A 144179-nucleotide genomic window follows, 5' to 3' on the forward strand; every position below is an offset into this window, starting at 1 on the left:
TTGAGAATTCTCATGATAGGTTCACAAACCTGATTAAAAAAAAAAAAAAAAAAAAACCCCAAAACTCTTCCATCATGGTTCTGACTTAGGTAATAGAGAAGATAAAGCCTTATCCTGGTAGAGGAGATTATAAATGTGTGATTTGTGAGATTATTTTTACCTCTTTTCATTCCCAAACATTTTTCACACCTATTTGATGATGCTTAGAAGTCTGGTTGAAACAATGCTCTCCATTATAGAATGAAGGAGAAGATTTTGATTTAATAATGAAGCATTGTATTATGTAGTAAAGCATAATTAGCCAATGAATCAATTGATTTAGGTTCCGGCTCAATTGGAGAAGAGGAATAGCACATTGGTAAGGAAAAGAACCCAGTAATTTGAAAGGAGAATGTCAGGGTCTGAGTGGTTATGTAACCCCCAAATTTATATGTTGAATGTCTATGTGCCCCCAATGTGATGGTATTGGGAGGTGGAGCCTTTCAGAGGGAATGAGGATTAGATGGGGTCATGAGGGTGGGGCTCTCATGAATAGGATTATGCCCTTACAAGCACCACAAGAGTCTGCTTTCTCTCTCTGCCACTTGAAGGCACAAGGAAAAGTGGGCAGTTTGTAACCAGATGAGACCCTTCAGCAGAATCTGACCATGCTCGCACCCGTTCTCATACCCCCAGCCTCCAGAACTGTGAGGTATAAGTTCCTGTTGTTATTAAGCCACCCAGTCTATGGTATTTTGTTTTAGTGGCCTAAGCTAAGACAGAGGGAAAGAACCCCAGAGAAGAAACAGGAAAGAAGGAAAAAAAGAAGGATGCACTACCAAGACATATTTGGTCAGAGCCCCCTGAGGACAAGTAGAACTTTGTATTAAGGTCTTGGCCCAGTCCCTGTTCTACTTTGTAGGGTTTAAAGACCTGTGTTTGTTTAATACAGACTTCTTACAAAAGATCTTTTTCCCAGAGGATGCGTGAAGCAGTGTTGCTATAGTTTCCACAGAATCTCAGTATGTCAGAGCAGGCAGGATTTAGAAGATTATGTATCTGAACACTACAATTTTACAAACGAGAAAATTAAGGCACAGCAAGGCAAGTAAAGCTCAGAATTATTCAGCTGGAAGAGAGAGAAATGGACCTACCTCTCATGGCTCACAGTACAGGACACATTTCATAACAACTGCATTATTAAATAATAATAGTGATAATGATAATGCCTACCATTGATGAAGCATTCATTATAGCAGGAATAATTCTAAGTACTTTATGTGCATGGTTTATTTTATGCATCATAATAACCCAATGAGGTAGGTATCTCCTTTATATAATAGGAGGGGCACATGGGTGGCCCAGTTGGTTAAGCATCCAACTCTTGGTTTTGGCTCAGGTTATAATCTCACAGTTTTGTTAGTTCAAGCCCTGTGTCAGGCTCTGTGGTGGCAGCACGGAGCCTGCTTGGGATTCCCTCTCTCTCCCTCTCTCTCTCTCTCTCTCTGCCTCTCCCCCACATGTGCTGTCTCTCTCTCAAAATAAACAAATAAAATTGAAACATTTTTTTAAAATAAAAAAGTAAGGAGACCAGAGCACATAGGGGCTAATAAAGTTGCCTCTAGGGTTATCTGCAAGGAAGTGGCAGAGATAGCACACATCATAAAGTAATTTTCAAAGCAACATCTGGAATGTACTAGATCTTGTTCCAGAAACATCCACCTGATGAAATAGGGCAATACTGCATACCTCTTCATTCAGTCAGACAAACAGAAAATGGACTTAAAGGACATGTTTCTTGATATTCCTTGTGTCCACATCAAACTTAACCATCCTGTTCTTCATGCCAGATAGACACGAAACTACAAATCTCCTGAAATAACTAGGGAGAGAAGAAAAGAAAATTAGCAGCCACTACTGTATTTTAAATAGCTAACTCCCAGATATATAATCCTGAAGGTTTGAAATGAAAGGAAGAAACTCAGTCTTAGTGGGTACTTAATCAGTTCAGATGGCTTAAAGATAAAAGAAAAAAAAAAGCTCAGGAGAGTAGAATTGTGGAATTGTGTGAGCGAGCTATGTTCACCATGTAGAGCAGAGGCAGGCCAGACAGAAGGAAGTTGACTAGGATTAGGAACTAGACTTTGGAATGAGAGCAGTGGCAGTGAATCTGCCCTTTGGTTCTAAATGTGAGGAAGGTAGTTAACATCCATACCAAGAGACAATAAGCAGGACCCAGGGGAAATCCACTTACCCTACCCTATTGGAACCTAGAGTTTGAATAGGCCTTGCCTTGTTCAAGAAGAAGTAGAGAAGAAAAAAATCAATTACAATGGTTCCTTGGGTGAAAGAAAATACTGTGCAATAAAGAAAAAAAGCAGTGTTGGGAAGACTTGGGGGAAAGAGTACACATCTCAAAATAAGCTACTCTTGGATCCAGAAGAATATTTAAGAAATAGTTTGTAATCATCAGAAAAGTACAGGAAGGTATAGTATCTGTGCACCAGGAGCAGAAGGCCCTTTGGACAGTGAGCTGGATGGAGAAGAATGTGTTAAGGAGAGACTGCAATAAAGCTAAATATAATGGATGCAAGATAAAAAACTCAACATTTCTGGAAACAAACTAAAAAGAATAGTGGGCTTCAAGGAAGCCTTGCAATAAGCAATTGTAGTTTAAAAGGGAATTACAGGGGCACCAGGGTGAGTTGATTAAGTGTCCAACTTCTGCTCAAGTCATGATCTCACAGTCTATCAATTCAAGCCCCATGTTGGGCTCTGTGCTGACAGCTCAGAGCCTGGAGCCTGCTTCAGATTCTGTGTCTCCCTTTCTCCCTGAACCTACCCCACTCACACTCTCTCTCACTTTCTCTTTCTCAAAAATAATAAATAAACATTAAAAATTTTTTAAAATTAAAAGGAAATTACAAAATACCTACAGGTGAATGATAATGAAAGCAATTTGTATCAAAATTTGCTGGATGTAGCTAAAAGCAGAGGAAATGTATAGGTTTGAGTAGATTTTCTGAACAGAAAATAGAAATACTGAAAAATAAATTAGCAAAGATTTTTAACTTAACCCAGAAAAAGAAGAGTATGCTAAAAGAAGAAAAAAACACCACCATGCAACAAAGAACAAGAACGAATAATAATGATAATACAAAACAGAAGAACAATAGAGAAAATGAACAATACCGAAATATGATACTTTGAATAATAACCATCACAATACTAACAAAAAGAGCTAATATTTAGCACTGTCACTGTTTTAAGTGGTTTATTCACATTAGCTCATCTAATCGCCACAACAGCCGTATGAGGAAGGCACTGTAATTATCTTCACTTTATAAAAGAGGAAAATGAAGGTAAGAGCAGTTAGTTGGCTTGTCAAATGGTCCACAACTAGTTAATGGCGGAGCCAAGATCCGAACCAGGGGGTCTGGTTTACTCTTCAGAAGACAGAAAAACCTGCAGCAAGCCTGATGGGGAGAAAAGCAGAGAGGAAGAGGCAAAATACACAATGAAATGGAGAGAGAAATAATTTTGAACAACTAGCTTATGTTTCAGTAGATTTGTATTTATTTGTGAGGACTGCTCTAACAAAATACCACACTGGGTGACTTAACGGTCAGAAACTAATTTCTCACCGTTGTGTTGTGGACAATAAATAGAAGTCTAAAATCAAGGTCTTCCCAGTTTGGTTTTCCCTGGCTTCTGTCCTTGGCTGGCAGATGTCCGCCTTCTTGCTGTGTCCTCACGTGGTATTTTCTCTGTGTGAGAGCATGCATGCTGTTAAATTTCTCTGTGGATCAAAACTTCTTCTTTATATAGGGAGGTCAGTCACATTGAATTAGGACCTACCTTAACTTAGCTCATTTTAACTTAATCACCTCTTTGAAGACCCTGTTCCCCCAACAGAGTCACATTCTGAGGTACTGGGTGTTAGAGCATCAACGTATGAATTTTCTGGGAACACGATTCAGCCTGTAACAGCCTAGAAAAGTACATTTCTGGGGAACTACTAGCCTAATGTAAAACAGAAAATTAAATATATCAGTAGCACTATGGTTATTCACCTTGCTTTTTTACTCCGCCACTGGTCAATGAATTGAAACCCTGTTGGTTTTACAGGTGAACTCAAACACATTTACCAAGAAACAGAAAATCATGATATTATGTAGTTTTCCCAGAAAAATAAAAAAAAAAAGAAACAGTTGACTAACTTATTTCATTTTAAAAGTAGATAGAATAAGTATAAAACAATCATAACCTTCACATTCAAAACATAGGTACAAAAACCCCAAATAGTATATTTGAAAAAAACCCCAGCAATGTAAATAAGACATAAATACATTTTTAAAAATACATCTTTTTAAGAAATTATTATTTATTTATTTTTGAGAGTGAAGAGAGAGGGGGAGGAGCAGAGAGAGAGGGGGGCAGGTGAGACAATCCCAAGCAGGTTCCGTGCTGTCAGTGCAAAACCTGACTAAGGGCTCAATCTCATGAATGGTGAGATCATGACCTGAGATGAAATCAAGAGTCAGATGCTTAATCAACTGAACCACCCAGACACCCCAAGACATTAATACATCTTGATCAAATTCAATTTATTTTAGAATATAAGCATGCTTTGACTTTGGAAAAGTCTGTTAATAACATTCATAACAATCAATTAGAAAATAAAAAAGATTTTATCATCTCAATGTATGTAGGATTTGATAAAATTCAATATCTGTTCATATGCTATTATTTTTTACTTTTTAAAATAATCTCTACACCCAATGTGGGCTTGAACTCATGACCCTAAGATCAAGAGTTGCATGCTCTACTGACTGAGCTGGCCAGGCTCCCCCTCAATCTCTGTTCATGATTGAGGAGAAAACCTCATCTAAAATTAGAAATAGAGGGAATTTCCATAACCTGAGAAAAGATATCTCCCCCAAACTTACAGCAAACCATACTTGATCTTTCAGGTATTTGTTAATGCTACAAACAAAACAACTAACAAGAAAACACAAAGTGTAAGAATTACAGAGAGGAAATTACAGCTATGAGAAATTTATATGATCATTTACATAGAATACCTGTACAATCTAGAGATACATTACTAAAATTGATGAAAAAGTTTAGATACATTGTTGGTAAAACTTAAGATAAGAAAGTCTATTGTATGTCTATGTAACCACAACAAAAACTTAGAAAATAGTTGAAATATAAAGGTATGATTCCATTTACATTAGAAATTTTATACACATACACAAGAACACACAAACATACTCCTGGAATAACCTAAAAAAAGATCTTTATTGAGAAAATCATAAAATTTATTAATAGAAGATAAACCATATATGTGAGTTAAATAGACTATCTTGAAAATGTAACATCTACTCAGATGGAACAACATATTCAATTGTATTAAAGTAAAAATCTAAAAATGATTTGTGCTGTCCTTGAAGGCTTGATAGAACAAAGTTTGAAAGCTGGTTTTAAAATTTATATGGAACATTGAGGGCCTGAGAATGGCCAAAATAATCCTGAAAAAGAAGAAGCAAATCTTATTATGATATTTTATTAAATAAGAAATGTGACTGGTGCAAGAACTAAGGGACTGAGATACCAATGGAACATAACAAATTTGATATATAACAGAAACTAGTAGAAAAATGCAATGGTCACAAGTGGGTTGAAATTATTGGGGAAAATGGAATTGGACCTCAACTTCACAGTAAACATAAATACTGATTCCATATCTAGTAAAAATGTAAATGTGGAAGGCAAAGCTAAATAAAACTTTAGAAGAAAGTATAAGAAAATATCTGTGACTTGGAATACAAAGATACTATTTGAACAAAATCTAAAGAGCACAAACCATGAAGATTGATGAATGTGTTAGTTAAGAACTTCTATTCATCAGGAGACACCACAAAGACAGCAGAAAGGAAAAGACATGGAGAAGGTTTTATATATATATAGTATGTTATAGTGTGTATGAGTGTGTATCTGGCAAATAAATTACATAATTAGTATTCACAATATACAGTATTTATACAAACAATAAGAGAAAGACAAAACTATGAACATATACTCAGACTCACAAACAATCTTAGAAATTCAAATTAAAACCACAATGAGATGTCATTTCAGGCAGAAGCCAGATATTCAAGATGCTGGCAGAGAGAATGAAATTGAAGTGGAGTTATATTCACTAGTTAGAAACCACTTGGGTTGAAACTCTATCTAAAACTACTTGGGCTGAAATCCCAGCCCTGTCACTCACTGTTTGACTTTGAATGATTTGCTTAACTCCTCTAAGTCTTAATTTTCTGAACTATAAAATGGGGAGAGTAATAAGAAAACAAATGTAAAGCAGTAAGCACATTGTCTGGCACATAAAAGGATACTCACTACATGTTCATTGTTATGTAAATATTATAGCTAGTATTTGTTCACTGCTCATGGTGGGCCAGGCACTGCACTAGGCTAAGTGCCTTGTATTTACTATTATCTCTTTTAATCATACACATTGTGATTATATTCATTCTACAGAGGAGGAAACGGGCATAAATAGAGATGAGGGAGGCAGGACTCAAGCCCACATCTGAACTTTACATGTAAAACTCAGCTTCATTGTCTCCCACTGTTACCACAGAAAGCATTGCATCTTAGGTGGGTACAGATGAGCTTCAAGGTCACTTATGTAAATCCTTTATCTCCATCATATGCAGGCTGACACACACACACACACACACACACACACACACATGCTAGCCTATTTATTTCCCTTTTTGGTTAGAAGTTGTGTCATTTTTCAGTATTACTTTAAAAACACATTAGTAACAATAGATTCTATAGTGCTTCCATTGCCAATTTATACAGTCAGCCTACAACATTACTTATAAAAATGTCCTTTTGGAGCCACTGTGGGTCTCTGAAGATTTCTGCAATGCCATATGTACAGAGTGTATCTGGGAAGAATGAGGGTGGAAAATAACATAATGAAGCCTAGTGGGAAGCCCTTTCTCTGAGCTAAACTGGAGGTTCAGATGTGGTATTATGTTGCTGAATTCTGTTCTCTGAAGCTCCATTTTGGATTAGACTTTAAGGGACTTTAACAAATACCTTAGTTCCATCTTTTCTCTTCTGCCAGAATCGCTGACTATTCCTGAATAGTTATCCCATGTGCCATAGTTGGGGAAGGAGACAGTCTCCCAGGAGTTTTAATTTCTGGACCCCACCAATGGTTAGATAGCACATTCTTCTATCTTCAGTTGTGTAACTTTCATTCTTTGATGAGTTCTGCCTTTTAAAGCAGCATAGAGTAGTCTATATTTTATCCATGACAAATCATTAAAATTTGAAGACAGCAATCAGGTTTCCTTTGTGAGGCAGGTTTCCTATGTGAGAAAATTAGGTCACATTTTGTGCTCTATTACAACCACAACATCTAAAACACTGTGGGAAATAAAGTAGGTACTCCTGAAATGTCTTGATGAATGATTGAATGAGTTTTCTCTTTTCTACACTAGTAGCCTCAGAGTTCTGAACAATTCTTCTTGAGGCAGGGCTTCTAAATTTCTCATAGACTTAGTGATCCATCCATGAACATGGTCTAGTTTCTTAATATCTTTCATAAAGTGACTACAACAAAAGATTCTATTTCTTTGAATGTGAAACATGAAATGTGACCATTAACTCTTCTCAAATGCGAGCTCATATGGTTGGGGACCACATATCATATGTAAACAAATAAATGAGTGGTTGAATGAATAAATGCTCAAAGGCTGCTCCAGGTGGTTATGGTGTTACATGGGACAATGCCATGCTTGATCACAACTGGTTGGAATTAAATTGAATTTAATTAATTAAAATATCTGATTTTATTTGAGCCAATTAGATTCCTCTCTTAGGGATTTGGAATTCTGTCTCTAGGGAGAGTTGAAAGGCCCAGCATTGAAGCTAAATGTAGAGACATGACTAGGCACAGCCTCATTAAGTAGAAGCAAGAGAAATAGTGTGGGTCCACAGAGGGAAACACAGAGGAGAGACACATTTTTAGCTGCCTGTGAACCACATGGTTTCCCAGTGCCTGGCTCCAGTTTCCACTAGGGTCGGTTGACTTCATTCTGTGAGATCTCTGAATCCTTATAATAATCCCTGTCCCGCCCTTACAGATGGACACACACACACATATGCACACACATTGCTTGGTACAGTTTATTCAACCTAATATAATACTAATTCTTGACTCACATTCTGCCCTTGGATAACTAAAATGCCCAGATCTTTTCTCATAAACTGCTGTCAAACTTGTGTAATAGGGTTTTTTAAATGTTCATTCATTCACCCATTCATTCTACAACAGTACATTAGGTAACTACTATATGTGAATGTACTTTCTATCATTTAACTATTTGGCCTGTCAGTTGTCACTTTTTGCTGCTGACAAGGACCATTGCCTCTAATAATCATCCCTCTATTTATCTCTTATCAACAGTGGAATGAAAAACAAATAGGTTGCTAAATACCAAGCTGTGAGCAGTAACAGCAAAATAAAAGTTCTTAAGCTCTTAATGTTGTCATGTGCAGGGATGATGCAGTGTTCAAAGTACATGATGTTTACTATATCTGTTTTGCTTGCAAAGAGAACATTTTGCCTACTTTCTGTTTTCCTCTTAGATTCTGGGTTGTTGAAGGTGTAGTAAATAAATATTGGGTAACTGGAGTGTTATGTATGTACATATATATACACACACGCGCGCGCACACACACATATTTCATGTAATTTTCTATCTAATTATACATACAGCACTAGAGAAAAATGGAATAAGGTTTCTACCAGAATCCAACACTGAAGAAAATTCAATGACATTGAAATAAAAAGATTGGTTAAATTTCTAGACTGGCAGATGTACTTGGAACTTTTTCTCTCTAATTATACATCTTGAATAAAACCAGAGATTAGATTTGGCCATTCATTGCACTCTTAATTCATTCCTTCCATTCCACTCTTATTTCAATCAAATTAGCCAACCTTTAAACACCTGTTTCTAAGGTTATTTTCTCCAGTTCCAATTTGTATGCCTTCCCCTGGCCTTTGTCACTTGTGGATTCAGTTTTAGGGGTGAGACAGGACATGAGGAAGAAAGCACTTTTTTCTTTTCTGTAGTCCAAATGCCAGTGCAGTAGCCAAGTTTATACTTGGTCCATCCTCTGTTTTCATGAGCAATAAAAACAGTATGGCACAAATGAAGGGATTTGAATCCTGTCTTTTTTTTTTTTTATTTTTTATTTATTTCTAGGAGAGAGAGAGACAGAGTGAGCAGGGGAGGGTCAGAGAGAGAGGGAGTGACAGACTCTGAAATAGGCTCCAGGCTCTGAGCTGGCAGTCAGCACAGAGCCTGACGCGGGGCTCGAACCCACGAACCGCGAGATCATGACCCAAGCGAAAGTCGGACGCTTAACCGACTAAGCCACCCAGGCGCCCCTGAATCCTGTCTTTGCTACCTCTCAGCCGTAATTTACCTCAGTTCTTTTAATTTCTTTGCACCTCAGTTTCTTTATATCTAAAATGAGGTTAATATTACCAACTTACAGGAATTCCCATGAGGGTTAAAACAATCGATGTCTATAAAATAAGTACTTATGTAGTGCCTGGCGCGCAGTAAGCGTTCAGTAGATGGTAGCTTTTATTGTTTGTATAAACTGTGACATTCTACTGTCCATGACCCAAGAGATAGATACAGAAAGCAACATGTAAGGGAGAGGACGGAGAGAAGCATTTCCTAAGAGCATAGTACATTTTCTGGGAATTCGGGTGTTAGTTTGAAAAATCTTAAAAATTTGTCAGTGGAAACACAACTTATTTACAGGGGTTGTCCTGGGGATAATATGAATGTTCCTATGAATCCTAGCCCAGATTTCTTTCTCTGTGAGAACAAACTCCCCTGTGCTTCTTAAATTTCTGTTTTCCTGGTCAAGAATTTCTGTTTTCCCTAATGCACCATGGGTCTTCTCAATTTCCCCCTTTCAGTCCTAGGAATTTCAGTCTGGGCTGTGGCAAGAATGGTATTTTGGGGAAAGACACATGAGAAATGGCAGCTCTTCACAGTGAACACTATGTTTTAAGACCCCAGAATAATTGTTCATCCCTTCTTAGACATTTTGTGGAAAATGGCGTAACCTGAGTGTTTAATGCTTGAATCTAGAAAAAAGTTCTTACTAGCCAACTGCCAGGCCTTTCATGGCCAAAGTTGCTTGTATTTTGCTTTCAGCCTTCTCGGATAACTTGTGGAAGTATCTTCCAACCTCCTTCCTGAGTGAGTTTCCTCAGGCTTAAACTAAGAAGTAGAAAGGACTGTGAGCACAGAGTTGATTCTAAAAGTGTAAACTATTGATCAAGTTTGTGGAACATCAGGCCAAACTTGCAAGAGTGTCTGAGGAATCAGATGCCCAATGATTTTTAGTAATAGGTAGGACACTATTTGGGAAGCAGGGGGTTAGATTGACCAAGTGATCACCAAGTGACAACTCTAAGATAAAAACTAGGAGCACCTGGGTGGTCAATCAATTAAGCGTCTAACTTCAGCTCAGGTCATGATTTCATGGTTCATGAGTTAGAGCTCCACATCGGGCTCTGTGCTGACAGTACAGAGCCTGTTTGGGATTCTTGCTCTCGTCTTTGTCATTGCCCCTCCCCTGCTAGTGCTTTCTCTTTCTCAGAATAAATAAATAAAAATCTTTAAAAAAAAACCCAACGCTATTGGCTGAGCAATATACAGTTGTACATATGGTTGTGTAAGTTGCTTCCATATCCTTACCTAAAATGAGTGCTGTTGCTGGCCTTAGAAATTTGCTGCTGTTGTTCAAGTGTGAAGTGGTTGATGTTTGTGATATATTTAAAATCTCTCTTTTTTTAAAAATGTTTATTTATTTTGAGAGAGAGAGAGCCGAGGAGGGGCAGAGAGAGGGAGAGAGAGAATCCCAACTCACAAACTGTGAGATCATGACCTGAGCCGAAACCAGGAGTTGGACACTTAACTGACTGACCTATCCAGGTGCCCCACTTGAAATCTCTTTATAGTAAATATTATTTACTATATATTTATTTTTCTATATATACAAACTATATCAAGTGGGTTAAAGGACTCTTAAGAAGAGGCCCCATTTCCAGTTGACAGGTTTGTGTGTCTATTTGTTCTTAGATTGTAAAACTTCGAGATTGAAAAAAATCTCAAATGCTCATGTTTGTCTGAAGAAAGAAATGAGATTTTGTCGTGAATATTCCACTAAGTAACTGACTGTTAAGTAACCAAACATCATCTTTATGCTGTAGTGTAAGATGTCAAAGAGAAATGTAGAAATGTGTTTCTCGCTCTAACATTGTCTTTGCTAGGAGAGAACCGCTTCCTCCTGTGACTGACTGTCAGAGGGACCTCAGGATATCTCTGGTGTAAAAAGCAAACATCCTTTTTAGCAAATAGCTAGATATTATGGTAGGAAGTATGTAAATCATCTTGCTTATTTTACTGTCCATCCGGGCAGAGATGGAAACATTGTGAGCTGGGAACATTGAGTTTCGTTTTACCTGTATCCTTGCCTTTTAGAAGGTATCTGTTAGGAGTAGTTAAGGTAAATGGATTGCTTCTAAAATTGTGAGCTGAGCTATAGGGCAGCATTTCTATTTACTTAGCTATTTTTTCTTTTTGTATTTTCTGTGGAGAAAAATGGAGTAGGACCTAGGCTGTTTATTCACTGAAGCATAGAGTTTGCTTAGAATCCTTTTTAGTTTAGCTGAGAATACTGTTCACGGCTGTTTCAAACAGCTAGATAATTTATAAACTCCGTTTCATGTTAATTATAATCTACTTATTGGTACTCCTTTCTGTACTGTATTTACCAAGCTCATCTGTAGTTTATACTTCTAATGAGAAAGATTTGCATTAAAAATTCTTTTCTATGCACAGGTATGGGTAGAAGATGCATTAGCTTCTCCCTCCTCTCCCAAAGCAACCAAGCTCCAAATTTCAAGATCATATATTCTCTCCCCACTTTTCATCTAACATTAAATCCTTTGGATTTTATCTTCATATTTTCTCTGTTTATTCCCCATTGTCTATCACCATTGTCATGATCTTAGCTCAGGCCCTCTGATTTCATCTCTTAAATGTTTCTTTATTATGCATAATGTATTCAACAAAGGTTTACTGTTCACTTTCTGTGTACGGGGGATTAGCTGCTGGGAATACGAGCCCTAATCAAGATGAAACCTCACATTGGTGCAATCTTCTTACTACCTGAGTCACTTCAAAAGCCTTAAATAGGACTTTTATTTAATCCCTTTCTATATTATATTAAAAACACTGTTGCCAGTTTAATTTTGTTTAATGCTTCATTCTGGTTTAAAAGACCCTAATAGTATGGCCTTAGTTCCCTACCGCCCCCTTCCCCAGGGTTATCTCACATTATTCTCTTAATTTCCTTTTTTCCCTTTCTTTCTTTTATGTTATTCATTCATTCATTCATTTGTTCATTCATTCATGCATTCATTCATTTATTTTTTGAGAGTCAGAGAGAGACAGCACAAGCAGGGGAGGGTCAGAGAGAGAGAGAGGGAGACACAGAATCCAAAGACAGGCTCCAGGCTCTGAGCTAAGTGTCAGCATAGACCCTGATGTAGGGCTCGAACCCACAAACTGTGAGATCATGACCTGAGCCAAAGTTGGATGCTAAACCAACTGAGCCACCCAGGTGCCTTTCTCTCTCTCTCTCTCTCTCTTTCTTTCTTTCTTTCTTTCTTTCTTTCTTCCTTCCTTCCTTCCTTCCTTCCTTCCTTCCTTCCTCTCTCTTTCTTTCTTTCTTTCTTCCTTTCTTTCTTCCCTCCTTCCTTCCTTCTTTCCTTCCTTCCTTCCTTCCATCTTCCCTTCCTTCCTAAACTCCACCTCCAATGTGGGGCTCAAACTCACAACCCTGAGATGAAGAGTTGCATGTTGTACTGACTGAGTCCGTAGAGACTAGTGCCCCACTCTCTTAATTTTCTTAATTCTCTACATTTTAGATACATTTATCAGATATGTGACCACAGTCTCTGGCCTTTCCCAGCTTCAATGATTATTTTATTCATCTGGAAATGCTTTATACCCCACCATCCCATATGACAAAGATGATATCCCATCTATCCATCTTGTAAAGCTCACTTTATTATTATTTTTAAATTTGAATTTTAGTTAGTTGACATACAGTGCAATATTGGTTTCAGGAATAGAATTCAGTGACTCATCACTTACATACAACACCCAGTGCTCGTCACGAGTCCCCTCCTTATACCCATCACCCATCTAACCCATCCCCCACTCTCCTCCCTCCATCAACCGTCAGTTTGTTCTCTATCGCTAAGAGTTTCTTATGGTCTGTTTTCCTCTCTTCTCTTTTCTCCCCCCCTTGCCATATGTTAATCTGTTTTGTTTTTTAAATTCTACATATGAGTGAAATCATATGATATTTGTCTGTCTCTGATTCGCTTATTTGGGTAAAGCTCCCTTTAATGGTCACTTTCTCCAGGAAGCTTTTCCTGATCCTCCTCCTCCTTCCTCTTTGTCCGGTCCTTGGAATTTGTTCTCTAGCATTAGCCCTTACTCTATGGCTATCCAGGCTCTGCCCCTACACATTCTCAGTTGCTTGCTTAACAACCTAGAGAGGAAGCCAGAGTTGCCCAAAGCGGTCATCAGCATTTTCTCTCTTTTTTTCTGGCACACTCTGGTACTCTGCCAATTCTTGGACCCTGTGAGTTCTCTGCCCATCTCTGTCCTGTTTTATGTGTATCTCCACACCAATCCTGGATCTTTGGTATTTCTACTTGTTCTCTTAGCATTTGATGACTGAGTCTCCATCATGGTTTATGAACTAAATGGTGCTTTTTTTTCCCCTTAAAGTGGATTTTTTTGGGCAGAATCCAGTCTTGCCTAGGGCCAAGCCAGAGGAAGGTGGTCAATCAATTATCTTTATTTATACCTTTTTTCCTTATTTAATTAAAAAAGTTTCAACTGTGGGAAAATACATGTAATACATGTTAAATTTACTATTCTAACCATTTTATGTATACAGTTAAGTAGTACCAAGTGTATTCACATTGTTGTACAACCAATCTCCAGAACTCTTTTCATCTTGCAATCTTTCTTTATATTTTTAAATAGCCATTTATTTGTTTGCTTTATATACCTTGCCTATTAGACTGAAAGTTTCTTGAGGATAGGGCAGTATTACTGAGTTTTATATCCCTTATCAAACTGCTTAGTATAATCAATTAATAATTGCTTCATGAAGTTGAATTGATCTATTTCCCCTATGTTCTCATCTAACCTGCTTTCCACAAGAGCCCTACTCTGCTAACAGACCTGGATCCTGCCTCAGTGAAAACAGACAGCAATTTGAAAACATTTCCCACTTACGTAAGCAAGGGAGGTGAATGTCCACAGTTAGAAGTTGGCCTAAGGAGGCTTTGTTTTAACTGCTACATGGTGCTGTTGTTTTTGTTCTGAGAGGTAGGGCGAAGCTGTTTTATTTACTTTAAGAAGGCTGAAAGCCAGGAACACATAATTGAAAGGAAGTTTCTGTGCTGGCATATTATTATTCTAACTAAGATGGTAACAAATAAATTGCAATTTCCTTTTGTTTGAAGGGGTGGATGTGAACTGGAGTTGAACATTTTACACTCATGAAATTGCCAAGTGACAACTACTTTCACAATTCCTCTTTTTAAAAAAGGGCTATGAATTTGCACTCTTCTAGGAATATGTTTTGTTACATCATTGCCTCACAGAATTATATTGTGCATGTTACTCATGTCTCCAGACTTAGGGGAGACCCATTATGTTCCTGCTCCCCTACGTACCTCTGAAGACTCCAGAGGGCGTATGTCTCTTCACTTCTTGTTCTGATTTTCCACTTCTGAAATTCTTTTTACCTCGCGTTTTGCCTCTCGTGGGTGTTCTCTATTCTCCAGCCAACACGTGCCCCAAAGCATCCCATTTTCCTTGATTTCTCAAAAATAACACTGGTGCTGTCTAGAAGAAATATTTAAGTGGACAAAAAGGAAGTAGCACAAAGATGAAGCTTACTTACATCATAATCGTGCAGAAAATTTTAAAATAGATATTCGGAACACTGTTCTTAAACTTCATTAGGCATTCCTACCACTGGGAGTGTTTTGGAGACTTACTTCACTCTTCAGTATCCATTGTCTCCTGCCATACCACTGATTTCTTCCCATTTCCTTCCTAATCTCCTTCTGTTAGTCAGTTCTTGGCATATCACATTCCCTACAATGTTTGTCCACTGTTTATCTTGTCCACATTTCTATCATGCTCTGGGACTGTCATTCCATAACTATAATGGCACACACTTGTGTTAGTTTTTACTAAAAAGATAATTATCTCCTTAAAAGTAATTTAGTTTTTCAAAAACTTTTCTTTTGGAACAGTTTTGTATCTAAAGAATAATTGTGAAATTGCAAAAACAGAGTTTCCATGTACCTTGCACCTAGTTTTCCTTATTATTAACATCTCATATCAGTATGGTTCATTTATCACAATCAATGAATCAATATTGACCTATGATTATTAACTCAACTCTATACTTTATTCAGATTTCCTTAATATTTACCTAATGTCCTTAATGCCAGGATGTCACTCAGGATACCACATTACATATAAATGTGGTAAATTTCCTAGCTGTTACCATTTCTAAGACTGTCTTTGTTTTTGATGACCTTGACAGCTTTAAGGAGTACTGGTTAAGTATTCTGTGAATGTCCCTCAGCTGAGATTTGTCTGATGTTTTTCTCTTCAGTAGAATAGAGTTATATGTTTTTTGGAGGAAGACCCCAGATGTAAAGTGTGATTTTTATTAAAATGGCTTATCAGTGATGATGTTACCCTTGATCACTACTTGTCACTAGTAAATGTACAATGGAAATAGCGATGGCCTGAGAAGAACAGCATAGTAATCAGGGGCTCATATATTTCAAGAAAATGAGTCTGGATCACCCACCATTTAAGCTACCTAGACTAGCAGAGATGCTAGCTGAATAAAGGGATTAAGAATAGGAAGTAGAATTTTTCACAGAACCAGAACGAACAATCCTAAAGTTTGTATGGAACCACAAAAGATCCTATATAGCCAAAATAATCTTGAAAATGAAGAAAAAAAATAAAGATATCATAATTCCAGATTTCAAGTTACACTATAAAGCTGTAGTAATCAAAATAGCATGGCATTGACACAAAAATAGAGACATAGATCAGTGGAACAGAATAGAGAGCTCAGAAATAAACCCATGATTATATGGTCAACTAATCTTTGACAAAGGAGGCAAGAATATATAGTGGGAAAAAGACAGTCTGTTCATCAAATGGTGTTGAAAACACTGGACAGCTACATCAAAAAGAATGAAACTGGACCACTTTCTTACACCATACAGAAAAATAAACTGAAAATGGATAAAGGACCTAAAATGAGACCGAAAACCATAAAAATCCTAAAAGAGAAAACAGGCAGTAATTTCTCTGACATTGGCCATAGCAACATTTTTCTAGATGTGTCTCCTGAGGCAAGGAAATAAAAGCAAAATAAACTCCTGGGATTGATCAAAATAAAAAGCTTCTGCACAGCAAAGGAAATAATCAACAAAACTGAAAAATAACCTACTGAATGGGGGAAGATATTTTCAAATGACATATCCAATAAAGGATTAGTATCTAAAATATATAAAGAACTTGCACAATTCAACACCCAAAAGACAAATAATCCAATTAAAAATAGGCCGAAGACATGAACAGCCATTTCTCCAAAGGAGACATCCAGATTGCCAATAGACACGTGAAAAGATGTTCATTATCACTTACCATCAGGAAAATGCAAATCAAAACCACAATGAGATATGGCCTCATACCTGTCAGAATAACTAAAATCAAAAATAAGAAACAGCAAGTGTTGGCGAGAATGTGGGAAAAAAAGGAACCCACTTGCACTGTTGATAGGAACACAGACTGGTGTAGCCACTGTGGAAAACAGTACAGAGTTTCTCAAAAAGTAAAAAATAGAATTGCCATATGGTGCAGTAATTCTACTACTTGATAAATACCTAAAGAATTAAAAAAAAAAAAACCCTTAATTCAAAAGGATATATGCATCCCTATGTTTATAGTAGCATTATTTACAGTAGCCAAGATATGGAAGTAGTTCAAGGGACAATCAATAGATGAAGGGATAAAGAAGATGTGGTATATATGTATATACCATATATATATATATAATAAAATATTTCTGAACCATAAAAAAGAATGAGATCTTGCCATTTGCAGTGGCATGGATGGATCTAGAAAGTAGCATAGATGGATCGAGAAAGTATAATGCTAAGTGAAATAAGTCAGAGAAACACAAATACCATATGATTTCACTAATGTGGAATTTAAGAAACAAAACAAATGAACCAAGAGAAAAAGGGAGGCTAATCGAAGAACAGACACTGTTCAGATGGTTGTCAGAGGAGAGGTGGGTGGGGATGGGTGAAATACGTCAAGAGATCAAGGGTACAGTTATCTTAATGAGCACTGAGAACATATAGAATTGTTAAATCACTATATTTTACACCTGAATCTAATATAACACTAGATGTTAACTGCACTGGTATTAAAATAATAAACAAACAAATAAATGAATAAAAGAATAGGAAGTAGAGGAAGGTGATAAGAATCAACTGTGTTTTGGGGTGCCTAAGTGGCTCAGTTGGTTAAGCATCCGACTTTGGCTCAGGTCATCATCTTGCAATTCATGGGTTCGAGCCCCCCATCTGGCTCTGTGCTGACAGCTTGGAGCCTGGAGCGTGCTTTGGATTCTGTGTCTCCCTCTCTCTCTGCTCCTTCCCTACTCATGCTCTGTGTCTCTCCTCAAAAATAAACATTTAAAAAATTGAAGGAAAGAAAAGAATCAACTATGTTTCAAGGGCCAGCTGCAGTGGCAGAAGCTATAGTATATCCATCCCACTAACCTTCTTCATCTTGTAAAGTTTTTCCAAGGGGAAAAGACCAACTAGAATTCTCGAAGAGTTCTTCCCAGATGAGGTAAATTCATTATGTGAACCAAATGGATTCAAGCAGCACAAGAAGTGGATTATAATGGATGCTGTGTTTTGCTCTTCAGACTGTACCTTAAGAACCGAGACTCACATTTGTCTAGCTGCCGGGAGCTCTGACTTCTCCCATCTGAGTCCAGCCTTAGACTGGACTATTGGAGAAAGAAAACCAACTCACCTTGATTATGCCTCTACCATGGGAGCAACCCATGTCCCATGACTAATCAATGTAGGTGGTACAAAGCCCTCACCCCTGGCCTCAAATAGGGATATCTCAGAAGGGTCATCCCAGCTTCAGTATCCTTGCGAAATTGTCTTAGGCACCTGTGGCAGCTGTCCTGCTTCTCTCTCTCCCTTGCAGCCAGTGTTCTGTGGAGCACTTCCCAATAAGCCACCTGCACGCAAATCTCCGTCTGGAAGTCTGTTTCCTGGGAAACCCAACCTTTGACACACAATGAAGAGACCTGAGAATATACAAAATTATTTTAACATATCTCAACCTTCTCTATAATGTATGAGCTTAGACACTGTATGACAGAGTGAATTTTGAGCAAATCACTTAATGTCTAAGATCTTCAGTTTCCACATCTGTTGAAGTAGTAGGAAAAGTTTCACTTTACTTTCGGTATCTATGTGAAAATGTTGTAATACTTAAAAAGATGCAATCACATGTAAAATTAACTCCATTATAAAAAGCCCTGAATCAAACAATTTAGATTTGAAAAGGAACATCTAGCCCACTCTCTCATGCAGCACAGATATCCTTTCTGTTGTATGCCTGACAAATAAGCTTCTGCTTAAGTACTTCTAGTACCCACAGCCCACTACATCCTCATGAGCCCTGTTGTTAGAGGTCTGTAGAGCAGCGATACAGGAGATTTAATCCTAGGACTGGCAGCATCAGCCCAGACTGGGATCTTGTTAGAAATTAAAAATCCCAAGCTGTATGCCAGACCTGAATCAGGATCTACATTTAACAAGCTTTCCCCAAAATTCACATGCATATTACAATTTGAAAAGTATTGCTCTAGAGTTTTTTGTTTGTTCTTAGTATTGATTTGAAAGATTATTTTATACTATCCACTTATTAGTCTCAATTTAGTTTCTTGCAACATTATGTAAGTCTAGTCTCTTACGTATTCTGCATGGGAACTGTACAAATCTCTGAAGGGAGAATCCAGGTTGTTTGTTGGCTAGACTCTCTAAATTGTTCAAGGCTGGAAACTTTCCTGTCCTGCGCTTTCCCATGGTCCCTTTGTTCTGTACAATTGATTTAACAAGAATATCAGAGTCTGCGACTGAAGGATTTATGAAAGGAAAGGCAGGCTACCTCATCCTTTTGCGTGTGGAATGCAGATGAACAAGAAAGAACATCTGAGCTGATTGTTTATACACTCAATCCTTAGGGCATAAACAGGATGCAACCACTGTCTTACCCTTATTGTTTCTTACAGATTGTGGCATTTTCCTGAATTCTCTATCTTCTCAGGGATAGTTCTTCAAACTCAGTCTTCTTTTTTCTAAACTAAAAACACCCTGCTCATTTAACTGCTTCTTGCATGGCTGGGTTGGAATGTAAACTTTTTGAGAGAAGGGGTTGAAGCCTTCCTCATGGTTTTTTTGTTTGTTTCTTTGTTTTTAATTTCAGGTTAGATCAGTTCTTAGCACATAATATGCTTTTAATAAGTATTTTTTGAATACACAAATGAATTAATGAATGGGGGGAATGTGGTTGCAAGACCTTGGTTGTCATCTTTACAAGATACATTAATGTGTCACTGTCTCCGACAAAATGTCGTGTCATGGATCAGACAGAATACTTCACATGTTGTACGACTATTTTAGAGCAGTGGTATTATTAATTCCCCTAATTTAGAATTGACGCTGAGATGAGCTCAGCCTGATCATGACAAAAGAGACTATGACTGCCATCACTGTGGTGGTTTGGGTTTAGAAAGCTAAAACATACATTTACAAAGTTGATTCAACTTATCAACAAGATGGAATTTGCTTTATATGACATCGTTAGAGTTTTTTTCTTTTAGACCTGAGGGGCTGTCCACCGTTAGGAAGGCTAACTGCGGAGGTCTTTCTCCTTCCTCTCCCTTCCATCACTCTGCTTCCTGATTCCTCTAACTGTATCTGAAGCCACTTCCAAGCCACTTCCCTCATCTGAAATCACTTTTTGTCTCAGTGTCACTATGAAAAAGACTGTGTGTAGATTAGTAAATGCAGAGTAGATGGATAAACATAATGATCCAAGAAAGATGATAGTGAAATATGACATTTGCTGGTGTTGGATATAATAACCGGTAGAAACAGAGGAATGAGAAAAACAGACTGGCTCTTTTACCATGGCAACAATGAGTGCATTTATTTTATAAACAGAAGGAGGCAAGGCAATTATTCAGTCCCTGTGCTTTTCTTTCCTAATCCTCCAGTTCTCCTGTTTTTAGTTTAGATTCTCAAAAGATTGTAGCCAGTTATCTTGCAACAACGTTGATCATTTCTTTCCATGCCTGAGATGTGCAGGAATACACTTGACTTCCCAATGTTTTACTATCAAAAATAAATAAATCAAGAGTTTCTTTAAAAGCTCATCAAAGGATAGTCTGTGTTCTATTTCATGAACCGTAGAAGCATGCCCTCTTTAATTGTATCTTTATTTTTATACAATAAACTTCTAAGCAGGAATTAAGGTACCATTTTCCTTCCAATTCGTATCATTAGAAAATTGTCTGATTCATTCATGTATGTCTCAGGGATAAGTGGTCATCAGTGAGTATCTGACAGGGAAACACTAAGTGATTCTAGTTTAAAAGGAAAATCAATGTGCACTGAGTAGCAACGCTTCAAAGATAGTTCAAAAAGGTACTCTTCTTTACTATGTCAAAAGGTACCAGTGGGAAAAGGGAAGCTATTAAATACTTATGATAGTGGAACAGTGTGTTTTGGGAGCTAGGAAATATGGAAAAATAGATGGCAAATGATCTGCAGTCCACACAGTGGATTTCCCAAATAGAATGGCTGTGTTTTCACAATATTCTTCCCTTTTTGGAGGAGGTGGTGCAGAAGTGAAGTGTGCAGAACCTCATTTAATACACTTTCCAAATAATGTCTAGAATTTGCAACATGAACTGTAGGATAGGTAAGCTGATGAGGCAAGGGCCCTAAAAATAAACCAGATTTCTGGGTACAAATATCAGGCCCACTATTTATTAGTTTTGTGTGACTTTGGATGAGATACCTAATGTCTCTGAGTCATAGTGTCCACAAATGTACAATCAGGACACTAAGTCCTACCAGAGAGAGGAATTGTCAGATTTAGTGCAATTAACCTGTATAATACAGCTAGCTGAGGACCTGGTGTATGATAGGGCTTCAAAAATAGGAACTATGTTTCCATTATCATTGTAACTTTAGTTCAAATCTCGGAATGTCTCTTCTGGACATTCTAGTAGCTTCCAGCTTTCCTTGTTTATATTCTTCCCATTTGTCCATTTTGCTTACTCACTGGTATTTATGCACATTTTCCATATAATCTTCTTTAACTTATACTTAATATTGCACCATGTCCCACTTTCCAGAGGAGTTCATACTTCTTACTGTAACATTTAAGGATATCCATGATCTGATTCCAAATAACATCTTTTTTAAAAAGACTTTGTGTACTATTGGCCATTTCTTCTACATGTCCTGAATCTTTTTTTCTCTCCATAATTTCACTCACTTCTCCCCCTTTAACTGTAATACTTTCCCTTTTTGCATACTGAAATCCTATTTATGCTTTAAATTTCAACTTCGATGCCATGCCTACCATGAAATTTTCCTTAATCCTTTAACCAGAGTGATCTCTCTACTGAAACTGCTTAACAATTCCTTAAATTAACAGTAAATGCCTATGCATCTGCATAATGCTAAGCTCAACAGATACTTTGGATATTATCGAGCTTGTCTAGAGTAGTTGATAATACAAACAACTCCCCATCCATTTTCTCCCTTTGACTTCTAGAAGCTGGATTTCTTGCTTCCTCTTTGGCTTCCCCTTCTCAGTCTTCTCAGTGGGGTATATTAATTTCCTAGAAGTTGCCATGAAAATGTAACACAAACTGGATGGCTTAAAACAACTTACATTTATTATTTCCCAGTTTTGGCTGCTCGAAGTCAAAATCAAGATGTTGGCAGGTCCATATTCCATCTGAAGTCTCTAGGGGAGGATCTTTCCTGACACTTCCAGCTTCTGGTAGCGCCAGGCTCTCCTTGGCTTGTAGCAACATAGCTCCAGTCTTGGCCTCAATCTTCGCATGGCCATCTTCTCTGTCTGCGACATTCTTTTCCTGGTGTCTCTACTTTCTCTTCTTATAAGGGCCCCAGCCACACTAGATTAAGGCCTATCCTAATTGAGAATGATCACATATTAATTTGATTATATCTTCAAAGACTCTATTTTCAAATAAGGTCACATGTACAGGTATCAGGTGTTAAGACAGTTTTCTGGGAAGAACAATTTAACTGATAACAATGGGGTTCCCATCTTTGCCTCTTTTAAAAATATTTGGGCTCTTCAGAGTGATTTCCTAGGCTTAATCCTTTCAGCAATCATTAACTAATGACAAAAACTAAGAGAAGTTCATAGTACCCAATATGGTGACTCTCAAAACCCAAGGATCCAAGTAGGATGCTCAAGATATAGTCTTCTGATGTATTTCCACAGAATATGGCTACTTTCCCTTAGCTTTTCCTTTCAAACCACATTTAAGATGTATTCTTTAAAAAAATTCAATGAGTGTTATTTTTAAAAAAGAGAATAAGGGAATTTAATAAGGCAACATTGAAAATGTGGAAGTTATATGAGATAGATATGTAGTGGTACTCACATTTTTTCCCTTTATGTATAAAACTAGAAATGATTCCCCACTGGAAGCATAATTGTTATGGACTACTGATTTTTTTTCTCCTCCAACATTTGTATGCTGAAAGTCCTAACCTCCAATATCTCAGAATGTGATTGTGTTTGGAGATGGGGCCTTCAAAGAAGTGATTAAGTTGAAATAAGACCATTAGGGTGGACCCTAATCTAATCTGACTGGTGTCCTTATAGGAAGAAATTTGTACACATACAGAGACACCACCCAGAATGTTAATACAGAAAAGATTGGAGAGATGAAGGTGGGGTTTGATAAGGAGGAGAGGGAGAGAAGGAGAGAAGAGGAAAAGAAGAAAGAAGAATGGAACAAAGACCAATTTGTTGGTATCACTTGTGTCATGCTGAGACTCAATGACCCCTGCACATTTCAACTACATAAGCTAATAGATATCACCCCTTTTCCCCACACCCCTTTTCTCCTTAAGCTGATTTGGTATTCTGTTAACTTGAATGCAAAGCATCTGATTAACCTATCATTCTTACCCAGTTTGGTTCTTTTGTTTATATCTTCTATTGCGGTGGCATTTCAGAGGACATCTTTAGCAGTAGGGACATTTATCTGACCTCTCACAAAGGTAAGTAGGTGGAATGATCCAAGATCCAAGATCTATCCAAGATTTACCAGATTTACCTGTGATTTACCCACTACAAAAATTCCTGGCTGCTCTTTGTGTGAGCAGTATCTTGAGTTATGAGTAGCCTTGAGGAGGAGAATGCCCTGAAGCTCTCTTTTTGCAGCCCTCATAGATAACTCATCCTATCCCTCACTGGCTCTTTTCTCAAACCTTTCAGAGTAGAGCATCAGCCCCTAAACTTTATTGCACATTGAAATTATCTGGGAAGTTCTTAAAAATCTCTAAGTCAGGCATCCTCTTTGCAAGACAGGTTGGCAGTTTCTTATAAAGCTAAATATAATCTATCATATGATCCAGAAATTCCTAGGTATTTACCCAGGTGATTTGAAAACTTTGTCCACATGAAGCCTCCATGTAAAATTTATAGAGGCTTTACTCATAATCTACAAAATCTGAAAACAACCAGATGTCCTCCAATAGGTGAATGGATAAACAAATCGTGGCACATTCATATAGAGAAATACTATTTAGCAACAAAGAAGAATGAGTTATCAAGTCACACAAGATATAGATGAATGATAAATATTTCTACGTGCAAGTAAGCAGCTTAAAAAGGCTACATACTGTATAAGTTTATAGCACATTATTGAAAGGCAAAACTATAAAGACAATGAGTAGATTAGTCATTATTGAAGTTTAGGGAAGGGGAAGGTTGAATAGGTGAAATATCCATGAGCCTAATGGTGGTGATAACATTCTGTATGATACTGTAATGTTGGGTACCTGATACTATGCGTTTGTCAAAACCCATAGAACTCTGCAACTCAAAGAGTGAACCTTAATGTATGCAAATTTAAAAAATCATTTAGGAGGTCAAGAGATCCCAGGACGGAATACGGAATATGACAAACAATTTAAATATATTCCAAAAACCTCACTGCCAGGATTAGAGGAAAAGTTGACTGATGTAAATAACCTTGGAAATGAGGGCAGCAACTAGAAGACCAAAGGAAAAAGGAATCGTACATAAGCCCTCTATTCTAGTTGATGAAGTTTCACATGGGGGGATGGGTTAACAGTTCTGAAACCAATATACACATATACCAGAATTAAACAATTAAGTAAATGGATATTTAGAGCCTATAAGTAAGCAAGAGGAGAGGCAGGAATGATCCCTGTGGATATTGATAAGAGAGATATTAGTATAAATTCTATGATATAGATGTTTATATATAGAAATATTTATAGATATGTATTTATATGGGGATTAGCTATATGCACACATATTTTTTTGCTCTGTCAGATGAAAGGGCCTAGAAACAAGGACACATACACAGCCATATATTTATTTCTAATACTATTGTCCAATACAGGGAACCAGGAATCCTTGGATAAATGGCCAACTATATAGGAAATACACAAGATGAGCCTGGAGCATCTTATATTGCCAGAAAGTATGGAAGTGCCCAAAACCACACAAACCTAAAAAACAGAAACAGAGAAAAACAACTACTCACACAACAGTTCCCAATGATGGGGCATATCAAAGGGAAACAAGAACCAGTGAAAGGAGTTCCTAATGACCAAAGATGGAACAACATGAACAACAAAATAAATAAATTAGCACTGGATTATAATCCAGAATATAAATAAATATTTATAAATCTATATTGATACAAATAAATGCTTAAATCAATACATAATTGTGGCAGAAATAGATCAATATTCCATGCAAAACTGCAAATAAATAATTTATGTAAACCCTCTGTCCTCAAGGAGGAGGAGCCTTACTTCCCTCTTTTTAAGTGTGGGCTGTGCATGTGATTTCCTCCCAGAGTACAGGGTGAAAAGGAAAACAAACAAGTACCTTTACAGCGGAGAAACCTGGTAAATAAACACTGTGTTTCTCAGGTGATCAAAGTCAACATTAACAATGATAAATCATATTGATAGTATGTACTCTTGATATGATGTGATGCCAGTAGCACTTTCCCTCTGTGGTCTTCCTCCCCATAAAACATAGAAGCATAGTCTCATCATCAGAAAAACATTAGACAGATCCAAACTGAGAGATGTTGTACAATATACCTGACCAATACTCCTCAGTACTGTCAAGGCCATCCAAAAGAGGAATATCCTGAGAAATGATCCCAGCCAAGAAGATCCCAAGGAGACATGTTAAAGTGTAATGTGGTGTCCTCATAAGATCCAGGAACAGAAAAAGAACATAAAGTGACTAATGAAATCTGAATAAAGTATAGATGTTAGTTTAAAATTATGTATCAGTATTTCAAGTTTGGATCATTGGCTGTGACCAATACATCATACTAAAGTAAGATGAAAATAATAGGGGAGATCAAGTATCACATATATGAAAACTCTACTATCTTTTTATTTTTAAATTTTTTAATGTTTATTTATTTTTGTGAGAGAGAGAGAGCATGAGCAGGGGAGGGGCAGAGAGCAAAAGGGAGACACAGAATGGGAAGCAGGCTTTAGGCTTCAAGCTGTCAACAGGGAGCCTGATGTGGGACTTGAACTCATGAACCCTGAGATCATGACCTGAACCAAAGTTGGATGCATAACTGAATGAGCCACCCAGATCCCTGGGAACTCTACTATCTTAATGGCTTTTCATTAAATCTGAAACTCCTAAAATTAAACTTTAAAAAAATATCCTTTGTGACGTTTTACCTCTACCATTTATATCAGTATTTCTGGAGTGTAAGCCAGGCATCAGTATTTTTTTTTTTTTAAGATCCCAGATGATATCAATATGCAGCAAAAGTTTGGGAAACTCTCTGGTAGGAGATGTCTCTGAAGCCAGAGGCTATTATATTTTGGCATTAATTCACTCAAAATGTTCTGAAGTAAAGAAAAATGTCGAGTGTTGCTTCTATTTTATAGTTGTGAAGTTGAATTTTTAATGAGTGTGATAAAAATAAAGTACTAGAACAGGTTGCCCATTTGAACACCACTTGACGTTACACTATTAGATACTGAGCCACTAAATGACCAATGTATCAAGCATATAATTACAAGCAATATTGTATCTTAAAATAAAAGATTTTCTCTTGTAATTTTCCTGCAATTGAAATGAAAAATGACATCCACATGTAGACCATTTCCTCTGTCTGGTTGCTGACCCCTCCACAGAGTAGGTTGATATGCTCTAGTGGACCCACAGCCCCATCCATATTTCACTCTTTTTGACCTGTTCTGTGCCCCTGGAGACTATCTGTCGGCTGCAACATCCAGGGCCCCTTGCCCCTTAATTTCCAGTTGAGTTCAGGCAGGATGGAGAAAATAGATGTGGTCTTTTTAGCTTCACTGTCTCCATTCTTCATCATGGCGGGCCATGGCTGACTCTGTCCCAGATCCAGCTCCTGTTATCTCCCGCTGTCACTTGGCTCCACAAACACTGTTCCTTTCCTCACCCATTCAGGCCCCAGAGAAGTAATGGCTTCCTGCTGTGGCTATTTCAAATTCCTTGTTGGAATTTTAAAAATTTTGCCCATACCTCTGTAAATAGTCACTTCACTGAAGTATTTTTAATTTAATCCCTCTAAGGGTGCCATATGCTTCTTGTCAGAATTCTGAGTGACACAATCAGTGTATAGCTATCTGCTCTTTCTTCTTGGGAATGATGACCACCTCGCCCCCATTTTTTAACTTGACATAATGTACTGCTTGCTTCTTCAGCCTTAAAAATGCTCTTTATTTTGTAACATGATACTGATAGTAGAGAGCATTGTTTTCCCTAAATCCTTTCTTGGCAAAAGAAAAAGTTGGCAAACCCATGCTGGTTCACCACACATTTTTGAAATTTCATTTTGAAATCCAGAGTCTGGGAACCATTGATCTAAATGAGTGTTTGACTTTGAAACGTTAAAGGAATTCAGCTGTATTTCATCTCACCACAAGAATCTTACAAATCTGGGGCAAGTGGCCAATGTGAAAGATGTCAAGGCAGGCACTCAAGTTTAGTTGTTTACATAACAGGGTCTCACGCCTGGTAAAGAGGGAAATAGTATCAGGGGAAAATTGAAGGAGCTATGAAAATGAAAACGATTATTTTCTGCATCTTTCGGCATTGCATTTTACTGTACATCTGATGGGGAGGCAAGAGGAAAAGGGTAAGGGTGCCTGGAAGTTTAAGCAAGAAGTTTACAGGACTCTTCCATGAAATTTGAGTGACTAAAAACTTTTATGTTCACAGATCAGAAATGTTTGTCTTTGCACTAATCCAAGTCCTTTTTATTGTAAAAAATTGTAGAAGCTCACTTATAGATGACTCCATCACTAAGCAACGGGCTTTGGACATTTGTATTTGTTGGTGTTTTACAGTGTGTTTCATAATGTCAAGTACAGCCAATTTATAATTGAAACAAAATTTCTAAAGTACCCTGCGATGGGCAGGGTAGAAGAACATAGGGTGTTATTTATCAGAGTTCAGTCTCCTTGACTTTAAAATTCTTCTATGTTGGGAATATAATATTCTCCTTTGTTGTGTCATATCACATTTAATTTTGACTGCAGAGACGTTAACACATGACTGGTTTTTAGCTTTCATCTGTTTAAAAATATATTCTTTGTTTATATTCTCATTACTTCCTTTCTCTGTGTTTAGCCTGAGAAAAAGACACAAAGCGGTCTTTAAAAATTCAATCTTTCCTTTATACACTTTAAAAAAGGATTTTAGAAGGGCCAGGTGGCTTAGTCATAGAGAGGATTTTTTTTTTACAGACTTATAATCCAAACAGAAGCTACTGTCCATATTTCATGGAAGAAGATCTGGAGAACCCCAAAATTTTCTTTCTCTTTACATTTCTACTTCTGAGAAAAATTAATAGAAACTTTAAAGCCTGACTTATTGCTTCCTTTATCTGATGGTGGAACCCACCAGGAAAAACCTGGCAATGGTCAATAGCCATGTTTCCCACCAGGTGGAGAGACATGGTAAGAAGAAATGAAACCCACTCATACTCATAATGTTTGACTTTGAGCAGCAGAGAGAAGAGGTGGAGGAGGTTAATGGTAGTTTTCGGGTTCCTGAAGACCAGCTACATGTCTGCTCTTATGGTTATTTAGTTGTTCAACTATTCCTGATTTCATGAAATAAAAATTCCCATTTTTGGCTTAGCTATTATACTGAGTCAGCCATACATAGCTTGAATTAGCCCAAGTAAAAGGAATTAAGGAAAGATCTCAAGGCAGCTGACACTACTAACGGGAGAGTTGACCAACTAAGCTTTGTGAAGGCAGGAAGAAGCTCTCTAGAAGGGACTCAGAGCCATGGGTACCATCAGGATTCACTTTTCCCTCATGTGATCCCTGCCCCTTTTATGCCTAGGCATAGGACCCTCTGTGGAAGAATGTTTTGATATATTACTTGCTATGTTTTTCCCCCACACTTTTCACTTATTTTCCATTGTGGGCATTTTTGTGTCCATTGCCACAGAAGATGTGATAACAGACTGTGTTTTGAGTCTCAGAAAGACAGACTGGGAGAGAATTCAGGCTCTGAAGACTAAGAGAAGTATCCTAATTAGGAGAAAAGAAGAAAGTCAAGGGGGAAACAAGGAGCTAATCTGATGCACCATTGAGAAAGAGACCTTGCACACTCTAGATGATTCCATCACTAAGGAACACACTGAGAGTCTCTATGTTCACTGGTGTCTTAAACAGAATGTGTTTTATAGTGTCAATTACAGCCAATCTATAGTTGAAACAAATTTTTGAAGTACCCTATGAAGTTTATATCTGAGGACTCAGGTCAATGGGGGAGCAACAACAGACACTCCCAATGTGTTTGGGGAAAACCTAAGAGTGGAGAGAATCACAGAGGAGAAGGAGTGGTTGCCCCTTACCCTAAGAGAACTAGGGATGGAGAGAAGACCCTATGGGCTCAGCAACTTGGGATGGCATGGGGCAGCATGTAGGAATGTCTGTGTGATGAAGGCAGTCAAATCTAAAGTAGCTTTGCAGAGTTCTGACTTGACTCACTGAGGTGTAGGGACAGTAGCATCATTCCTGACAATAGCATGGACATTCTTGTCATGCTAGGTGGCCATAGCCCAGGGTAGTATTTGGAGAGTATTTCTTGGTTGACTTCAGAAAGGCACGAAGGGCAAGCAGGAAGTGTCATTGATCCTGAAGTGACCTTTGTCATGGACCCATGTAGATCAGCATTCGAAAAACAGGTTGAGGAGTCACATATGAAATTCAACACCTGACTAAGGATCAGAGCTTTTGCTTATATTGGGTCCAGCTGATGTTTCTCTCCTACTGTCTCCTGCTTAGAAGCTAGAAGAAAAGTTAGGGGAAAAAAATGAGGAACCTGAATTCATTGAGGTTTTGCCACTATCCATTGGTAAAACAGGGTATCAGTGGAGAAATGAAGTTCAGCTGCATACAAAAATTGTCACACTTTCTGAACACCTGCTTTCATGGCCTGAAATTCAAATGTCTTCTCCCCCGGCCTGTGTTCTTCCATGTGGCAGAGAACCTGGCTGCTGGTGGCTGCAGCTCACAGCCACCCTGTTCACCACCATTGGAGGGGAACATGCTGCTGACCCCTTTGATGCCCACCCATTGGTCCTCCCAAACCAGATCTGTTGGAAAGGCTTCAGAGATCAATCTTCACTATGCTTCTATTCATGTTCCCACCCCTTGGACAATTACAGAGCCAGAACTGTGAGATACTATGACAAATCCACTTTGGGTTTAAGTCCCTATGGACTGTAAAGGATAGTGGCCAGTGTTTCTGATAGCCCTGATGATTGGGACACACAACTATCAGCGAATTTTCACATAGCACAGAGCTATGTGTAAGGTGGCCTCTGAAGCCAAGATGCTGTAACAGATCCATGTGCTTGGAATCGGAGGGACAGTAGTTCCTCCACCAAAGGAAATACTGTGACCAGAGGAAGAGGAAAGGGGGAACTGGCTGGTAAAACAGGTCTGTATTGGGTAGCTATCTAGTAGGACCATACTAACAGAGGTTTCTTTGGGGTGCCTGGGTGGCTCAGTCGGTTGAGCGTCTGACTCTTGATTTCGGCTCAGGTCATGATTCCGGGGTCATGGGATCAAGTCTCGTGTTGCAAATGTACTGAAAGTGCAGCCTGCTTGTGATTCTCACTCTCCCATTCTCTCTGCCCCTCTCCCCTTCACCTCTCTCTCTAAAATTAAAAAAAAAAAGTTTCTTAATGTTACATTGATACAATGAAGGTAAGTAAAATAATTAATGAGATACTGACTGTGTCTTTTATGACCCATTAGTTCAGAACTAGAAACTAGGCTCTGAAACAGAATAAAACAAAACAACAATGACAACAAAAACACTTAGCCTTTTCATTGTAAATGTGTGTAAACTCTGCAGCAGTTCAATGATGAGATTTGGCTTATAAGCCATGAATGGGCCTGGTGGTATTTGCTTTCAAATCTCATTATATGCCTGCAGAGAACAAAGTGCTTTGTGCTATGTGAAAATTAGTTTGTAGTATGTGTGTACCAATCATCAGGATTATCAGAAATACTGACCACCTTCCTTTAAGGTCCATAGGGACTTAAATCTGAAATGCTTTTCTATGAAAATTTCATTTAGCTGCATAATTCTGAAATGATTCTAGCCAACTGTTTATTCATAGCAGCTGTTTCAAGCAATAGTCTAGGAGCAATTTCTCTACATTTCTTTTCTTCTTCTTTTTCTTTTTCTAATTCTTCATCTCTTTCTTTCTTTCTTTCTTTCTTTTTTTTTTTTTTTTTCAGTAGGTTCCACACCCAGCACAGAGTCCAACATGGGGCTTGAATTCACAAACCTGAGATCAAGACCTGAGTTGAGTTCAAGAGTCATATGCTTCACTGACTGAGCTACCCAGGTGCCCCAAAACATATATTTTCTTAGCTTTAGTTCTTATTATATTCTTTCAAATGCAAGGAAATAATAATTAGTTTGGCTTAAGTATAAAGTCTGGAGAGGTTTGTAATCTCTTTTACACCCTAGTACCTATTCTGATAAAGAGGTAAGTCAATAATAAATATATGGATATAGGACTGTATATCCTGACAAAAGCACTGACAAAATGTAAAAAAAAAAATTCCTTGAAGAAAAGTCCTATTTCAGTCCAAGCTCTGGTACTAACTTTAGCCTTGGAGTTAGATAATTTGTATCCTTGCTTCTAAATTGTAAGCAAACTTAACTTGCTTTTCAACTGGGAACAGAATTTTGGTCACAGCTGAAATAGCTACTATGAATTTCATTGCTGTTACGTAGCTTTTTAGGCATTCAGGATAATACATTTCCTCCACATTCCTGCTAGTAGCATCTTAAGGTAAGAAAAAGTGTTCCAATAGATTAGGAGCCTGAATGAGTTATATATTGGGGCAGCTGGCCAGTGAGGGACAGCCAACAGTAACTGGGCGGCTCTGGGCTTTTAAGGTGTATCCAAAAGGCTCTAGTTCCTGGGAGTCATTTCCAAAGAACACGTGATCTTACACAGATATTTTCAAATACCTTTTTTTTTTTTTTTTACTATAAAGTAACATATGATTATTCTAGGTAACTTGGAAAGGTAAAAATTAATGACTAAACAAACATCCATTCCTCAATCCAAAGATATCTCCTGTTAACCTTTTATCATATTTCTCCTCATTTTTTCCTGTTCATATATATTTAAAAATTCACTGAAATTATATTACATAAATAATTCCATGACATATATTCTACAGAAATTTAGAATAAAAATCTCTTTCTGGTATGCAAATTTTAAACAGTACTATAGGTAAATAATCATTGTACAGTAATTATCCATAAAATAAAACATTTTTTGCTTTTGTTCTTTTTAATTAAACAAATAAAAATATATGACTTGTCTTTTTATTTAATTTAATTTTATTTTATTTTTTAAGTTTATTTATTTATTTTGATAGAGTGCACATGAACACATGAGCTGGAGAGGGGCAGAGGGAGAGGATTCTGAGGAGTCTCCACCAGTCAACCCAGAGCCCAGTATGAGTCTCCATCTCACAACCATAAGAACATGACCTGAGCCAAAATTGAGAGTTGAACATTTAACTGAATGCGCCACACTGGACCCCCAAGCCTTTTCTGTTTTAGTCCAGTCCATATTAATTGAGCAATCCAAGATACTGTGATAAACTTTCAGGGGATAGAAAACCAAACATTAATAATACAACATTTGCCCTCAAGGGCATTTATGTAGATATGTATACAACTAACTGTGTCATGATAAAATGGACACAAAATAAATTTCTAAATGATCGTAGTCCATAGATAGCATAGCTCTAATTGGAGAGCTTACAAGGAAGAGTCAGTTTAGTTGGATTCTGGAATATTGGCTAAGATTTCAGCAGCAGGTGGATGATGGTGATGGGTGATGGTTGAGCAATGGGTGTTGTGGAATGGAGGAAAGACATTTAGGATGGAACAACATGAACAAAAGCAAGAAGTAGAAAAAAAAAAGCAAAGGTGTGTTTAGGTAACTAGGAGTTGTCCTTCATAGTGGGAGAAAATATTGGTCAATTAAATCTCAGGCAATACACTGAGGATGAATTTGATGCCAGAGTGAGTTTATTTAAACTTTAATCTAGAGACAGAGGTGAACCACAGATACTTCTGAGCAGCGCATAAAATGATGAAGTCTGTATCTTAAGAATATTATAGAAGACCTAAAATTCCTACAAGGAATGATATATGGCCATTTGGGTGTAAGTAGATGTTCAGGTAACTGACTGTTTTCTAGATAACTATTTTTAAAAATGTAAATTGTAGAAATGTTTTTGGTTTTCTTACTGCACCCCAAGAATAGTTTTTTTAGAACTTCTTAGAAGAGCATAAGAATTTCCTGAAGTATTTTAATGTCTAAACTTCCTTATTAGTATTTGTTTTTTTATCATTTATAACTTGACAACATAATGTTCATTTGTCCTGTATATATTTGTCCCCTTTGTCTTTCATAAAATCATTTATTCACTCAAAAAGCACTTATGGAGCAACTTTATGAGTAGAATATTGTATTATATAATGTGTATTATAGAAACTGTCTTCTGGATAATTTGGATTGAATTCTGGGCCTAGAGATAGCATTTTAATAGGAGGCATTTTTAATATCATTAATTTCTGGATAAAATTACTATGATATATAAAATTACTATGATAGCCAAACTTCATTAGTTGATACTCATTATCCTGTTTATTAAATATTTGGAAACTCAGATTTTCTTTATTTGTCCTTCAGTCTCCTTTCTAAAATTTTAAAGTGTTTTTCTTTACCGCTGTTTACTACTTCATTTAACTTTGAATTGCTAAAACCTTCTCAAAAGAGTATTTTAGGGGTACTGTTTGTGTTTAATATAGAAAATTATGTGCTCTAAACTTTCCATTGTTAAATATATTTCTGGTGTAGGCAGAAGTACTGGCTACCATTTACCTAAATAAGTTGTCCTGCTAATTATCTGCTAATGGCCTGTCAAGTGACCTTAAGATTTAAATACCCTTATTTAAAAAGGTTTTGAGGGCACTTGTGGGGATGAGCACTGGGTGTTATATGGAAACCAACTTGACAATAAACTATTTGTAAAAAAAAAAATAATAAAAATAAAAAGGTTTTGTTTTCTAAAGTTTACTTTGGTCTCAGAAACCATTTTTTTCCTCCTTTAATTAATTAATTAATTAATTAATTATTATTTATTTTTTTACAAATCATTTATTGTCAGGTTGATTCAGAAACCATTTTTTAATTAAGCAGTTATATTGCTTATACAACTAATGCAATTTATTGTAATTAAATATTGATGATTATATTGATGGATTATTTTTTTACCATAGCACCTTTTAAGTTTGCAAATACAACTCTTTTACTATTAGATCCAAATGCCTTTATATCCATTTCACAAAGCCTTATCACATATTCCAAGAATACGTTTTTGGTACTCCATCACTCTTTTCCCTTCCAAAGGCAAGAAAATCATATCAGTTATAGCAACACAGAAATCATAAAATAAAAGCCAAGCAAAGTGATGCTTTTCAGTACCATGATGACCAAATAGTTTCAAGTTACTTTTATGAAATTTTAATGTTTGGGTAATCTCCCATAGTTCTTAGATAATAATAACACCCTTTTACCTCCCAGCATACTCCCTATCTCTTTGATATTACTAAAGGGGTGTGGAATATACAACTGGTCAACATCAAGGCAAATTTGCTAACTACCCCTATACCCATAGACACTAATGGTTCCTGTAGAGTACCGGTGACCTGGACTTTAAGGATTCATGTGTAATCAATGTGAAAGTCACAGCAGAGCATATACATTATAAGCTGTCAAATTAATTAGTAGTTCTTTGGCTGCTTAACTGAACTGATTAAAGTCAAACCTGCATATGTACGTTTGAATAACAATCCACATCAATTAATTTTTCTTTTTCAGATTTACTGATTCACCCCAACTGTCTTGAAAATAAAACACACACACACACATATACACACACACTTTGTATTTACTTATTTATTTATTTATTGCCATAGAGAACAACAGATGCAGGCATGGACACCTGGGTGGCTCAGTCGGTTCAGTGTCTGAATCTTGATTTAGGTTCAGGTTTCTGGGATCAAGCCCTGAATTGGACTTTGTGCTGACAGCATGGAGTCTGATTGGGATTTTCTTTCTTGTCTCTCTCTCTCTGCCCCTCCCCTGCATGCAATCCGCCCCCCCCCCCCAATAAATAAAGAAACCTTAAAAATTAAAAAAAAACAGATGTAGGCAGTAAGTAAAGCAATCCTCATTTTTGGAGGGAAAAGATTGTTCACACTGTGAGTGGTGAATCAACTCTATCAAGTGTAGATAACATTTTTACTATATAACTTGTTATTTACAGCCCCAAACCTCTTCACGTAAATACTCTGAAGTTGCAGCTTCAAACCCCAGATTCTTTGATATGTGCAGCCCTAATTACCATCATTCTGGTCTATCTTCTTTCCTACCCAGTGTTGTCCTGCAATATTTCTGATGGACAATCCTCTCGTTTCTATTTAAAAATATCTGCTGATGAAGAGCTCATTGTCTCACCCGGTAGCCCACTCTGCTTCAAATGGCTATGATAGTTAGAAAGTGATTCCTTGGGGCACCTGGGTGGCTCAGTCAGTTAAGCCTCCGACTTCAGCTCAGGTCATGATTTCATGGTTCGTTGGGTTCGAGCCCCGCGTAGGGCTCTGTGCTGACAGCCAGCTCAGAGCCTGGAGCCTGCTTCAGATTCTGTGTCTCCCTCTCTCTCTGACCCTCCCCTGCTCACGCTGTCCCCCTCTCTCTCTCTCTCAGAAATAAATAAAACATTTAAAAAATTTTAAAAAGTGATTCCTTTGATTTGGTTTAAATCTGGCTCCCTGTGCTTTCCACTTGCTGATTTTAGTTTGGCTTACAGGGTCTATGTAGAAACATCTACCCCATCTTCATGATGGCCTGTTCAGTGTTTGAAGTAAACTATCATTCTTACCTTTCTCCAAAAGCTAATTATCTCTGATTTCCCTTGGAATGCCCATTAAAGCACAGAGTTCTCTTTGCCTACCTCTGGAGATTTTTATTCATTAGGTCTACAATGGGACCCAGGAATTTTGTCTGTTTTATAGTACAAGCTGTGTAGTTTTATCACCTGTTTTCTGTATATAGAATTTGGGGGTCCAACAGCTTTTCTATCTCTTTAAATACAAGCTGGCAGAGTTCTCACTGGCATAAAATTCTCAGGAACTTCATAGGTGTCCTATGTATGTTACAGGGAACTCGCCCCAGAAGAAAAGAGGCTTATCCACAGATTTTCCTTAAATAATCCCATTTCTATTTGTGATATATGAGGGAATTTATGAGTCACATACTTAATCTCTTCAAAGAGCCATTGTATGACTGAATACTCTGATGTTTTGAAATCTTTCTGAACTATTAGCAAAAGGTTGACCAGCCATATTCTTGGCTTTCCGGGCAGTAAATCTCTCCGTGTTTGTACCTTTCAGAAACTGGATGAGCCAAGAATTTCCCAATCATCAAGTCCTGGTTCCTTTTTGTTTAAGAATTCTTTTTTCAATTTATTTTTCTACTTAAATTTTACTGTAGGCAGCAGGAAGAAGCCAGGACACATCTTCAGCACTTTGCTTGGAAATCCCCTCAGCTATGTCCAATTAAATTGTATCCAAGCTATGCTTTCTACATAACTTCAGGACCCAATCCTGCTAAGCTTTCTGCCACTACATAACAAGGATCTCCCTTCCTCAAGTTTCCAATAACACACTCCTCACTTCCTTTAAGTCCTCATTAGCAGAGTTGTTAACAACCATCCTTCTACTAATACTCTAAGACATGATAGGCTTTTTCCATCATGCTCCTCAAAATTCTTCCAGTTTCTGCCCACTGCCCAATTCTAACACCGTTACCACATTTTTTTTGAGTTTTTGTGATAGCACCCTGTTTTTAGTTACTAAAATCTTTTGGAGTTCCACTAGAGAAGCAGAACCAGTAGGAGATACATAGTAAGATATTTATTGCAGGGCATATGTGGTTTAGGGACTAGCTAGGCAGGCCCAACATCCATAAAGCAGACTGTCAGGAGAGGCAAGCTGGGCTGGTCATGGGCCGAGGCTCTGTCCACCGGTAGGTATCTTCTTTAGGGAAGTCTTAGCTCTGCTTTTACAGCTTTTCAATGGACTGAACCAGGCCCTCCCTGCTTACTTAGGATAATCTCTCTTGTTTAATGTCAACCAATTATGGACTTTAATCACATCTACAAAATATCTTCAGAGCAACACTTAGATTAGTATTTGATTGTATAACTGGAGACTGTAGCTGAGTCAAGTTAACATCAAAAAGACTATCACAGGGGAGCCTGGGTGGCTCAGTTGGTTAAGCATCTGACTTGGGCTCAGGTCATGAAATCATGGGTCTGCGAGTTCCAGCCCTGCATCTGGCTCTGTGCTAACAGCTCAGAGCCTAGATCCTGCTTCAGATTCTGTGTCTCCATCTCAATCTCTCTCTCTCTGTCTGTCTCTCTCAGCCCCTCCCCTGCTTGTCCTCTGTTTCTCTCTCTTAAAAAAAATTTTTTTTAATTAAAAAAAAAGACCATCACAGTATCGTATATTATACTTCTTTCACTCACCACAACTGCCTCCTCACACACACAACCTAGTAATTTTCATTTGGATGTTCAGACTTTAAAGGGATTTCTTCTCAGAGATATCTTAAGAATCAAGATAAAATATTTCTATCTTATTGGCTTGTGGTACACAATAGTTCTTCAATTAGTAGTGACAACTCTATGAGCTGCAAATTATTTCTCCATGAGGACTTGAAAGTTTGATGTACATGAGATATAAATTTCTTTTTGTTGGAAACAGCATTGGTGGTGTTTAAATAGTCTATTGTCTTGCTGGGGACCAGCACCTGGTCACCTGGGAGCTTATTAGACATGCAGACTCCAGGGCCCCACCCCAGCACTACTGAATCAGAATTTATGTTTTAAATAACCCTCATTTGATTAAGGTGTACATTAAAGTTTGAGAAGCACTGGTCTGCTAAAATTGCCTAGTTTCTTAACTGTTACCCTTGACTCTTCATTTGTCTTTTTCTGTCACACTTCACATACCGAGGATGGGCTTTCCTTCCTACAAATTTGAAAATAATTCTGGAGTCTAAAAGTTTTCAACATTTCATCATGTGTAGAGGTTAAAGTCCAAATGACCTTCAAAATCCACATGGCCTTCAAAGTTCTTCCTAATAGACTCTGTCTACTAGGTATACTTTTTAAAACATACCCAGGGCCACACTCCTGAGTGTGATTGTAGTACCTTATGACGTGTAAGGTACTATGCCTTTTCTCCTCTGTGCCTCTCTTTCCATTCTATATTCCCCTGCATGGAGTGCCCTACACCAACCTGGTTGAACTATGGGAATCCTCCCTTGACTCCTTGAGAGTATAAAGGACCCATGCTGTTTATCTTGGTAATTGTACCTGATACATAATAGATACTGGTTATTAATTAAAAGAAAAACAAATGCTTAGAGTATAACTACCCAAAATAGTTTCTAGGGATGCTGTGAAAGATAAAGGTGGTTAATAATAAATAAACGTAATAGAGTACTAGGTAACAAGTCCTATTATAAAGGCATAGTTATTATCTCATTGCATTTCATTACATTTCAGAGGGGTAATTATGATAACTCCATTTTACAAAAAGGAAACTGAGACAGAAAGAGGGTAGAGAACTTATTCAAATACTCATTATTAACGTGCACGAAAAACAAAACCAACTCAGGCAATCAGATTCCAGAATCCATATGCTTACTCTATGGTCTTGGATGCCAAGACAAAAATATTGTTCACAGTCTTTTATAAATATAAATGTTAAATATTTGTGTTGTAATTAGACATATAATCAATAGTGATAATTATCAGTTCATTTTTAAAAACTTTATAGAAAACATTCAGCATACTGTAGAAAGGGTGAAGTGCTGTCTTAACTAAAACTGCATTCGGTTAATAGCAAACCTTTTTGAATGTCTGTTGTATTGGGTATCTACACTTTTTTGTTGACTTCCTCTTCAGTAAGGGCACCCTAGTTTTATTTTGGGATACCACTTTTCCCCACTTTAAGTTATTTGGTTAGGATGAGATCAACTCTCCTCCCAATCCCTGTTTTCCAGGAATGCACAGGTGACTCATGCCTGTATGGCCATCATATTCCAGCTTATTGGCCACTGTGACTGGTGCATGGATGGGCCTGTGACCCAAGAAAGCATAAGAATGAGAATAAATTTGGTACTTATTAATATACTGGTTGATTGTCTAAAATCATAAGAGGAAAAAAGTGAGGGGGGAAGTCGGAGAGGGAAGAGGTGAACCAGGAGAGAGTGGAGTCACTGAAATCATTGCAAGAGTTTCAAGAAGTGATGCATCAGTATTATGAAATTACTAGTTGAATAATGTTTATGTTTTTGAAACTATCAACCAAATACTTGGACAAAATATTTTATCCATTTTAAGTAACTATTACTTCAGTCATGATTGACTGTTCCCAGCAGGATCTGTTTCTGTGTAAATAGGCATATTATTGATTAAAAAAAGAAGAAGATAGATAACTCATTATTTTCTTTTTCAAATCAAAGTGTTTCCTTTAAGGACTTTTCCTTCACTCAAGAAAATGCAGAATGAGTCAGGGTGTTAATCCGTTTTGCTCTGGTAAATCCTATCTTCTTATTATAGAGATGTTTTTCAGTGTGGTAATAATTGCCTAACGGATTGGTAGTGATTTATTTATACCCATCTACTCATTCAACAGCTCTTTATCAGGCTTCAGATATGCAGCAGGCTTTGCGCCAGAGGGAATGAGATTCAAAGTTGTGCCCTAACCTAGAATATAAGCTCCATAGGGGCCCCTGACGCAGAGCCTGGGGCCTAGAAGACATTCAGTATTGGATCACATTATCAGAAATCCATACCTATGGATGTAGGGGGTATTTCTGTATTAACTTAACAATGGTAGCTGCTGAGAAGCCGCGCTTGGCCTTTAAGTATCACCTGTGACTCAAACATGAATTTTGGGCTTAGGCCTCTGTACTTCTTTTCCTGATGATAGTTATTCCACATAATGCCCAGGTTTGATACTTATTTTTAATAGCTTGCAATAAAATGATAAATTATACTTAGTATCAATATGATTTTGTATAATGGTGTTGAAATGACACCTTGATACCACAGCAGACAATGAATTTTGTCCCTCTTAGTTGACTAGCTTTAGTGCATTGAATGGTGGCTCCCCCATCCCCCACCCAAAAGTATGTCCACATTCTAAATCCCAGAGCCTGTGAATGTGACTTCATTTAGAAAAAAGGGTCTTTGCAGTTGTAATTAAATAAGGATACCGAGCTGAGATCATCCTGGATTATGTGAATGGTCCCAAAATCTGATGACAAGTGTCCTTGTAGGAGACAGAGGAGAAGAAGACTTGGAGAAGGCCATACGAAGATGGAGGCAGAGATTGGAGTGATGCAGCCATAAGCCAATGAATTCCTGAAGCCACCAGAAGCTGGACCAGGCAAGAGTGAGTTCCCTCCTAGAGCTTTGGGAAGGACTGCAGACCTGATGACACCTGGTTTTGGACTTCTGGCCTTCAGAGCAGCGAGAGAATAAATTTCTTTTGTTTTAAGCATTAAGTCTGGTCATTCGTTAAGGCAGTCCTAGGAGACTAATATGCTAGTTCATAGGGATGATCTAATTAAGGATTCTGTTGTCTTGTTTCATTTTACAATAATTTGGGGAAGTCAGTATTTCTACTCCAATTATCGTCTCTAACTAATGGAAACATTTGTTTCTTTTTTGTGGTTTGATAAAACCCAAAGGTTAGTGCTTCTAATCACAGTGCCCCAGAAAGTCCTTTCAGGGCACAAATAGGAAATTTCTTTTCTTTAAAAAAATTGTTTTCGTGTTTTTTTTTTTAAATGTTTTATTTATTTCTGAGATAGAGAGACAGCGTGAACAGGGGAGGGTCAGAGAGAGAGGGAGACACAGAATCCGAAACAGGCTCTAGGCTCTGAGCTGGCTGTCAGCACAGAGCCCGATGCGGGGCTCAAACCCATGAACCGTGAGATCATGACCTGAGCCGAAGTCGGACGCTTAACTGACTGAGCCACCCAGGCCCCCCTTCGTGTTAATTTTTTTTTAGAGAGAGAGCACAAGCAGGGAAGGGACAGAGACAGACAGATAGAGAATCTGAAGCAGCCTCCAGTCGCTGAGCTGTCAGTACAGAGCTCCAACTCATCAACTGTGAGATCATGACCTGAGCCAAAGTCGGACATTCAGCTGACTGAGCCATCTAGGTGCCCCACAAATAGGAAATTTCTGAATGAAATGGCTTTAACAAGTGGTCTGGAGATCTAAATGCTCTTCACAAAAGTGCCACTAGTTCTGAGAGGATATTCCCAAGGGTCAAGTTTTATTCAACAAAGCTCACAAGTTGACAAAGTGGCTGGGCTAGGGAGCTTCTGGCCCTGCCATGTCTGGGCTACTTTCTTTCTCTCTGTGCCTCTGATGCATCTTCCTATAAGGGTATTGGGCAAGTTCATCTCTAGAGACCTTTGAAACTTAACCATCCACCCAATCGAGAGTATGTCCTCTTCTCTTTATTCTTTCTTTCTCTTCCATTGGGTTCCTTCATACCACCCCTCATAACTGGTAATTTTATGAACACTTGCTAGTCTGTCATTAGTCCAAGTTCAAAGAACATAATAACTGTACATAGGTTGTCTGACTCATAGTAGGTCTTTAATAAAAGTGTGTTAATAAACAGATAGAGAGTGAACATTTTGAGTGGAGAGTAAGAAAATGCCTTTTCCTTAGGGGCTGGATTCTGTTCAAGGATGGATTTTGTTTGCTTGGTTTTTCTGCTTGCTACATCAAACGCCATTAAATTTCAGGACTGAAAGAGAAGTAAAGTGGTTATTTAGTCCGGCCCCGCACAGATGCATAAGTGCCCTCTTCAGCCTTCCTGACAGGAATGACCAACATGCTTGGCGGGAACATCCTTGGTGACCTGGTGACAGGAAACTCGCTACCTCACCACCTCTGGTCTTGGCAAATTTGCTTTCCTCTCCCACTCCCCCCAGTTACTGCCGTCTTTGCTGTAGCATTTGCGCCCCTGATGCGGCAGAGGCCCGGAAGTCTGGGGGTGGGAGGACCCCCGCTGGAAGCCCCGTGCCTAGCCTGGAGGCTGAGAGCCCCCCGCTGGGGTGGGCGCGCGGCCGCGGACTGCAGGGTGAGGCAGCGGCGCCGCCTCGCTGAGGGGATCGCCTCGCCTCTCCGCCTCAGGCCCTCGGGCAGGGGGTCCTCCTTCGCACGCTCTCCGCTTCTCCCGCCCCGGGCCACGGCCACGCGCGGCGACGTTCCTCCTCGCAGCTCCGCTCACCTGCACGGCCGCCCTCGGCGCCGGGGTCCGCGGCTCGCCCCCCGGAGCTGTGGACCAGGGCGCGAGGCGCGCGCGCGCGGGCGGCCGCGGGCTCTCCCCTTCCTTCTCCCCACCCCACGCGCTCCCCCTCAGCCCCTCCTCCCCACACTCCGCTGCCCTGCGCTCCCCGGACAGTTGCCCTGCACCTTGGGCAAGGAGGTCGGAGCTGCCCCACCTCAGAGCCCGCGGCCCGCGGAGCGCGAGCGACGCAGGTGCCGGAGCTTCGCCGCCGCCATCTCTGCCTTCCGTGTGGGTTAGACGCCGGCGGCGAGGTGGGACCCGCTTCTCTCTCCTCCACCCCTAACTGCCACCTTTCCCGCCCTCGGCCGCCGGAGGAGCGGGACGCTGGGGCGCGCGGGAGTCCGGGGCCGGCCCGCGCTCAGGGGCGGTGGGAGGGGCGGCAGGGGCTGCGGGCGCCCCGGCCCGGGCTTCGGGAGGCTCCCGGGTTGGGCGGGAGAGGGGCGCGGGGCTGGCGGCTGCCGGCCGCACGTGGGCGGGCACCTGCCAGGCGCCACCGAAGGGCCGCGCCACCCCGCCAACTTCTTTTCCAGGTCTCCTTCCTGCTTTGGAAACCGAACGGACTGCGACGTGAAACCAGTAAGCCCCGGGGCTCCGGGAAGGATTTGCGGGTTTGGCCGACCGGAGAACAAACTTGTGCCGCAGGGGCGGTTTAAATGCCAGCCTCTCTCTTCCGCCTTCTCCCGCTCTCCCCCGGCAGATGTAAGAAACCAAAACAAAGTAACAAACCCAATCCCAACCAAAGCGCTTATTTAACGGGATTAGTAGAGGTGAGGAAAATAGACCTGAGGAATCATCGGAAACCCCAGGTATGGTGAGGCTGTCTAAGAAACTGGTTGTTGCTGGGGCTGTTTCTAGAACTTGTGTTTGCAAACAGGCGAGCCGGCGCTGTGAAGCCTAAGACTTCCTTCTGCTGAGGGGCTGCCTGGAATGTCCTCTGTGAACACGTATTTCCGTAAGTATTAAGCTCTATTGAAACAAATACTCTTTCAGAGTCAGAGTATCTGGGTTTTGACGTGATTTGCCATTTATTATCAGTGACAGCTGTGGTTAGCTTCACCTCTCTGGGCCTCATTTTCCTCACCTGTCAAATTAGAGTGCCGAATTCACATTCTGTGGGACTTTTAATAATATTTCAGATATCTCCCTGCTTAAAAATGTATAATTCTGTGACTGTTTAACATGTTACAAACATTGCTAAATTCATAATTTCGTGAGATTTAAAAAAAAATCTTTTTTGATCTTGGCATTTTGTTTGTATGCATTTATGACTTGCGCTTTTACAGTTTTCCAACCCAAAATCGAGAGAAAAACGCTTGGGGTGCCTGGGTGGCTCAATTTCGGGTCAGGTCATGATCCCACAGTTTCATGAGTTCAAGCCCCACCTCAGGCTCTGCCCGTTGATCGCCTGCAAACCTGCGTGGGGTTCTCCCTCTCTCTGTGCTCCTCCCCTGCTTGAGCTCTCTCTGTCTCTCTCAAAATAAATAAACTTAAAAAAAAAAAAAAGATGCTTATAAGAGAGTTCAGAAATGTATAGTTTATATGTAAATATTTAGATCTCACTCTAAGGAATTATGTTCAGCTTGCAGGCAGTACTTACAACACGGCAACAAAAACATATGGCCTTAGCACAGCACTTACTCTCTTTTCAGTATTGTATATTTGGAGGAAGTAAAAGTTGTTTTGGAGGAAACAAAAACTGTACCTTTCCTATCAATTACTCGTCTTGACCAACATTTGTTACTTTTTAGCATAAAGTTGTGTGCAGAATATTAAAAAAATGGTTTCAGACCATTTCAGAGCCCCTCTGAAATTAAGCTCAATAGCAGAGATGCCAATTTTAGTAATGCATTTTAGTTGTCTTGGAATGAAGCCCAGAAAATAGCAGAGGTTACTAAATAGATAAACCAGAAATTAGGAATTGATACACATGCCCACGCGCGCCCGCGCGCACACACACTGACACACAGTTGTCAGAGAAGTGTGTGCTACAAAGTGTCAGTGAGCCTTTTATTTTTGATTAAAAAAACAAACAACAGACAGCCGTTGGCCTGTTTAAGCACAGAGAGGATGTGAGAAGAGGAGCTTTTGTTGTTACTAGTAATGTAAAATTATTGGAGATGCAGTCATCAGTAGTTAGGATGGATTCAAAAGTGTTTCTGGCTCTTTTTGGTGGCTTTGATGTAAAGTAAAATAATGTGTTCCCACCCAGACTGCGCTGTGTATGTGGTTTGGGATAGTGGAATGGAGTTGAAGTACAGTGTTCTTCTACGAACACATCCACTTTCATTGCTTTTTCACGTGTGGGCTGGAAGTGTCGTCAGCAATCTGGCATTTGTCTTCCCTCAGATTCTCTCTGGTGAAGTAGATGACCATCTCCTTTGAGAGAGATGCTCAAAGAGGTAAGTAAATTGGTTGTTGAATGAACGGAGCTTAGTGGAACTCACACACTCTGCCTTCTAGGCGCTTATTGGAAAACAGGAGACGGATCTGACTGCTCATGGTCTACAGCTAATTCATTCATGGCTTAGGAGCGTCCCCATGGTTGGCAGAAGCTCTGTTCATCTTTTGGGATGAATTTAACAAGAAAAAAAAAAAACCCAGTCATGTCTTCATATTTAGATCACTATTATATAATCAAATGGTTTTTGTTTGTGAAGAGCAATCTCTCTGGGGGCCTTGGAAATAAAACTTAAAAATATCCAGGAAAAAAAAAAAGAATTGTGTTGGCAGGTACTGTACTGCATTTTTCATACCGAGAACCAAACACACATACAAAAAAAAAAAAAAAAATCCTGTGGAGTTAAAAATGAAGAAAAGGGCTTACAGTCTCCTCTAATTCTTAAGATTTTATGTGGTTTACAAATTCCGCTTTTAATTAAAGCAGAAAGGCACAAATGTTCCCCTATTGGACAGACCTAGTACATGTAACCTTTTGGAGGTTCAAATCAAATTTGGTCTGCTTATAATTTGGAATATTCCTTCTCACATACTTCTCATTAAACCTTTTATGATGCAATGGTGATATTATGTGTTGTCTTTTCACACACGATCTTATTCATCTTTAAATTTCTTAACACTTGAGCATATGTGTGTATATGTATATATGACATACATAGAAGAGATACTTAAAAATGTGCTGGTTGACAAATAATATAGCACATCATTCCAACAGGCAGTGATAAGGCAAATACCCTATTATTCGCCACACAAGTGAGAGAACATGCCAATATCTAGAAACTTCTTGTTAATTCCTTCCTGATCACAAGTTTAGTTTTACCTTTAAAAAATGTTGTATTAAGAGGCATTTTTTCATGGATTCTCTTGCATTATGCCTTTGTGAGATTAAGCCATTTCTTCACTCCCTTTTAAAGCAAAAACTGTTTTTTTTTAAGTTTATTTAATTATTTTGAGAGAGAAAAAGAGAGTATGAGTGGGGAAGGAGCAGAGAGAGAGGGAGAGAGAGAATCCCAAGCAGGCTCCCTGCTGACAGAGTGGAGCCCAACCCAGGCTCAACCTAATGAACCATGAGATCATGGCCTGAGCCAAAATCAAGAGTTGGATGACTTAACCAACTGAACCACCCACGTGCTCCAAAATTGATATCTCTTAAATGTTTGGTCCTAGAAAAATGACTACCTCCCAGTATATTAGGTCTTCTCTGATATAAGAAATGTGAATGTTGTCTGATGTTTTCCTTAAGAGTCCTTGAACGTCATCTTGTTAGATTTATAACAGGAACCGCATATTTAAAAAATTACTTTAAATCATGTCTTTGAAAAATTCATTGTTTATTAATTCCATATAGACATAAACTTTACCTTTAAACAGATTTTCAAAATAATAGTTCCATTGGACTGTAATTCACATATCATAATATTCATCTTTTTATGGTATACAGTTTGCTGGTGTTTAGTACATTAGCAGAGTTATGCAACCATCATCACTATCTAATTTCAGAACATTTTTATCACTCCCCAGAGAAACTCTGTACCCATTAGCACTCACTCTCCATGGCCCCTCATCCCCTCCCTCAAAATCACTGATCTACTTTCCATGTTTACAGATTTGTCTATTCTGGATATTTCATATAAATAAAATCATGAGGCTTTTAGTGACCAAATTCTTTTCACTGAGCGTGTTTCCAATGTCCATCTGTGCTAGAGCATGGGTCAGTATTTTATTCCTTTTTCTGGCCAAATAATATTTCGTTATATGGGTATACTGCTTTTTGTTTATTCATCAGCTGGTGGACATTTGGGCAGTTTCCACTTTTTGTCTATTATGAATAATGCTACTAAAATATGTGTGCACATTGTTATGTGAATGTATGGTTTTATCTCTTTTGGGTATATATCTATGAGTGGAACTGCTGAGTCATGTGGCAACACTCTGTTTAACATTTAAAGTTTGCCAAACTGTATGCCAAAGCAGCTTTCATCCTTTTATATCCTCACCAGCAGTGTGACCCTTGAATCTACCTTGCCAACATGCCAAGCGTATTAGACACAGCAATGCTGGATATGTAGTGAAAATTACTGTCAAATTTAAGTGTCACATGCTTGGAAGTTTAAAATCTTTTTCAGAATTGTGAACACTTATTATGTGCAAAGTAGACTATGAAGAATTTTTGTGGATATTGATTCTCACTGAATGAAAGTGAGCAAGTCAGATATTCTTCTATAACATTAGTAGGCTTATGGGTACCAAGTCAAGTCTTCTCCAAGGTGAACATAGTCTCCTTGCAGTTGATGCAGTCTCTCAGTGATCTGCTCCGCTGGGTGAGAGCTGTGGCCCTGCCTAGCGCAGTATGGAGACTCACCCAGGAGAGCACAGAGCTTGGGGAGACACTGCCTGCTGGATGAGTGGATGATGCTGAAGATGAGAGTCATGTATTTGACTCACACTAGAGTACTATGGACTAGCAAAAGAAGATGACCTAGAGACTCTCTCTCTGTCTTTTTTAATGTTTTATTTTTGAGAGAGATTGAGAGACAGAGCATGAGAGGGAGAGAGGCAGAGAGGGAGGGAGACACAGAATCTGAAATAGGTTCCAGGTTCTGAGCCATCAGCAGAGAGCCTGAGATGGAGCTTGAACTCATGTATTGCAAGATCATGACCTGAGCTGAAGTCAGATGCTTAACCCACTGAGCCACTCAGGCGCCCCTGGAGACTCTCTTAAGGGCCATTGTGATATGCATCTTAAAGTCTTTGCCAATTAGTGGGGGAAATTCCAGAAACAATATAGACTTACAAATGTGTATTCATATGGGTATAATACTAAATGAGGAAGAGAAGGAGTAGGGGGTAGAGAGAGAAAGAGAGAGAGAGGCTTTTTTCTTAGGCCAATAATTTATTTAAGGTTTATGGGAACATATACATGTTTTATCTGTTTGTACTAGATAGTAGCTAAAGATCTGAGATAAATAGAGATTCTCAGGAGCTTCTATATTGGTATTATAATAGGCTTTGAAAATGTGAATACATGTTGAAGAACAGCTGCTGCCAAATATTTGTTTTGTGAAGGCATAGGACAACTTAGTTTTTCTCAGAATTATATTTTCTCATTTTACTTTAACTAGTAGCTGTTCTTTGGGTGTCTAAACCTATGAAAATTGAGAAAGTATGAACATAAAAGCATTGAACAATTAGATTTTTGTATGCACCAACAAACTTTCTGAACTAGTCTGGTCAGTGGTCAGGAGATGAGAGGGACAGTAAATTATAAGCACACATAGACACGGACACACTGTATAAGCAGAGAGAGAGAAAGCATACTGAAATATACATAACAAACACCCAGTAATTATAGTTGTTGTTATATTATTAAGATGCTCTCTTTAAGAATTATGACATACCTATCATGTTAGACCTACCCAGGAGGCAGCAGGCTATCGCTCTAGTGACCTGAGTGTCTTGCAGTAACACTGATAGTCACAGGTTTGATTTGGGGGAGGGAAGGTTTTTGCATAGAACAAGCATGATGTAAAAAAATGTTCTTTCTGTCCTCAGCAGTCATCTGGGCGAGAGGCTTCTTGGCCTTTTGATTGTAACTTTGCAAATCATTTGTCACCTAGGAGTTCCTATTGTGTTTGATTGATGTTCTTTGGCTTATTTGTTTTTACAGACCATTGGTCCTGTTGGTATCTTTTTCTTTATTTTTTTTTAATAATACTTAAAATGTGTTTCATATGCCTTACTGTTCTTTAAGGGGGCAGTCAACTTGTCCCTTCTCTAAGGCATCAGTTATGATTTCCCCACACTAGACATAATCTCACTGATCTCTCCTAATTACCGCTCTTTCTAGATAGTTGTAGTTCTGTAAATCTAGACCTCATGGGTTTTTAAGATATACTACCATTTTTGTACTTCCAAGAAAGAAGAGACTCTGCCTATTTGACAATGCTTTCTTATCTTTTAGAATTTTTGTCTTTTATCTACTAGAAGAGCTCTTTTAGAATTATTTAAATAAAGATTTTTGTTTAAATCATATCACTCTTATAAGAAAAGTATCGATAAAAGGAATTGGTTAAGGAATTCTTTTTCATATTCAGAAATGAATATGAAATAAATAAAAAAGTGGCATTTTTTTATTACTTTCCAACTCAGTGCTGTTGATGTCAATATTTTTGTAAACACTAGCATATTCTGGGTTATCAAGAATATTTGTGATATAGCACTTTATAAAAGAGTGCTTCACTGTGGTTTCTTAGATTTTCTACCAGTGTGGTCCATTTTGCAAACTTTATGCTGGCTCTTTATAGGATCTTCCCATAAGATGTCAACATAAGGTTTTCAGACAATGCTCAGGGCTCCTATTCCTTCCTCCAATGGTCTTTAAATAGTTTGTTAATCGAAATATTGATGGGTTAAAATTGTCCAGTCTGTCATGAGGAAAGCGCCCCAGTTTGTCGGCAATCAATGACAACTAGATCACAGCTGCTACTAGGCTATTGGTAGTTGTGAGATGACATTGATTTTAACAAAGATCTTGATGTCAGAGGTGTTAAAATATTGTGAACCTTAAAATAAGAAGAAATACAACACTACTCTCTTCTTTTGTATTTCTTGGAGTTCAACTAAAATTTCACTTCTGTGAACCTTTTGTTGGCCCCTAGGGCTTTGTGAGTAGCTATTTTCTCAGGAATCTCATAGCCCTCTATTTATTTAAAAGGACTAAATAACAGTTTTACATGAAAATAGTCCATGTGCATGGTGACAAAAAAATACTGCAATAAAAAAAAAAAAAACACCTCTAGTCTCCCTACCCAACTGCCCTCACTGTGCTGGTGCTGACCTTGGGAACCACAACTTGTTTATCCATTTCTAGTTTTGGTTCTCAGACCTCTGACTACCTCTGTGCGGCTAAATAATACGCTTTTAGGGACTTCTTTTCTTTTCATTTATCAACTTTAAACAAACACCATTTCAGAAAAGTATTTAGCTTACTAATTTTGCCTTCTTTCTTTCTTCATTCCTACTATAATTATATTAATGTTCTGAGTGTTTTAATTGGTTACATTTGTAATTCCCTACACTATTTCTGTTCTATTCAGTATAGTTTGTATTGGCTTCCTACAGCATGAGGTTGGGATATTTCATACTTTGCCTTCCCACTCTCTCTCCTTACACAATTATACCACCCAAGTTTTGAGAACAGTATAGTGAGGATATTGTTAAGAGAGAGAGAGGGCATGCATGTGCATGCTGGGAGTAGAGGGGCACAAGAGGTGAGAGAGAGAAACCTGAGTAGGCTCCACACTCAGCACGTAGCCTGACATGGGGCTGAATCCCACAGTCCTGGGATCATGATCTGAACCAAAATCAAGAGTGGGATGCTTACCCTTACCCAATTGAGGCACCCAGGCACTCCTATATTATGTTTGGATATTCTAAGCTCAATTTTAAAAGTTGAGCAGGGCCACCCAAGTGGCTCAGTTGGTTCAGTGACCCACTCTTGATTTTGGCTCAGGTCATGATCCAGGCTTGTGGGATCAAGCTCTGCATCCGGCTCCACGCTGAGTGTGGAGTCTACTTGGGATTCTCTCTGTCTTTCCCCCCTCTGCCCCCTCAACCCAGCATGCACACACCCTCTTTTTCCCTCTAAAATAAAATAAATAAATAACATAAAAATTTAAAAACATTAAGTGTTTAGCAGCTACTTGCTGAGGAGGAATAATGTGACCAATTTCTGTCCTAAGTTCTTAAAGAAATAAAAGTAAACATATTTAAAATAACAAGGTTAGTAGAGCTGTGCCAATCTATATTTATTTTGACACTTGTTTTTCATTTATATTTAAAAAAATGTTGCTGTTTAAGTGAAATATGGGTGCCTCTCTAGCAGAAAGTAAAAGCAAGAATTAGTGACAGATTGAACTCATTGAGTTTACTCATCAAGGCAACAGACTTGTCAGAATTGTTTTTCATACTCATAAACTTTTCTAGAAACTAGAGACTTTGTGAGATCATTGGAATAAGTTGTAAATAATTTCTTTTTTTCCCTGCTCATTCAAACACTAATTGAGACTATTCTGCTTTATATTTAAGGAGAATTTTATACATAAAAATACACAAAGAATTTTCTGTGATAGAATTTAGTCTGATTTTCTGAAAACCCATAATATGATGATTCAATAAACTGTAGATTTTGATTTTTCCTTTTGTTTGAAGTTATAGTAATAGCTGAAGAGTTAGTGATATATTTAATAAGTGTACTCTGTTTGATGTATTATGAAACTTGAGGGGCGCCTGGGTGGCTCAGTCGATTAAGCATCCAACTTTGGCTTAGGTCATGATCTTGCATTTTGTGAGTTTGAGCCCCTCATCAGGCTTTTTGCTGACAGCTCGGAGCCTGGAGTCTGCTTCTGATTCTGTGTCTTCCTCTCTCTGCCTCTCCCCCACTCACACTGTCTCATTTTCTCTCTCAAAATTAAATAAATATTAAAAAAATTTTTAGAAGGAAGTGAAATTTGAATTACTGACTGCACAGCCAGGTACTATGTATGGATCATTTAGATCACACTATGAATGAATCTTCGTATACTTTATGGAGATTTCAAATAAAACACATTATTCGTTTTAACTGTCAACATAGAATAACTATATTCCATGGGGGAATATTAGGCAATATTATCTCAAACTCCTCATAGCTTGGTGTCTATCAATGGCTCAGTTCATAGGAGCTATACTTATGGAGGACTGACTGAGGAGTGTGAATTCCATTCATTTATCTACATCAGGACTTCTTCATCTGGGAACTTCGAATAAATTTCAGGGGCTTGTTAACCCCCTGAAATTATAGCCTTAATTTTGGGTATATATGTCTCTTCCTGGCAGTTGGTACCTTGCTCTCATTAACTTCTCAACAAGATGCATATTTAAAAATGTTTAAGAATCATCATTCTGAAATTCTTTCTGGAATTAAATCTGATTCTCAAAGCTGGATTATATTAGAATACCTCTTTAAAATTATTTTTTAATTTGAGTATAGCTGACACATAATATTACATTAGTTTTAGGTGTACAACATAGTGATTCAATAAGTTTATATATTATGCTATGTTCACCAAAAGTGAACCTGTCACCATATAACACTATTACAATATCATTGACTATATTCCTTATGCTAAGACTTTTATTCCTGTGAATTATTCATTCCATAAGTGGAAGCCTATATCTCTCTTCTTCACCCATTCTGCCCCTCCCCCCCAGCTCCCCTCCAGCAACCATCAGTTTGTCCTCTGTATTTATATGTCTGATTCTGCTTTTTGTTTGTTTATTCACTTGTGTGTGTGGGGGTTTTTTTGTTTTTGTTTTTGTTTAGATTCTACATAGGAGTCATGTGGCATTTGTCTCTCTCAGTCTAACTTGTTCCACTAAGTATCTATGTTGTAACAAATGGCAAGATCTCATTCTTTTTGTGGCTGCATAATATTCCTGTGTGGATGTGTGTGCATCACATCTTTGCTCTCCACAGAACATCTTTTTTGAAGATTGCTGTTATTTTTTTGGTATGATGCTGCCAGCCTATTTTGAAGAAAATCTCAAGAAAGATTCGTATCATGCATTCATTCATTCAGTGAGTGTATAGAGAGCACCTACTATGTGAGAGACAGGCTTCTATGAGAGAAGGATATAATCATGAAAGGAAATAGTAAACAACAACAACAACAACAACAACAACAAACCCTTGGTCTAGTGGAGTTTATATTTTAGTGAGTTAGACAATAAACAAGAAAAAACAAGTCATATTTACATTAGATAGTGTGAAGTAATAAGGAGAAGAAAATTCAGCAGATATGACATGCTGGGTTGAAATTTTAGGTGGGCTAGTCAGGAAAGGCTCCTCTAAAAAGATGATTTGACCAAAGAGAAGAGCAGTGGTTGCTGAGGTCAGAGGGGCATTAGAGATCCAGGACCTTGTAGTGCAGGACTTGGACTTTGACTCAGAGTGAAAAAGAGAGCACGACAGTGTTTTGAGTAAGACAGGCATGATCTGACCTATCTGTTAACAAGACCACTCTGGCTGCAGCACTGAGAATAGATTGAACTGGAGAGTGAGGGCAGCAGCAGCAAGATCAGCTAGGAGGCTCTTCTGACTGTCCAGGGAAGAGATAGTAGTGGTTTAGAATAGAGTATTGGCAATGGAGGGGCTGAGAAATTATGACTTTTGAGGTCCATGTGAAACTCTGGTACTATGAGGATGTTCACAAGGATGTTACCTGTTTTGAAGTTACACAGGCAAAATTTCTTTCCATTCTTAGTGTCGGGAATATTTGAACATTTCCCCTAAGCTGTTGGTTTCATTTTATTTTGAGTACTCTGAATTTATAATTGAACAGTTTGACTCTAAGAAAGCATAAGGGAAATTAATAGCTTATCTTTAAAATTTTTTAACATCTTATTTATTTTTGAGAGACAGAGCATGAGCAGGGGAGGGGTAGAGAGAGAGGCAGGCTCCAGACTCTGAGCTGTCAGCAGAGTCCAACATGGGGCTCGAAGCCATGAGCAGTGAGATCATGACCTGAGCTGAAGTCAGATGCTTAACCAGCTGAGCCACCCATGTGCCCCACTGGCTCATCTTTAAAAACTAAAATCAAATTAATGGCATTTTGTGTATTATACTTCTTTCGGCCACGTTGCCATTAGTTTTCCCTTTACTTAATTTTTTTCTCACAGTTTAAAAATTCCTGTTCCTTTTTTAATATTATTTGTGTTTTTGTAAATCTCCTTATAGATTCCTCTCTGGTACAATGTCAGGTCATTTAAATATTTGTCTCATTTGGGTCCATGTAAGGTACCACCTTTCACATGCTCTCCTCAAGGTTTCATCTATGCCCTTTTCAAATATTTGTGATTATTTCTCTGTTATATAAGAGTGAAACCTGACTACAAGAATTCAAACCATAAGAATAGTTTGTGTTTTGCATGGAACATTAAAATAAAAGAATGCTTGTCTTCTATAGGCAAAAAACCCTGGTCTGTTTGTTCACTTGACTCAGCAGGTCAGTTGCGTTAAAAGTGAGTCAAATCAATTGTTGGACTGAATTGTCGCCAGTTGGTTCGTTCAAAACACTTAGTTTAATGATATGTTGTATCTATGACACATCCTGATTATAAAACTTGCTCTTGGGTTTATTTTATGAGAAAATGTTATACCAGAAACAGGTAGCAAAAAAAATTCATGTGATTAGATAATGAAGATTCCAAACACAACCTATTTTTAGAAATCGTGAAGATACACTGTGATGTTAGTATATAAGAACCAAACTTCTGATGAAAAAGCAAGAGCCTGAAAAATAAATTGACCAGACTACAACATTTTTTATACTCATCCATTTTCCTCCTGAGAGTTATTAAATTGTGAACTAAACAAGCACGTTTTTCTGTTTACTCATCACATGGTACCAATTGTCAGTAATAACCTATGAGATATATTTCTTAATATTTGAAAATATTCTTTGTGTAAAGCTGTAACTTCTATTTTACAATAAAATCATGGACATGTCTGAAAGGGATTGTTGAGCTCATCCAGCAGGGGGATTTGTAGGTGAGGAATGTGAGGTCTAGAGTGTTGAAGCCCCAAGTCCTACAGCTGGTTAGTCAAAGAGTCCAGATTGGCATGCAAGACTCCTGACACCTAATTCAGAGCTTTTTACCTCAGGTTAACTTTCATTTAGTGAACTGAATCTCCAGTTTGAGATAACCAAAAACCCTGGAGCAACAAAAGGCTTTAATGATTTCACTACAAATTGAAGCCCAGTATATTAAAATTATGCTGTCGTTCTGACTCATGACGTACTAGAATGAATAATCTCATTCATGATTATTTCAAATTGAGGAGACTTCATGAGAAAGCTTATTTCTTGAAGTCACCCTGTCATTTGGATGTATTATGCTGTCAACCTTTCGTTGAATTACTCTGATAACTCTCCAATGTGAGTATTGCTTCATCTGCAAATAAATAGTTGGAGTTCCCAAAAGCATACTGGAAAATGTCCTCCTCTTTATTGGAAATAAATGTACAGTGATTACCTGTGCTATAACTGTTTGGCTTTGTAATATCACAGTAAAGATAAAGGCTTTAGAAAATAAGAGAAATTTAGAACTGAGCATAAAAAGAAGACTGTGCTATTAATGTTAGATTGTACATATTTAATTAACATTATGAACACTTCTGTTCAGTTAAAAATTCAGTCTAATGATGTCTGTCCTGGTTTGTCATGGCATAAAGACATAAAGACATGTCACCGCATAAACATTGAAAATTTTTTTATTATGCCGTAGAATACGTAGCTTATATTTTAACTGTGTAAGATAGCATGTACACAGGAGTAGATCTTTAATGTGTAGCTATACTTTAATGTGAGACACTTCTCTGATATTGGTGTAGAGTACTATAGAGGGTTGAATTTAAAGACTTGTTCATATTTCTTTTCCTTTTATATTTCCCAGATAGCTTATATAGAAGTCAGGTGTTTTTGTGCGTGTGTGTGTGTATGTATTTGTTTGAGATGTACTGTTTTTCAGGTCTACTTCCCTGAAGTAAGATGATTTGCCAAAAATTCTGTGTGGCTCTGTTACATTGGAGTAAGTTATTTGCTTTTTAAATGTCTATATATAAGAGATTTTGCTCATAGAGATGCTGTTTCTTTTATTGGCTAGCAGAATTTCCTGTCCATAGTTCAGAATCTCATGCTTATGATTAAAAATACAAACCAAACAAAAGCATAAGTGTGAAAATAAAAACACTTCCCAACCTTCTGTGAATAACCTGATGTGTAGCTTTCCAGAACTATAACACATACAAACACACAATTCATATCTATGGTTGCAAAAATAGAATTGGTCTATATATATTTTGTTCTTTGTTTTTTTATACTTAATAGTTTTTCAATTTATCATGACAACATTTTTTTTACTGAGTATTTACTGATATGCTTATTCATTTAATGGTTGTACCACAATGAATTGTATGAATATACTTTAAATTATTAATTTATTTCACCAATTTCCCATTGATTGACATTTCTTTTATTGTAGCACATAATACATCGAAATCCATATATCTATATCTTTGTATATTTGGGAGAATATTCCTGCTGAATAATTACTAAAGAGGAATTTCTCTGTTATATAGTATGCACATTTTAAAATTTGATGAATACTGTGAAATATGCACCACAATGCATTTGCAATACCACCATAGATATTTAGTACTGTACTAGGGTTCTCCAGAGAAACAGAACTGGTAGGATTTATATATAGAAAGAGATTTATTATAGGACTTGGCTCCCAAGACTGTGGAGGTTGAGAAGTCCTATGACCTATAGTTGGCAGGCTGGAAACTCAGGAGAGCTGATTGTATAAGTTCCAGTCTGGACCCTGGAAGGCTTAAGATGCAAGAAGAGCTGATGTTTCAGTTTGGTCCAAAGGAAGGAAAAGACTGACATCAATCAGGCAGTAGGAGTTCTCGCTAACTCAGCCTTTTTGTTCTATTCAGGTCTCCAATTGATCATGAGGCCCCTCCGCCTTAAGGAGGGCAATCTGCTTTACTCATTTTACTGATTCAAATGTTAAGTTCATCCAGAACATCCTCACAGACACACCCAGAATAATGTTTGACCAAATGACTGAACACCCCATGGACCTAGACAAGTTGACACGTAACCTTAGTCATCACAGGCCTGTGACTATTAATGTTCTACAATTTTTTTCTTCCTGCCCATTGTTTGCTTTTTAACTTTGTTTTTTTATGGTACAGAAAATTTTATGTATGCACAGTAATGCATGTGTAGGAACAAGATACAGTGATACATAAATGTTTTAATTTTAATTTAGTAAATGTAGCATTATTAAATTATAAATGTATATAAATCAGATGATAGTCAAAACTTTAATTCTCTATCAAGGAGCAGTTTAACTTGGTGATAATATTTAAAATATATGGCTATGACACAAAACAATGGATTCATTCTCAAGTAGAAAGAACATGCCATTTTAAATGCTATTTCACATTAGAAATCCAGTAGGCAATGAGAAGTATAATATTATAAAGGGATATTATCAAGGGATGGTGTATACCTTTAAAATTTGCATCTTGAATACCATCAGAAGAATGCTTTTAGAGATTAAATGTGTACTAGTCTACCTCCTATCCACTGCAGGAGTATCCTCAAGATAAAGTTTACAGATGATTTCTTTAATGTCTTGATTTTAACTAATAGCATGCTTCTGTTTGAAATTAGTCACCTATATTCCCAATGAATTTTGAGCATACTATTTATTCTCACTTGTTTCTTACCGCACTCTAGAGATAATCTGATTTTTTAAAAAACCCTCAAATCACCTAATTTAGGTTGTATTCCAAGTTTTTAAAATTAAGGTCAGGCTATTTTTAACTAAACTCATTTTATCTGGCAACCATATTAGTAGATCCTCCAGCTGTCCAGTTGTGTGTCAGTGAGTTCTGAGCATCTTCTTGGCTAATCCTATCTGAAGGTGCTCTTATGAGCTTTTCTACTAGTCTTCCTTGTTATACATACTGTTCTTTCTCATTGTTGCCATTTATATATTTGCAGAAAATACCCAGGATAACTTCACTGTTGACAGATTAAAAAAAAAAAAAAAACCCAAAATAAAACAAAACAACTATGCCACAAGGGACTATCAAAAAGTAGCAATATACTAATTCTCTCTTATATTCTCTAATTTTTATTAGGCTCCACTCAACTTGTTTTACATTGGCTTTCCAAAAGGTGATGAAATTTTGCGAATCAGAAGAGTTCTTGGGATGTTGTTACCATGATAGCACGTGCCTTCAGTTGCAAATTCTGGACTCTGGAGGGAAAGAAATATTATTTGCAAAACAAGCATGCAAAATAGAATCATCCTTTAATTAAACTGAATCAGTAGTCATTATGTCTATGATTATTCATTCATTATTACATTTTAAATTTCAAAGACTTCTTTGAAGATTTTAGACTAATTTCAGTTCAGCCAACTGAATCTTCAATATGCAGCTAGAAAAGAATGCTTTTAATTTATACCAACAAATATTCATGGTTTTGTAAAACAAAAGAAATAACCTATTTTTTATTGACATGTTCTAATTTCAGAAACACATATTAGAAAGATTGAAGTCCAAAGGAACATAGTTGTAATGAGGGGTCACTTTTGATAATGTATGATACCTAATTATTATCAGTGTGGGCAAAATAACATTAGTCATGTTAGTCACATTTGGCTTAATTTGTGTATCTGGTACATTCTTATTTTATTTTTTTTTCATCTGATACCTTTTTAAATTTATTTTGAGAGAGAGAATGAGTGCTTGAGTGTGGAGGAGGGGTAGAGGAAGAGAGAGAGAAAGAGAGAGAATGAGAGAAAGAGTCTTCTAAGCAGTGGGTCTGGATCTCATGAGATTGTGACCTGAGCTGAAATTGAGTTGGACACTTAACTGACTTAGCCACCCAGGTGCCCCTGCATCTGATACATTTTTATGTTAATTTATTTTTATGGAAAACTTTAGAAACCAAACTTTAACAGTTGTTACCTATATATCATTTAAATAGTTCTACATATTTTACTTTTATAATTTGAAACATTTTTGTGAATTGATTTTTTAAAAAATTGTTATTTTCTTACATTTTTACATTTACCCAAATTCTTCAAAATTCTCATTCCATGCAAATTGATGCAAAATTCTCAGAATTCTCACATTCTCTGCATTAGTTTGTATATGAAGCAACACAGCTATTGGATTATTTGAGTAGCTTGTAAAAGAAAGAATTATTGAGAATTAATTATTATTTTATTTTCAGACAATTCCTAAAAAATAAGTACCACTTTTGAGAATTTTTTGGGTATGGGATTATATAATTCTTAATTTTTATATGTCTAAAAAGGAGAGAATTGTCTTCAGTCAGCAATGGAATTTTCCTGTCATTGTACATTGATTATTGGAGAGTGCATTAAGGACATGCCTTAGATGATGTCATGTATTTGAGGATTATGGGTAGTTCTAGATATCATCCAGCTGTCCTGATGTTGAAAACAAACTCTTTTTAAAAGCACTTATAGGGCTAACATTTTGGTATTATTCTTTTTAAGAAATATTAAAACAGGGATGCCTGGGTGGCTCAGTTGGTGAAACGTCCAGCTTCAGCTCAGGTCATGATCTTGTGATTCGTGAGTTCAAGCCTCATGCTGGGCTCTATGCTGACAGCTCAGAGCCTGGAGCCTGCTTTGGATTCTGTGTGTCTCTCTCTGTCCCTGTCCCATTCATGCTCCCTGTCTCTCTCTCAAAAATGATGAATATGCATTAAAAAATATTAAAACAGAACTTTAATATTTGTTTACAAAGTTGCACATCCAGATATTCTCACTTATACTGGAAGTTCATTAGCATATTTTTTTAGAAAAAGTAATTTAAATATTGAGCAAAAATTTTTTGCATTAAAATAAATATAGAATGCTAGATTCATGAGGAAAATGAAGCATGAATTTCCAAAAGGAGGTGTTAAAGAGTGAATTATCTCTATAAACTAATGTCTCCTTTTGAGTATAACACATTGTCTAATGGAAGCACAGAGCTGTGAGTAGGCATAGATTGAGCACTTAGAAAGTTACTTACTATTGAGCACTACATGGTTTAATCTTAGATACTTCCTACTTATGTCTTAGTCAAAGTGATTAATTATTTTTCTATGTGTCTTTTTTAATACCCTGACAGAATTTATTTATTTGATAACTGCATTTAACTTGGCACATCCAGTTACTCCCTGGAGATTTAAATTGTTGTGCATGCCACCAAATACAACCTATGACTTTCTCTTGCCTGCTGGAATCTCCAAGAACACTTCAAATGTGAATGAACATTATGAGGCAGTTGTTGAAGCTAAATTTAATTCAAGTAGTACCTATTTTTCTAATTTATCTTCCAAAACAACTTTTCACTGTTGCTTTTGGAGTGAGGAAGATAAAAACTGCTCTGTACATGGAGATGGCGTGGAAGGGAAGGCATTTGTTTCAACAGTGAATTCTTTAGTTTTTCAACAAATAGGTAAGTATTTTAATGTTCCAAGTATTAGCTATTATTTAACTGTTTTAAACAAAGTGTTTTTGGGGCACTTGGGTGGCTCAGTCGGTTAAGTGTCCAACTTCGGGTCAGGTCATGATCTTGCAGCTCGTGGGTTTGGGCCCCGTGTCGGGGTCTGTGCTGACAGCTCAGAGCCTGGAGCCTGTTTCAGATTCTGTGTATCCCTCTTTCTCTGACCCTCCCCTGCTCACACTTCTCTCTCTCTTTCAGAAATAAATAAAACATTAAAAAAATTTTAAACAAAATGTTTTCATTCTCTGAAACCTGTATGAAATAAATGTGTTATGTATGGGATTCTTAACATATATCATCGTTTTATATTAGTAATAAAATTATAATTCGTTATGTGACCAAGCTAATGAGTCCCGAATTATTTGATATCTCATAAGAATAAAAGAAAAATGTAATAAGGGAACTCTTTTACTTATATCCTATAAATCCATTTTTGTAATCTTCTAAATTTGCCTTATTTTAATATTATTTTTTATTTTAGAGAGAGCACATGTGGAGGAAAGGGGTGAGAGAGGAAGAAAGAATCTTAAGCAGACTCCATACTCAGCCCATAGTCTGATGAGGGTGCAATCCCATGACCCTAGGATTATGACCTGAGCCAAAACCAAGAGTTGGACACTAAATTGACCAAGCTACCTAAATTTGCTTTAAAATAGAAAAATCACACCTTATTTTGTTAAATATATACAATATTCAAAATATTCAACTGTTGAAATAAGTTTTATTTTTTTTAACATTAAAAAAGTTTTTAAAGTAATCTCTATACCCAACTAGGGCTTGAACTTACAGTCCTGAGATCAAGCATTGCATGTACTACAGACTGAGCTAGCCAGACACCTCAGAAGTAGTTAAATTTGAAAGCATTTATGAATAATGTGTGTTTAAGCAAGGAATCTCTCTGGAGCCAATATATATTTTAAATCAAGAAGGTTTTGTTCAAGTATAATGCATACTGAATGTAGCTAGCATAATTAATAATTCTGCATCTGGAAATCTAAACAACAAAATTATTTCCAAGCCTTCTGGAAAAGCTAACAGAGCAGAATCAGCTGACTCAAGAAATACAAAGAGACCTACAGTATGAAAATAAAGGCAAATATAAATAAAGCATTTCTATGAAGGGTTTGTTAGAATTTCTCAACCTTGGGGCGCCTGGGTGGCTCAGTCGGTTAAGTGTCCGACTTTGGCTCAGGTCATGATCTCATGGTTTGTGGGTTTGAGCCCTGCGTCGGGCTCTCTGCTGACAGCTAGCTCAGAGCCTGGATCCTGTTTCAGATTCTGTGTCTTCCTCTCTCTCTGACCCTCCCCTACTCACGCTGTCTCTCTCTCTCTCAGAAATAAGTTTTAAAAAACGTTACAAAAAAGTCTCTAGAAAAATTTGTTTTCAACCTCAACATTATTGACATTTGGGGCCAGACAATTCTTGGGTAGGGGCTGTTCTTTGCATTGTAGGATGTTTAACAACATCCCTGGCTTCTACCTAGTAGATACCAGTAGTTCCTTCCCCAGTTGTGACGATCAAAACATGTCTCCAAACATTGCCATATGCTCCTGAGGGTCAAATTGCTCCTGGTTAAGCATTACTGATTAGATGGAAGAAACACTCTGGTGTGTTGATATCAGTTTAGTAATAATCCCCGTGTCTCCAATAGAGTCCATAGCCATTAATTAATTCACCTATTTTTTTATTTATATTAATTTTTTTGATGTTTATTTTTGGGAGAGAGAGAGAATGTGAGTGGGGGAAGGGCAGAGAGAGAAAGAGAGAGACAGACAGAATCTGAAGCAGGCTCCAGGCTCTGAGCTATCAGCACAGAGCCTGACGTGGGGCTCGGACATACAGAACTGCAAAATCATGACCTGAGCCAAAGTCAGACACTTAATTGACTAAGCCACCCAGGTGCCCCACAACATGTACTCAATTTTAATTGAAGAATTTTTTTTTTAATTTGTAAGGGAACTTTACTAGCCATTCCAGCAATTAATGGGTATACCAAGAATGAACTTATTAAGGCAGAGTCTTTGTGACAAGCTTTGAAATGATGAAACATGTTAGTTTTTCAGGTTTTGAAAAAACATGAAGTTTTGAAGAGGAATGATTATGATGTTATAGATTTATTTTAAGTTTATTTTTGAGAGAGAGAGAGAGCACAAACAAGGATGTGTGGGAGCAAGGGAGAGAGAGCACAAACAAGGATGTGTGGGAGCAAGGGAGAGAGAGAGAGAGAGAGAGAGAGAGAGAGAGAGAGAGAGAGAGAGAGAGAGAGAGAGAGAATCCCAAGCAGGCTCCTGGCTGTCAACAAGGGGCTCTAACCCACAAACCATGAGATCATGACCTGAGCCAAACAGCCTTAACCACCCAGATGCCCCTATGATGCTGTAGACTTTGGTTTTACACATAAATAAAGCTTGCATAACTAGTCACTTCTTAGTGAGTTTAAATTTTTGTAACTGAAATTGGTAGGTTAAGTGGTGGTTACTAAGGATTTCGACGGATTATTCTGCCAAGCATGCTGTTTACTTCATAATGGTTCAACAGTGTTATATAATCCTGCTAGCTAGAAATCCTTCAAGTTTGGGGAAATACGTTAGTGTTGTCTTAAGTGAACCATTATGTATAATTGTTGATATTCTTGCTTTTTGAATCACAAATTCCCAATAATTTAGTGTCAGGTGAGTTTTTCAGTGCATAGTGAAAGTATGCCTGCATCAGTTGTATCTGGGGCCTGTGATATCACAATAACAAGAATTTAAGACATGAGTCATATCTCACATGTGAATCACTATGCTTTTATTGGTAAAAGCAGACAAATAAATATTGCTCCACATTTGCTTGTATCTTGATATTGAATATTTTCTTTTCTCTTGGAAAGTGAGCACGAACTGAGCTAGGTGACTTTTGAGGCCTTTTGTCCTACTTAAGTAGTTCAAGATTTAAAAAAAAAAAAAGAATTTGAGAAGCAATAATTTAAGTCTCTTCCTTTACCAAAAAGGAAGCTGAAAGCCTCAGGGACTTGGGCAGATACATACCACTGGTTAGAGCCGGTTCTTTTTCTCTCAGAATAGGCAGTGGAAGTTGTATCAGAACACCGGTAAATTTAATTTAGTTCTTCTCTTTCACTGAGTTGTTCAGAATGTTTTTCAGATTTAATGTAGTTTATTTTTAATTCAGGTGCAAACTGGAACATACAGTGCTGGATGAAAGAGGACTTGGAATTACTCATCTGTTCTATGGAGCCGCTATTTAAGAATCCTCCCAAGACTTACGACCTTAAGGTCCATCTTTTATATGTTCTGTAAGTACCAAATAAATTAATTTGGAAATTTCTATGACATAATTTCTTTTAAATGCAAGAGCTTCCATACATCGAAGTGGATTATGAAACTCTCCTATCCCTACATTTCCTTTGTATCTACGTACATTTCTAGGAGGCAGTTGTATATATTTTTTCACGCAATATGCATCTCCATTAGGTTTCCTCTTTGCTCTTCCTGTTAAGTAAGGTAGTGAGACACTGCACTTATGGATGGGAATGTATTCTGAAAGAAGTATGAACTCAATTCAGCAGTCTTAGATATTTGAATGGAGGGGAAAAACTTGTTATACATTTCTTTTTCAGGTAGATTTTTTTCCTTCATATTTGATCATTTTATTAGCTTAAAAATATATGTGCTCAGTATCTATTTGTGCTAGCTAGAGAGCCAAGATGGTGGTTTGAAGTAGTCATACACTTACAATTCTAGCTAACACATCATTCAAGTTTTCTGATAACTCCTATGATGATACATATCATTCCTCTGTGAATTGTAGCTTTCCATTTTCTTCTAATTTGTTCTTTTATGGGATGATTGAGGAGAAAGAGATTCATTTCCTTCAGTTCTGCAGTTATTGAGATCATACCATTGAGGGGTGACATGCTAGAAACTAACCATATAAACATGAGTCAAATAGAATGGTGGTTACGAGGGACAAGAGGTAGGGGTAGTAGGGAGTTCTTGTTTAAATACATACAGAGTTTCAGTTGGGGAAGATGAGAAAAGTTCTGGAATTGGATGGTAGTGATAATTACCCAACAATATAAATGTACTACTGTCACTGAATTATACACTCAAAATGATACATTTTATGTTATGTATTTTTACCACAATAAACATAATTTGAAAAGAAAGAAACTTAAAGATGCCGAGAAAAAAAGATAGTAATGATTTCTGCCTTTGAGGCATCACAAGCTAGTGATTGGGGGCAGATAGGTATAGGGCTTCAGTTTTAGTGGTTACTACTATATGTTTTGGTAGGCACATGAAGCCATGGGAACACAAGATTGTTGTGGAAGCCTGAGGTGGGGATATCTTGTGCAGCTGAATTCTAGATGACTCTAGATGTCCCTGCTGTCCTCTACTTCTTTGTACAATTCACATGAAGTCTAGGGTCCTAAAGGGGACTATCTGGTGAAAAGGTGCCGTAGCTGCTAGTGTTTCAGCTGTACAAAATGGCAGATTTTCCGGACAAATGCTGGACAGCCAGGAAACCTAGAAAAATGTGCACAACAGAAATGACTGAGCTACAGACCTCTAGAGGCCCACAAAGTAGTGGAGGTTGTAAAGTGGCAAAGGTGGAGGAATAATGGGTAACACATAGCCAAGGGCGGGCATTTAAAGGACAGGACAGAGTGAGCTTGCTTCTAGTCTGTAGATAATGACCCAGCAGGGAGGGAAAAGTTGAAGATCTAGTAAAAGGGGGCCTACTGAAGCTCTATAACAGTGTGAATATTTAAATAAGTTCTAGGAAAAGAGCACAGGTGAAAGGTTGGTCTTAAAATGAAGGAAGTTCACCTCAACTTTAAGCACTGAGGAAAGAAAGGAAGCACTGTGGTAGATATATTTGAAGTTTGGAACAGAAAATTCCCTGCTTTATTGAGCAAAATAGGTTTTAGCTCACAGAAAAGAATTCCTTTGCAATGCAGCACATTCCTACAGGATGACCTAAATATTTTGGATGGTGATCAAAAACTCACTGGGTGCCCATTCAAGAGAATTTCAGATATTGTCAGCGAGCTAGGGCTCCATGCTTGGTTTTAGAGCTCTTGTGACCATATGCAAGTATTTAAATTTTCAGTATCAAAATTTATTATTATTGTTGTTATTATTATGCATAGACTATAGCTGTGTCTTGAGGTCTGCACTTTTAGAAATATAGGTATGTGAATATGTTAAAACATTACACAATCGCATTGTAACTTAGCTATAGCTGAGAATTTTCACTTCACTTAAGTCAGCCAGGTAACCATTGGTATATTTGTTAGATGATGGTTTTTCTGGGTCAGACCCAGAAAAATGAGAAAATTATGATAAATTAACTAGTTTTTTCAACTTGCTCACATGAGAAATTGAGCAGATTCTTTTGACCTGCTTTTATTTTGAACTCAATTTTCTAAAAATATCAGTACAGAAATACTTGTCATTATTGCATGCAATTTGAGGAATATTGTGGGTTTTTTTTCCTTTTTTGCCACACTGTTTTCTCCTTTGTGTGATTGGTTTACTATGTCTGTCTTAAATCCTGCTGTTGTCTGCAGCTCTGGGCACTGTATCTCCAAATAATTTAAATAAGACTCCACAGATTAGGAGGAAGAGATAGTCAATTTAATGAAGACTTCCATGGAAGGGAAAATCCATAAAGGTGGTTATTGTAAGAAGAGTTTTTAATCAAAATCCCCTTCTGCAGACATTAGAGTTCATGAGAGAAATCTTTCAAATGCTTCCATGTGTAAATAAGAATGGTTTTTAAAAGGAACTAAAACCTAATGTTTATAAGGGATTTAAAGCCCTATAAATATGTCCCTTAAGGGAAACCATTGTTTGAGCTCAGATATTAATGTTTGTTAGAGAATCCAAAGGAGAGAACTGCTTTAGACATTTTACCTTTGACTGGGAGAAAAAACCTTTTCTTCCTTTACTGTGTACTGCATTCACCAGCCACTGAGCTGAGTGTGAGGAACCATGTTGAACAACTCAGACACAGCCCTTGCCCTCCTGGAGCTAAGAGTAAAGACAAAGAGCGTAATAGTTTGAAAGTGTTGTGATGTAATAAACATAGGGACTTGTGAAAACATACAGGTACTAGAAGTTATCTGCCTGGATTACAACAGGGCAGAGAATGAACCAGGTAGAATGAAGAGCATTTATTTGCAAAGTCCCACAGTCACATCTGGACGTTGCGGACAAGAAAATTTAAGTATGGTTAGGTTATAAAGCTGGGGAATGGTGAGAAATTGAGGCGGATGAATAAATAAGGGTCATCCAAGGAGTTTTAGACTTTCGTGACTGCTAATACCTAGTTTACATTTTCTCTTTACTGTTACCCTGTCACCATTCTTGGTGATTTCCATTTTTATATGGATGATCTTCAATTTCTTAAAGGCTTTTCTTTCACTATTGTTTTTTCACCCAACCTAGCTCACCCATTCTTGTGGACCTACTCTAAGCCTTGTCATTACTGGTAAGCATGCTCTGTCTATAAGTTCAGTTTCAAGGATCCCACTCTTTGACCATCTCCCCCTCCTCCTCACCTTAAACTTATTCGTTCTATTATAATAATTAGGAATAATTAAATCTCAACCTCAGGAATAATTAATTCTCCATGTTTCTTGACTCTGTCCTGTGAGGGTCTTTTCATGAAAGGCTGCGGCCACGGAGTTTTCTCTGCATGCTTCCTGTCAGCACAAGTTTGGATGTCCAATGGCTTCATTTCATTTTGCACCCTTTCAGTCTGAGCTAGCAGTGTGTCTGCTACTGTGTTCTCTCACAAGACTTGCACAGCCTCCTGTGAATCTCACTGGGGTTCACCCCATTAGATCAAAGCCCACAGATCTCTTAGAGATAAGGCGTTCTTGGCCTTCTCTTTGATCTTTGCTTAGAAGCCATTCCTAATGTTGACATTTGTACCCTCTGGAGAGGCCAGGCATCTCACAGCCCTCAAGTCTTGGTTTCTTTTGTTTAACCACCCTTTACTCAATGTGTGTCTCTCCTTTTGTGGCAAGAGGAAGCCAAGAGGCACATTCAACACCTGCTTAGAAATCTCTTCCAGCAGATCACCCAGTTCAGTAGGTAGACTCTGTGCTTCCCATGTAACTGCGGATGTGGGACTTAGCTCTCTGCCTTTACATGGCATTCTCTTTCCTCCAGTTTCCAGTGTGTGTTCCTCACTTCCTTTTGTGCCCTCACTGGCACTGTCCTCAAACTCCACATTTCCACTCACAGTCTATTCAAGATAATTTAGGCTTTCTTTATCATACTTCTCCAGATTTTTCTAGCCTCTGTCCATTACCTGGTTCTAAAACCACTCCCACATTTTTAAAAACGTTTATTATTTATTTGAGAGAGAGAGACAGACAGACAGACAGACAGAGAGAAGCATGAGTTGGGGGTGGGGGGCAGAAAATGAGGGAGAGAGAATCCCAAGCAGCTCTGTCCTGTCACTACAGAGCCCAACATGGGACTCGAACTCATGAGCCATAAGATCATGACCTGAGCCAAAATCAAGAGTCAGATGCTTAACCAGTTGAGCCACCCAGGCGCCACTTATGGATTCTCATTTTATTTTATGAACTTTAATCAGTTACTATCATTTTTTATATTATTGCTCAAATTGCCCCATATTTGGCCATTGGGAATTTATTGATGCTGGCCCCTGTGTCCTTTTGATGTGTCCCATTTTTTTTTTTTTGAGGACTTCCTTACTCTTTAGTTCTACAAGATGTTTCAGATTGATTTTATACTTTTATTGCTATAACACTGGAGTCAGCCATTTTTCCAAGGAGTCTTGATTCCTTTTTATTGGAGAATGGTATTTATAAAGTAGTATCTGGGAGCTAGGTGCTCATTGTTACTTAAGTGGCATTGTTTCTGGGCCTTCTCAGCTACAGAACTAGTTACATGTATGCATGTACACAATATATACAAGGTTTATATATAATATGCACAAATCTATATTCCTATATCTCTGTATATACAAATATTAAGAGTAGGTATTCATACTAACATCTCCCGTTTTATTATTTTTTTAAAGTTTGTTTGCTTATTTATTTAGAGAATGGGGGTGTATTTATTTATTTATTTAGAGAGTGGGAGTGTATCAGCGAGAGAGGGGCAGAGAGAGAGAGAAAGAAAGAGAGAATCCCAAGCAGGCTTTGCACCTTCAGCATAGAGCTGGATGTGGGGCTTGAACTCATGAATTGTGAGATCATGATTTGAGCCAAAACCAAGAGTTGGACACTTAACTGACAGAGCCACCCAGGAGTCCCTAACACCTTCCATTTTAGTCTAAACCCGTTGGATCCATTCTAGCCTTCCTTTTTTCTTTTTTCCTTCCCTTCCCTTCCCTTCCCTCCCCTCTCTCTTCCCTCTCCCTTCGCTCTCCCTTCCCTCACCTTCTTTCTTCTCTTTTTTCCAGTAAGAAACCTGGCTTCCCTTTCCCACAATATATAACCCATATGCTCAGTTGTAGAATACATGTAGCTTTGGAATTGCTAAGCTATACCACTGTGAAAAACAAGCATACTAACTAGAGTACAGCATTTGTTTACACTCATTTTGCCTTTGCTAAGGTTAAAGGTTACGAGGTCAAAATACTATGATCCAAAGTTAATTAGGATATCTCTTCCCTTCCACCCACATGGTTGTATTGTTAACTTGATATACATTAAGGTTCATTTGTTGTTTTTTATTTTGCCTTCTTCTTTTTCTTTTTTCTTGCTCCCTTTCATCTTTGTTGATTTTATTTGTTTGACACTATCTTACATTTGAAGAGCACTTTCTGTTTTACAAAGTGTTTCTTAAATTTGTTTCCTTGAATAGATTTATCTAGGCCATTACCTCTCACTTGGAGCTAATTCACAAGATAAGGAGTGGAGCCAGTAATTTGCATTTCTGTCAAGTTCCAGGGGATGCTGGTGCTACTGGTTTGGGACTAAACTTTGAGAACCACTAATCTATGACTTATTGAAAACAGATTCTTTAGCCCCCAGACCTACCGAATTCTTCATGGAGGGCCTAGGAATCTAGTTTTAACAAGGCTCTAGGTGATTATGATGATAAGACCAGTAGGGACACTAACGTGGTCTTTGAAATTTTGGGGATTGGCAAAGTAGATATTTTGGGTAACATTTGTAGATTTGGGTAAAATTTATATGGATTTAAAGTGACTTATTCATATGATATATTAAACTAATACTGTTTTAAACAATTCCGATGTATTGATTTGTCTACTGTGATTTGCTCTCAGTTTATGTCACAGGAACTTGGGTGGCACCCATTTGATGTTATTCCTCTAGTAACGTAGTGTAGATCATTGCTTAGAGTTTTACTATATTCATAGAAAAATGATTCTGGGAACAAATAATTTGACCAAAGTTCAGCAGACAGAATGTGCTCTCTGTAAACCACTGTGGCTACCAAAAATGAAATTTCAGTACTAAATATTTATATCTAACTTCTGAGTAGAAAAATTGCCCAAGTGATGAAATTTGCAAAGAAGCCAAATGTAGAATTTAAGAAAAAATAATTTTTTTTACTATTTTTACTTTTAAGTAAAGTTTACTCACATATAGAAATAAATACTCACATATTAAATAAATAGTAGCACTGAATTTATGTGTATATTGGCAAGATAAAAGATATTTTGCTGCATAAAAATTTTTCAGGGATTTCAGAAATTATTAAGTTTTGGTTATTTTAAGCCAGTGTATCTCTTTCTTATTTTAAAATTTGATTATAATTTAATTCTTATACATTAAAATTATCAAAATTTAGAATGTTGTTTGATGTTCACAAATACTTAAAACTTCTTTTGGAAGATAAAAGAAATTCTTATGCTGACTTAAGTAACAAGGCTCATGTATTCCAGGTTTCACACAAACTTTGAAAAACTTATGCTTTCATACACATGAGAAATATCTAATGTTTCCCTCAAGGAAAAAGTAATTTAAAATAATTCTCTAATTCTTTAAAGTTCTGATATATAGAAATATTCAGATAATTCAGATTAAAATGATTTTATAGTTGTGGCTACATTCTTTAGGAATCCCCTAAATAAAATGACAACAGTGAAATTTCTCTTGTGATAATAAGATATCTTGAGCATAATGAAACGAGCAGTGAACATGGAAGCATAAGGCTTCAGATGAGTTTCAGGTCTGTTTTGTCTCTGAGCCTCAGTGTCTTACAAAGTAGGTGATATTAGTTCTCTCTAAGGTGGTTTGAAAAATTGAGTTAGATAGTGATCTTCAGGGTGTTTTGTGTCAGTTGTAAATATGCTATATAATGAAATTTGATGATATATTTAATGTGGATTCTTTATTTTTGTGTCCTTTGCCTATCAAGTACCCAGCAGGAAGGAGTACAAAATGTTTTTGGCCAATTGCTGGGATTGAAAAATGTTTCCTTTAAGGGCTAGAAAGCAAATATTAAAAAAAAAATGTTTTTTAAATGAGAGAGAGAGAGACAGAGTGTGAATGGGGAAGGAACAGAGAAAGAGGGAGGCATAGAATCTGAAACAGCCTCCAGGCTTTGAGCTGTCAGCACAGAGCCCAATGTGGTACTGGAACTCACAGACCATGAGGTCATGACCTGAGCCAAAGTTGGACACTTAACTGACTGAGCCACCCAGGTGCCTGCAGATAGCAAATATTTTAGACTTCGTGGGCCATACTATCTCTTTCACAACCTTGTAGACATAGTTAATACATAAAATGAATAAACTTGAGAATGTTTATGGACACTGAAATTTGAATTTTATGCTATTTCCTTGTATCACAGGACATTCTTCCTCTTAGTCTTTTTTTAATCCTTTGAAAATGTAAGAAACGACTCTCAGCTCACAGCTGTACAAAAAACAGGTTTATTTGGCTGGTAGGCTCTAGTTTTTTCACCCCTGTGTAGTCCATTTTGAGAATTAGTTTTAGATTGATTTTTAGAGTTTCATGATGGGATTATCTATTGGAATAGCTTGGGAAATTTCCAAATGGAGATACTTTTTAAAAAAATAATTACTAAAATAAACATATATTACATATAGTCATTATTATGAATATATACTATATATTATATTTTCTTTGTGTATATTGAAATTACAAAGAAATTGAAAATGAGATTAAAAGAACACACAGCACTGGAGTGATAGAGAAATCAGATGGTTTAATCTAGTTGGTGATCAGCCTGATTCTACAAATATCCATTCATTCTTTTTAGGAAAAAATTTGGCATTGGCAAGACCATCTAAAGTAAGATAGCACAACTAACTTTTCTTTTTGTCTTAAAAAAGGAAAATATCACTAGAATTTTCTATCTTTAAGAAGTTTTAGTGAAAACTATATCTTGTTTTCTGTGTAGTTCTATTTTTGCCATAAAATTTGGGAATTCTGCAATCAAAGCATACAAACCTGTAAACATATTTCTGACATAAAATATCACAATTTATTCAACTTGTACCATACCCTTTTGATAAAAGCCTTTATTTTAATATTTGAAAAACACCTAAGAGGCATAGTGTGATGTTTTTTAAAAATGGCATTCGTTGGCTTTGTTTAAAGCTTTAGGTAAAATTGAAAGTGCTGAATCATTCCAACTACAATTCAAAATGGTATCTTTTAGAATATAGCACTTTAAAGTTTTCAAAACTCCTTTTATGTAATCCTTTTGAACACTTACAACAGCCTCGTAAAGGTGGGTGGTGCAGGCATTTTTCTTGGTTTTACTGATTGTGGAAACCACGGCTCACAAAAGAGAACTCCCTGATTATGGCTCATAAAGCAAAGAGAAGGACTTGATTTTAGGTCTCAGTTTAATTTAGTGTGCTTCCCACAATGAGATTATCCCTTACACAGCGCCCAATAGACTCCTTTGCACCTTAAAAGGCCTGTAAATGTTTCTTGATTGATTTCTTTGAGGAGTAAAATAATACTAAAGTCTATCTCAGGAAACTTGAAAATCTATCATAATTCACAGCATTTAATACTAGGGGTATATGTATGAAAGAGTCGGGTCCATTTCTTTCATGTTGTGTTTACATCTGAATTCTGAGGCATGTGCTAGTTAGAGTTTCTAAAGCATTGCTTTTCCCACACTGAATTTAGTACTTCTAGCTTTGACCTCCAAAAGGGCTATACAATGTCTGAAGGCAGTGATCATGTCTAAATATTAATACTCTCTCCTCATTCCCAAGTTTTTTTTAACCCTTTTTTTAAAGTTTATTTTCAGAGACAGAGAGACAGACGAGAGTGAGAGCGGGGAGGGGCAAAGGGAGAAGAGGAGAGAGAGAATCCCCAGCAGGCTCCATACTGCCCATGTGGAGCCCAGTGTGAGACTTGACCCCACGAACCATGTATCATGACCTGAACCAACACCAACGGTCTGATGCTTAACCAACTGAGCTATCCAGGTGCCCCTAAAATTATTGAGTTTTGAGAGCTCTTTGTATCTTTTGAAGATAAATCCTTTATCAGACAGATGGTTGGGAAATGTATTCTCTCAGCCTGCAGCTTGTCTTTTTGTTGTTTCATAGTGTCTTTTCTTTCAAAGAAGAGTTTTCAATCTTGAGAAGAGTCCAGCCTAAGAATTTCTTCTTTTACGGATCGTGCTTTTGGTGTTGCATCTAAGGACAAGTTACCTTATCCAACATCACAAATTTTTGTTCCTATGTTCTCTTCTAGACATTTTATAGCTTTAGATTTTATATTTGAATTGATGACCCATTTTGAATTAATTTTTGAACCTGGTGTGAGTATGGATTGAAATCAGTTTTGTTTTGCATGTAAATATGGCATTGTTCAGTACCCTTTCTTCACAGAAAGGGTTCATGACAGTGTTCATGACAGCTGTGAATGCTGCTTTTGCACCTCTTGTAGAAAGCTGGTTCCACATAGGTCTTGGTGTCCTTTCTGTTCCATGCATCTATTTTTCTCTATATTAATACTCTATTGGCTTGATTATTGTGGTTCCATACCTATAACTTCTTGTTTTATTGTTTTAGTGGTTGCTTTAGGATTTGTAATACTGGTTTTTAACTCATTACAGTATAACTGATGTACCTCCAAGGAATACTATACCACTTCACATATAGTATGAGAACATTACAACTGCATATTTACATTATGTCCCTCACTCCCAATCTTGGAACCAGTGTCATACATTTTACTTCTATCTGTGTCAGCCAGGTGTCCCTGTGCTGATATTATTTCTAATGGTTAACCTGCTTTAACTCTTATCTTTGTATCTCCCTGACATAATGTGTCCTTTTATCCCCCAGATGCCATTTAAGCTGGATGCGCAGAAGTTTTTGTCATACATTTTAAACAAATCCAGTATATGCCACATCTACACTAACATTTAGCTCTTTTTTATTCACACAGGCCTCAAGTGTCAGAAGAGTCACCTCCGGTCCCCCAGAAAGGCAGTTTTCTGACTGTTCAGTGTAACTGCAGTGTTCATGACAGCTGTGAATGCCATGTGCCTGTGCCCACAGCCAAACTCAACCACACTCTTCTTATGTATTTGAAAATCACATCTGGTGGAGTAATTTTTCAATCACCTCTAATATCAGTTCAACCCATAAATGTTGGTAAGTTGTGCATAAAAGAGATAATAGATCTAAAGATCAATCACACAAACAGGTTAAAAATTGCTCAACAAACATTTTTTTCAATAGCTTATCTTGCTTTGACCAGCGCTGTAAGGATGGTAAATGTGGTATGGAGTATTAAGAGTAGCTTCTAGAATGTTTTAACCGCAGTATAAGTATCTTTGCAATTGTTAATTTAAATTCTTACTTAAAAACAGTTTTTCTTTAAATCCTGGATCTTTGCAATGGATATGTATCATTTGGTTATTCTTGTTTTCACTTATCAGATAACAATTTCCAAAGATAATCAGAAGATTGTTTTTTACCTGGATTTATTTCTTCAATAAATATTTCTCAGAGACTCCTGTGTGTCAGCCAGTGATCTAGGAGCTGGGGAAACAATGGTGAATGAGACAAAGTTCCTGCCTCATAGACCAGAGACAATATTAGGCAGAGAGGGAAAATAAAAAAGTAAACAACTAAATAATTTGCTGTACAATCTGATTATAAGAAAAACTCCAATAATAGGTTGTGCCCCAGATTTTTAGTGCAAAGATTCCCAGAGTTTCTTTTGATCCACTTGAACATATAATTACAAATGTGAATAAGATAGGCAAGTATTCACTTAATGTATTCATTAACTCAGTTTTGTGCCTGTATGTATATTATATATAATATGTAATATAACAGTGTTACTGTTTTCTACTTATATTTCTTGAAGCCATCATATACAAACTTCTTACATGCATCATTGCATCATTGGTTTTGACAACACAGGAGCCACTTTTCCAGGCATCTCACACTGTTTTTCACATAGCCTTACCTTCACTTCCTTTTAAGTTACTGAGCATACCACCTGCATATGCAGATTTGCATATGACATATGAATCTGCATATGACATCATATTTTAACATTACGACTTTCAAATAATTTGTCTTTTGGGGATATATTTGTGGTCTCTAAAACATAAATCCAATGACATCTGAGCAATAACATCATGAAATTACACCACAGGAAGAAAATATACATAATATTTATAAAATACCATTATGTTCTCTTTTTAAAGCGATTTCTCTCAGGTGATTTTTAGAAGCACTTGGAGCCACAATTGAATTGCATATTTAAAAAAGTAAAGTAGTTAAGAGAAAGTGCTATGATAGATTTTATAAGAAATTTTAAAAGAATTTTATCTTTTTTCAGTAATGATTTTTTAGAAAAAAAATCTTTCCTTATGCGTGGGCATATATGATAATGTTCCAAAATTTTAAGTTCCATAAAAGACGTAAAGGATGGAGATTGTTAGCTGTAGGGACTATTATTTTAGCTATGGAGGTCAAAGAAGATCTATTTTAGGAGATGGCAGTTGGGCTAAATGAAAAGGAAAGGACTATGCAAAAATCCAGAGCAAAAGGTGCTTCATGCAGGAAAAATAGCACCCATGAAACCTCTGAGATGGAATGAGCTTGGCAGTTGGAGGAACCAAAGAAAAGGCCTCTATGCTTGGAGTGAATGAGGTAGGGGAATATTTGGAGATGTGGTCAGAGAGTTATTGGGTTTAGGTCATATCATAGGCCCGAGTTACAGAGTTGGATTTTATCCTAACTGCACAGAAGCTCTTGAACCAGGAAAGTGATATGGGCAGGTGTGTGTGTCTGTGTACATGTTTAAAATTTACTCTGCATGTAGAGAAGAAGGTTGATGGAAAAAAGAGGAAAGATAGTTGCAAGAGTGGAATCAGAGGGCTCAGAAAGGAGGTTCTTGGAATGATCTAGTTGATGTAGGAACGTAGCAGTGGAGAAGAAAGAAATGGTCATAGTTGAGATTTATTGGGGAGATGGTGCTATCTGAAACGTCTAGTGGATTTCGTGTTGAATATGAAGGAAAGAGAAGAGCCAAGGATAACACTCAGGCTAGAACCAGAGCATGCCAGTGAATAGCGGTACCATGTACTGGGATGGGGAGATTTGGGGAGGATCAGGTATGTGACACATTAAGTTTGAGATGCTTATAGATACCCAAGAGATGCTGAATAGGTATTCGGACATATGATCCTAGAGTTGAAGGTAGAGATATATATGGAGTATTTGGTGTAGAGATGTTTATGGGATTGCATAAGATTAGCCACTTAGAGTTCAGTGAGGAAAAAACTGAGGCAGTCATAGAGAAAAGAAAGTAAAAGAACATAGTGGCCTGGAAGCCATGTAGGAACAGTGAGCAGATATGTGGAATGCCACTGAGAGGTGGAGTGAAATGGATCATACAACTGATACTGGATTTGGAAAAGCGTGGTGACCTTGATAACAGCGGCTTCAGTGCATTGGTGAGGAGGAAGACCTGATCAGAGTAGGTTGGCTAGGAAGACGGGACACCAAGTGGGCAGAGGGAGTAGTGCCAATGTTTTCCAGGAATATTGCTGTGGAAAGAAGCAGGTAGGTGGCGGTATATCTAAGTCTGGGGACATAGGTGGTCCAGGGAAAGATTTATTTTTAGATTTCTAGTATCATGGCATGTATGTATACAGGCAGGAAATGTACAATAGTTTATAATTTTATGATTTCTGTTTGATGTCTTTGTTTTCTTTTTGGTCATGAGAACTGTGAATTTCACCTTTTGATTTTACTTTTATTTTTTTATTTTTTTAATGTTTTGTTTATTTCTGTGAGAGAGAGAGAGAGAGAGAGAGATGCAGCATAAACAGGGACGGTCAGAGAGAGAGGGAGATACAGAATCCGAAGCAGGCTCCAGGCTCTGAGCTATCTGTCAGCACAGAGTCTGACTTGGAGCTTGAACCCACGAACTGTGATATCATGACCTGAGCTGAAGTCAGATGCTTAACCAACTGAGCCACCCATGTGCCCCTCACCTATTGTTTTTAGACTTTAATATTTATCTGTCCTTACTTTAAAGTAACTAAAATTTGTAATATGTCACATAAAGTAAAAACTTCATTAATTTTGACTCAAAGAAAAGAGAAAAAACGATGTCCAAATTCTTAGAAATACAGTATGTTAAAAATAGTAACATGCCATTTTAGTTCTTGAAAATAAAATGCAAATCAGTAAGTGTTTCAATGTAATGATTATTTCTGTGTACGTGAGTAAGTCTGCTAGTTAAAATCTTGGAAACACAGAGATGTATAAAAAGGAGAAATTCATCATGTATTTCCTATCACTTTGGCATTTTTTCTAATTTTAATACATATTTATGAATATTGTTTTGTTAATTTCGACAAATCAGGAACCCAAGTATAGATGTTGTTTAATAAACTTTTTTTAAAGTTTATTTTTACTTATTTTGAGAGGGAGAGAGAGCAAACGGAAGGGGCAGAGAGAGAGGGAGAAAGAATAATAAGCAGGCTCTACACTGTCAGTGTAGAGCCCGATGGCAGGGCTTGACCTCATAAACTGTGAGATCATGACCTGAGCTGAAGTCAAGAGTCAGACACTTAACTGACTGAGCCCCCCAGGCACCCCCAATAAATGTTTAATACTAATAATATTAAACATTTTCAATATTCTTTTCCAATATCATTTTTAATGGCTATATAGAGTCCCTTCTAGGGATAAGCCATTATTTCTTTAATCAAACCTTTATTGTAAGATGTGTATATTCTTTCTACAAATAATTTAAAGGTTATTTGCTTTTAATATTTTTCTTTTTACTATTTATTTGTTTTTGAGAGAGAGAACATACATGCAAGGAGCAGAGAGAGGGGGAGACAGAGGTTCTGAAGCTGTCAGCACGGAGTCTGATGCAGGACTAGAACTCATTAATTGTGAGATCATGACCTGAGCTGAAGTCATAGTTAACTGAGTGAGCCATCCAGGTGCCTCAAGGTTATGTGTGTTTAAAATTACACACACACACAAACACACACATACACACACACACAATCTATACACAAATGCATATTCATATATAAACACATCAACTCAATATGAACTCATTATGAACTCATGAACTCAAATCATTTACCAAGTTAAATACATTGTTAGGCTATTTCTGGTGACAAGTCAGGGCCTGCTAATGCTATGCTTATTGCATGCTGTATGTTATTTACATAGGTGCATCTAGATTATTGTATTTCAGAGTTAATAGATTTGCTGAATTTTGCATGCATATTTGTGTGAAGTTTTGCATGCAAACTCTGTATGCATTTTCCAAGTAGTTCTCTGCAAAATGCTGTTTTTTTTTGTCACCCACTGTTTTAGTGGTTGGGAGTGTGGTAGGGAGTAGCTTCAAAGAAGTTTGGGGAATGCCAGTTTAAATAAAGTTAACAGACTTTTTAACAGCAGGAATTCACAGTTATCAAAACAATCTCATTTGCTGATTTACAGTTTTTGCCATTTAGGGAGAAGGAAAGGAAGATGCATGGATTGTTATGGAAAGATACAAGGAATAGATCTAATATTTTTGGTTCTGTAATTAGCCTTTACTTAAGGTTACCTTTTAAGAAGTTAAAAGATTGGGATATGCTAAAAAATCATTTTGACTTAATTTTATGATTATCATGAAAATTGCTTGATTTCAAAATGTTCTCTTTTTTCCTTAAGTGAAGCCTGATCCACCATTAGGTTTACACATGGAAATCACAGACACTGGCAACTTAAGGATTTCTTGGTCCAGCCCAACATTGATACCATTTCAACTTCAATATCAAGTGAAATACTCAGAGAATTCTTCAACAAATATGAGAAAAGTAAGTATATTTTAAAACATTTTTAAATGTTTATTTATTTATTTTGAGAGATAGAGACAGCCCTAGTGTGGGAGGGGCAGAGAGAGAGGGAGAGAAAGACACAGAGCCCGATGTGGGGCTTGAACTCATGAAACTCTGAGATCATGCCCTGAGCCACGATGTCCTGAGCCAAGATCAAGAGTCTGACGCTTAATGGAGGCAGCCACTCAGGTGCCCCAGTAAGTATATTCTAGTAAACAAAATGGTACATTGAGAAGCACCTAAGGATGAGACGCTTTTGAAGTCCTGTAGAAAATACCCTTTCCTTGCCAAATGTACATGGCCTTTCTGTAGGAGAGCGAGCTATAATTTAATATTGTACCATTGGCTTTCATTTAAGATCAGCATTGGAAATGACCACATGAACAGCATGTCTGGATCGTTGGTAAATGCTTTTAGAAAAATTGTTTGATGTTGCACAATATCTCTTATGTACGGATACATGTTATATATTGAGGGGTGTGACAAATTCCTCCCAGAATTTAGTCCCAGAGAAAGCTCCACTTCGAGAAAGAATTTACATATAAATTACTATCTTTCTCCTTCTCTTCCTTTTCCCTCTATTTCCCTGTCCCTTACATGCATATGTGCATATGTGTGCACATACACACAGCTAAAGGACGACAGGAAGTCCAATTACAGAAACTTGACTTCATAGTAACTCTTTCACCTACAGACCTCTGGTTTCTGATTTTACAATTCAAACACTTTCTTTTAAATTGCTCAACATATATGTTTACATGCAGTGCGTGTAAAGTGTGTCAAATCCCTTTTGCATTCTTTCGGTATTTTTGGAGTACCTACTAGATGCTAGGAACTGTTCTACATGCATCAGGATGTACTTGGTGGTAGAGCGAACTGGAGAAGGGAGTTTGAGGGTACTGGTGGGGATGGTAGGTTGTGGCATTTAAGTGGAGGTGGGGAAGACCTTATTGAGAAGGTGACATTTGGGCAAGGATTTGAAGGAGGTTCGTGATGGAGATATATGGGGGAATTAGTTTCCAAATAGAAAAAACAGCAATTTAGAGGCCTTAAGCTGGATGAGAAGCTGGAAGCCAGGAAAGTGAGTGAGGGCAAGAGTAGCGGCAGATGAACCAAAGAGTAGGAGACGAGAAGAAGAAGGTTGTAGGGAGCACGGGCTGTGCATGGACTTTGGCATTTTCCTTTGTGAAACGAATTGTTATATAATTTAGAGTTAAGAAACTGTCTTTTTTTTTTTTTTTTTTAAGCTCTGGGCCAGTTTTTTAAAGGCTTTATTTTCATGAAGAGCAGAAAAGGAATCCTTAATGTCATGTGTGGGAAAAGTAGAGTTAAGGCTTCTCTGGGTTTCAGCTTTCTCATCTATAAAATGGAGATAATAGAATTTTAAATATAGGTGATCTACTATTGTGTAATACATTCCTAGTGCTTTTCACGCTTTGAGTCTCTGCTGTCTCACAGTTTAAGAGGCCAGGGGGTTCAGTAGCTTTGGAGTATATCATTGGAAAACTGAATTTATTTGCTAAACAATTTTTAGTAGTGGTTGTTTTATGCAGAATTAAGTCTCTTGGATCTTTGCCCTCTAGTGTGTAAACTGTATCTTGATTTACTGTAGCTTATCATCAAGTTCAGATTTTTAAAATTATTCGTACCCTTCTCTGTGAAGCTTTGTTCTAGGAATATTTATAATTCTCTGTCCACTCCTGCTCATTGTTTTCTACTGTGCATGTGTATTATAGATGTCAGTGGTGGCTTGAAGCTCTCCACTGACTTTAGCTGTATCTCTCAAACTTCGAAAGGTTAATATTCATTATCATTCAGGTAAAAATATTTGCTAATTGTCATTGTGATTTTCATCTTGGGCTCATAGGCTCTTTAAACTTTAAAAAAAATGTTTTAACATATTTATTTTTGAGAGACAGAGCACGAGTGGGGGATGGGCAGAAAGAGAAGGAGACACAGACTCTGAAGCAGGCTCCAGGCTCTGAGCTATCAGTGTACAGAGCCCAACGCGGGGCTCAAACTCATGGACTGAACTGTGAGATCGTGACCTGAGCTGAAGTTGGATGCTCAAACAGCTGAGCCACCCAGGCACCCCGCTCTTTAAACTCTTATTGACAAATGTGCAAATTAATTCCACTGGGGTCACCTAAGATTTTAATTCTTTGACATTTGTTAGGAGTGCTCATCACCAATTTTGATAAAGGTTCCATGTCAACTTGATGCCCTGATGTTTTCAAATAATATTTAATAGGCTGATGAGACTATCTCAGCTACATCTCTGCTGGTAGACAGTGTGCTTCCTGGGTCTTCATATGAAGTTCAAGTGAGGGGCAAGAGACTGGATGGCCCAGGACTCTGGAGTGACTGGAGCGCCCCCCTTATCTTTACCACACAAGGTAGGGTTGCTAATAGCAGCTCCTATTGATTGGAGAATATGCTTTCTGATTTTTTCTTTGGTCTGTTATACGCATCTTAAATTTTGGGGCAGTAAAGGAGGAATGCAGTATTTATGTTTTATTTAAGTTTTGACAGGTTAATTTGTTAATGAAAACTTGTGTACAGGTTTCCAAGTTTACATGCATCCATAATAGTGTCTTGCTGGATTAACTCTTTCTTACTCAAAAGATAGAATTAATAGAAAGATTCCAAATTCACAAATTTAGAACCTTACCTGTATCAATGTTTTCTGAATTTACATTTAAAGTCATATATGCTTATTTGACATAAATTTATAATATTCAAATTTCATTTATTATATTTTATATAATATAATAAATAATAACATACTAAAATAATTTTTTCCATTCTAGATGCTTGCTTTTGAGAGTTTTCACTGTTAATATTCATATTTTTAAAGTTAAGTTTAACATCAGAAAAACTGTGGTTTCTTCAGAACTACCTCATGAAATTGGGGCAGTGCTTTACAAAGAGGCCCAGGAGCCTTAGAATAGCACAGCTCTGTTACATGCTAACTTGTGACCATAGGGAGAACTTTGTGGCCCTTTGCCAATTGTCTGATCTGTCAAAAGACCAAAATTATTCCTACTGAAACTCATGTAGGGTTGATTATGGATATATAGAGACAGCAAGTACTGTGTAAATCACTGAGAAGATAGTTAACACATTTAACTAAATAAGTTCATGTATTGATTACTTACTATTTAAAAAGCATTGCTTAGTTAAAAAGTCAGTAGCATTAGTAGTTTAAGAGCACTGACTTTAGACTCTGACAAGTATATAGAAATCCCGGCCCCACCACTTATTTGGAAAATTTCTTAACCTTTCTATGCCTCCCTTTCCTCATCTGCCAAATAGAGATGTCTTTATATGATAGAATAGCACAACACACCTAATGTGTGCAATGTGTGAATTAGAGGATTCTCACATAGCAAAGTTGCAAAAAAAAAAAAAAACAACAACCCTGGTTCACAATGTATTATTTCTACTGATGTTCATCGCATTACTGAGCATAGCTCAAATAAGTGAGGTCACTGGTACGGATTTGGAAAGCTGCCCTTAATGTTTTCTTGTCCTGACCCTTAGTAAGCACTCAGTAAATGGTAGATACATGGATGGTTTACAAATCCACAACTTGATATTCAAAATCTCAGCATCTAATAAAGGTGAGAGGTTGACATGATACATAACTAATTGCACGAGCAAGGTTGTCAGGAGAGCTGACAAAGTGCTAGACAACAGGAAGGATTGGTTCTCTCTAGGAAAGTCAGGAACCTTGTGTGAACAAAGTTAGAAAACATGAATTTCTCATCACTATTCATCAAATAATTATTGAGCAATGTGTGTAATATGGTGCTGACAACACAGCTTCAGGGTTATTTCCACGGAAGGTCAACTTTTCTACCTTCATAGGTCCTAATGACCAGCTGTGAGTTATGCAGCAGGGAACAAATTATAACATCAAATTTTAAAGACTATCCCATGAAAGTTTTTACAACAGTGGGATGGGGTGAAGTGGGTGGAAGAGGAGGGAAGTAGGCCTGACACCCACTCTGAGTGGCCCTGTGACCCCTTTCCCTACCATCTGGTGAAATGTTTCTCTTTCACACACAAAAAATGGCTTTCTTCTTTATGATTTTACTTCTTAATTAGATCTGAAAACCTACCTCTCTGAAGAAGAGGGAAATTCTAAAAGAATCATTGTTATTTTTAAAGTCTGCTAATATTTAAGTCATAACATTTATGCCTTTCTAGAATAATGGCTCTTGGTAATGTTTTCAGTGGGGTTAAGATGAAAAAATTGTTTTAATGTTTATTTTTAAGAGAGAAAAAAAGACAGAGTGAGAGCAGGGGAGGAGCAGAGAGAGGGAGACCCAGAGTCTGAAGCAGGCTCTAGGCCCTGCAGTGTCAGCACATTTCATGTCGAACCCATGAACCATGAGATGACGACCTGAGCCTAAGTCAGATGCTTAACTAACTGAGCCACTCAGGCGCCCCTAACGTGAAAACTTTGATCCAGTATAATATGATAGTTATTTCTGTTATATTTCATGTAGGATTTTGTTTTGGATTGTTCAGGTCAGGTTTTTTAGACCTTTGGATGGACATAGGGTTAGTTCTGTTTTTCCTTGTACATAACCCTTTCATACTACTGTTACTGTCTTAGTTCAAGTCAGTATCTGCAGGATTAAATTTGTTTGGTTTCTTAATATGTTGGACCATATTTTTATGCTTTTGTATATAATGTAAATCAAATTTATTAATATATATTATAAAGCACATACATACGCATATATATGTCCTTCCCTATGCATATATTTATTGTTTTGTGTACCTAACAGCACTAAAGATATGTTTTGTTGAGAAGAAATTTTGCCAATTTATTTGCTTGTGCAGTCTCTAAAAATATTAAAATTAACACCTATCCTTTTACTTATTCACACAAGTATGTCCCTCTAGTGACTTTATTTTTTTTTCCTAATGTTTTATTTATTTATTTATTTATTTTTGAGAGACAGACAGCATGAGGAGGGGAGGGTCAGAGAGAGAGGGAGACACAGAATCAGAAGCAGTCTCCAGGCTCCTAGCCAGCCATCAGCACAGAGCCCGATGGGGGGCTTGAACCCACGAGCCGTGAGATCCTGACCTGAGCCGAAGTCAGATGCTCAACCGACTGAGCCACCCAGGTGCCCTCCTCTAGTGACTTTAGACATCCCAACAGAAATATCTGAAAATGAGTGAAAAATAAAGCCAGACAATGAGTAAACGGCTCCCCAAAGGGCAGAATTTGTTGATTTAGCAAAAGGTAAATGTGTCAAGGTAGCTTACTAGTTTAATGAACTTAGATGGCTTAGATGCCACTGAGTGGTACTGGTAATTTTTAAGTGAAAGACAGAAACTTGCCAAATAGAAAGCAGACCAGGGACACCAAGAGTGGGGAGAAAAGCCTACACACTTCAGTAGCTCCCAGGCACATTTCTGAGTTACAGTATCATCTCCCGTAATAATGTAATGGTGGGTACTGAATCATAAATCAAAGGTACAGTTAGCTTCATACTTCCCTACTGTATAACAACAACAACAACAACAACAATAACAATAATATTGACAGTTACAGATTCTTCCTGGGTTTAAAGCACTGCTTTAAGTGCTTTATATGTATTATCATTATCCTTTCGATACCCTCTGAGGATCGTACTGATATTTCCCCCTTTTACAGACAAAACAATCGAGATTTAGAGATGTTAAGTAATTTGTAAAAGTTGGCATAATCTAGAGCTGGCAATCCAATCCCAGTGTTCACATTTGTACACACTAATACAGTGATTAAGTGCATGATGTATATTTATGCAAGATTTCTGGTGTCACTAAAAATTGATACTGGGAACTAATAACCAGTAAGCTTAGTTACATAGAGCATTTTAGTGGGACCCCTCACTTCCCTCATGATTTCTGATAAACGAGGTGTCAGTGTTGCTTAGGTTCAGATTTTGGTTTCGCTGAGGTTACCTTCACAGCACTTTGCACACCTCACAGCACTTACTGCACTTGAGGCTTGTTCTTGAGTGGTGTGTATCAGTGAAGTATTTTTCTCCAAACTTGGGAGCTTTCTATCCTTGTGTAAAAGCATTTGGATCCCTTTCCCTTAAATCTAGGTATTTAATATTATTAGATTATCTTCTGTTGTTCACTGATAAGGTGCTATAATGGCATCCACCAAACAGAATCTTACAAACATTCTGTAAGATTGAGGCATTAACTCATTTAGAATGAATTAGCACACTTGCTTTATCATTTCCAAACACTTTGGATTTTATGGATTTTTTTTTGAACAGAGGTTGTCTGATGTATTGCTGCCAGAGCAAACAGAATATTTTCAGTACCTTTATAGTTACTACTTTTTATTCATTTATTTATTAAAGCTATACCTACCAAGTACACAGTTAATGAAGCATCAACCATTTCTTTTTTTTTTTTTTTACAAATATTTTATTGTCAAATTAGTTTCCACATAACACTCAGTGCTCATCCCCAAAGTGCCCTCCTCCATGCCCACCCCCCCTCCCCCCCACATCCATCAGTCCTCAGTTTTTGTCAGCATTCAAGAGTCTCTCATGGTTTGCCTCTCTCCCTTTCCCCCACCATTTCCGCCCTTCTTCTCCCCCTTGTTCCTCCGTCAAGTTCCTCCTAATCCTCCTATACGTGCAAACATATGATATTTGTCCTTCTCTGCCTGACTTATTTCGCTCAGCATAACACCCTCAAGGTCCATCCATGTTGCTACACATGGCCAGATTTCATTGTTTCTCATTGCCATGTAGTATTCCATGGTATAGATAAACCACATCTTCTTGATCCATTCATCTGTTGATGGACACTTAGGCTCTTTCCATGTTTTAGCTATTGTGGAGAGGAAGCATCAACCATTTCTAATGAAGGAATTCTTACAGATTTTTTGAAAATGAATTGTCTAGGTTCTTTGTAGCTGTGGGGAGATCTTGGACTTTGAGAGGAAAACCCAGGACCCTGGCAGAACTTATGAAGTCTAACAATATTGCAATTAAGTTATGTTACATACTTAAAACCAGTTTAGAAGTGCTGACTTCTTATAGTACTTTCTTAATCATATTCTTGTGCTGCCAAAGAAGACCAGAAACGTTTCACACTTGGCAGTGCTTATAATGCGTAAGAGAAAATATTTTCCCCTCAAAAATAGGAAGTCTGCTTTGAAAATTTAAAACTCTATTTTCTGTAGCTATAATTAACACATTGTAAACTAACTTTAACTAAAATGTTTTTGATTCATGATTTATGTTTATGTAAGTAATTCACTAATATTTATCAACAGGTTTTCCTCTTTTAATGATATTCACTAGTATAGACCCTGCAAAGGTATTGGTACCTGGTCATCAGAAGAAAATTATTATTTTCTTATTTTACAAATTAAATGTTGTGTAGTACCTTACACAAGAATAAAAAATATATTTATATTATTTAAAAAATTAAACATTCATTTCATATCAATTTCTGTATATTCAGTGTAAATTTTACACATCACTGGGTTTTTAATAGCTTACTTTTCTTCTTTGAAGCTAATATTTTAATATTTAATCATGCCAAAATACTGTGACTTTAACTGCATTTCTTGATTAAGGCTTACTGAGGCATTCAATTTTGGAGTGAAATGCTTTGAGTTTTTTAATTATCTTTAAACATAAAAGATTCGGCTTAGCTTTTGAAATTTAATGTGTACTCTTTAAGAAATTAAATTGCTCAAAGTTTTGAAGCCATTCAGTAATGATATGTGGAGCATATTGAAGGTAGGTTAATGATCTTTTAGATCTGTGCTAGGTACTTGTGTGCAGTAAGTAATGTACTAACGAAGCTTGAGTGCCATCCTAGGCTAGGGTTAAAAATCTAATGGACTGTCTTCTGTCAAGTGACTTCATGCTACTCATTTTTTTCCTGTTATGCTTGACTGCAAACATACAAAATACAAATGTTTTGTATGGATTCTAAATACAAGGCCATGGGATTTAGCCTGCTATTGCAAAAAAGAAAAGACTTAAATAATAAAAATCAATGAAGTTTTTCATTTTTGTTTTGGGGGATAATCCAGATGATAGATATAGAAACAGATACTCATATTCTCTCAGAAGAAAATGGGTTGTCATGAATTCTACAACTAAAATATACTCTTCTTGTAATGCACTGTGTCAGAAATGACTTCTTAGGTAAACAATCACTTTTATTCTGTTTCTAATTAAAAATATGGGCAAACTATGTTTCCAACAATAGGGGACCAAAAGAATAATATAGAATAGTATAGAGGCATTAAAAATAATATTTTAGAAAAATATTGGTTCCTCTTATCCTTAACCAGAGCATACTGGCATTAAGTAACTTAAAATATTACAGATCAGTATTTTTTTTCCCTGTTTTGGTACGTTTGTGCATTGTTGATTTTATATTCGCTAACTAGTTCTCTTTTTTTAATTGTTTTAATGTTTATTTAATTTTTTGAGAGAGAGAGGGAGCAGGGGAGGGGCAGAGAGAGAGAGAGACAGAGACCGAGGCACAGAATCTGAAGCAGGCTACAGGCTCTGAGCTGTCAGCATAGAGCTGATACGGGGCTCAAACTCACGAACCATGAGATCATGAGATCATGACCTGAGCCAAAGTTGGATGCTTAACCAACTGAGCCACCTAGGCAACCTGTCCGTAACCAGTTCTTTTATTTAAAGCTTATTTTTCAACTTTACCTTCTGAGTTGAAATTTTCATATATCCAAATGAGACAAAAGCAACCACCACTTTTCTTCAGGATTTTGCCTTATTTGATTTGATTTGATTCAAGAACTCAGCCTAAGTGTCACTGAGTCTTATGGCAGAGTATGATGGAAAACATGTCATTGTGGAATTAGATGACATTTCATTCAAATTAATTTTCTGCCTATGAATTAGCAAGTGACAATTACTCATTAAAACATATTTTGTAATAGGTAAGTATGTTTAGAAAATATGGAGACATTTTTGGAAGTTCAAGTCATTTGGGAATGGGAATGCATGGATACTATATAACTGTACATAAATGGGCAATACAATGCATTTATTTTATTTTTGACAGTATGATCCTGATTGCATTGTGAATCTTTTCTATGCAGCATAAATTCCATACAGGATGTTTTTGGTCTTCATCTGATATCCTCCCTTTCTTCTCTTATTGCAGATGTCATATACTTTCCGCCTAAAATTCTGACAAGTGTCGGGTCCAATGTTTCTTTTCACTGCATTTATAAAAGTGAAAATGAGATTGTTTCCTCAAAAAAGATTGTTTGGTGGATGAATTTGGCTGAGAAAATTCCTCCAAACCGGTATAATGTTGTGGGTGACCATGTTAGCAAAGTTACTTTTCCTAATTTGAATGCAACCAAGCCTCGAGGGAAGTTCACCTACGATGCAGTGTACTGCTGCAATGAGCATGAATGCCACCATCGCTATGCTGAATTATATGTGATTGGTAAGAATACTGAACTTCTCTTCATTTCCTTCTGCAGACAGGTTTTTATTATGGACCCTATGTTAGAGTCCCATTGATAATGTAAGGAAATTTTATTTTCATTAAAAAATTTGTGGTGATTTTGCTTTGTATTAATATTTTAATGTGTTTTAAATAGATGTCAATATCAATATATCATGTGAAACTGATGGGTACTTAACTAAAATGACTTGCAGATGGTCAACCAATGCAATCCAATCACTCGTGGGAAGTACTTTGCAGTTGAGGTATCATAGGTATGTATTATTTTTGCTGTGTTATTATTCTGTGGATATGGTGAGATAAAACTTTTTATAGAAATATCATCAGGAAAGTACTCTAGTAGATGTTCTTCCTAATAGAGGAGGTATTATGTACTTAATTAGGAAATTTTTTGAGGGATTAAATAAATTGGTGTGTTTTGAAAAAATTTACATTGACTTAAAAAATATAACTTGTTTTTACCTCAAATTCTTTTTCTGATAATCAATTGATTTTCCATAATTGCCTTTTAACTACTGAATGGAATCCAGGAAGAATTGGCTTCTGTACATTTTAGTTTGACTTAGAGAATTGATTGGAGGGGAATATCTACAATTCTAGAAGTCCAATATCATTTGCTAAAGATTAATCTTTTGGAAAAAAGTCCAAAGTAGTTGCACAAAGATTGTAAGAGGTAATATAAATGCTTTTAGAAGTAGGAAAGATTAAAAAAGAAATGCTTAACAAGAAGTGAAGTGTCAGGGAGCCTGGGTGGCTCAATCGGCTGAGCGTCCGACTTCGGATCATGTCATGATCTCGCAGTTTGTGGGACTGAGCCCTGCATCCAGTTCTGTGCTGACAGCTCAGAGCCTGGAGCCTCTTTCAGATTCTGTGTCTCCCTCTCTTTCTGACCCTCTCCTGCTCATGCTGTTTCAGAAATTAAAAAAAAAAAAAATTAAAAAAAAATTTTAAAAGAAGTGAAGTGTTGTAATAAAGAGTAATTTGTGTTTAATTTTACCCTTCGCTGTTTTAAAATGAATCTAAGACATCATCTTCTTATAGTATCATCTGAAATAATAGCACTCTTAATTAGGAAGAGGTAGATACATTTTTATTTTTATAAACTCTCCTAGTAGGTTTCAGTGATGTGTCTGCTCTCAAACACCCTGCCTCAATTTGTGTTCATACTGGGCTCCATATTGGGGTCTTCTAGTTTGTTTATTTGTCCTCATTTATTCTTAAAATCTAAATTTCTACTTGAAAAACAAATTCCTTTCCTCAAGCACTGTGATCTGAATTCTGTCCCTAAAGTGACCAGTCTATTTTTATGTAGTGTTGGGGAAAAAAAATGGGGCAATTTCTACATTTCTTACATGGGAATAATAGCTGGCTTCATCTTACTTGATAGGAGGATTTTAAAATCAATAGAATGTTCATGGGATGCCATTTTACTTTTATATCTGTCTTTACATTCCTTCCATGGCATTTTCACATTAAAAAAGGTATTTGCGGATCACCATCACATAAACTCTGTGCCTCAGTTATATTGTTAATATTTACAGAAGAGTGTGAAACCCCCTGCATGTTTGGGGTTTTTTTGTTTGTTTGTTTGTTTGTTTTACCTCTCTAAGCCTCGATTTCCTTGTCTGTACAATGGAGCAAACAATAGGACTTTCAAGGTTTCTGTGAGAATTAATGATAAATCCCACTTAATTATAGTTAAGTGATAGAATTTCTCCTGGTAAATATTCAGTAAATGGCTATTGCTGTCATGAAGACAGAGATATAACCTTTGCATTCCAAATGGAGCATTACTGTGCTTCTGTACATGGTCACAGTTCTTTTTACCGCACATGACTCACGATGCCTTGTTCTCATCTCTCCCGTGTCCCCACTAGCACTCATTCACACACAGACACCCCAACGATTGTAATTTTGTGGAAATAGGTAGGAAAGGTGTCACAAAAAATTGAAACAGAGAAACCAAAGAATGTGTAATCACTTTACTCCATTTTTATGGAAATAGAAAATGCTAATTTAACCACTTAAATACCATGTTCAGAGCAAATAGTGGCAGAAGGTCTATTTCATAGGAGAAATGCTTTGTATGTTCTGAGGTAGAATGTTGATTGGGACACAGTTAATTTTCTTCTCTGAGAAAATGTGTTACATATTTAACTATATGATTCAGATACAAATCAAAGATTGGCATTATTTTCATTGTAATGCTTTGAACTAGAAAATATTAGGAGATTGTCAATTAAGCTATAATTTGCTATCAGTTGTGTCTTCAAATTGTGGTGGAATTTAATCCCTATTTAAATTGTAAGGGATTTATCTTCCTTCCCATCTCAGGAATGCCCCGATACTACTTGTGATCTACACTTTTAAAATGGTATCAGTTAAGGGGCGCCTGGGTGGCTTAGTCGGTTAAGCGTCCGACTTTCGCTTAGGTCATGATCTCGCGGTTCGTGGGTTCGAGCCCCGCGTCGGGCTGTGTGCTGGCTGCCAGCTCAGAGCCTGGAGCCTGTTTCAGTCTGTGACTCCCTCTCTCTGACCCTCCCCTGCTCACACTGTCTCTCTCTCTCTCCTAGAAATAAATAAAAACATTAAAAAAAAAAAATCTTTTAAAAAAATGGTATCAGTTAATTATTAGCTTAACTTTCAAAATGTTGTAGTTTCTACCTCTAATTGGATCCTTGTCTTCTTTTTAGAGCAGTACCATCTATTTTATTTGCATTTCCACTTAGTATCTAATATAAGGTTTATTGTCATTTTTATGGAAATGCATAAAATTGGGATACAGTAGGGAAATCAAAAATGCCTTTCCAGTAAGAACATCTGTTTTAAGTGGAATAAAAACTATGGTATTCTCTCCAATATCTTATCATTTTCATCAATGTTGTATATTAATGGACTGTTCTCGTATCTTTTAAGGAGCAGCCTTTACTGTTCTGATGTTCCATCTATTCATCCCACATCTGAATCCAAAGATTGCCATTTGCAAAGAGATGGTTTTTATGAATGTGTATTTCAGCCAATCTTTTTATTATCCGGCTATACCATGTGGATTAGAATCAATCACTCTTTGGGTTTACTCGACTCTCCACCAACATGTGTTGTTCCTGATTCTGTGGGTATGTCAAACTGTGTTTTGTGTCTTCATTTTTATTAGCAGATTTCGATTCAAGTTGATTCATGGTAATTGTGTTTTACTATTTTCAGATAAGCCTATTTTTAAACAAAGTTTTTGGGTGTTTACAGTGGAATTGAGAAGACAATCAACCTTAGAAAGTTTTACTGTTTTTATGTTATTTTAAATTACTTATAGCACAATGTTTTTGTGATAGGAATATTTTCAGCATATAATGTGATAAGTTATATTGGTCATTGGGAATAAAATGTAGCAGTAATATTATTGTAAGTAATGCACTACATTGTTTTTCTCCCAACGTACTTATGAAAACATTTGGTGTTTTTAATTTAGAAATTTAATTTGGATATTGTGATGGATTTTGTAATCTGAGTAGTCATAACACAAGGGTTTAATTTGTGAGGCTGTGTAGGGTACAGAAGGATTCAAAATAACTGCAGTGAAGGAGAAAAAAATAGATAAAGATGATATCCATTGTGATATTTTTATTTTTTATTTTTTTTTTAAATGTTTTATTTATTTCTAGGAGAGAGAGAGACAGTGTGAACAGGGAAGGGTCAGAGAGAGAGGGAGTCACAGACTGAAACAGGCTCCAGGCTCCGAGCTGGCAGTCAGCTCAGAGCCCGACGCGGGGCTCGAACCCACGAACCGCGAGATCATGACCTAAGCGAAAGTCGGACGCTTAACCGACTAAGCCACCCAGGCGCCCCCCATTGTGATATTTTTAAATATGCTTTAAAAAAGATCCATTGATTTCAAAGGATTAAGAATATATTGAAAGAATATTTTGAAAAATATAATACATTCCTTGAATATTGCTGCAAAATTTTTGAGAAATGACCTATTTATGATTATGCAACAGAGGTAAAAGAATATCTTTTGGTCCTATATACTATTTTGTTGGGAAATTATGCCAAAAATCAATATTTAATTCATGATATTTTCAAATAATTAGTACATATCTGAATTAAAACCTGTATTTTGTTAAATATATGATAAAGTCATAATTTTGGGGTTTTTAAATTACCATAGAGTCCCAATTAATTGATTCCCTCTCCCTTCCCCCACACACATGCACATGTGCGTGCGCGCACACACACACACACACATACTATTTAGTTTGGTTCCATTTAAAGGGATTTTATTGTAAGGAGTACTTCTCTGGTACTAAGTATCTTGGAATAGCATGGAATTCTCTTACCACTCTCTACCCCGCAAACATGCACGTTAATAACTTCACATGTAATATATGACAATATTAATTCATTTCTATATGCTATTGGAACAGTCTTTGATGTTATTCTTTAAAGTACTAAAATAAAGAGTTTAAGTTAAGGCTTCCTAGTACTAGAAAACAAGGAGGAGATTCCACTTTAGGATCCAAATGCCAGCTCCATGTGTTACTAGCTCTGTAAACATGGGCTAGACATGTAAGTGCCATGTGACTAGTTTATTACCCATAAAATGTGGAAAGCTTCTCCTTCCTCCTCAGCATGCATGTTGTGGGGATCATGCAAACTCTTGAACTTTAAAGCATCCTTTCTGCAAACTAGATATTCATGGAATATATGCATATGGTATCCATGTGATTCAGTCAAGTAAGATCACAGATTGAATGTCTTAGCGTCGCTCGCATATTCATATTTCCTTTTCTGAAGAGGAATTAACTTTTCAGGAGTTGAAATGCATGTCATCTTACTGGTTGGTAAAGAATGTCTTCTTCATACATGAAGAATTGAATAAGCATGAGAAACATTAGTAATGAAAAGGTATAGAGGTTTTGGTCATCAGCAGTCTAAGGTATTATTGACAAGTGCAGAGCTTCAGAACTTCAGAGTTCACACTACTCTGCTGGAACATTGGGACTTTTAGTTCCCAAATATGCTGAGCTTGCACATTGACTTGTACTATTTTATTTTTTTAAAGCTCTTCCCCTTCTAGTCATCTTTGGCTCTATTTCTGCCCTTCAAAAGCCTGTTTTCCTCAGATGATAGAGAACCAAGGCCTTACTCTGTAAGACCATCTCTTACCTTAACCTAGAGATACTTAATAATAGATTGTAGGGCAGTTTGAAACTCATACATGTGGTAATGAATGCAGTGCATGTTGTAGTTTTCTTTAAAAAAATTTTCTTTAATGTTTATTTTTGAGAGAGAGAGAAAGGCAAAGTACGAGCTGGGGTGGGGCAGAGAGAGAGAGGGAAACACAGAATCTGAAGCAGGCTCCAGGCTTAGCACAGAGCCTGATACGGGGCTTGAACTGCGAGATCATGAATTGAGCTGAAGCCAGATGCTTAACCGACCACCCAGGAGCCCCTAAAGTTTTTTTAAGTTTGTTTATTTATTTTGAGAGAGAGAGAGAGAGCGTGCACGTGCGAGCAATGGGAGAGGAACAGAGAGTGAGAGAGGGAGAGAGAGAATCCCACACAGGCTCCGCATTGTCAGCTCAGAGCCCGATGTGGGGTTCAAACTCATGAACCATGAAATCATGACCTGAGCTGAAATCAAGAGTCAGGCCTTAACCCACTGAGGCACCAAGGTGCTCATATTTTTCCTTTTATTAAAAAAGCTCTATGTAAAACAGAGGTTGCTTTTAATATTTATCACGTGTTCAGTATGGATTCTTTTGCCTGTGGAACTAATGGCTCAATTTCTAGTCAGATCTTACAATTACTTGCAGAGTGACTTGGTCAGTATATTGATTTTGTTTTTCAACCAACCTCACTATTTACGAAATAGAGATAATCCCTTACTTATCTATCACCTAAAATTGCAGGGGATCAAGTGAAATAATGAGAAAGCTTTGAGAAGAAAATATTGCTTTATAGAGTATAAAAGATTATAACATCATAATAATGTTTTTAAAATATTATCACTGTTTAAATTGCTGTTATACAGTACTGTTTTTAAAATTTCTAGTGAAGCCACTGCCTCCATCCAGTGTGAAAGTGGAAATTACTGTAAAAATTGGAGTATTGAAAATATCTTGGGAAAAGCCAGTCTTTCCAGAAAATAATCTTAAATTCCAGATTCGCTATGGCTTAAGTGGAAAAGAAGTACAATGGAAGGTACATTTTACCTAGAAATGTCTTCACCTTGCCTCACTAAATGTTATTTCTTATAACCATTTAAGAATTTTATTACATAAGATTTATTTTACTAGCATAAAAGTACAACTTCCTGTATTCTATAGCTATTTTTGTTAAGTAGATATTTCTATAGGTCTAACCCTTTTTAAAATTTTTTCTAATGTTTTTTATTTATTCCTGAGAGAGAGAGACAGCATGAACAGGGAAGGATCAGAGAGAGGGAGACACAAATCTGAAGCAGGCTCCAGGTTCTGAGCTAGCTGTCAGCACAGAGCCTGACGTGGGGCTTGAACCCACGAACTGTTGAGATCATGACCTGAGCCAAAGTCAGCCGCTTAACCCACTGAGCCACACAGGCGCCCCAGTCTAACTCTTTTTAAAAGAATCATTTTAATGTTTATTTTTGAGAGAGAGAGAGGGAGAGAGAGAATGAGAGAATGAGTTGGGGAGCAGCACAGAGAGAGAGAAAGAGCAGAGGATCTGAAGTGGGCTCTGCACTGACAGCAGAGAGCCCAATGTAGGATTCAAACTCATGAACCGTGTGACCTGAGTTGACCTGAGCTGAAGTTGGGCACTTAACTGACTGAGCCACCCAGGCAACCCTAGATCTAACCCTTTTAAGTTATGACATTTCCTGCAACCCATCATTTCCCAAAATGAATTTGACAGAATATTGAAATATTCCTTGAAAAAAGATTACATGGATGAATAAATGTAGGAACCTCTGTATCATTGTGTTCCTAGTACAGAAATGCACTGTGTTATATACTAAAGGTTTAGAGAGGTCCTGCATCAGAGTAACATTTGTGACTTTATTCTGTGTTTCTCAAACTCAGTTTAATGAGGAGCCCTTTTTCCTTTAACATGTAATATTCTTTAGTATACTTATGTTCAATGGGACACATTTTGGAAGAAGCCGCTTTTACCAAACAACCCAAATCACACCCATAGTGGCAAGTATGCATATGATGATAGGTCATGTCAGTTTTCAGATGGCAGCCAGCAAAGACCCAGGAATATCAGGAACCCATATTATGCCTTTAGATCATCCTGATTTTAGCAGAAAGGAATGTGACAGTTTACCATCTTATTGAGGAGACTATCAGAGATACCACTTGTAACCACTCAGTTAAAATTATTAAGAATTTCTGTGGGTAGAGGATTAGTGGACAGAGATTAGTAATAGAGTTAAGAGCAGTTGGGAATGAAGTTGCAAGTAGGTCAGTCCAAATCTTGGCCTGAGAAGGAGACCATAGATGACTAGGACAGTCCTTCACTTGAAGGAGCTCAAGATCCAAGCCAAGTATTTCTAAAGCCAGAAGACACAAAGTCAGCTTTCTGTTAATTTTGGAATAGTATTAAGATTTTAAATAAAATGCAGTTCAGAGCCCCTTAGCCACGTAGGTGTTAGAAATGATTACTCTAGGGGCGCCTGGGTGGCTTAGCCGGTTAAGCGTCTGACTTTCGCTTAGGTCATGATCTCGCGGTTCGTGGGTTCGGGCCCCGCATCGGGATCTGTGCTGACTGCCAGCTCAGAGCCTGGAGCCTGTTTCAGAGTCTGTATCTCCCTCTCTCTCTGACCCTCCCCTGCTCACACTGTCTCTCTCTCTCTCTCTCCTAGAAATAAATAAAACATTAAAAAAAAAAAAAAAAAAAAAAAAAAAAAAAAAAAAAAAAAAAAAAAAAAAAAAAAAAAAAAAAAAAAAAAAAAAAAAAAAAAAAAAAAAAAAAAAAAAAAAAAAAAAAAAAAAAAGAAATGATTACTCTAACATTTAAGCTTATTTTACAGATGTATGAGGTGCATGATGCCAAATCCAATTCTGCCAGCGTCCTGGTGCCAGACCTGTGTGCCGTCTATACTGTCCAGGTGCGCTGTAAGAGGCTGGATGGGCTGGGATATTGGAGCGATTGGAGTAGTCCAGCCTACACAGTTGTCACAGATATAAAAGGTCTGTAGAGATTTTGTAAATGTGTCTTAAAAATTCATAAGGGTGTGTGTTTCAAGTAGGACTAAAAACTGTTTTTTTCTGAGAGCATGTGTACAACTTGGGCTCCTTGTCTTTCTGCAGTTCCTACCAGAGGCCCCGAAGTTTGGAGAATAATTAAAGAAGATACCACTAAAAAAGAGAGAAATGTGACTTTACTTTGGAAGGTATTCCTGCCTTTTATATTATTCTTAAATTTTATTTTTATGCTCATGAAAATTTACTTCATTGTTCACAATCCTGTCATTTTTTAGGCTCTGCAGTTTGAGACTTCATTTCAGTTTTGAGATGTGATTGCAGATAGCTATGATGCACTGGCACGGAGTTAGGGAACTTCATTCTATTCTCAGCTGACTATATTATAGCTAAGGCGGTATTATTTTGGCAAAGTTGCTTAGATGCTTCAGCCTCATTTTTCTCATCTGTATAAATGTAGGGCTGGACTAGATGATACCTGCTAAAATCCTACTCCCCAGCTACCCAGATTGTTCCACACCCTGCAGGCACACGTGTATGCGTTTGCATTTATTTTTTTCTGTTTTTTTCTGCCTTTGAGGAATCTTGATGACAAAAAAAAAATATATTGAGAAACACTTCCAGTCTATTGTAGAGAGTCATTTTCAATGGTTTTATAAGGCATTGGCAGCACTGAATGTTATTTGAAACAGGTGGCAGTAATGGGGGTAGTGGGGTGTGTTCTTAATGCTCTGTAGAATGGAAGAGCAGAATTGGACTAGATATGTATTTTACATTGGAATCATCAGTGATCTGGTATGATTTTTTTGAAATGATGGGGCAGAAATTCTGGGGTGACATATACATGGTTCTGATAGCCTCCATTACTTGAATTAGCAACATATGAGAAGAAAACAAATGATACTAGGATTAACATAAATGATGATTAATATATTTTCAGCTCTTTCTTGTTGTTGCTTTACAAAACCAGACAGTTATTCCTTGTTGGTTTTTCAGATGAGGAAACTCTTGACTCTCTTCTGGTCTTTCGTTTCTCTAAAATTAGTGTGAAACTTCTCAGTAGAAAAGTGTCCTAATTGTATCATCATTAATTATCTTTAAATGATTTATTCTCTAACTCTTAAGTGGACAAAAACCCCAAAAGGAAAAAAACTAAGTTTCCTGTGCTCCATACCCACCGCGATGCCTTCATTGTGTCTGTGATCAGACACCAGCCCTATCCTGCCTCACCTCCCCATACTTCAGCCTTGAACTAGACAGGGCTTGCCCTGGTCTGAACCCTGCCTCCCAGTGGGGAACGTATAAGAAGAGTTCATGAGCTTGGTTGGTATAAAAAGCACTGGAGCCCTTAAACTAATCAATTTTCGTATTTACTACAGCCTTTGATGAAAAATGACTCATTGTGCAGTGTAAGAAAATATGTGGTAAAACATCATACTTCCCGCAATGGAACATGGTCAGAAGATGTGGGAAATCATACTCAGTTCACTTTCCTGTGGACAGAGCAAGCACATTCTGTTACAGTTCTGGCTGTCAATTCAATTGGTGCTTCTTTTGTGAATTTTAATTTAACATTCTCATGGCCTATGAGCAAAGGTAAGAAGAGGTACAGGGTAGTAAACCTGTGCCCCTTTCAATATTTAATCTTTACAAACTCCTCCCATTCTAAATGATCTTCCAAGAAGCCTGTAATTCCCTGAATCTGAAAGTCTGTCTTCTGTATTTTTATCTTTTCTTTTCTGAAAAATAACAAAGCAAATTGTACCCTGGTTATGTAATATGGCCTTTGGGTTTTCATGTGGTAGAACCATGTTGAAATAGAATTATGATATGTGAGAATATTCTAGTAAATCTGATACTTAAACCTTTTGGATCACTGCAAGTTGTACATGAATTAATCTCTTTCTCCCTGCCTCTGTATGTGTGTGTATACATGTAAAAATAAGTACATGTATGTGTGTGTGTTATATTTATTACATATAAGTGTAATAATATGACAAATGGATGCAAATATTTGCTCACCCTTGAAAATTAACCTGTTCTTCATTTAATATAAGTGATGAACTGGGGCTCCATGATGACTCAGTCAGTTAAACATCCAACTCTTGGTTTTGGCTCAGGTCATAATCTCACAGTTCGTGAGTTCAAGCCCTGCATCAGGCTCCACTCTGACAGCACGAGGCCTGCTTGGGATTCTCTCTCTCTCTTCCTCTCTCTTTTCTCCTCTTCCACACTCTCTCTCAAAATAAATAAACTTAAAAAAAGTGATGAGCCTTTTTTTCATTAATTTTGATATATTTAATTAGAGAATTGAGAACTACCTTTAATAGGAGTTTCCAATATCAGTACATATTCAAAGTATCTTTTTAATGGAAATTCAAATCTGTACATCTACTAACCTCTTCCATAAAGTCTTTGCTTATTGCTTTAATTAGATATGTCCTAATATATCTTGCCAAGGTATTTTATGTCATGCCTTATATTAATGATTACTTTTGTACGTATAGTGTAAGCTTCTTGTAAGTTCCATGGTACCTGTACAATGGTTTACACTAAAAATATATCCCATCAAAATGTTCTAGAAATATTTACTGAATGCTGCACTATGCTAGGTGGTGGGAATTCCAATGTGAGAAAAACTATAATGGTCTCAGTATCCACAGAGCCAAATCAACTTTTTGATTATTTGATTATTATATTATTATAATCATACAAGTTGATGCCTATTTTCAAACTGAGATAAATGTTCCCAGGAGAGGAATATAATTCTATAAAAGAAAAGAAAATAGGAACCTTGGTATTGAGGATTAGAGAAGCTTTCTTAAACAAGCAGTATAGGAATGAAACTTCCCCAAAAGGTGGGGCTAGGAGCATTGGCTCTTGAGAGAAGAGTCTGACCAAAAGTCCTTGTGGTATAGAAGAGGACATGAAGGAATTTTATTCTCACATCTGGAAATCTACTGGAGGCTTTATTTTTTTAAGTTTATTTTTATTTTTTCAAGTAGGCTTCACTCCCAGCACAGAGTCCGTCATGGGGCTTGAACTCACAACCCTGAGATCAAGATCTGAGCTGAGGTCAAGAGTTAGATACTCAACCTACTGAGCCACCCAGGCAACCCTCCAGTGGAGGTTTTTTAAGTGAGACTCTGTGAGGAGGGTGTTAAATGATCAGATTTGTTTTTTGAATGCACAACTCCATCAGCAGGAGATAAGAGTTTGGAGGGAAGTAGAGAGGATGATTAATAGGCTTGTGCAGTATTCCAGTGGAGAGCAACTCCCTTGACTCTATCCAAAAATCCCCTTTTTGGTTTCTCCTCAATAGCATATATTCCTACATGTTTTTGCATATATGACTCTGTGGTACAAAAACAATTGTATTACATTTATTTATATAAATGTCAGCCTTCCCTTCCTTCTTCTTTAGTCCAGTAGGTTATATGTGCCTCAAGGGTATTCTATTTTTTTAAATTAATTTTGAATTTAAAAACAAATTTCCTTCTTTTCCCCTCAGTAAATACCGTGCAGTCACTCAGTGCTTATCCTTTAAACAGCAGTTGTGTGATTCTTTCCTGGAAGTTATCACCCAGTGATTACTCTCTGATGTATTTTATTACTGAGTGGAAAATTCTTAACGAAGACAGTGAAACTAAATGGCTCAGAATCCCTTCATCTGTTAAGAAGTATTATATTCATGGTGAGTTTGCTGTACTTTAATAAGTTTCTCTTATGGAGTAGTAGGAGGGTGGTTATTAATTCAAATAACATAGCCAGTTAATGAAACCTTCAAAATTATAGATGATACTACCATCTTACTATATATAATTCTATCCCTTCATCATAAACATTCACTTCTGTTTCATTTGATCCTTTTTAAATATTTTACACAGTTGTAATCATATCATCTATCACCTTTCTTTCTGATTTGTTCCTTTGACATATCACAGGCATGTTTCTGTTTTCTCCCCAATCCTTTTAACCATTGTTTTTAATGATCATATAGCATTTTATTCTAAAGTCTACTTAAACCATTTATTTATTTGGGAACATTTCTGTTGCTTCTAGCTTTACCTTTTTTCCCCAGACTATTTTTTAATGGGTTTTAATATCTACCACTAAATTGTTTTCCCAAATCTGTGTACCAACATATAATGCCACTAGTGGAGAATTGGAATGCCAGGCTGAAGGTCTAAAAATGTAGGAGTTGGTGATATAGGCAATATAAACTCCCCAAAATAGACCAGACCAGGAGGCAATTAAAGTGCATAATAGAGTATCTCCATGTCTGAGTAAGGTTTAAGTAGGGAAGCTAATGATTACCATGATCCTATAATATGGTATCACTCCAGAGACTTATACTTTGATTTCACTCCAAATACCCTAGCATCAGGGCAAATAGAAACGATTGATAGAGAACTAAATTCAGTTCATTATCACTGTTGTCCAGATGAGTATTCTCTGTGCCTTTATTTACACCAAGGGAGTATATAATTTAGGCTTCAAAGAGATTGGTCCCTTGTGGAATATTTATTTATATTATTATTAACATTTATAAAATGATACATCACTGATAGATTTGTTTTGAGCTTTGCTATACAGATGGTTTTTCCCTTGATGGAGGGACCCCTGGATAAGCAAGGGTCTCCTGTCCCTCCCCCCGCAATTCTTTGCATTTCATAAGACTTTAGTCTCACAGCTGTCTTGAATAGGGAGGTTAAGTAAACTAAATGCCTATGAAAGCTATGCTAGCTTTGGGGATATGGGAGAGGAGGTTGGGCATTTTGTCCTAGAAAGGGAAACTGGAAGCTCATATTCTGTGACCTGGAACAATTTGGTAATCATTGGAACATGCCTTTGAAAATTGCAATCTTCTGTCTCTGGGAAATATTTTCAAAAATTATTTGAAAATTATTGTTTATTACTAGGGGAATTTGGAATGCTTAGGTTATTTTTGAAACTCTCTTAGTCATCAGTATCAATCCATAAATAACAACTGATTTCTATGTGTGGAAATATAGGAGGGTCACCTAAAAGTTTTTATATCAGTTTTACTCATTAATATTAATTCAGTAGGAATGACCCTTTAATGAATTTTTCTCCTCAGATCATTTTATCCCTATTGAGAAGTATCAATTCAGTCTTTATCCAGTATTTATGGAAGGAGTGGGGAAACCGAAGATAATTGATAGTTTTACCCAAGGTAAAATTTTTCCTTTGGTTTCTATTGATACAGATGTGTGGTTTCCTACTCAGTTAGCAGTTTAACTGCCATCTGATTATTTTTTTTCTGATGAAGTCATGGAAAAGTTCAGAGTCTTACATAGATATGTCAGGGAGTGATTACAGTAATGGTATATGGTTCCTTGGTGGTAGTAAGAAGGAGAATAACCAAGCATGGTATTGCATTCTTCTATTGGAAATTAAAATTTTCAGTCTCAAATTGGGTAAAAAGTTAATGGAAACAAAATTTAATGGAAACAAAATAAAGGGAGATATGCAGTTGTACAATAACATATATCATCTGAAAGACTAATAGGAAAAATATTAATTTTCTGTATAATTCATATAAATTCATCTACCCCAAACAATGTGTATGGGGGTGCATACTTATGAGCCTTTAAATTTTAATCAGCCTTTTAAAGGAAACGTTTTGTCCTGTAAAAATAAAGCTGGAGAGGTGGTTATAGAAATAAATTCATTGTTCCTATTAAATTTCTGATTCATCTCATGCTTGGAGAATCAACATTTTGATTTTGCTGTTACTGTTCACATTGTCTTCAAATCCAAACAACCTAATGATGAAGTTTCAAGAGAGAAATATTTTGCCTGGTTTCAGAATTAAAATAATTATTAAAAAAATCATTCATTTTTATTTGACAAATACATGTTATGCACAAGAACTGGGGATTGAACAGTAAATATCAGTCTCTGTACTCATGAAGCTTAAACCCCAGTGCTCTAATGGGAATGACAGTATACAAATCAAGTATAATATAACATTAGATAGAAGGAAGTGTCATGCAGTAAAATAAAAGTAATATGCGTTAAAATGTGGTGCTTTAGGGACCCCTTGGGGTCTCCGTAGGTTAAGCATCTGACTTCCGCTGAGGTTCTCATGGTTTGTGAGTGCGAGCTCTATGTAGTGCTCTCTGCTGTCAATGCGGAGCCTGCTTCAGATCCTCTGTCCCCCTCTCTCCCTCTGTCCCTCCCCAGCTCACACATTCTCTCTCTCCTTTTCAAAAATAAACAAACATTTTTTTTAAATGTGGTGCTTTAGTTAGGATGGGCAGAATTGGTCTTTTTCTCTGCACAGGTGACATTTAGGGCAAGCCCTGAAGTACAAGAGAAGAGCATTTCAGGCAAAGGGTCAGTAAGTGCGAAGTTTCTCAGGAGTGAGCACACTTGGTGGCTCAAGAAAAGCAAGGTCAATGTGTGTGTACTGAACAAGGTAGACATTGGCAGGTGTTGTAGGCTGGCTTCTCTAGAAGCAGATTCTGAGACAGAGAGTCATCAGAACAACTTTAACTGACACTTTGACTCATATAACCTAACATGATCAAATGGAATTGGCAAAGAAATAATTTTGAAAGAAATGTTTTGCTAAATTACAGTAAGCATAATTCTGAACAAAATCATTTTATTAATGTGATCATATGTTTATTTTCTTTCTTATTTTTTATATCTTGAAAGGTATTGCAGATTTATGATAAAATCAGAAAAAAAGTCTGTTGTAATTTTTGATACAGATGTTATTATTTTCTCAAGCTTCCAAATCATGTGAATTCTATTTCTTTTTCAGATGATATTGAAAAACGCCAGAAAGATGCAGGTCTATATGTAATTGTACCAATAATTATTTCCTCTTCAATCTTATTGCTTGGAACATTATTAATATCACACCAAAGGTAATGTACTTGATGTGAAAAATCACTATGACAAAAGCCCTTGAACATATTTAAACCTTAATTTAAAGCCCAACTCAGAAACATTACAGTATCCTAATATGTTTATGTGTATTCAGTATACAATTAAGATAGTCTAAAAAGAAAAGGTCTGTTTTCAGGAAACCACATTCTGTTTTGCTAGTACTGCATAAACATCATGGAAGAAATTCATTTATAAAATGTAAATACATTCAGTAAATAACAGGCTTATAACAAGAAATCCTAGTCAGTATGTTCTCAGAGATGGTAAAAATGGCTTTTAGAGTTGTAGATTTTGGGTTGAGGACTTTTAGTGATGAAGATTCACCTGGAATGATCAGTTCATTTTTAAAAATCATCACTGCATGGCTCCCCAGTCTGTTCACTTTGACAAAGAGCCTTGAATTTCTTGTGGTTCTGTGGGTGCCCCATCACTGTGTGCTGAGAGGTCTGGACTGATGATGTTATTTCGCACATGCCGAATCTCTACAGAAACTTTTGTCTTACAGCAGAAAAGAGAGAGGTGATTTTAGAATCCGAATATATCTTTCAATCAAGTGAGCTGATGGGGCCATATTAAGTGGAATTGTTTCTGAAATTCAGTTGATGGCTACTTTTAATATATTATTTTCTCCAAAAAAAATCCATGCCAAGTGTTCAGCACAGTCCCTGGCCTAGAACTTTCAAAAAACATTGGTTATTTTTATCATTATAATGATTATTAGACTTGATCTAGACAGAACTCTGTGGAAATCTTCCTGGGATAGCCTCTGAAATGAATCAAGCCCTACTGAGACATAGCTGATTAATTTTTAGTTTGTGCATTCATTAACTGTGAACACTTTCAATATGAATGTTTTGTTATTTATCCTTTGTAGAATGAAAAAGATGTTTTGGGAAGATGTTCCAAACCCCAAGAACTGTTCCTGGGCGCAAGGACTTAATTTTCAGAAGGTCCTTTTTTCAATTTTTTTAATACCAAATATATAAGATTACTTTTAAATGCTGTATGCCTTATATAGCATCAAACATTATTAAGGTTTAAAATATTTTAAGGATAAGGCTTAAATCTTATTGTATTCCTTTAAATATGAGTTCTCTTTAATCTATTACATATTTTCACGAATAGCAAGATGCAGAGATTTGAAACCAGGATGAAACAAAATTCAGTAGATAGTTTATGAGCATTAAATATATATATACATTTTCTGTATCACAGTATATAATAAAATAAATATTAGAATATTAAGACTTGAATCTGATGAAGAACAGATATTTGGATATACTTTTATGGTATAAATTAATTGTCTTTAGGTAAAGGTTGAAATCAATATTTTTAATCCCTGTAATTATCTCCATAATTATTTAAATCAACTTAAAACCGTATAAATAATTTTGTTCTCAAACACCATACCTGAAAAATATAGTTATCATAGTGAAGCTAACATTTAAGTACATATTTTCTTCAAGCTAAAATACTTTATGAATTAGTCAACTATAATACAATAATTTGTCCTTAACATGTATAATAGAATTTATCAGAAACCTCCAGTGTTTAACTAATACTTTATTAATTCTTAGAGTTTTCCTTGAAGCCAGGTTGGTTTTCCACCCATAAAATTGAGAAAATAGAATTTAGTTTTCGGGTCCAAATATCAGCACGATGTTTTAAACAGCAAACATATGGAGGTTATTAAGCATTCTCAATGACTCTATCTTTATTACTAGTCACCATTGAAAAGTCTTCCCTGGTTTCCTTTTAGCTAGAAGATAAAGTACAGTCCCTTTGAGCTAGTACTCAGTGACTTCTCTCTATAATCTTTTATCAACTTACATATCCTATTTCTTCTGTCCCTGGGCCTTGATCATGCCTTTCCTGTGCCCTTTACCTCTACAGACCCTACCACATCAGTGAAGACCTTGCTCTTCTAGGTCCTTTTCCCCAAACCTTCCTTTAACAAAAGTAGTTCAGAAGAATTTTCCCCCTCTAAGTTCCCAGAGCATTTTATTGTGAAGAATGCTCTGAATTCCTGGGGGGTATTTTACCTCTCACAAATATTTCCTGAACTGCTGCTGCATGCAAAGTATGAAAGAAAGTAGGGATTCAGTAAAGCATTGCTGGAAGCATAATAGTGTCTGCTTATATATGTGCAAATCACTGAGATACATAGTTGTATATGCATTAAGATTTTTGCTTCAATCTGCAGTATCTCAGTTTCCTTTCCTGTAAAATGAAGTTTAATAGAACTTATAAGATTGTTTTGGAGATTGAAGATGATGGTACTTGTAACATAGTAAAGTTTCAGTAACCTTTAGTTATCATTATTTTACATATTTAGGTGTTTTAAATTATTATTCTTTCAGTTACACTGTGGTAAGTATCATTATCTCCATTTTATAGAAGAAAAAACCCGAAGCTTATAGTGATTAGGTGACTTGTTTTAGATCCAGGCTTGGCTTGCCCATCTGTCTCACTATGGAGCCTATTCTGTTAGTCATTGTTCTCTAGCAGTGGCTCAATTTTTTTTTTTATTTGAACATGACCCACAGTAAGAAAAACATCTTACCTTGCAGCCTAGTACATGCATAGATGAAGACATGCAAAACTGAAAAAAGATATTCAAAATGATTTTATTATATACAGTGCTATTTTTAAAATTCTATTTTGTTTTAAAAATACTGGTTGCAGCCCAGTACATTGATTTCACGTACTAATGACCTATTATGACTTGAGGTTAGAAAAACACTGCTTTCCAGCTTATCAGTGAACAAATGAACAAATATGTAATATTGTAGATCTAACAGTGCAAACAATTAAATTGTAATCATTAAGCAGAAATGACACTGTCTTATCTTCAGACCAGGCAGCACTAATTTTAAAGACGATCATTCTCTTTATAGAAAGTTCACTTTGTTTTGAGTCCAACCAGCCCCCTACCTCTCTCAGTTATGCCCTTATTTGCTATAAACCATGGGGTCCCCTTTCATTAAACAGAAGTCATGATTTTTTTAAATTCTTAAAATATTTATTCCTCTCCCCTCTCTTCTATTGTGAATTCATGCAGTAACACTTTTTGTAGCTATAGTGATATTTCAGCCCTATATATTTATTTGTTGTTCATTCATTAATTCATTCATTCACTCAATAAACACATAGTGAGTATTTATATGTAAGTCTAGGATGTTGCTTGAATCTTGGGAAACAAATGTTTAAGAGATTTTCCTTAGTATCTGGGAAATAAGACAGGTCATAGAGGAGTGGCTGGATGGAAAGCATAATAGAAAGGTCTTGTCTTCTTTACCCATCTTCAAAATAGTTTATTCATTTTAATCTTCATTCATTAATTTGTTTCACTCATTCATTCTCAGGCTATTTATTGAATGTCTATTCTGTGCTAGTCACTATGCAATATCTTCATGTTGTAATGATTAGAAAACAGAAACTCCTGGAGCAGATGGTCTAGTGGGAAAGATAAGCATTAATCAATGATAATGAAAATAACAATATATATGTATTCTATATAATAATAATTATAGACAACGTGTGAAAGAAAAGGATCCAGTGTGCTGAGCTTAGTGTATGGGATGGATGGGGATGAGAGGGTGAAGATAGGAAAGCGACAGCTGAGCTAAGCTCTGGAAGATGCGTTGTCATTAAGTAGGTGTTGTGGTGGAAGCGTAGAACCCAGGCAAAGCCACCTGCAAATATAAATCCCTGAGGTAGGAAGGATTGTAGCACATTCACAAACTGAAAATAGGAAGGTTAAAAGACAGTGTAATTTTTAATTACAATGTAATATTTAATTTTCTTAAGTTTGTGGGGTTCTTTCTTTTAATATGAGCATTTTTTTTTTTTTTGGTCAGAAAAACTACCTATATAAGCAAAAATTTTAAAGCTTCACCATACAAGTATATATGAATGCAGGGAATACCCATCTCACTGTCTCTTTAAGGGAAGCTAAAATATTCTGTCTTCAACATGTGAAGCTCTGAAATCTTCTTTATGTACCACCATGAAAATGCTTTCTACGTGTCTACCAGGGCAGGGAAATGATCAGGCCCACCTCAGCAAATGCAGTTTGAGCCTGCACCAAGTGATCTTTCCCCTTTCCAGAAAATGCCAGGAACAGAGGAACCACTTGATGGATGGAGTTTTGGTCAGTAAATATTTGTAGACTATGTGCTCCTTCTGTCTCACATAGATGTGATGAAAATGGTTACAAAGCTGTAGCAGATCATCTGACAAACATGTAATACAAAGAGACTGAAATATCACTAAAATTTTCTGTGTTCTGGTAAACTAAAGAAGTATGTAGAATTTTTATACTTAAAGTGGGTATGAATATCCTTATTTGTAAGGCTGATTTTTTTCTCCTCTGCAAATATTTGCCTTTATGTACTCTTATATTATTTGAGCACAACTAGTCCTTAAGATGCTTAATTTATTTCTAGGGCTGAATAGGTACACAGATAACATAGTCAGGAATAAATGAGTTTTTGGACTATAGTGGGGATATTTGAAGACTGAGGAAGAATATAATTTCAAGGATTTTACTAAAATTCAGTAACTTAAAAAAATCTTATCTTCTACTTTATCTCCTAAATAACTAAAAATAATAGTTTATAGTCTAATAAAGAGAAATAATATAGTATAATTCATACTGTATTTCCAAAGAGGGTAAACCAAATTTACTATTGGCTGTTTGCTTTCATATTTTATTTTATTTTATTCTTTCACGGCTTAATAGTCTTAAATTTTATGATGACCACTGAGTGTCAGAATGGTTTGGTGGCTTGCCTTGATCATCTCTCCTGTACTTGTAAAGACCTTGGTTAAACCCTGGTCCTTTGGACTCAAACTGCTATCCTTGCCCTCAGTTCCATATTAACAATGTATTACTAAATTTAACTAGCACCATTAATTGTACATTTAAAAATAGTTGAAGTGGTAAATTTTGTTCTAAATATTTTAACAAAATTCTAAAGGTAGGTAAAAGATCTGAATATACATTTTTGCAAAAAAGATATATAAATGGCAAGTAAGCACTAATGAATATATGCTCGACATTGTTAGCTATTGGGGAAATACAAGCCCAAAATGCAAGATACCACTTTACACTGGCTAGAATGGCTATAATAAAAAAGACAGATAATAAATATTGGTGAGAATGTGGAGAAATTAGAACTCATACACTGCCAGTGGGAATGTAAACTGATGCAGCCCTTTCTGTGCTAATAGCATGGAGCCTGCTTGGGATTTTCTCTCTATCTCTGTCTTTCTCTCTCTCTGCCCCTCCCCCTACTCATGCTCTCTCTCGCTCTCTCGCTCTCAAAGTAAATAAATAAACTTCAAAAAATGGTGCAGCCCTTTTGAAAAATGGTCTTAACAGTTCTTCAACAGTTAAACATAGAATTACCAAAAGACCCAATAATTTAACTGCTAGATATATATCCAGTAGAAATGCAATCATGTATTTACACAGAGAATTATATATGAATGTTCACAGCATCATTGTTTATAATGTCCAAAATGTGGAAACAAGCCAAATATCCATCAAATGCTGAATGGATAAGCAAAAGGTGATATGTCCCATTCTAAAACAAAAGGAAACAACAAACAAAAAACCCCCACAATGTATTGCAAAGCAAACATACTGTGCTAGTCCATTGTTAAAAACAAAGACAGTATTTTTTAAGGAGATAATAATTTTTTACATGAAGTATTTCCTGAATTTGTTCTTCACATTCAGATTATTTTGAACATTGGTTTTTATGAAAGTAATCTATATTTATAATTCTTTAGACATCCAACCTGGTTTCTAAAATGTTCCCTAAAATTATTCTCTTCCGGTTTTTAAGCTATCATTCTCATTCTCTTTGGTTTATAATTAATCAAAATCCATATTTGCCTCAAATTTTTTATTCATAAAAATTACAGATAAAGTTTGTCCTGCTTATTCCTCTCATTTGTTTGGGTCCCTCCTACCCATTTTAGGCATACCAACTTTCAAGAATATAGTATGTATTTGTCTAGTTTGTGCTTTTGTACTTTCCTACATCTGTATCTGTATGTCCATGACCAAAAACAATAATACTTTTGGCATTAATTAATTACTGTTATTGTGCCTTCCATATCATTCAAAAGTTATTTTTGTTCTCAGTATTGTTTTTGGAGGTCTTTCCATGTTTATGCCATTAATGTAGTTCACCCATGTGGACTGGCCCATTGTATTCCATCCTATAAATATATCATAATTCATATGTCCATTCCCTCTATGGATATTTAAGTTGTTTAAAAGCTTTTTTCTTTTTATTACAAACAGTGCTGCACGAAACATAGTTGTATAAATCTCTTTGTTCTCTGGGGATATAAAAGTCCCATTATTAAAGAAAAATAAGGTTTGCATTAGCTTTTGGCCAATGTGCATGGTTTAATAGTGGAAGAGTATGGAAGAGGATTTATTGCAAAGTACAGTCTCCTCTTCCACCCTACCTACCCTTAGACTTGCTCTTCAAATGCTATTACTTTAAACTGGCTTGCTTTTAATTTTTCTGGCAGGTCACCTTTATATTTCTAAAAATAATATGCTTACACCATGAGGGAACAATAGACATTATCAATTGATTTCTGGCTATAATGAATATTTACTCATATCCATATTTTTCTTTCCCTTCTTTCCCCACTCTCCTACCACATACTGTGTCACTTTTTTTCAATTTTTTCAGTAATTACTCTGCAACCTCAGAAGAATCTTCTTAAATTCCATTTATTTCCATCAGTAGAGACCACATCTTGGAGCTTCCCTCCTAGGGAGCTTTATATTTAAATAAAGACATTAGCACTCTTACCTTTCCCCCCATTTCTCTCTCCACTTCCCAGCTGATGTAAATAGAACTCTATGCTTTAAGTCAGGATTGATACATGTTTTGTCCTATTATCATTTTAAAAAACAGAAAGTCAATAAACTGCACTTACATTGCTATGGGTATGTAAACACTATTCCTTGCAGAACATGTAATATATGTGATACATTTTTTGGTAGTTCCAGTGTCACAGGAGAATATATTTTTAAAAAGATATTAGAAATATTTCACCTGTTGGTCAAAATTCTGCCAAATTTTAATTGGCTTCATTTTTAGTTTTTATGAGGTTGTTGTTGCTTTTTCTAGTGTTTCTAATTGTCTTTTTAAGAAAACTTTTAGTGTTTATTTTTGAGAAAGAGACAGAGCATGAGCAGGAGAGGGACAGAGAGGGACACACAGAATCTGAAGCAGCCTCCAGGCTCTGAGCTGTCACAGATCCCGGCATGGGGCTTGAACTCCTGAACCATGAGATCATGACCTGAGCTGAAGTCTGATGCTTAACTGATAGAGCCACCCAGGTGCCCCACTAATTGCTTCTTTAAAAGTGTTTTTGAATTTCTCTGTTCTGCTATTGTACAAGCTTCTTCACTGGACACCTTTTCCCAGTGTACTCTGCCCAGGAAACCCTATATCCTCCTACTTCAGTCTGGATAAGGTGTTTTCTAAAATATTTACAAGCCATCACCCAGAATTTTTCCTTAACTGGTTTCTAGTGACTGCTGCTTCCTAAATTCCTTTCCTTCCTCTTTCTTGATTAACTACATCCTTAAGTAACCCCCTTAGAAATGTTATGTGCTACGTCAGAGTCTTTACATGCCTGAAATTCTTTTCATTGTGCCTTCATTGATCAATAGTTTGGTGGAGTATCAATTTCTAGATTAAACAAATCTTTTCAATTCAACTTGGAAGCAATTCCTGTCTCATCATCTAGCACCCAGTATTGCTTCTGAGAAGTCAGATGCCATTCTGATTTTTACTCCTCACTGATTACTTGCAGTTTTCTTGCATTAAACAGTCTCCCCATTTGTGTGTTCTAAAATTTCAGTGACAGGTCTTGGGAAGTTCTTTTTCATTTAACTTGGTCACATTTGAAGACACTTTCAATTCCATGTCTTCTGTCATATCTAAGAAATTATATTATTTCTTTCCTGATTTCCTCTTTTCCTATTTCTTTTGTTTTCTCTTTCTAGAATATGTAGTTGTTAGATGTTGAACCCTCGGCATAGATCTTCTGTATTTTTTATCTCTTTAGTATGTTCTTTTTTGTCTTTTATTTTACATTTGAGACCTTGTTGTATGCTACTCTTTTAGTGTATCTGTTGAACTTTTATTTACTATTACATTCGTAAATTTGCAAGCTTTCTTTCCAAAGTATTATGTTTGGTTTTATGCATATGTTATTTTCTTAAGTCATACTAGAAGTACCAATTTAAGGATCATTGTTTGTTTGAAAAATTCTTTTTTCTTCCTTATCTCTGAATTCCCTTTCTGCCAGGATCGTATTTTCTTCTTGTTTATATTGGCTTTTCTTTTTTTAATGTCAGACTTTCCCCAAATATCTAGTAATTCTTTGGTTTCCTTTAATGTTTTAGAATGAAACAGTAGATAAGCCCATTGATAGGCCCGGATTGTTGCCTTGGGATAGGGCTCTGGCTAGCTGAGGAAAAATATACTCACAGACACTAACCCACAGCTGCTGGTAACTCCCTGGCTATCTCCTTAGTTGCTTGGAAAACAAAACCTCAATTTGGGTGTGGAAGGTAGTTGTAATATAAACACTCTTCTGTGTACAGTGGAGACCTGGAAGAGCCCCATTCCCTCATATCTTCCTGTGTTTTTACCTGCCATTTCTTCACTCACCGTTTCAACTGGACTCAACTGGACAAACTGGTTTTCTCTTCAGCCACAGTCTGTTCTGGAGATACTTTGGTTTGTAGCTTTCTTTGCTCATCCTCATTGGTCTACACTCTTCTGGTTGTTTTCCATCTTTTAGAAGTGAATTCAACATCTTATTCCCTCTTGCCTTCTCAGGTGATCTTCTGTGTTGTGGTATATATTTGTTGTTTGTGCTCTTTCATTCTAACAGAGTTCTACAAAGATGGGAGATAAATGTGTTCAACCTGCTATCTTGAACCAGAATACCATGCTACACCATTTCTCTTGATACTTTAAAAGTCAGAATCTTAAAAAGAAATTAAAAATAAAATATAAATATAGAAATCAAAATCTTAAAAGTTGAAAAGCAGTAGACTTGCTTTTCTTCTAATGCAAATTTCAGAGTGTTTAAAAGACTGTAACCAATTTGGTTTTTTATCTTTCTCTTTAGCATTCTTGCCTAATCTATAATTTTCTTCCTCTAAGTCTAAATCATCTGTAATTTTTTTGGGTGGTTGGGGATCTAACCCCATTTCTTGGTTGTCCTTCACAACAGTGTACTCCAGTTAACAACTTACTTTAGGAATAGGAAAGCTAAAACCAAATGGATTTTTCCTTGTGATTCAAAGACCATCCAAGATTCCTCAGTCTACTCTAGGCTTCCAAAGAAGAAGCTCAAAGATATTCAGGTTCTCAGAATACCAGCCTCACAGATCTGAGGCAGAGCAGGTCTGAAATTGGCCTTGCAGAAGTGGGTAGAGCTGGTGCAGTTTTGCGTTGGAAGTTCTGTTTAGGAGCATATTAGTACACTTAGAAGTGTCTATCTCACTCCCCTAAAATATGATTTCAGTTTGGTTTACTTTTGTGTTCTTAATATTTGTTACATGCCCATGGATTGTAAGGAGCCAGAAGAGAGAATGAATTAATCAGGTGAAATCTAACACAGCAAGTAGAAAAAGCAAAACAAATAACATGTTTTCCTGCCTGTTTAGATTTAGGATATCTTTTCATCTTTCCATTGTTTTGTAGAAAGATTGTTGGACTGAAAGAAAATAAAGAACTAAGTCAGGGTCCTCACTCTGCCTTAATTAGCTCTGTAACTTGTCCAGTACTTTGTTTTAAAAATAAGACACATGGACCAGATGGTTTCTTAGATTTTTCCCCCCTAGATTAGAGAAATCATGATAACATTCTTTTATTCTATTCTTCAATATTTCAGCTCTTCTTTCTCTTAATTTTTAAATTTTTTTTTACTGCTCTTTTACTCTTTCTTGTTGTTTCAAGCTCTCTAATACTTCTGCTGCTGCACCTCACTCTCCCCTGCCTATTTATCTTTCTAGCTCTTTGTTCTTTTCTCTTTATTCTGTTATTATTGTATAGTTTTTCCTTTTCTGGGGTGACCAAGACGGTTCTTAAAGTGTGATGTTAAGGCATGCTTTACAAAAATAGAAGAGGCTACCTTAGTTCAAAATATTGCTCTTTCCTAAAAAGGTACATTACTGTAGTGTCACAGAAGAATTGATAGTCCAGAAGCTATGCCTGACATAAAATGTTTTTGAAATCTTTTATCTTTTGCTCTCTGAGTGATTTTTTGTTTTGCTTTCTTATTTTATTTTATCTAAACAGAGAACGGATATTCTTTGAAGCTTAATCATGATCACTACCGATGAACCCAGTTCTTCCCAACATTCTCTAGAGTATTAGAAGATTTTCACATTTTGAAGAAGGGGAGACAAATCTAAAAAAAATATTTGGTTGAACTATTGAGAATTAAAATATGGTGGATGATGCTGATTTAGAACTTAAAATAGAAGGGTAAATTTGGGGTCAAGATGTAGGTCTAAGTCCATTGCAGTTTGAATATATGATTATTTTTCAGGTCACCTCAAGTTTAACAAGTAATTAATATTCATTGTGTCTGGCTTTTGATTTGTCATTTGTGTGGTGGTCATAAAACATTAAAAATTGTGACTGTTGGTTGTTCTTCCCATGTATCTATTAGATATTATCAGATATGTAGTAGACAATGTTGTAACTAGATGAAAGCTACAACTTCTGACACACCAAACACAATGAATCTAATTATAAAATACAGTAAAACTAGTTAATATTTTCATGTCCAAAATTTTCCATTTTATATTTTTTTATAGATAGCTGAGCTTATAAACTGACCCACTTAGGTGTTGTTTTGAATGTCTTGTAGCTTTTATGCCTATCTAACTTTGATCAGTCTGGGAATTTCCATCTTTGGTATCCTTGCAAATGGCTTATGTGCTAACTTCTTTCAGTACAAAGAAAGCCAGAAGTTAGAGTTTGTGTTGGTCACAGGCCAATGGAAGTTACAGTTCATATCAGGATGACCTGACATATCGAGGTCAGACTGACCAGATCAGAAAACACATCAGTCTCCAATTCAGCCTCTTTGTGAAATTCCTTCTTAAATTTATTTACACTGAACCACCCAGAGCTTCTGGCAGGCAGAGAAGTACACAGTGATGCAAAAAGGGAGCTTTTACAAAAAGTTCATGGCAAGGATAGGACATTTCTCCCTGAAAAAAAAAGACCCTTGCTATCTCTATGATGCTAGCATACTAAGTGTGTTATGTTGCTCACATTCAAAATAAACCAAAGCCTGTGTTTGATTAACATAAATAATATTCAAATTTAGGCTAAAATTAGATCACTTACACTTAGATTTTACTCATAGCTACCAAAAAAGACACTAAAAATGAGGAAGAATGTGTCCTTTTCCCCTTCATTGACTTTGAGTAGGTTATCATTGGAATGTAAAATCTAAGTGTAAAATTATGAAAGGATATTCTTTAATTCCTGCCAGACTAAATACATATTTAATATGTTCCCAGACTCTTCTAAAATCTTTAAAAATTAGGTTCATATAATGATTAAAATGATTTTTTAATACACATACTTTTAATAAAGGTTTGTGACCCATTGATGAAATATACTTTCATAATATATGGGTATGTGATTTCTTATTATCTTCCATCTGAATGCATTTGAAGACATATAAATTATCTGGTATCAATAATTAGTTACCAGTTATAAGGTTTTAGAGGACATGAAGTATGCCAGAGACATCATCTGAAGAACATAATGTGCATCTGCATGCTGTTGCCTATTTGTGTGTATTTTTTGTTTTCATGTTGATAGCATGTAATTCCTTTATTTGGTGATCTTAATTTCTAGGGTTCATTTAAATTTTAAGAAATTCAAAACACTCAGAGTAGTAAGTTTAAGAAAAAACAAAATGAGCAAGTAGATATTTGAAGCAAATCATAAATCGAATGATAAATTTCTGTCAGAAAAAAGGCGTAGGAGCAGTTTTCATCTATTATGTTCATAAGTAACAGAGAAGGTTGTGGTAACATGATTATCATTATGCAGCATTGAGTATCTATATAAATATATTCCATTTTTTATTATACTTAGCATTTGGTATATTTATTCTTTATGGTTTATAATCACCAATATATTCATTTAAGAGTTTAGAACTATGCTAATGAATTGTTTTTATATGGAACATATTTGCTATTATGAAGAATAGTTGGGTATACTGTTATTTCAGGCAATAAATTTAAATTCATTCTAGTATTTTAAAAATTGTAAAATTCAAAAGGTCAATCACATGTATGATTTACAAATTGAACACATTTTCAGTAGCACTTCATTTAGTTGCATTAATTTTTCAATGTGATGTGTCCACAGTGTTCTTTATTTTGAATTTATTTTTTCAAAATGTTTACATTGTATGAGTTGAGCTTTTTACATGCAGATTCTTGATTTGTAGCTGCTTGGCAGGGTTTTTTGTTGTGATGTAACCAGCATTCTTATAAAAGATATGATGGCATTTGTTTCGCGTCTTTGTCTTCATTCCACATGTTCCACAGTATGTTTTTTTTATATGAAGTTATATATAAGGAATGGCGATTTAAGAGTCTGTGATCATCTCTTTTACCACCATCGTTTTCAACAAATTGGTGTTCTTGTTTTCTGGTGGCTTTAAATAGATTTTCAGTATGGTGTAAGGCAGATAAGCCTCAATAGTTACAGATAGTTTATCTTTATATCACATCTTATGTCATGGCAAAGATATTTTAACTATCTTTGGTCTAGTAGGTTTGTTCATTTCATTTTATTTCAATTACTTTTTCATTTGAGTTTAAATTTTTCAGTTTGTGGAGACCTAATTTGCTATAAAATATTAGGAATTCTTCAGAAGATATGCAACAACCAATCTTTATTGAGACATGAGCACTTTCAGACCCTCTCTAATTTAGTTCTCACCACAATGCCTGGAAGTAAATATTGATTGAACACATTTTTTTACATATGAAGAAACCAAAAGGCAAAGAGGTTAATGTACTTGTCCATGGTCATAGAAGTAGGACTCAAACCAAAGTCTATCTCATCCCACTTTAAACACTAATTTATATGCCTCTCCTGTTTGATTTTTGACATATCCATTTCAGAAAGTCCCAAACAATGTGTGCTTGACTTATGTCCTTTGGTAGTAAGCCTTTTACACTTTCATTGCTGCATGATGTCATAGTGAAGCAAATAATAATAATAATAATATAATAATAATAATACAATTGAGCATTAAAATGTGTCTTTTCTTTTAGCCAGAAACATTTGAGCATCTTTTTATCAAGCACACAGAATCAGTGACATTTGGTCCTCTTCTTTTGGAGCCTGAAACCATTTCAGAAGATATCAGTGTTGACACATCATGGAAAAATAAAGATGAGATGGTGCCAACAACTATGGTCTCTCTACTTTTGACAACTCCGGATCTTGAAAAGGGTTCTCTTTGTATCAGTGACCAGCACCACAGTGCTAACTTCTCTGAGCTTGAGAGCAGCATGGTAACCTCTGAGGATGAAAACAGGAGACAGCCCTCTGTTAGATATGCCACTCTACTCAGCAGCTCTAAATCAAGTGACACTGATGAAGAGCAAGGGCTTATAAACAGTTCAGTCAGCAAATGCTTCTCTAGCAAAAATTCTCTGTCTAAGGATTCTTTTTCTAACAGCTCATGGGAGATAGAAACCCAGGCATTTTTTATATTATCAGATCAGCATCCCTCTATAATTTCACCACACCTTCCATTCTCAGAAGGATTGGATGAATTTTTGAAATTTGAGGGAAATTTCCCTGAAGAAAATAATGGTGAGAGGTCTGTCTATTATTTAGGGGTCACCTCAATCAAAAAAAGAGAAAGCGGTGTGTTTTTGACTGATGAGTCACAAGTGTTGTGTCCCTTCCCAGCCCATTGTTTATTCACTGACATTAGAATCCTCCAGGACACTTGCTCACAACTTGTAGAAAATCATTTCAATTTAGGAACTAATGATCAGAAGACTTTTGTATCTTACATGCCTCAATTTCAGATTTGTTCCACTCAGAAGATAATGGAAAACACAATGTGTGACCTAACTGTCTAATTTCATTCAAGAAACATCTCAGATTTATGTTACGATGAATCATATGAAGTGTAATACAGTCCACCATGTTTGTGGATATGGGAGAGTAAGGAAAATGTCAGAGTCAAATCTGAAAGTGATTGTTTCCAAATTAAAGGTATCTGTCCTCACTAGGATAGACAGAAAATGGTAGAAAGTCTTCAAGAGTCTGGCAATGTAGACTGACTCTTCTAATGATTTCATTAGCAAGCTACACTAGGAAGGTCTCCAGTGGCTTGTTTCTAGCTAGAAAGAAGCCCAACAAATATAATCTTTTGCTAACATTAGACCTGTGTAGAAAGAGCTAATCTTCTCAATTATACCTAAGTTTGAAAGACACTTGTGAGATGTAACTTGTGTCAAAGGTGTGGTTGTTTTATCTTGAGTTGTTTTTGTTTTCAACTTATTAATACACACGTACATGTATACATAAGAGGCATCCTCATACATTTTTAAAGTATGTGATGTATTTGTATTTTGTGCTACTTGACTGTGTGATTTTAAGATTTTGCCATTTAACAAACTTGCCTTGAGCACTTACTCTGTGGTAGGCACTCCACTAAATGTTGCAGATTTAGCTCTGGCTGGGGGATGTACTTCTGAAGACTGACAAGTAAGCCAATCTTTATTATCAGATCAAAGACATGTACCATGCAATGAAACTACTTATCAGAATGACAATACCAGAATACAAATAGTATTTTGGTGACAGCAAAAGCATTTTGAAAACATAATGTCTGTCTGACCTCTTCTCTATAAAAGATGTTGCAGTGGTTGCTTTCTGATACAGTTAGATGACTAAATGCTACTATATCACCCTGGAATCATTGTCTTCCCTGATTCCCACTTGCTTGTACACTATTTTTTTTCCTCACTTACTGAGCATTCTCTTTCATATAACCACCCACTGTTAAAGCTCTCCATATTTTATATTAATTATTAAAATAATTGTATGAGACAGGTACTACTCTAACACCCCTGTTAAAGATTAGAAAATAAAGTAATTTTTCCAAGATCATAGAATTAGTGGATGATGGAACCAGAATCCAGATTTAAACCCAGATCTTTTAATGTTAGTGATTATGTTTTAAACATATACCTTACATTGCCATCCATTAAAAAAATGACTCATAAGCAAATAAAATTTGTTAAGTGGAAATATAATGTGGATGAAAATGAAGTGAGAATTACACATATGTTGTTTTTGCCTTTAAAGATGTTAATATTTTATTGTTTCAGTTTTTGTTATGGCAAGAAAACTCTGAGAAAGCATATTGAACAACAAACTAAATCAAGAAAACTGCAGAGATAGATGTTGAGTGGCAATAAATAAGAATTTCAGGATGATCTGTATAATCAAAATAAATACTTTAGTCCTCAGAAGTATGCCTGTTAGATTGCTAAACATCACCAGTTTCATAGTTGGCCTGAGAGAGAATCCTGCTGATTTTATTGTTCCCCTAACTAAAATCCCACATTCTATCTCTATTCTAGTTGGGACTATATGAAATGAGCAGTTCTTGGCAGTGACAGAGATCTCAGACCCCAATCAACAGGTATTTTTTCACACTTCATCATCATTTGCCAATTAGAAATCATTAAAGCTGTTTCATGTCATAAAGATTGTCGAGATAGCTCAGGTTCTTACATACTCATCAACAGATGACTCTCACAAGAGAAAGATAGAGGGCTCACATCAACCACTGGATAATGAGTGTGTTATAAAGGCCTTAGTTCTATACAAAGATAAATCAAGAGAATACTTTCTTTTTTCCCACTGATGTTTTAAGTGGTTTACAGATTAAGAAACAGAAAGACATTATTGCATGTATGGAAGTTCTGGCAAAATTGACCATTATTTTTAATGCTGCTCATAGAATATTGAAGTTTAATTGAGGGTACAGTATAGAAGAGATAGAAGAATTACATTTTGCTCCACTGTGCATAGAGTGCATAGAGTTAGAGATTAAACACTGAGCATGTCCACTGAGATACAGCATTCCCCGGTGGTCTGGGACCCTACGGGGAAGAGAAAGTGACAGATGTTCCAAACAGCCTAAGATTTCACCATTCTCTGTGAATGCAGTAGTGAATTCAGAATCCCCACAACTGGTGTAGTGCTGCAGGTCTGAGTTAAAGGAATTTAGTAACTATATATTAACAAGATCATTGATATCCCAGTGGAGCTTCAGTTCCAAAAACAAATGAAAACACCACAAGTACTGAAATGCCAAGGAGTTTCTTTCATGGAAAGGGCTAGAGTTTATATTGGTATTTATAGATTTAGATCCTATCTGTTGTCAGTGTGTTAGGGCTCTGATGTTCACTTTTGAAAGTTTGTTTCACTGCATATGTCACTATATATTATTGGGTCTTTATGAGAATTATCTGTCATTAAATAGTGGGTTTTCATAAAAATTTAGGTAAATTTAGAACATTTTATACTTCAGGATGGTCCAATATTCTCCATTTCTTTCCAAAGATTCGTTGAAAAAATTTTTAAGGAAGAGAAGTCCTGAAATATGGGTTTGCACTTTTAAACTTAGGATAAATCTGGAATTTGGAGTATTTCATTTAAGGCCTTGAATTGCAACACAAGTTACTAGTCAGTTTCTCTAAATCTGAACTTAATGAAAAGAAACTCAGAAGTTAACAATTTGAGATATGGCCTCAAGTTTCAACATAAGACAAATCACTTGTCAGGGCCAATGAGATTATATGTTTCCTATGTTAAACTCTCCAAAACAAAGAAGAAAACAAATCAAGGTGTGGTTGTTGGGAACAGCAGGGCCTCCCGATGGAGCCCTATGTTCCCATTTGGAGATGGGCTAGAGGACTATGGACAACACATGGACAAGAGGAATAGGAACAGATATTCTTTTATTTTGAAGCCTCATCTCAAGTAGTAAGAGGACTTGGATGAAATTTGCAAGCCAGTGGGTGATCTTGGACCTAGAATAAGGTTTTATGACATCGAGCATGAGCTACGTCTATCTTCTCTCTGCCCTTTCCAGTAACACCAACTCCTTCTTTCCAAATATCAAACATATGGTCACGTTCCCTTAGGAATATTTGCCTTGACTACTCAAATGCTGAGAGAAGAGAAACTTCCTTCACAAACTGATGCCAGATTCCAAAGCTACTTTGGTTGGCACGGGATACAGCCTAGGCCATTAGTGCTGTGCCCACGGGGCCCATGTGGAGTTGGACAACGTGCTAAGTGGATCAGGATGTGCTGCAACCATATGTCACCTAGACATGGATGGAAAAAGACCTCTTTTCAAATTCCTTCCTCTAGTTTTAAAAAGAAATATGCTCCGCTGTTCATCTTTTGAGGGTCATCTTGATAGTTAAGGACTTTTCTAAAGTACTTATTATTGAGAAAACACATTCTCAGATGTAAAACAAAATTGTCCACTCTGCTATGAAAAGCTGCATTTGAGAGAAAAAAAATTCACAGTCAACAAAGAAAATGTAAGGAAGCATTTACAAAAGGAAACTAGATAAGTCAGTAATTTTACCTTTTCTTGCACAACTAAGTTAAAACTATAAAACTCCTACACACAGGCACAGCGTTGCGGGGGGCCAATTTAGCATACGAAGGTCTTCATTAGAACTGAGTCATTGTTACATGTTATTTGTATGAGCATCAAAAATGGTTTCCATGGGTGTTTATATTGAACAAATTATTTTTATACAAAGTTTATCAATCAGTATTTATTTTGAGAAGCTGCTGAAGATGTCTATTTTTCAAAATTAATTATATTTCAGATGTTTGGCATTAAATTCAATTTTGTGAGGCCCTTGACAGGATATTTTAAATGTTCATTCCCTGGAACTGAGAAAGAATTTGGAAAGTATCTGATTTTGTAGTGAAATACCTAGATTACAGATATTGTACTTTTAAAACTTGTCATTAAGTATTTGGCATGCAGTTAACACTTTCTCTTAATCACTGTTGGTACATTAATAAATGTTATAAACCTAAGTGCTGAGAATCGTTTTATAAAATATAATTATTTTAATTCTCCTATATGTCCCTAAAGTCATAAAGAAGGAAAGTAATTCACACGTATGAATATTTTCAATATTTTTATCATTATAAATCATAAGCAATGTCAGAATTTCAAGAAATGGAAAGTCCAAATAGAGTTATGATGAATTTAAGTTATTTTAGAATCATTTCATCTATTGTATAATTCCTTTCAGTAAAGATTTGAAAATACAAAGAACTAATCTTTGTAGTTTGTGTAAATAGTTGATATAAAATGTTTATGCATTTTTACCCTTTATTCAAAATACTTACAAAACACCTTGCCTTTTGAAGGGGTTTGAAAACATTTTAGATGCAAGTATCTCCCTTTATTGTTACTGTCTCTGGTATCTACTCAATATATTACCCCACCAAATTTTTGCTGGCATCATAGCCCTTTGCGATGACAAATTACTCATTTTAAACATCAAGAGCTCTTCAGTTTGATTCTTTATTTCCTTAAGAAATCCTGATTTAGTGATCTGTGAACATTTGTCATTTAGACTTCTAGCAATTTGAATTTTTAACCACTGTGAGGACTAATGTATACTCAGATACATTCTGTTTCCTGCTTTCTGATTTTAAAATGTAAATAGAATAAAATAAACACTGGAAAATTTCAAACAGTATAGAGAAATTTAAGATAAAAAGCATAAGTGTCTCTCCTCTCCCAGCCCTCAGTTCCTATTCCCCAAAATATCCTGTTATTATTAGTCATATATCTTTTGAAAAATTTATATAGTTGCAGTTGTATTCCGCTTGCTGTCATAAAATTAGCCTTTTCCCTTAATATATCTTGGTGATATTTCCATATAAACCCACCATATATCTACTTCATTATTTTAGTGGTTCAATAGTGTCCCACTGTATCAAAGTACAACTATTTATGTAAAGTTTACACTTGGTGAACACTTGTGGGGTTTTTTTAACCTTTTTTTTTTTTTTAACTTTTATGTGCAGTGCTAAAGTAAACATTCCTGTACATAGTTGCCTTGGCATAGTTTTGCAAATCTACTTGTCAGGACTATTGGTTGCAAGTGTAAGAAATCAACTCAAATTATCTGAAGTATCTTTTTGATATTTTAATTTCATCTTGAATGAAGTTGAGCATATTTTCACATTTATAAGCCATTTGGTTTTCTCTATTTTCATATTCTTTGCCTATTCCTTATTGAATTATTATCATTTTATTGATTTCTTATAATTATATTTTTTACATATGTGATCTTAGTTTTTCTTAATTGAGATAGAGCTTATAGACTGTGAAGTACACAAGCCTTCGGTGACTTTTTACACATTTCCTCCTGAGTATTTACCCAGGAGTAAAATTGCTGAATTCAGGGTTGGTCCTAATTTAGCTTTAATGGATACTGTCAAGTAGTGGTTGAACTAACTCACACTGGTATCAGTAATGTGGAAGGGTCCTATGGTTTCAGCACCGATACCGTCAGCCTTTTGAGTGTTACCCATTCTGATGGTTGTGTAATGGTTTCTCGTGGTTTCAGTTTGCACTTCTGTAATATGTGATGATTTTAATTAATATTTAATCCCTCTCCTGCCACTTTTGCTCTTTTTGTCATATATCTTGTTTCCGTGTATTTCATAAACATCTAAAGTGTTGTTACATCTTTGCTTATAGCAGTAAATAGTCTTTCACATTTGCCCTTTGTAGTGCAGTCTAGTCCTTCTTGCATCTCTGTGCCTCTATCTGGGATAATTTTCCTTCATCCTAAAGAAGTTTCTTGTCCTGTGAATCAACTGTGACTTCCTTAATAACTAATTTTGCTGGTATTTTGTGCTGTTATTTTGGGATGCATATTTTTAATTTATTTGGAATTAATTTGGCTATAAGGAATGGAATGAGGATCTAGCTTTTATTTTTCCCAAGGAGCTACTCAGTTGTCCCAACACAATTTGCTTCTGGAAGAACAATCATTTTTCCCCTTTACATAAAATGTCACATTTATTATTTATTATTAAAAAAATTTTTTTTCAACGTTTATTTATTTTTGAGAGACAGAGACAGAGCATGAGCAGGGGAGGGGCAGAGAGAGAGAGGGAGACACAGAATTCAAAGCAGGCTCCAGGCTCTGAGCTGTCAGCAAAGAGCCTGACATGAGGCTTGAACCTAATTAACTGTGAGATCATAACCTAAGCCAAAGGTGGACGCTTAACCAGCTGAGCCACCCAGGTGCCCCATAACATTTATCATTTATTAATTCTCAAGTATATTTGTGTTTATTTCTGGGATCCCTATTCATTTTCATTGACTGTTCAATCTGTTTTCATCTGGTACCAACTTTATTAACTACCACCAGGTACTCAATATGTTTTAATATCTGGAGGGCTGGATTCCTCAGCCCTGCTCATTATATTTCATTGATATTCTTTCCAGAGCAATGTTAGTGTCATTAAGTTTTTGTAAAAGATAATCCTTTTGGTATTTCAATTGTAGTTAAAAGTAATGAGAAATGTTATTACTACAGTATTTAGATGCCCAACATTGCCTGTCAATTTAAAAATTTTGGAAGGAAACTGTTACTTGTATCTTCCTAAATAATAAGACAAATAATTCATATCATACCTGCAATATTAAATTCTTCCAAGAACCATCTTTGATACTGTGGAATAGTAATTTGGTTGGTGTTCTACACTTCATGCTTTAGATGTGGGTTTATAAGTAGGATGACTATGCATCCTGGTGTGCCTGTCCAAGCCTTCCTTTACATATATATAATGACCCTTTCACTCTTATAAGTGTCCCAGTTTTGACAAACAAAATATTTGGTTATCTTATAAAGGACTAGCCCTCTCATGATATTTGTTACTGTTGCTTTTGTCTCTTTAATGTACCAGTGGTTATCAAATTTGTTCAGGTATAGAGCATCTGGAACTCATGGTGCACTTTAAAGAACATGAAGAAACTGCTTTAATTCTCCCACTGTAACACCTGAAAACAACTATCTATTAGCAAATAGCTATTATTTGCGTATATGCATCTATGCCTCAGAAGTAACATAAAAGCTTGCTTTATCCAGCAATATAGTACACTAGCTGAGAAATCTCTCCCACTATAGCATATCTAAAAAAATGCTACATTAAAAAAATCATTTTAATGTATGGCTACATTATGGAAAAACAAGTAAATTCCAGAGGAGTATGTTAACATTGGAGTCAACTGATCTTCATGACCTGTAGCATAGTTTTGAGAGGGAAACATGTCAGAATAAAAAGGAGTGGGTAGACCTTTCATACATAGAAGACCTCAGAAGTGAACCAAAATAAAATCATGCCCTGCAGATAAGGATGATAGGGCTTATATTGCTATCTCAGTCATTGTTCTTGACCAAGTTGAAAAAATGAAAGAAAAAAAAAAGGCTACCTACTCTCAAATTTGTATCCACTCAGATTTCTAGCCTCAGATTTTCATTCACGTGGATTTTAGGCCAGAATTTATACCACTTTTGTGGTCCAGAAAGAGAAACAAGAATATTTACTTTCAAGAGCCCCAGCTTGGTTGAGCCTTTAAAAGTATATCACAGAAGCAAATATAAATGGTCTCTGGGTAAATCCACCTTCAACCTAGACCCAGAGGACATCAAAATTCCAGGGAACATATGGTTATTGGCAAAGTCACTTAACAAGGACACAGATCCCATTAGTGAGAGTCAGCTGGAACAGCAGATGACAGTATCAGAACCACAGAGACAAGAAAACCAAGCCAATATGCTGAGGAAGGCAGAGGGGAAGATGGAAAAGCTTTGGTTCCTAAAACAGTGTGGAGCTGCATATTAAAATTTGTGAAATGCAGTTAAAGTACTTAGTCTGTAATATACAAGGTAACGTGAGTGAATCTTAGCATAATTTTACTGAGTGAAAAAAGCTAGACCAAAAAAGGGAAAAGAGTACTTATCAAATGATTTTATTTATTTAAAATTCTAGGAAATCCCAAGTAATGTTACAGAAAGTGGATCAGTGTTTGCCTGGGGTCGGTGGGTTGAGTGGGGTGAGAGGGTGGATTGCCAAGGGGCATACTTGAGTTGAAGTTCCTGTCCATATAACATGAATGGATAAGAGGTATACCGCTTCCAGATGGAAATGTCAGGCTTCCTCTGTTCATACTTCCTCTGTTCTCTCTTCTCCCTTCTGACTAGCTGGAACCCATGATCACCCACTTCCCAAAATTTTCCTTAGATGAAAATAAGCATGTAGAGGATAATGAATCAGGACATTGTATCCCTGAATGGCCAAATGAAGTGAAGTTTAATGTGTCCCTCAAATGTTTCCCTAGATTGTTATACGAGAAGACAATCAGCTTATCTCCTTTAAGACACTGAGTTATTATTGGGTATTTTTGTTAGAGCAGCCTAGCCTTACCATATAGTTATTTAGTTGTAAATCTTAATGACATTATTCTTTAATTTGAGGAATTCTTCTTCAAATCTAGTCATTTTTAAAAATTTAAATCCAAGTTAGTTAACATAGTGTAATAATGATTACAGGAATTGAGTTTAGTGATTCATCACCTATATATTACACCCAGTGCACATCTCAGCAAGTACCCTCCTTAATGCCTATCGCCCATCACCCGTTGAACCCATCCTCCCACCCAACACCCCGCCAGCAACCCTCAGTTTGTTCTCTGTATTCAAGTCTCTTATGGTTTGTCTCCCTCTCTGTTTTCATCTTATTTTTGCTTCCTTTTCCCTATGTCCATGTTTCATTTCTTAAATTGTACATATGAATGAAATAATATATTTTTCTTTCTCTAACATATTTCACTTAATATAATACATTCTAGTTCCATCCACATTGTTGCAAATGACAAGATATCATTCTTTTTGATCACTGAGTAATATTCTATTGCATACATCTACCACATCTTTTTTTTTTTTTTTTACAAATAGTTTATTGTCACGTTGTTTCCACATAACACCCAGTGCTCATCCCCACAAGTGCCTTCCTCCAGGCCCATCTCCCTCCTACCGCCCCCCACACCCATCAGTCCTCAGTTTGTTCTCATCATTCAAGAGTCTCTCATGGTTTGTCTCTCTCCCTCTCCCCCACCATTTCTGCCCTTCTTCTCCCCCATGCTCCTCTGTTAAGTTCCTCCTAATCCTCCTATATGTGCAAACATATGGTATTTGTCCTTCTCTGCCTGACTTATTTCGCTTAGCATAACACCCTCAAGGTCCATCCATGTTGCTACACATGGCCAGATTTCATTCTTTCTCATTGCGATGTAGTATTCCATCGTATAGATGAACCACATCTTCTTGATCCATTCATCCGTTGATGGATACTTAGGCTCTTTCCATGTTTTGACTATTGTTGAGAGTGCTGCTATGAACATGTGCTCCTATGCATCAGCACTCCTGTATCCCTTGGGTAAATTCCTAGCAGTGCTATTGTTGGGTCATAGGGGAGTTCTATTGTTAATTTTTTGAGGAACCTCCACACTGTTTTCCATACCACATCTTCTTTATCCAGTCATCAGTTGATGGACATTTGGGGTCTTTCCATACTTTGACTATTGTCAATAGTGCTGCTATAAACATTGGGGTGCATGTGCCTCTTCAAATCAGCATTTTTGTATCCTTTGGATAAATACCTAGTAGTGCAATTGCTAGTAGGGTAGTTCTATTTTTATTTTTTTTGAGGATCCTCCATACTGTTTTCCAGAATGGCTGCACCGGTTTTCATTCCCACCAGCAGTGCAAAAGGTTTCCCTTTCTCCGCATCCTCGCCAACATCTGTTGTTGCCTGAGTTATTAACTTTCAGTCATTTTCATTATATCCTGTTCAATATTTATTTTTTTAAATCTCAACATCTACTTTTAAGGTAACTTCTTGGTAATTGTCATATATTCTTTAGCTGATAATGCCAATATTTGAAGTTCTATTTACAAAAATGAAGTTCTAGTTCTTCTAAATTGATCATTTCTGCTAGCTCTAACTCATAGTGACTTGTTTACTCTTGTATATTTTTTAACTTGTGGATTTTTTTTAATATTTTTATTTTATTTCTAGGAGAGAGAGAGACAGCGTGAGCAGGGGAGGGTCAGAGAGAGAGGGAGACACAGACTCTGAAATAGGCTCCAGGCTCTGAGCTGGCAGTCAGCACAGCGCCCGACGCGGGGCTGGAACCCACGAACCGCGAGATCATGACCTAAGCGAAAGCCAGACGCTTAACCGACTAAGCCACCCAGGCGCCCAAATCCACTCTAAGCTTATCTGACTAAGCCACCCAGGTGCCCCTAACTTGTGGATTTTTAATTATGGAATCAGTTGGCCAAAGTTCATATTTGGAAGCTTTAAGAGATCAGAGTTAAGGATGCCTTCGCTTAGAGTGGATTTGCATATTCTTCTGCTTGACATCAGGGGTACTACCAATCTTTTAGAACTTTAAATTCTCAGCTTATAGTTTCATCCACTACACTGTAAATACAAATTCAAATTCCAGTTCCATGTCTCTCATAGAGAGACTTATTAGAGCTACATATTTTTTTTTTCCTTACTGAGAGATGTAGGAAAGACAAACAAATTTTTATGTTGGTTTCCTTGGACAGAAGGAGGGTCCTAGTTTTTCCCTGGAGCTCTCAGGGTTAGCGCCCATTGTTTGGAATGACAGAGCCTCATTTCCCAGTACCTTACATGCATTAACCATTTGGCCCTGGGATAGGGGTGTCAGATAAAATTCAGACCACTTAGTTATATCCAACTTTCAGATAAATAATGAAAAAAAACTTTTTAGTATGAGTTAGTCCCCTGCAATATATATTTTTTTGACTTGAAACTCAAGTTTATCTGAGTGTTCTACATTTTTTATTTCTGAACTGATTATCTGAATTTTGGTTTTCACATCTTTCTGGTTTCAAGAATTTTTCAATCCATTTTCAAGATTTTTGACCTTGAAGAGTTCATTAACTTTTTTTGGGCAGTAGCTGTTTTGCAGTAGGGTTTCTGTCTGAGAACATCTCGTCTACCCACTTTCTGCTTTAGGTATACAGATGCTTTTGGGTTGTACTTTATTGTCTTAGACCCCATCTTATACCTGAAGATCTTATACATCTTATACCTGTTGCGTATTTTTGAGTAAAATAATCTCTTTTGATTTCAAAGAATATTTATGTCATTTTAAGGAAATAAGTATTTGTTTTCAGAAAATAACCTTAGCTAGATCTTCAGTTGTGTGTTTCCCAATATTCTGGGAACAATGAAGCTGCAAGAGAGCCATTTTATCAACCTTACCATTTCAAACCTACCACAAATCTCCCAAAGTCAAGAAATTTTTATATGCTAGAATCTCTCCTACTCACCACTTTGAGTTGGTTCCAACTGAGTGTGAAATTTTTCACTTCTGCAGAACTGATGTTATTTCACAGAACAAATGAGGATACTTTAGATTTACTTAAAAAAATTGCATTCTTAATTGCCTTAGGACTAAGGGCCTGGGCTTGAAGTCGGTCTCTCTTCATTTTCCAGCAGTGATCCGTGAGCACCTACCTATCTGGAAAACTACTTTCACTTGAGATTACAGCTAAAGCTGGATGTCTGTCAGAGCCTGAGGCAGTGCCAGACAATGCTGACTTCATTATTCCCCAGCCCCCACTCAGGCTGCCTCTTGTGGCATCTCTGTTTCTGAATAGGTATAGATTCAAGCTCTTCTCTGTGTTCTTCAGTCTAGACAACAGAAAAAGATAGTGTAATTAGTTTCAGTAATTTCCAACACTACTATTATATAGTCTTTATGCTTAGATGCCTGTGGTTCTTGTCACTGTCTATCACCATGGAAAGAATTACCTGTAGCCTCTTCCCTGGGATGGGAGTAGGATGGAACTTAAGGTAGAAGGTCATCTTGAGTGCTGTGTGCTCTAGAGCACCCCCATAATTTTGACATACAGCATCATTACAGCCTTTAAACTTCACAGTGTTGTCAAAACATCCAAGGAAGGGATGATTCCTGTCTCATAAATGAGGCCATTCAAGTAGGAAAATGCTGTAAAGAAATGAAATCTTGGTGAAGTGGATGAGTGGATGAAAGGTGCTTGGGAGGTGGTTATTCTCCCTGAGCTGGGATATATTCCATCTGCAGTAGAGGGCACTCGAAGTGAAAAATGTTAATTATTTTCTCCAGGGCAACTGACCCATTAGAGTCCTTGTAGCAGATTGATAGCTTCTAGTTCCTTCACTTTTCCTTGCAGCAATGTCAGCAATATGTGCCCAGCACTGCCTGGTACAAGACTGTCTGTGCTGCATATTCTGGTCATAAAGACTCGGCAAACAAACCGCTCCCAGTTCAGATTTACAGCTGGAGTCAATAGCTCAGCCAGACTCGTAGGCCAAGAGTGCTGGAGAATAAGGAGATTAATAGAGGTGCTATGGTTGTGGGGAGTATAGCAGAAAGAAAAATTTCAGGGAGAAAAATCAGGCCTAGAAGGAAGAGATTCATTCCAGAGAGTACCTGGGGCATAAGAGATGTAGGTCAGCTGTATCACCCTTAAGGTCATCAGAAATATATACACTTAAAGCCAGAAATATATAGGACTCTAACACATTACACATGAGAAAATTAGTTTTCTAAAGTAAAAATCCCTTATAGATATGTAATGTTAATCCTATTTAAAATAGCTAACAAATTAGGATCATTACCTGTGAAATGTTATGTACTTAAGGAGTAGCAACTTTTGGGAGGCATACTCCATGGAATGTACACATTGAAAAATGTAGTCATTGGCTCTGTAGTAATGGCAAGATGTTAGCGGAAGCCAAAATATAGCTTTGGGTGACTTGGTTTGAATCAGGTCAGGATGGTGTTTTTGTAGGTTTGTGTCATCTGCTTTATGATAGCTAGGGTAGACATCCTCTCTCTAGATGAACTCACCTATACACAGTGTGGATTCTCTAGGACTTGGCTAAGGTAGAGGTGCTCATGTATCATGCAAAACATGAATTTTAAGATCCAGGAATCATGGGCCCAAATTGTGAATAAAACTAAATCCTTACCCAGACATCCAATGAAGCTTCCAAACTATAAACACAAAGAAAAGATATTAAAAGAAACCAGAGAAAAAAATAACAATCTATAAAAGAAGGACAATTAAAGTCTCAAAAGACTTCTCAAAAGCTAGAGTGGAAACCAGAATAGAGTAATAATCTGTCATGTCATTTCATGAGAGAAAATAACAATGTACTTAGAGTTTAGCATTCATAGACCTTCACTGGAGGGACCACCTTATGATACTGATAAGAAAGAAATGGAACCCAGGACAGAGTGAGATACAATATGTCTTCTTCATCAAATAAATTAGTAAGCACGTGGGTAAATTGACGGTATCAAACAATAATGAAGATGTTGACTAATTCACAAGGAGAAATTTTGCTATGAAAGGTTTCTCTGTGAAAGCTTGCAAATGTTTTACTGATGTAGACATTGCAGTGTAAACCTTAATCCTTACCACAAATTCACAGCCTTTCCCTTGAAATCAATAAACCCAAGTAGTGGGGACCTCTACTAATCCTCAGGCATTTCTCATGTTCTGGCCTAAGAATGAGCTTATCCTTCTTCTGTGGTATCATACCTGTGAACTTGGTAGAGAATGTGGAATTGCCAGATTGTTGTAACCACAGTGTTCTGTAGTGGTGGCTAATGGATTCCAGGGCCTCTAGAAATGAAGTAGAAGGACAGCTGAGGAAGGTGTTGCTTGACATATATAGAAAGAAAAATTGGGGGTTTGCTGGGAAGACATGAGGATCCACTGTAGAGATTCACAGCTTCTTACCAAGTTCCTAGAATGAAATCAGTTTGCAGAACCAAAGACTCAACTGAGAACAGCTGTAGCCATTTATCAAATTAATGGTGTACTGGGGACAGGGAACTTCCCAGTTCTTCCAGGGATGATTATATACTGAGTCTGAATTTACACTGATTCCCAGAGATCAGAAACACCCCTGTGTTTCACAGGTTAGAGTTTATGGCGATCTCTGAGAAGTGGAGTCTTGGTCTGGCCTCAGATTTATCTTATGTTTCTTTATCTAGTCGCAGATTATTTAGCGAAAATAGACTTTCTTTGTCACTGTTAGAATCACCATGTTTGTTTTCTGCTCCAAGGAGTGGGAGCCATTATTGTTGGCAAGGCCAGTGGGAAGCCCTTGGAGCCCCTCTACCCTCTAGGGACAATTGCAGAGATAAATGCCCCCATTAACAACCTGGGAGCTGCAGTGGGTGCTCCTGCCAGATCTCAAGTTGAGGGTTCTTATCTTCTAGAGGCTGACGGTCTCCCAGAAGGGTGACAGCTCCCAACCAAGTCCTTCCAGCCAAGTAGATGACTGCACAAAATATAGACAGCTTTCCTCCAAAATTCAATGAGAAAAGGTATTGATTCTCATGTGTTAATCTTCATTCTTTTGTTCTTTATTTTCCTAGCTATCTTCTTTCTTTTGCTAAAAGAAGTTAAAAGTAGTTTAAGGCTACTTTTAAGCATTCTGATTAACTTCCTGTCTTTCCTTCCTTCTTTATTGGTGCCACTTTATCACTGATTCTGAAGTGCTATCATCTGGCCCCTCCAACGCCAGTATCCTGTTTTCACCCATTGAAATCAGGAGTCCAATTCCATTGCATCATAGCGCATGGTCATTTCCAGGCTCAGCCTCAGAGGACAGTCACCACAGAGCTCTTCAAGATGCAGATGCCCCCTCAAGGAGACAGTTTTTAACTGGTAAAGGAATATCCACCAGTCTTCCGAGGAGGGTATGAAAAAGATGGTTGAGCAGGTTGCACATAATAGATCCATTCCAACTTACCTATTTCTCTAAGACTTTGGACTCTGTTTTTCATAACGATGTCAAGAAAGTAACAACCAAACCTCTATCACCCCTAGGCCCCAAAATGATGAGTGGACTGAGATCCCACCAGAGAACATAATAAAATAAAGAGCCACTCTGAGAGAAGCAGTGAGCTTCAGTTGTGAGACTCAGAAAGCTGGAGGCCTTTCAGCTCTAGACAGGGAGAAAACCAAAGGAAATCTACCTCAGCGTGGCTCCTCTCCCCTCCCTCCACTTTCCTTCCAGAGGTTCAATTAGTCAAACCCAACCAGGGAAAGAGGCATGGAACCCTGTTGATACAGGCCATGCAGGTTAGGTTTCTGAGGGAAAGAGAAGTGTGGGGAAAGAGGAAAAGAGTAGATACAGAAGTGTAGAGATTTTTTTTTAGTTTCCTCTGAGCTGAAAAAAAGTAGTGATTCATAAGTTTGGTGTTTTTGTAGAAATAAAAATCTACATTTCTTCCAACATGGCAGAAATGTGTAGATGTAAAAATGAGCTGCACTAAAAAGAGAACATAGCTAAAACCCATATACAAAGAAGGACACACCAAAATCCTTGTCAAGAGGTCAGATACATTAACCTGGATAAGAACATAGTAGAATCAGATTCTCAGAACATCACAGTCTGGTTTCTCACTTAGTTCCTGTCAGCTGTAAATGCTGTTCTCCACATGTTTGCATGGATCACTGACTCACCTCAGGCAGGTCTCTGCTTGAATTATTTACCTCACCTCAGAGACCATCCAAGACCAAACTATCTAAAGTTGTGACTTTTCAGGCCATTTTCTTTCTTTCCTTTTTTTTTTTTTTAAACTATCCACTAACCAAAGCTATATTAATATTTATTTTGCTTACTTTCTTGTTTATCTATTTCACTACCATATAAGCTTATAAGCTTTAGGAGGGCATCGTATTGTTCTTTCAATTCTATACCCTTCATGTCTAGGACAGTGCCTGAAACAAAGTAAATACATTTTACCCCCGAGTAAATACGTATTGAACTGCAGGAAGCCTTATCTCAGAATCACAGGGCTCCTTGCCACATCTTAAACCAGGCAATTTTCTTTCTTTTTTTTTTTTTTTTCAAATAGTTTATTGTCAAATTAGTTTCCACATAAGACTCAGTGCTCATCCCCAAAGTGCCCTCCTCCATGCCCATCCCCCCCTCCCTCCCACATCCATCAGTCCTCAGTTTTTGTCAGCATTCAAGAGTCTCTCATGGTTTGCCTCTCTCCCCTTCCCCCACCATTTCCGCCCTTCTTCTCCCCCTTGTTCCATCGTCAGGTTCCTCCTAATCCTCCTATACGTGCAAACATATGATATTTGTCCTTCTCTGCCTGACTTATTTCGCTCAGCATAACACCCTCAAGGTCCATCCATGTTGCTACACATGGCCAGATTTCATTGTTTCTCCTGAATTTTTAAATAATGTTTTGGTGCTTGAAAGTCTTTTATTGGTCATTCTACTGTACTTTCTTACCTACCTACACACACACACACACACACACACACACACAAATGTAAGTTAGGGTCTCAAAGTGTTTTAAATTTTTTCTTCTGCATTTAGTTATCGTTAGCACAGAATTAGTCAAAATAACAGACACATATCATCTATTTTGCTGCATAATTATGAAACATAAAAAGTAAATGTTTATTGAAATTGCATTCCTTNTCGCCAGCATCTAGAGTTCTCTGATTTGCTCATTTTAGCCACTCTGACTGGCGTGAGGTGGTATCTCAGTGTGGTTTTGATTTGTATTTCCCTGATGAGGAGGGATGCTGAGCATCGTTTCATGTGTCTGTTGGCCATCTGGATGTACCAGGCAATTTTCAATGGCAGCCATTTTCTAGATATTATTTTCTGCCTACTGTGCTCTCTGTTCAAAAGCTCAGAGTAGCACACAATCAAAATTTGGAAACTTCCATAAACTTGACTAATTCTTTGAAAGACACAAACAGCTAAAGCTTAGTAAGAAATAAATGAGTTCTATATATATTAAAGAAATAGAATTTGTTCTTAAAAATCTTCCAAACAAACAAAAAACACCTCTAGGCTCAGACATTTTCATTGGTGAATTCTGCAAAGCTTTAAAGGAAGAGATAATACCAATTCTTTACAATCTCTTCCAGTATAAAAAAAGAGGAGAAAATACTTCCTAACTCATCTTAAAAGGCTAAAATGTCCTAATATCAAAACCAGACAAGGATACTACAAAAAAGAAAACCACAAATATACACATAGACATAAAATCTTCAAGAAAACATGAACAGATCAATTGTTTTACTTATATTTGTACCTCCAGTATCTGTGATAGTGTCTGACGCTTAGTAGGTCTTTGGTAAATGTTCACTTAATGACTTTGAACAAAATCAACTTTTGAGTGAGATGTTTAGGACAAAAAAGTGTTGACACCGCTTTGGGAGTTAAAAACAAATGAACAACAACAAAAAATCCTGGCCTGAGAGTCATTATCTCTTTTAAACTTTTCAAACTACACACCTTACAATAGAGGATCTCTTTCTTCATCTCATTGTATGTCATCTTGGATGTGGCAAGATCACTGGCATTGACTGAGGACTTTCCATATGGCCAGTGTTGCTATGGTAATTTAACACCGCCTTCTTATTTTAATCCTCATAATGGTTAATAACCCCAGGAGGAAATGGGGGCTTAGTAAATTTTCCAACAAGTCAGAACTGGTAAGTGGAAGAGTAAGGAAAGGAATCAGGCCTAAAGGCATATAAACATCGAAAGCAGCTTATCAAATAGTGTGCTTCTCATAGGAAAGCCCTCCTAACTGGGGTGTGAAAACTGGAAAGGCTGTGGATGAGGAAAGAGGATCCCTGGACTCCAACAAATCTCCAAGGGGTTAGGAAACAGTCCCGGGCTGGTCCCGATTTGTGTTGTGCTCTGCTGCCACCTAGTGGTCGTCCACGGGAGGTCAAGAAGTAGCTTCACACACGGTGGGTCCTCTGCCCCCTTTGCCAGTGACCACTGTGTCCCCTGCAGTTCTTCTGAAGGAACTTGTTTTAGACCCCTGGCTTTTCTGTTTCTTCAGGTGTCTCCAACAAGTTCTGAGTAAAGGACCTCTGCCTCAGAGTCTCAAGTTCCAGCCCACCAACAGGATGCAGGCAGAGAGGCCTCTCCCCTCTATATTCCTTCTGATTTAAAGGAGATGGATGGGGCACCTGGGTGGCTCATTGGCTAAGAGTCCCATCCCATTTTTACTTTCTGCTCAGGTCATGATCTAATGGTTAATGGATTTGAACCCCTCATCGGGCTTTGTGTTGACAGCAGGTGGCGGCTGCTTGGAATTCTCTCTCTCTGCTCTCTCTGCCCCTCCCTTGCTCACAGTGTGCTTCCTCTCTCTCTCCCTCTCTCTCTCTCTCTTTCTCTCTCTGTCTCTCTCTGTGTCTCTAATAAATAAACTTTAAAAACAATACAGGGGTGGATGGTTCATATCCATCTGCAGCATATCCAGCTGGGGTGGCCCAGCTCTGCCTGACTGTTGCCGGGTGGGCATTTTGCAAATGAGAATTTTTTACTTTTTTTCCTCCTCCTCCCTTCACCAAACCTCCCCCCTCCACCACTCCCAGTCCCCCCAGCCCCCTGCGAAATGCTTGTCCCCTGCAGTCCACCCATTTGGAGCACACTAAAAGCCTGAAATAGTCCCAAGGATTTGGGGCCTTCTTACTGGCTAAAATTAGGACTCCAGGGGCTGGAACTCTGCCCTTGAACTTGCTCAAGAGAAAGCCCCTCATCTGGGGTGTGTGCACCACTAGAGAGTCTGCAAGCTCCTGACTTGCTTATACCAGACTCTCAGCTAGACGATTGTCGAGGTCAGCAGGGTTCTCAGACTCAGACTCCAAATCGTTCAAGGAACAGTTATAGACATGGTTAATGGAAACCATGCAGCAATGACTTGAGAAGACTGCCCATTATTTTTCCACCCGAAATCAGGAATACATATATTCACACATAAGCCAAGAATATAAAATCTCTGATAAAGGACCAAATATCAAACAGTATTTATCTGAGGGTGATGAGAATATTTTTCTACGGGAAACATTTATTACTGGTGTAAATTTTTTTTAACTTAAAAAAATATTCCCTAAGCACAGACTTATGATTCTGGGACTTTTTTTGCTGTGGGAAGGATGGAGGTGGGCGTCCCAGGCAGGGGACGGGAGGGCAGGAAACGGCAGCTCTGTTTCAGGACTGCAGCTCCCTCACATCCGCAGTCTGGAGATAGGGCAGGGCTACTGGCCTCCCTGATGCCCTCGCTAGCTTGGCTGGGCTGCCATGCTGCTGGCTTCGGAGTCGGGAGACCTGGCACTGTTCTCATGTCCCTACCTGTCCTCATTCCTGCCTCCCCCACGATCTCCTGCCATGGCATCTGTCCCTAGACCTCCTCCCTCATGGTAATTGCCCTGCCCTCACTGCATGGCCTTGAGAAATGACCTCAAGCAAGTGTCTAGAAACAGACAAATACTTTTCAAAAATCTGACTTATGCCACCTCACTTTTATGAAAGATCAGTGTTAGTATCTATTTGTGAAAACCGAAGGAAATCCAAAGAGGATTTTTGCTTCTATGGGGGATAAAAAAAAAGGTGAAAAGTGAAAATAGCCTTCAGGATGTATTTTGCAGCCAGCCTAAACCGGGGCAGTGTGCACCCTGAGCAGGGAGAGTGGCGCCACCAAGCTCCTTCCCTCAGAACTACACATGGAATCTCAATGTCAAGCCATAGCTTTGAACTGTGTCTGTGAGCATCTGTGCTTTATCTCCATTTATTCTGTGCGTCTCTTGGCAAGATGTGTCCTGATGGATCCGAAAAACCTATTAGAGGTTATTTTTGGGGTCTGGGAGAGCTCAAAACTGCTTTCATAAAAATTAATGGTAATTGCTTCTTTGCTTTATGCTATTTTGGTTTAGAAAGGTTTTCATAGGAACTTTCTATTTTCAGATAGTGGGGAAAACCTGTGTCAGTTCAGTATTAAGTCAAGGGAGAGAAGGGGAAGTGTGCACGGACTTTTTTTTTTTTGCGCCACTGGAGAGATTCATGTATATCAACATTTTTTTTAAGTTTATTTATTTATTTTGAGAGAGTGAGTGCACAAGCAGGGGAGGGGAAGAGAGGGAGGGAGAGAAACAAAATTCCAAGCAGGCGTCACACTGTCAGCACAGAGACCCACTCAGGGCTAGGTCTCACCAACTATGAAATCATGACCTGAGAAGAAACCAAGAGTCAGACACCTGACTGACTGAGCCACCCAGCTGCCCCTGAATGTCAACATTTAAGACTTATTAACTTGGAAAAAAAAAAAAAAAGACTTATTAACCATACAGTTAAACTTGAGCTGAGAGTGGCTAAAATGTAGGCTCTCTCCATTAGCAACTGAAACACCACCTAAGTGAAATCAAACTCAACTTCTCCCAACTCCCAATGAACACTCTCTGCCTCCCCTTTCTGAAAATACAGCTGTCATCCTTCTAAAAACCTAAGCATAAAATCTGGGAGTTCCCTTTTTTTAAGTTTATTTACTTATTTTGGGAGAGAGAGAGAGAGAAAGTGCAAGCAAGTGGGGAAGGGGCAGAGAGAGAGGGAGACCGGGAATCCCAAGCAGACTCCCTGCTGCTAGCACAGAGCCTGACATGGAGCTTGAACCCATGAAACCATGAGATCATGACCTGAGCTGAAACCTAGAATCTAATGCATAGTGGAGTGAGTCACCCAGGGGCCTGCTGGGGGTTACTTTTGACTCTTCTCCCCGTTTAAACAAGTGTCCAGTCCTGAAGATTCTGTCTCTGGGACTCTCTTCTCTCTTTCCCCCTGTGGCTTCCCTGATCCATCTCTTGCCTCTGCTCATCCCACAGCACTAGCCTCCTAAGCTGTTATGAGTCCCTACTCTTCCCTCAGCCCATCCATCTGACTCAAAGATGCCTTTTTCATCCATCTGAGGGCTAGCTTTGGCTGTTCCTGATAAAAGTATTCACAAGTAATCCAACATGGACCAAACAAAATCTGAATTCCAGAGTTGAGCATGTAAGGCCCTCCACAATCTCATCCCAGGCTCATCTACTGCTACTCCCCTTGGTAACCTAGTCATCCGCCACATTTGCCTCTTTCTTCCCTGGGGCTATAGAGATGTGTGAGAGGCCATGCCTGCTCTCCAGCCACTTCAGATCTTGTTGGAGAGGCAGACTGAAGTATAGTAAGTGCTTAAGGGAGCAATGGCCAAAGCTCTGTAGGAGTCCAGGCTGGAGGGCATCAGTGAATGGCAGTGAGCCAACCCACTGGGGTTGCGGATGGCCAGTGGAGGATTGGTGGACATTTAGCCGTGAAGATGTGTAGAATTGCAAGCGTACATAGCAGGTGCTGCTGCTACGAGTAGTCTTGGTTGGCTGGAGCTTAGTTTGCCTGAGAGAAAGCAGTTGAAGAAAATTCTGGGGGCATAATAACAACAATACCAATGCTACTATCATCTGAGGGGCTTTGTATTCTAGGAGCCTATTTCATAGGCTGTCCTATTCACTTTTTTACAAAACCCTGAATATTGGTATAGTTTGCTTTGTTACAATGTGGGTTACTGTAACACCAATTCACCCACACATGATTGGAAAAATAAGGGAATGATTTCAATATAATGCAGTTGGGTTGGTTGAAACATGATCGCCCCATCCGGAAAAGGGAATTGGAAGAGCAGGAGTAAAATTAGAATTTTCAGCAGATGAGAAAGCCTTCAGCTCCACTATCTTAGGCTGGGGCCCCTGCTGTTCTATTTTAAGAAAACTGAAACTGAGAGCCTGCCCCGGGGCTCCCTCTCCAGAGAGCCCAGCTTGCACTGGCCCCTGGCCCCTGGCAGGCACATGTCATTCTCTGTCTACATTCTGAGCTCCTCTGGCTCAGAGCTCCGTGTGTGTCCATTTTCTTCATGCTTACAGGGTAGTATCTCCACTCTATAATTTTATGTTTTACAAATATCCCTGGAAGCAGCCTTCACGCGTACTGAATGACCTGCCTCCAGCATCTGACTTCCCTCCTGAGAGTCCAACTACTGTTTGTGTTTGTCCTCTAGTGGCCGTGCTTCAGAGCTTTGGAAAGACCTGCCCATTGTAAATCTCCCTTCAGTACTTTTATCTTTAGTGTGCGACTTTGGTAGAACATGAGGTTTCTGAAGATCCTATATTTAGTGTGATAGGAGAGATGAACTATTGTATTTCCATTTTGTAGAAGAGGCAATAGAAGCGTAGATGCATGCAGTGTGCTCTTGTTCACATAGCTGGTAAACGGTAAAGCTGCATTTTCCAGCTCAAGCTACATTGTTTTGTGGATGTGGATTATACAGCATCACGTATGCCATGAGGGCTGGTTTACAAAAGTCTGTTTTTGGGGCGCCTGGGTGGTTCAGTCGGTTAAGCGTCCAACTTCAGCTCAGGTCATGATCTTATGGTTCGTGGGTTCTAGCCCCGCATCGGGCTCTGTGCTGACAGCTAGCTCAGAGCCTGGAGCCTGCTTCAGATTCTGTGTCTCCCTCTCTCTCTGACCCTCCCTTGCTTATGCTGTCTCTATCTCTCTCTCAAAAATAAATAAAACATTAAAAAAATAAAAGTCTGTTATCTCTCAGCACCACATCTAGTCTCTTCTACATGATCTGTGGTGCTGGACCAGGGACTTTGCAAATTACATTTCCTGGACTCCTTTGCCAGCTGCTTTTCTGTTAGGTTTTGCCATTGAGAGGCACTAGAAAGAGGTTGGAGAGTTGGGAGAAGGAGAAAGTAGATTTCCTTCCTGTTTTCCTTCCTATGTGGATCCATTTTTCTCTAGTTAACTCCACTTTCCATGTCCCCTGGTTGCCAGCAGCAGCTGGTTGGCAACTCCACTGGCAATCAGGGAACCAGTCACCCCTTGATCATTCCCCAGATGTGCCTGAAAAATCCCTTGATAATCCAAACCTCTGCTGGATTCTTTTCCTTCAGTGGGCTGAGTGCCAGCTTTCCAGAGCTTCCTCCAAGAAGCCTGAATTTCTAGCTCTTTAGTTCTGGAAGCACAATCTTTTTCCTTTAGGTTCCCCATTCCTCGCAGTAAGGTTTGCTGTCTGCAGGTCTTAATCTCCAGAGGTTGCTATGCTCTGTTTCTGCTCCTGAAGTCTTCTGACACTTATGTAACCAATCCCTCCAATCCCTAGCATTCAACGCACTCTCTTTTAAAATACTTACTGTGTCCTCTGTGTCCCTGAGCAGATACAGACTGTTACACCATGCTTATGAACATTTCTCTGTTGGGTAAGGTGAGTCTCTGAAGGCATTTAGGCAGGAAACTTACTCCTTGCTGCAGATCGGACTTTGTTTCATTGTTTGGTAACATTTGACTCTGTTGGCAACTTCTCCTTCGTTTAAACATTATACCACCTCATTTTCTGTAATGTTATATGCTCATGGATGACTCCTACCTTTCTAGCCACTCCTTCTTGGCCTTTTATGAAGACTTCTTCCTTTATCTTGATGTTTCCTGGGGCCTTGATAGTGGCCATTTTATTTCTTCAATCTACACATTTTCCCTGGAATAGCGCATCCATCTGCCATGGCCTCAGTTAGTATCTATCTGCTGATAACTTGCACATTCATATCTTCAGCCTAAACATTGCTCTTTGGTTCCAGACACATTTATTCAACTGTTGTCTGGAATGTCTACTTGGATGTTTCTCCAGTTAGTGATAGATAGCTTGAATTATGATAGAGGGAGGGTCCTGGTTTCTATCCAGAGCATGGCTACAAAGCCCTCCTACATTCCCCAAACCCAAGTATCCCAACTAAATTGATCATTATCTGTTTCTCCTACTAGCCCTTCTCTCTGCCCTGTGTTCCTAGTATGAGTGGCTAACTTGACTTTGTCCAGTTATCCAAGTCAAAAACCTGGGTGTCTATTTCTATTCTGGTGCTTGCTTCTCCTTCATGTCCCATAGACAAAGAAGTCCTGTAGATTAACTCTCTTCCCTCAATTCACTTACTTCTATCATCTTGATCTCTACTTTCATGTGTCCTACCTACCATAACTTCCAACAACCTTCTTACAGATATCTCAGCTTCCAATTATGCTATTTTAAAATCCAGTTTCCACGTAGCAGTTAGAATAATTTCCCCCCAAATAAAAAATCTAAGCAGAATCTTTCTTCTAGTTAACATTCTCAAGTTCCAATTCTACCTTTATTTTTTATTTTTTTTAAGTTTATTTATTTATTGAGAGACAGAGAGGGAGGGAGCAGGGTAGGGGCAGAGAGTGAAGGAGAGAGTGAATCCCAAGCAGGCTCTGTGTTGTCAGCATGGAGCTAGACACCAGGCTCAAAACCCATGAACCTACAAACTCTGAGATCATGACCTGAGCCAAAATCAAAGGTTGGACACTCAACTGACTGAGCCACCCAGGTGCACCCCCCAACTCCCCCCACCCCCATTCTACCTTTAGAATAAAGTGCAAACTGCCTAACATAGCTTATCATACCCTTTATGATCTTGTAAAGATGGTAAAGTGGAATGTCTCTAGGTGAGAACACTTTCTTGTTTTCGTTTGTATTTTTTTAAAGCTAGAAAGGTGCCATTGAAAGGCTTCCAGATTTAATGCCTGGTGGTGTAAATGGAAGGCATCACTAGAAGCAGATATTGATTTGGGAAGAGTCACTTGGGGGGGGTTGGGTAGTCTCTTTCACTAATGTAAATGGTAAGTAATCTTGTGCCCATGGCCTTGAAGGAAGGCATAATAAGAGTTTTAAAACTTGGCCATGGCTGCCTCTCAGAAGACATATGACTGGTCTCTAGGGTGGAGGTCAACAGGTGGCACTAAGTAGCCTGGAAACAAAAGGAAGGAGGTTGACCTCTTTCCTGTTGAATTTCAAAGCTATTAGAAACTCTTTGATGAAAAGTGAATTTGAATACTAGAGGGCTTTCTGTGGAAGGATATCTGGTTCCTGTCCAGGTTTAATACCTACCAGAAGAGGAATTAGTAGGAGGATGGAATGACTCATCTCATGGATGTCAAGCCAGCTTCTATCCTCAACCATATCAGTGCTTATGCAGTGGGACCATGAACATTTGGACCATTTTTGCAGGAATAGCAGATATTTTTGAAGCCAATGGTATGGACTTCTTCTATCCAAGAAGAAGTGGCTATAGAAGTGGCTACATAGTTTGTGAGGCCCAGTGTAAAATGGAAATGTAGGACCCTGTGTTCAGAAATTATTAAGAATTTCAAGACAGCAGAGTGTCAAACCAAGTATGGGTGCTTCTGAGCATGGGGCTCTGTGTGGCTGCAGTGGCCTTTACCAGGCATCTACCTTGTGAAGTGTTTACCTTGGACACCTTCTAACATGGAGTGGGGAGCAGTTTGTCCTTATGAGAATTGATACCTGCTCCAAGTAGAGATTTGCCTATGTCACCTGTGGTATCTCTGTCTGCATCACCATCTTAGGGTTTATGACCTATTGATATGATATCTGATATAACTGATGTGATATTGCTTCAGACTAAGGGACCAGGTTGCTGCAAAGAACATGCAACAGTGGGCACATGACCACATGATTCATACCGTTGCCCTGGCACTAAGAAGCAGGTGTCCCAGTAGGACACCTGGAATGGGCTTTTGAGGACTTAGCAAAAATACTAGTCCTGGGAGAGCACCATTCACCAGTGGGCACTGTCACTTAGAATGTGCTAAGCAAATCAATGACCAATATGGTGCTGTGTCCTCAATAGCTATAATAGGTGGATCCAGAAAGCAAATGACAGAAGGAAGTTTGACCTCATCACTTCCAGTGACTTAGGTGCCATACTTATGCTTTCTGTCCTCATAACCTTGAGCTCTACTATGTTAGGGGTCCTGGTTCCCATGTGAATGGGATTGCCTCTCCCTATTGATGCCTCTGCATAGTTTTCCGAGTTGGAAACTGCCACCTGGCCACTTGGGGCTCCTCATGCGTATAACCTATTCAGCAAATAAAGGAATTACTTTACTGTGTGGTATATTGGGCCCTGATTACTGTGAGATGGTAGTATTGTTGCTATGCAATGATGGGCAATGTGAAGGAGTATGTTTGGAACTCAGAGAATTCATTGAATTTGTTTAAGCCTTAAGATCAGGAGTTGATAATTTTTTCTTGAGGGGTCAGATAGTAAATATTTTCACCTTTACAGGCAATATGATCTTTGTCATAACTACTCAGCTCCACTATTGTAGCCATCATAGATGGCTACATAAAAAAAAATAGCATGGCTATATTAAAAAAAGATAGTTTACAAAATTAGGCAGCTGGCCCAAAGGTTGCATTTTGCTGACTTCTGCTCTAGATTTAACATCAGGTAACCAAGAATTACAGAGTGTAGAGGAAGATGTCAAGTGATACCACAAAGATGCAATCAGCCAAATCCAGAATGTGGGCAATTCTACACAACAAATGACTTGTTTTCTTCAACAGATAAATGGGTATGAAAACAAAGAAAGAGGATAAATGGCTCTATATTAAAAAAGACTATGTCAATAAAATTCAATATGTGAGCCTTCAATTATAAAAAACATTTTTAGATTATCTGGGAAAATCATACATAGGTTGGGAGTTACATGATGTTAAGGAATTGAAAAAAATGTACTGGGTGTGATAATGACATTGTGGTTATAGTCAAGAAAAATGCCTCATCTGTCAGCCATATACAGTGAAATATTTAAAATGAAATAATGTGAGGTGCACCTGGGTGGCTCAGTTGGTTAAGCGTCCAACTTCGGCTCAGGTCATGATCTCATGGTTTGTGAGTTTGAGCCCCATGTCGGGCTCTGTGCTGACAGCTCAGAGCCTGGAGCCTGCTTCACTTTCTGTGTCTCCCTCTCTCTCTGCCCCTCCTCTGCTTGCACTCTCTCTCTCTACCTCAAAATAAATAAAC

The 144179-nt window shown here is 37.2% G+C and overlaps 1 protein-coding gene across 2 annotated transcripts; it reads left to right on the forward strand.

Annotated features, from left to right (window-relative positions):
• Nucleotides 1-42776: 42776 nt before the first annotated feature.
• On the forward strand, nt 42777-117377 carry LEPR (leptin receptor). 2 transcript variants are annotated; one of them, XM_039233470.1, is made up of 22 exons: nt 42777-42880; nt 43160-43205; nt 43327-43328; nt 43504-43581; nt 55656-55715; nt 59860-60189; nt 63410-63533; nt 73644-73852; nt 78407-78552; nt 80825-80969; nt 87760-88050; nt 88208-88325; nt 90988-91187; nt 94123-94271; nt 96082-96241; nt 96362-96444; nt 97633-97849; nt 99765-99947; nt 101355-101450; nt 103050-103155; nt 104052-104127; nt 116556-117377. In XM_039233470.1, the coding sequence occupies exons 5-22, from the start codon at nt 55676-55678 to the stop codon at nt 117375-117377; spliced, it is 3495 nt and encodes a 1164-aa protein (XP_039089401.1). In that variant the 5' UTR covers nt 42777-42880; nt 43160-43205; nt 43327-43328; nt 43504-43581; nt 55656-55675. The 2 variants fall into 2 exon arrangements, with proteins under 2 accessions (XP_039089401.1, XP_039089402.1); XM_039233471.1 differs by lacking the exon at nt 116556-117377 and adding an exon at nt 113539-115780 and having other exon boundaries at nt 43160-43581.
• The last annotated feature ends 26802 nt before the right edge of the window (nt 117378-144179 follow it).

This window comes from Hyaena hyaena, unplaced genomic scaffold (assembly GCF_003009895.1).
Source record: "Hyaena hyaena isolate Hyena2069 unplaced genomic scaffold, ASM300989v1 scaffold_75, whole genome shotgun sequence".
Classification (NCBI taxonomy): domain Eukaryota; kingdom Metazoa; phylum Chordata; class Mammalia; order Carnivora; family Hyaenidae; genus Hyaena; species Hyaena hyaena.

Bases quoted from the DNA above. Each gene is read 5' to 3' on its own strand.
- LEPR (XM_039233470.1), top strand. From the start codon at position 55,676: ATGATTTGCCAAAAATTCTGTGTGGCTCTGTTACATTGGA. The intron at 63,534-73,643 runs GTAAGTACCAAA...TTATTCACACAG, and splicing joins GTCCATCTTTTATATGTTCT to GCCTCAAGTGTCAGAAGAGT. The intron at 73,853-78,406 runs GTAAGTTGTGCA...TTTTTCCTTAAG, and splicing joins AGTTCAACCCATAAATGTTG to TGAAGCCTGATCCACCATTA.